This window comes from Colletotrichum higginsianum, assembly GCF_001672515.1.
Source record: "Colletotrichum higginsianum IMI 349063 chromosome 7 map unlocalized unitig_7, whole genome shotgun sequence".
Lineage (NCBI taxonomy): Eukaryota > Fungi > Ascomycota > Sordariomycetes > Glomerellales > Glomerellaceae > Colletotrichum > Colletotrichum higginsianum.
Window position 1 is genome coordinate 4325721 of NW_017263917.1, and position 113341 is coordinate 4439061.

Genomic DNA, 113341 nt, shown 5'->3' on the forward strand with positions numbered 1-113341 from the left:
ATCAACAGTCTCGAGAGCGTTCTAAGCCTCAAGATTCTATCCTCCTGTCCTTGGCCAGACCCCTAGATGTCGCGGTCCTCGGGTTCTCGATCTTTTTCTTCCAGCTCAAACCTGCAAACTCGCAACCGTGTCAACAAGAGACGTTGAAGTAAAATCTTTCAGTCCCAATTTTGAACCCACCAAAATCGTCAGCGACGGACGGTCCATACTTTACTCCACGATGTTCAGATGGCGGGTTTTATGGAGAATTACCGATCGCCTCTGTGCGGCTCAACGCCAAACGTCTTGTCTCAATGTGCAGCACGAATTGCAACTTGTGGTGCATTACCAGTCAGTGACACGTCTTTCGAAAAAGATCCAAATCTTCCAACGTGATGACTATCGTGAAAGTCCAATCTATCGCCTTCCAGCTGCAGTTTAAGAGGCTTTCAACAGCCTTGATTTGGTGTGCGAGCTGCGAGCATTGTCCGGTCTGGATACCGTCACGATTGCCTCGCATTGGATGAGTTCAGCCATTTCACCCCAGATCAGTCGAAAGGACCTGACATTTACTTGAAAACTGTCGGTATAGAGAAGCATTGCTCCTAGGCTTCCAAACTGCTCAGGCAGCACCGAAGTCGGTCATGTTGTGGACCTTGAAAGAAATGATCGTCTGCAGTGAGGCCGAGTTCGGCGAGAGTGGAGGCCGGTCTCCGTCTCCGAATGCGGCTTGGTTGGAGGCGGCTGAGACCGGTGCGGGGTCGTATACCGGCGCCGTGAAGCCGGGATCGGGAACCGTCGGGACGAGGAATCGAGTTCCATCGTATGAGCTCTTCAAATTTGATCATAAGTTTGTTATCCAGATCTGCTGCTCTTTGCAAATATTATCTTGTGATGTCCATGGCCTTCTTGTGACTGAGACCGCGTGGCTATGTTCTCTCATCACTTGGCCGTCCTTGTGAAGTGAAAACACAGATTGAGTGTGCCACGATAGGGACTCACCTGTGTCATGCATGAAAACTTTGCTTTAGTGGCTGTTACCTGGCAACAGACTTATCATGGCTTAAAGGCTGTATTTAATCATTTGAGAAGAATTACCGTCGTCGTTGAAGATTGGCGTTGCTGACAAGATTCAAGACGAGGCCAAGAAGCTTGCAGCCAGAGCAATGCCCTGGTGCGAGAATGGTCGTCGCGGGATATCACCATTACAATAATGGGTTTTCAAGGATCCAGGACGGCTTCGTGGAGACATCAACAAGTCATTGTATCAGTCTATCAATAAAGATTTTGAAGTGTTTAGATATAACGTCAATGGCTCGGGAACAGTGGAAATAGTCCAGTCATAGGGTTCTGGTTTCTACTGGCTTTGCTGCTGATGACCATGCTCACTACTATGATGGAGAATCAAGGGCTAAATGTTTTTAGTCTTCGTTCACTTCACTTAACTTTACGAGAGCCGTCATTATCCGTTGAAATGACATGCAAGAACTCTGGGGTTTCTTCGAAGCTCAAAGAATAAAGGAACGTCGATCATGTAAAAAGGCTAATGAACCTAAGTTCCAACGCAGTCTTGTTTTTATTAAATAAACCACATGGTATCTCGATGCATAATCATAAGCATAATCAAACGAAATCTCCGTTTTGACATGGTACAACTGAAAACATGATGGCTCATGGAAGAGTGGGGATGGCGTTCTTGGTTTGCTTGTCTTCGACAGCCTCGACCCTGCCCTTCTCTCCATCTGCGTCAGTCGGGCGAATGCCAACCTCGGTAGCGCTGAAAGCGTCGGCGATGTTGCGGTATCTGGGAACAAAGTTGACGGCAAAGGCGTAGGACCATGCCAGCACAAAGAAGACGAGAGGAATGACCATGGCGGTACCCATGCCCTTGGCATCAGCGACAACACCGAGAAGAGGGGGTACGACGGCGCCACCGGAGACACCTGGAGAGAGGTAAGTAGTCGTTCGGACGATCTCGGTAGCGTTACGTGACTTACCAGCAACGATGAAACCACTCCCCCGCTTCGAATGTCTGCCAAGACCTCTCATACCAAGCGCCACGATGGTCGGGAAGCAGATGGACTCGAAAAAGAAGACCATGTAGAGCAGCGCCATGCCAGTGTTGCCCACCTGGGTGATGACGGGTGCGATGAAGATGATGCAGCTGGAGATGAAGGCGAGGAAGACCCAGCGGGGTTTGATGTAGTGCATGATACCGACACCAACAAAACGACCGACCGCGAAAGCCGCCTGAGCGCCGGCGAGGAACTTGGAGCCGAGAGCACTGTCGGTGTTGGGACGGAGTTCGGTCACGTAGTTGATGAAGAAGCTGGACAGCGACGTCGGTCAGCATAACGATCTCCGTAGGAATGCTGCGGAACGAACTAACCCGGCGATGGCTACCTGGGCGCCAGTGTAGCAAAACTGCGCAAAAGAGGCATGGAAGAGACGATACTGCTTCCTGAAGGGCTTGTCATCAACGGTGGCGTGAGTTTCGGAAGCCTGGAAGGCCATGTCGGCATCCGTGATCTCGGGGATCTTGGCGAGCCAGAACACGATGGCAAGAGACCAGACGAAGACGGCGATGGCGAGGTAGACCCATTGGACGTTCTCGAGGGCGCGCTTGTCGTCGAAGGCAAAGAAGACGTAGGAGCCCATGACGGGGGCGACGACGGTGCCGATGCCGTTGAAGGCCTGGGAGATGTTGATTCGGATCTCGCTGTACTTGGGAGGGCCGCAGACGGTGATGTACGGGTTCGCGGCCGTCTCGAGAGAACCGAGGCCGTTTCCGATGATGAAGATGGCGGCGCAGAAGCCGCCGAAGCTCTTGGCAATGATGCACGGAATCGCGATGAGGGCGCCGAGGCCGTAGAGGAACAGTCCGAAGACGAAGGTGGCCTTGTAGCCCCAATGTCTCAGGATCCACGCGGCATGGCCGAGACTGGCGATGAGGTAGGCTCTGTGAACCGAGGGTCAGCAAGTCGGTGTGTTATCCGGGCGGATGTGCAAAGCTGAACACAAAAGCCTGGAGGAATGTTACCCAAAATATGCAGCCTGCAAGCCGGAAGACCTCGCTCGGTTGATGCCTAACGTCTCTTGGAAGTGCTTGTTGAGAGTGTCGAGTAAACCTGGCAGGGCAGCAGAGTAAGCAATCCTGTGACGTAACGTGGAAGCTGGATTGGATAGACAGAGGAAGCAGACGCACCGTAGGAGAAGCCCCAGAGGAAGAACAGGATGGTGACGAGAAAGATGGGGAAGATGGACTCTTTCAGCGTCAGCTCGGCGGCGTTTGTGCGCACGTCGTCCTTTTGGCGCAACGACCGCTTGTGGAAGAACTCCTTGACACCCATTTTGCGAAGCGTGATCGAGGCGGCTAGTCGTACTTTGTCGTGTCTGTGGGAAAGACGAAAGAGGCTGGCTGGCGAAGTTCACAGGCCGGGGGACTGCAGGATGTGAGAAGGTCAAAGCCCTCTCGAGGAGGAGGAGGCAGTGGCAGGGGCGTACAAGACTACTTGTTTTCCGTTGGACCGCAGCGTTGGCGCACCAGGGAACGGATTAGTTAATTGGTGAGACGCGTCCAAGAGCAAGCAGGACTCTTCTGGAAGACTGGAACGAGGGGAAGCCGGGTCGGACGAAAGCTTGTACTTAAGTTACTCGAGCCGGCCTCACTCTCGGTCGTTTCGAGCCTGATGTTGCCATGCAGCGAAAGCAAGACCAGCACGGCCACCCTTGGCAGCATGGCAAGCGACCCTCGCGAAGAAAGTCAAGTACCGTGAGACGGATGGCTTCCGGCTTGAGCACCACACCCACCATTGAATCAGATACATGATGGGGGGGGGATGGTTTAGGCTCGTCTGGGGTATTGGAGAGAGTGCGGGGGCCGAACCGTCGTGGTCTAAGTCGCAGGGGGGGAAGCTCATGTGTCTCCATCCAGCTTCGTCTCAAGTGCGGGGTGAAAGTTGGGGGAGCCAGTCGACGAGGACGAGGTGGATCACTGGAGAGCTTGGAGAGTTCGCAATGCGTCCTTGGCAAGTACTTGTAGATATCTGGGTTGTTTCTACCCGCATCGACGACTCGGAGACCGGGCATCATGTGAGTGCGAGTGGGAACAAGCACGAGTGGGTTGAGATGGCGATTGGACGTCTGTCACGTCAAGGGGTCGGCAGTTAATGGGCCTGAGGCAAAGCCATCCGTGGGTCTCGATGTAAAGATGACCCGAAGGATGGCATTCGATGGGCGGAGTGAAGACGCCGCTATTGGTGTGAAGGGGGAAGTTGGAGGCAGGAAAAGAGACCCCCCCCATTCGTCCTAGGTAGCAATCTGACCTCACCTCTGCAGCTGATGTTTCACTAGACGCGTGTGGGCTTTGCTGGACGGCCCCCGAGAGACGGTTTGATTCGTCCGTGTGACGGTGATCATCGAAAGAGTCTCTAAGGAGGCCTGCAGTTCCTTGGTCGAGTTGGCAGGCAATCTCACCCCCAAAGTCCAACACGGCCACAGCTTCGAGAAGCCGATTCCGAACCCGGTGCTGCAGCCTGCTTGTCACCATTGTTGCATCGTTGCATTGTTGCACTTCCCCGCGCACAGGTAGGGGTTTTTCTTTCTTTCCTTATTGAACCTTTTGGAGATTCTGGTCCCGAGCATCTGGTATCCCGTTGACAACTCTCATGTCCTTGCAGCGGAAGCTCCAACAGCAAGCCGTTGAGATCGGAGGCCGGGACGGCAAAGGCAGTTAGCTAGCTAGTGCCGTGGCGGCGGTCCGAGTCCGATCCATACACCCATGTCATGTCCAGCGGGATGGCGTTTCTTGGTATTACGTCACCGTCATTTGACACGCGTTGCACCTTGCGAATTGTCAATATAATTCTCCTAATAATTGAGCATAGCCTACTCGATGGCTTGACTGTATCTGATCCAGGACGTAGCAAAACAACTTGTGCGTAGGGAGCTCAGGGGCCATAGCTTGGGATCATCCTCCGAGACGTCTCTGGGAAGCGAAGCTTTCACTGTAGACGAGTCTGCTGTCAGTTCTGAGTTGTCTCATGATTGATAGCATTGTCAACAGCAAGGTGCAACTAGGTTTCAATGTACAGAAATGCGTGCGAATTCAAAGAAAGAAAAGACAATAAACACTGAAGAACAAGAACCTTGCAATATTCCTCCCAAGTTTTCTCACCCAAAAGAGCATGGACTCCCGTGTGACCCGAGCAGAAAGCGAACGATCTGCCGAACAGCTGTGCCGCCAACGAATCGATGATCGGACGATGGTTTGCGACATGAATCATGCCAGGTACATCGTACATGCTGCCTCTTGGAGTCTTGTCGGTCGGTCGGAAACTTTGGTTCGATTTGGTTGGTCGCATTGCAAAACTCCTCCGACACGGTCACGTGTCTGCTTATTCATGTATCGGGCTTAGTCAGTATCTTGCAGCAGTTTCACCTGAGTCCAGATGGGACCATCTGGGCCCAGCTGGGTGATGGCGGCGACGACCGCTCCACAGTCAGCAATGACACCCACCAATCAACCAGCGACAGTTACTCGCCGTTCCTTGGCAACGACATGGGCATCTTACACAACCGAGGCTTGCAGGTTTTTTTTCATTATGCTAGCCCGCCGCACTACTAGCGACAGCTGGCTGTGGCGTTTTACGCGCCTTGAGCCACAAGGCCATGTCACTCACTGGATAGCTATTATTCGTGCTCGTGGAACTCGGCGGCGGCGCCAGACCGACTGGGGCATAGGCCTGGTTTGCTCCGAGAGAACTCGAAAATAACGCATCAAGACCGAGAGAGGAGGCCTCGTCCGCCTACGGTCTGCATTTGCACCACATCATCCTTTCCCGCAAGATAACTCGATGACTTGGAAGACGCTTTTGTTCAGATCCGGTGGCGACAACGCGCCTCTTAGACGCTGTAGGTTTTGCGTCAACTGTGTCGCGTGACCTCTTTCCCCTCTAAGCAATACCCGATAATGCCAGAGTCTAGGCCGGTACACTTGAAGTCCAATTTTCACGCGTCGTAACCGTTACTTCCGAGGCCGACATCATGATAATACAGCTCGTGTTGCTTAAAAGCGATCGACACGATGACAAGCCATGGACCGAGCAGCATGTCCGACCCGAAGTTGCCTCCAGTATTTTCCTTCCTCACGGAACGCTCTTCGTCGTAGACTAAAGCAACTCATGCTGGAGTGGTTTCTGCTTCTGGGTAACCTTTCATTCTCAAGAAGCCAACCCGTGGATGCGGTATACCAACCAGGACCCTGTAGTACTACGACTTCCGAGTCTGAAGCGCCCGCCACTGGCACTCTGAAGCGACTATCTCTCTCGAACTATGCTACCAAAGCAACCTACAAAGCCAGGACTTCTCAAGAGATCACATCAGAAGATACGACTTACCTCACATTGAACCGGAATGGCAATTTGGAAAGACCGTCCAGGGTTCGCAATCGGATGCTTACTCCTAAAGACGCAACCGGACGGGACGATGGAACGGCCCCAAGGGAACCATGTCTCTGTCCTGGCACGAATTCATCACGATGCGTAAGTCGAACTACTGGCACAACAATGAGCCGGTCGCCTTGCTAGCGTACAAGTAAACGGCTGTCCGAAGCGATTCAGGCGTCTGGCAACCGCACTACCGACGAGCAACATTGTCTTGTGTTTGACACCCGTCCACGGACATGAGGTATCGGTAAGTTTTTGCGCTGGTCTGTAGTCCTTGTGATAGGCTGGGGGCATCTGGGGATACCAAATCGGTTTCATTTCACAGGATACCCATCGTGACAGCTAACTGGATTGGACACCGGATATCCCAAGAACCGGGTTAGCAGAGCCGCAAGACCGCCGGACTTTCAGACGAATATTGCATGGCCACTGCTCTAAACAACAGAAGTCTGCTGTGCTGTTCATCGTAAGGGGGGCTCTCCTTCTAACTATGCCCTCCAAAAAATTACAGGCCCACTCACGAGTGCAAAAGAGCCGTCCTACAACCGGTTCCCCAAGTGGGCTGTCGATAGTCTGTCGACAGTAGGCCATCAAGACGCGTCACTGGCTTCCAAAACCGACGGCTTCTTTTCCAACTGCATCGACAATTACCTCCGGGGATCTAAGCGCTATTGTTTGAGGGGTCAGACAGGTTAGATGCCGGTAAGAATCGTCAATACGCATCGGCTGGGCTGCAACCTCGCAGGTTAGTGCTTGTGAGATGCCTCCCTCCACCCCACCGGCGAGGACAAGCGGGACAAGAGCAGAACGATGCTTGGCGAGGATTGCTTCGTCCAAGAGCTTTGTCACCTACAGCCATCTCAAAGCATGCATCGTCGCCATATATTTGGCAGGTCCTTGCCATTGCCAAAACTACGTTTATGAAGACACGGCGATACAGCTTCAGAGTGCGGCCGGCACAAGCCCGCAACTCATCTGGGTGAAGCATGCAGGTCCCCTTGAAATACTTTTGGCCCAAAAAAAACTTGGCAACAACCATCATGCCTACTCAAAAGGCAGGTCTGAGTTGACGGGCTGGCTCCCGTCCATTTTCTTCTCGGCCAGCACCGGCGACACGAATCTACTTCGGCTGCCGAGCCCCACTCGGCGCCACGGGGGGGCCCCGTTTGCCGGCGACAGGAGTGGGCTGCCGGTTCATGCACGGCGGGAAGGGGATGCTGGGCCGATGCAACTCTTGCACATGGTACCAAAGTTCACACCTCTCTGCAGCGGATACCCTTCCTTGCATGTTGAGGCATGGCAGCCCTGTTCGGCGGCCCTTGGGTGATCCAGCAACGAGCGCGAGTGCGTCCTGCAACAACAAGTGTCGTGCGCCGTCTCGCGATCCCCCCTGTGTAGCGCAGTGCAGCAGCATCGCCTAGCCCTGACGTCTGGGTGACTTGGTCTCCTTCGACGAACCCAGGGTCATGAGGATCTGATTGACAGATAGCATGATCATGACGCTGGGTGTGATCAGCTGTGATCAGCGAAGATGTCCTTCATAGTCGGCAAGGCCGCTGATCCAGAGTGGTCATGGGCATCGAGGGGCAAAAACGAAATGGGGATCAAACAAGGGAAAGAGGCGAAGGTTTTTCTTTCATCAGGCTGTTTCGTGTCCATCGTGGCGAGGCTTCGGGCGTCACTTGTCTGGGATATGCAAAAAGAATGTCACTGCTGATGCGAGTTTTTCCACCCCCCCCAAACAACAGCCACTCCTGCCCGTAGAAACAGGCATTTCCGGCGACCTTCTAGACCGAAGCGCATGCGGCACCTTCTGCAGCAAAAGACCCAATAGCGTACAGCATCGGGTGCAGTGTACCTCATCTGGTAGTCATGATGGCGTGTCACTACGTTCCACCCGCCCGTACTGTCCGATACGCCAGGATCAGGTTTTGCACCCCCCCCCTCCCTCAGGGAATCGTCGACTAGCATCGCCCAGCCAGAATGAGCCGGCTTGGCCTGTTAGGCGTCGTTGTGGCGTTGTTTGCTGTTGGTGGTGGTGGTAGTGGTGGTATCTCGTTGTGCAAGCACGGACAGTCCTGGCCTACGGATCGAGCACGTGGGTTCGGCGGCGGCGAACGGGTGGGCGGCCCAGCCGAAAGAGTGGGGGTCGTTATTTCTCACACGGGTTCGGGAACGGCTGAGTCTTTTGCTTTTGGCATCGGCTTTGCATGTGCAAGATGGAAACGAGATGTCGAACCCGCGTGGTTGGGTCGTCCGCCGATAAATTTTTCACAGTCCGGGATGATGGGGGATGGGGGCGGGGGCGGAAGGGGACTTGTTCATCTGTGGATGTCATGGAAGCACGGGAGGGAGTGGGAATGTCTCATTCATCTCGCTCAGCGTGAAAAGGGGGGGGGGGGGGGGGGGAGGAGAGAGCAGTAGCTGAAGGGCGTCAAGCTTTTGCCAACCCTTCTTCGCCTGCTCGCCAAAAGTCGTGGCGTGCAGCATCTACATGCTGTGCCGCCGTGTGCGATTGGGGCGCCGAGACTCTTGTCCTTCTTGTCATCAGGGGAGGCGAAATGCTTGGTTTCGTGGTGAGCCGGCTGCCAATGTCATGGCAGCCGTTCCTTTGGGATCCGATCGGTGGGTTGGGGGTTTTGGCGAGTCTTGGATGCGTCCTGGCATCGAGTACCCGACTTGGCGATTTGGAACTTCTAGAATGTCAGCAACGTCAGTCCCTCAATGTCAGATGTTTTTCAAAGTTGCGACGGCATCATCCTTTTGCGCTCAATTCAATGCAATGGGATTGCGCACTAATCATGGAGCGAAGTCGTCCCTGCGGCTGAAAGGCATCAGAGCAAACACGTGCGGCACCCTCGTCCAATAAGTCGTAAACGAGAGAGAGAGAGAGAAAACGGCGCAGTCGCACGCCTCCGGCTTGCCGCGGCGTTACTGGAGTCTCATCGGCCTCGTCCGGTTCAGATCAGCGCGGACCATCGCCCTCGATTGGGATACCGAGTGGAGGGACGGACTAGCTAGTAAAGATCACAGTGGTTTGAATCAGCTCTCTCTCCGTCAGGACGGGTTGTCACCACCCCCGGCGTCCAGCACCATCAGCTAGCTAGCCGTATGGCATTGATTGGGCACTGGGTCGGCTTCAGCTAAAACGCATTGGACTCTGCACATCAGTGAATACGGGTCTCCGGTTGGGTGATTTGGCATGTCCATCGCCGGAGGTTGGCGGCAGCATTACGGGGCTATACCAGAAAGGGGACCGAAGCGCCAAGAGCCGATTGCGAGGTTGCAAAGGGCATCTGGCAACAGACTTTGCGCAACGTGCTCGCGACACGCATTCCGGGTGGACGAGACATCAGACCAACGTTGATCTGGCGGGGAATGGCTGACAGGACACACTGACACGCGAGTGGCTCGGCGAGGGGGGGGTTCCAGGGGAAGACTGGCCCAAATGGGGAGCTCAAAGAGGAGCATGAAGATGAGGAGCGCCCGAGAGGGGGTGGAGGAGGGGGGGGGAAGCGATGACCCCTAGTTCGTGGAGACTGGACTGGACTGGACTGGACTCTGGGAGAGACACTTGACTCTTGTTGGTGCCAGTGGAGAAGACAGACGTCGGTGTCCATGTTGGTAGACCGGAGAGGCGAACCCTTATCGGTAAGTTAATCGGGCGAAGGTTCAAGACGCGCGAGTGAGAGACTGGGAGAGAGACCTGGAGAGAGAGAGAGACTCAAAGAGAGACAACTCTTGCGTGGGGTTTCGCCGCCCACTGACAATAACAACAATACCTCGGCAGTCGACAAGGGCTACTGGTAGGAAAAGGAAATTCGAAAAAGGAAATTCGAAAAAAAAAAAAAAAAGAAAAAGACAGACAGACAAAAAAAAAGTCGTGTGCATCTTTGACGGCGTAGCTACCGAAGAAACGAACAAGTTGGGACTAAAGGGCTTGGCACGCCTCTTAATAACTTGTTCGTTAACCATCGAAGGACAGGGGGACAAGGAGGGGTTGAGGAGCGAGTCAAACAACTAGAGCCAAACGGATGCCACACGTGGAGAGTTGAAGCGGCGTGATTCGTCAACTCCAGATGTTCCCCCAGATGAGAGATTCTTCTCGCCCGCGAAATAAAGCTTTGGTGGGTGGGGACCAGAACTAGCATCCTAGGGATACCGACATCTTGGCACGCTAACCGTATGTGGGCCCCTGGGAAGCCTCCTACATGGTCCATCGCATCCATCGTCCAGGGTGCCATATCGTTCGTCGTCCAGTGTCGAGGTTGACGGGTGGGATGGGGGATGCTTCCGAGGGTAGGCTGGGTATGTGGTGTGAAAAGGCGACAGAGAGAGGTAGAGAGAGGGAGAGAGAGGGGCGTCCATGTAAGAAAGCGACACAACCCAGGCTGCAGCCAAGAGCACGGGAAATGCTTAGTATGGCTTAGTGGAAGATGCACCTCCTTCTTGAAGCACGGGGGGGTGCGAGGCGTTTTGTGTCCAGACAGTATCTGTAGTGTATGTACGGAGGGCCTGTAGGTAGGCACTGACATTAACATGGATGGACACATGCAGAAATCAGAGTTGGCCTCTGCCTTTACGAGGAGAGCCGCCACATCTGTCAGACTGACTTGTCCCAACCCTGCCAAGGGTAGACATAAAAGGTCTATTGTGCGCACTTCTCAAACTTTCCCGTCGTCCTTGGAAGTGTCCTGTGTCCATCCCCAGCAAAGCGAGACAGACCCCTTCTCTCTCTCTCTCTCATCACTCGAGACCACAACACCACCTGCTCAAGTCACAGCCAAGGAGCAGAAGTCAGTCACAATGGTGCTCGAACAATACACCTACGTCTTTGCCATTGGCACCTTCTTTGCTATGCTCGATGCATACAACAACGGTGCAAGTGAGTACAACCAACCCCCCCCTACTCGATCCCTGAGCGGAATGGACAAGACAGCAAGTGGCGACGGCGGCGGCGACAGCGACTTGGTTTATTCAGATGAGATGCTTCACTGTGTCTACGATGCCGTCTTTCAGTTGTGTCTTTCGTCCTACCACTTGCGCTTGTTGTCAATTTGGCCGATGATGAGAATAGACTTTGGGTGCCACATTTGACAAAAGAGAAAAAAAAAATATCGGACGCTGGCTGACTCGGGTTTAACCTTTCTCTCAGACGATGTCGCCAACGCTTGGGCGACCAGTGTGTCGTCGAGATCCATCAGCTATCGCCAGGCCATGATCTTCGGTACCATATTCGAGATGCTCGGCGCCATCACCGTCGGTGCCCGCACCGCCGACACCATCAAGAACGGCATCATCCCCAACAGCGTCTTCAACAACAACCCCGGTGTTCAGATGCTCGCCTTCACCTGCGCCCTGGCCGCCGCCTCCTCATGGGTCATGTGGTGTACCCGTCACTCCGCTCACGTCTCCTCGACCTACTCCCTCGTCTCCGCCGTCGCCGGTGTCGGTGTTGCCGTTGCCGGCGCCGACAAGGTCCAATGGGGCTGGAACAACGGCAAGGGTCTCGGTGCCATCTTCGCCGGTCTCGGTATGGCCCCCGCCATCTCGGCCTGCTTCGGTGCCATCATCTTCAGCCTCATCAAGTTCGTCGTCCACGTCCGCAAGAACCCCGTCCCCTGGGCCGTCTGGACCTCGCCCTTCTTCTTCCTCATCGCCGGTACCATCTGCTCGCTCTCCATCGTCTACAAGGGCTCCCCCAACCTGGGCCTGAGCAAGAAGCCCGCGTGGTACATCGCCGCCGTCACCGTCGGCACCGGCGGTGGTCTCTGCCTCCTGGCCGCCCTCTTCTTCGTCCCCTTCGTCCACGCCAAGGTCATCAAGAAGGACTACACCCTCAAGTGGTGGCACTTCGTTTACGGCCCCCTCCTCTTCAAGCGCCCCGCCCCCGCCGATGCCGAGAAGGCCAAGGTCCCCAACTACGCCGTTGTCCAGGAGGATGAGGATGAGCACTCCCTCCCCTCCCACGAGTCCGTCAAGTCGTCCGAGTCCAACGACGAGCCCCTCAAGGAGTCGCACCTGTCCAAGGAGACGCACATCCCCCAGGAGAAGTCCTTGGCCGCCGCCGAGGTCGGTCAGGGTCCTACTTACAAGCAGCTCCAGGCCGAGGGCGAGGCCAAGCTCCACGCCAAGCTCCTCCTGAACCGCGGTCCTATCGGCTGGGCCATGCGCACCCTCCGCGACAACCCCATGGGCCCCGGTCAGATCTACGAGCTTCACAACATGAAGATGGTCATCAAGCGCATCCCCGCCATGATCACTGTCGGCGCCCTGTACGGTCTGCACTACGACATCCATGCCGCCCAGACCGGTATCGCCGGCACCCCCGAGGGTGAGCGCATGAAGCGCGTCTACGCCAACGCCAAGAAGTACCCCAACGAGGTCGAGCACACCTACTCCTTTGTCCAGATCATCACCGCCTGCACTGCTTCTTTCGCCCACGGTGCCAACGACATTGGTAACTCGGTCGGTCCCTGGGCTGTCATCTACTCCGCCTGGAGTACCGGTGACGCCGCTGCCGCCAAGGCGCCCGTTCCCGTCTGGCAGCTTGCTGTCCTTTCCGCCACCATCTCCCTTGGTCTGATCACCTACGGATACAACATCATGAAGGGTAAGTCGCACACACTGATAATCTCTCGCTCCCGCCGTCACACAAACACTAACGCTTCGCAGTCATGGGTAACAAGATCACCTACCACTCTCCCAGCCGTGGCTCTTCCATGGAGATGGGCGCCGCCATCACTGTCCTTGTCTTCTCCCAGTACTCCCTGCCGGTCTCTACCTCCATGTGTATCACTGGTGCCACCGTCGGCGTTGGTCTGTGCAACGGTACCCTCAAGGCCGTTAACTTCCAGCGTGTTGGTCTCTTGGTCTTCTCCTGGATCATGACCATCCCGGTTGCTGGCACCCTTGGTGGTGTCCTCATGGGCCTGATCCTCAACGCTCCTCATTTTTAAAGCGCATCGTACTTCGTCCCGGTCGGGGACTTTCACTTGATACCATTTTTACTAGAACTTAATGTACACGAAATCAAAAGGGGGCTTGGCATAGCTTAGACGGGGAAAGGTTGTATGTCAAATAGCATCACCATGAGACAACAATGACTAATTAGAGTCACTACAAACAAGCCAAGAGCTCGTCGCAGTGTGAACATGGTGACTGAGTGATTGTACATGAATCGGCACTTTTGTCATGGATTCGGAGAACAGCTCCACTTCCAACGGAGCGGGAACCTTCCCGCGGCTTGTTCCACCCTAGCTCTCGATCTTCGAAACCAGTCTCAGAGAGAGGGAGGTAGGTAACCTTGGTCACTCGCTGCCGGTGTAACCCACTCGATGCTACCGTGTCCAGAGATAAGCTTGGACTATCACCATCTTCGTCGGCGGCGCCGACGGAAGGTCTTTCGAATGATGGCTAATCCACATGCAAATCACTCCAAATTGGGTTCCCCGTTGTTGTCCCAAGACACCTTGGAGGCAAACTTAGAATAGGACTGTTGAAGCTTGCCGTTTGGGGTGTTACTGGTCGTTGCTCCATTGACTCGCTCACTGGCCAAGGCACCGCCAAGACTCGTGTGTGGCTATGCCAAAGTCTCAAGGTTTGCCAAACATGAGTGGTTTGATGCCAAGAGTGTCACCGCTGCAACTGTCGGCGTTAGTCTCGGGTAAGGCGAACGTTGGCTGCTTGGAATGGTATTTGCTCGCGTGATCAACAGTATTTCTGTGCCAAGTTGCGCTTGGCATTGCATCCTTCTGATACGTGCGATGTTTACAGGTACAAACAGCTTTGACTTTGCCCACACTTGATTTCAAGGCATGCTATTCCTGGTATCAATGGCGCGATAAATTATCCGCAGATTGAGACCATTCACAGGCTGTGAATATAGCGGAAGATGTATCCACATTTGCTTAGCAGAGCAAATATAGCTTAAATCGGCATCATAGCACCCCCCCTACAGGTAGATATTATGTTGGGTAATTAAGCATCTCCATCCTTTTCATCGGGTACACCTTGTTGAAGCCCATTACCCTTGATTTAGGCCTAGCTCTTAAAGTTTTACGTTATGACTTAGATTACATCTTCTACTTACGCCTTAACCATTCCGCGATAGTATAATGACATACACTAGTTAGCACAGCCCTCTTGGCAGTCATTCTGGTCTGGCAGTTATGGCAACGGCCTCTAATCTTGCAAGGTTGAGTCGCAGGGTGTAAGATTACAAGAAACAACATTATGGCGGTCGGCAATATACGGCAGAGGGGTGATCGATCGAAAAGTAAGTGTGTGTATAGAGTACTAGATGAATAGAACGACCCAGATGTGTAAGAGGAGACAGGTCATGGACTCCAATATTGCGTGGAGGGTTGCGTGGTATCTGGGAGTGTCATCCATTGGAATGGTGACAAGTGGGATGGGCTGCTTGATGCCTGAGCTATGGAGCACAGCACAGCAGAGATACTATGCTGCCCAGCTGCTTGGCTCGAGAACCCAGCAGTTTTATTCCCCTAAAGGATTTGCACAGTATGGAGGAATCAATTACTAAGTACAATATGAAACAGCCATAGCAAATTGTTAGTAACTTCATAACTTGGAAATAATACCTGTAGTCTCTGATGCTCCTGAGTACCCTTTCCAGCTAGAGCGAAGGTGACGTTGCCTGGCTGTAAACTTGGGTGCTTGTAGCAACTCAACTCTTCTGTCTAATTTTAATTCGATAAATATCATAAGTGCATTTGATAAAAGGCAATGAGTGATGTTCGATTCTATACGAGGTTAACTTAGTTAACCGTGAGACAGTAATGATGCTTCCGACATTTACACACTCGCCCAGCCATTTACCCCTTCAACCCCCAAGTTTTATGCCAACGGTGAATCAAGTCAAAACTCTCAAAGTAATCACTGAGTAGTTCGATTCCAACAGCCAGTCATAGCATAGCGTAGGGTGTAACTGTTGCTCCCACCGACTGTGACAAAATGTGGTCAACCATTAATTAGCTGTGGACCAATGCTTTTTGCTGACAATAAGAAAATTAGCTAATTCTCTTTTAAGCACAGAGCTAACGCGAACCAACGCTTGAACTCCAACTAAAATGGAAGCTTTCATTTTTATTGCTTGGTTTGGCTATTTATCATCTACAAGTCAGTGCATGACAACATCTGAAGTAGTTCACAATGCCCTTGTTTATGCTCCATAACCACATGGGCCCCTTGTCTGAAACAGAAGTGCCCGTATTCAACATGGATTTTATCAAGCCTCTGATTGGTTGTTTAGAATCGACGGCAAAAGAATGTGCAGGGATCCTAAGGTCTGCGGGTAGCTCGGTGTGATCGGGAAGGCCAGGGCAGCATGAAACAATTGATAAGTGAAGATGCTGATCTCAAGTGAAGCTGCTATTTACATCATCTCGAAATCCATCTTATACGCTCTAGTAGAATCCCACAATCGCGAAGCTACAGACTACCAGGGTAGGCTAGAGCAGCAGAATCCGAATCTGTTCACGCTCTACATATCGTAACAATGGCAGGTGGACTCGCTCGGCTGTCACCGGCGTTTTCCAACGGACCCGGCTTACAGAAGCCGTTGGACCCGCTGAACCCTGTGGCGGATGCCATCGACACTATCCTCACTCCCAACCCTTGCGTTGCGGAGACATTTCCAAGCCTTTCGCTGCTGGGCGCAGAATTCCTTTCCATAGAAGCCTCTTTGTTCACAAACTACAGCGGTTGGATCCCCGCAGGATGGAGATTTTCGCAACCATCAGTCAACATGCACGACGTGTCTTTTTGTAACATCACAGTGTCCTATACCCATCCCGGCCACGGCGATGTCGTCAACGTCGAAACATGGCTTCCAACTGACGAATGGAATGGAAGACTCCAGGCGGTGGGAGGTGGCGGATGGCGCGCCGGCCGGTTCATACTGAGCTACGCTGGCATGGCCGGTGCCATAGCGGATGGGTATGCCACGGTGACTACCGATGCAGGACTTGGAAATGCTGTAGGGCCGATGCCGTGGGCATTGATCAGCCCCGGTAACTCCAACCTGTATGCGCTTCAAGACCTTGGCTCGCAAACGCTGAATGACGAGGTTCGAAACAGATCCTCCAGGGCCTTGCGGACGTTGCTGACAATACCAGGCAATCATAGCAAAGCACCTGATCAAAAGTTATTACGGCCGAGAACCATCCTATTCGTATTGGAATGGCTGTTCCCAAGGGGGCCGGCAAGGTACAACGCTTGCCCAACGATATCCGACTGCATACGACGGCATCATCGCGGCGGCGCCAGCAGTAAACTGGGCAGGAGTATTCATCAGTACCATGTGGCCCAAAGTGTACATGGATGTCACTGGGCAGTACCCTCAGGCATGTGAGTTGCAAGAGCTCACGGCGCTTGCTGTGTCTACTTGTGATGGCCTTGACGGTGTCGAAGACGGCATCATAGCCGACACAAGCGGCTGCAAGAGGATATTCGATCCCTTCACGTATGTTGGGTCAAGATTCTATTGCCCGTCTACAGGAAGGTCCATCAACCTCACTCTTGCAGCAGCAGCTGTCGCCAACGCGATGTGGACAGGTCCCGTGACGGCCGAAAACGAGACTACCTACTTGCATGGTTTGGAGATGGGCACAGATCTTACCAAAGGTGCTCCAACGAGCTGCGATGAGAATGGAGAGTGCACTGGTGTACCCAATTCTGCCGTCAAGCTTCTGATGGGGTATTTCATCGACAAAGAGCCCGACTTGAGCACCACCAAAATCTCTTTCAAGGGGCTAGAGCGCGCATTTCGTTCGTTCAAACAGCAGTTCGATTCCTTCCTGGCCTCAGACGACCCGGACCTGACATTATTTCGGGATAGTGGAGGCAAGATGATCACATTCCATGGCCTTGTAAGTTCACAGTGGCTAACATGCCCCATTGCCAAATTGGCAACATAACTCGAACTGATTGACTGATATCGCAAAGGCCGACCCTACCATTCCCACAAATATCTCGCTTGATTACTACGAGCAAGTTTTGGCACTTCAAACACACGCGCAAGAGTTTTACAGATATTTCTTGGTTCCCGGATTAGGACACTGCTGGGGTGGTCGCGGCGGCCAACCGGTGGCCTTGTTCGATCAGCTTCGATCCTGGGTTGAGAACGGAACGGCGCCAGAAAGCTCGCCAGTGACTATCACGAGGCCGGATAACACACCAGAGCGTCAAATACTGTGCCCTTATCCGAAGAAGGCGGTCTTTCGTGGCGATATATTGCAGAGCCTGTCAGGTTGGTCGTGTGTTTGATGCGCTGGAGGAATGGGAATCTCACTTGCGACTGGAGGTTTAGTCTTGTGTTGTTAGTAGTTTTGAACCCATATGTAATGGCATAAGAAGCATACTGAGGGGCTTGTGTGCAGTCCGTCGCCATCTTTGCTTTATTCCAGTGTAGAGCGCATCGTCAATAGAAAGGAAGAAACGAATGCGTTGCAATTTTCCGAGACCTCCCCCCCTGATACAAAGATCATGTACACAGTGGGGCAAACATTGAGGCACGCCCAGTTGACCGTCTCATTGGTTCTACTTCTGCACACAAGCCACCAACATTCTCCCATTCCCAACGCCTTTCTTGACCGTTAGGACACCCCTCCCACCCCTACACTAGCCATTCACCACCAGCATCTCCATCATTTTGATCGCATGGCCAAATCTTGGTACATGACAGCAAGAAATGATCGATCCGGAATTCAGATACTTTGCTCCAGGCGGTGCCCTCACACCAGGAGGGCCTAGCACTTGGCACATTCTCGATTGGGACCAGAGGCGGGTAATCGCCGTCACCATGGATGAAGAGCAGGATAACGAAGACCTAGCCATCGAAAACCTCAAGAAGCATATCGATAAACTCCCAACCGATGCGTACGCGATACACATCTCTCCGGACGGAAGCCTGATCTCCGTCTCCAACAATCCCGAAGACGACGAAACCACCAGCGTGTACTATCCGCCTTTGGAGAAGCTTCAGCCGCCAGAGCATATCCAAACTGTTATTCGCTCGGACTTGAAAGAAATTGATCGAATTTCTCCCAACGTCGATCTCGTGTCGTATCAGGCACACCCCAACGCTGGCGGTGAAAAGAAAGTTATCTTCAAATACTACTTTCTTGTACAGTTCCTGCATAGACTGTGGCATGAAATGAACTTGTGGATGCGCCTCCCTAAGCATCCAAACATAGTCCCGTTCGACAGGCTCGTGCTGGACGAACTGAACGGTCACGTTGTTGGGTTCACAAGCGTCTACATCCCCGGCGGCACGATTGAGGACAACCGATCACGCGTCTTTAAGCTCGAGTGGCTTAAGCAGTTGACTCACGTCGTGGACGACCTGAACCTTAAGCACGGCATCATGCATCAGGATATCGCTCCACGGAATCTTCTCGTTGATCCGTCCACAGACAACATTCTGGTGTTTGATTTCAACTACTCGGGTCGCATTGGAGGTATTGGGCACATCAGCGAGCGAGACGATGTCAAGGGTGTCATATTCACCATATACGAGATCATCACACTTGATAAACACTTCAGGGAGGTGCCTTACGACCAGCAAGACCCCACTGAAATCCAAGCGTTAGCCGCATGGCACAAACACCCAGACGTGCACCTCGATCACCACGTCTCGGAATATCGATCAGTACTGAATCACTGGGTGAAGGGGAGGCAGGAGGGAGGACGTAACTCTGTGGATACAGAAGCACAGGAGCCTATCGATTGGCCGCCGCTCGGTCCACCGCCCAAAAAGGAACTCGTCGTCTCGGACGGTAACGGCAATTCAACTGTGGTAGTGGGAGCCGGCTGGTATGATATACGCCGTGACGAGCGAGAGAAGGGCAATGTTGTCCTTGATTGGCAGCGCCCACCACAAAAAACGGTCGCATAAGATAGATCTCCACTTCTGCCGATAGAGAGTCCAAAGCCGGGCAAACAGTTCTAGAAATATAATTCAGGCAATGAAGCTGCCTCTTCTTGTACAATACACATCAACCTTGCAGTGGATGACAAGACCCCCTTTAAGCCCCATCCCAAGCTTTGCCGCGTGGCGCTGCGCACTGGCAGTTACCAATTACTAAGCAGGTAACCTCGATTAATCACCAATAAAGGGCCGGCCCGCAATACTGTCATCACTACATCGTACCAACTCAATCTTTTCCCCTTGCAGCGGTACTTGGCGATAACCTTTACTGCCTTTGAGCAACTGTCTATGTATATTCCAGCATATTGAGCCAGCAAGCCATCCCTTATCTTGAAACGGTGACTCACATAGGCATGAGCGAACCGAACATGGCCGGCGCGAAGCACGGAGACCCTGGCTGCACCTGCACGACATGCCACATCGCGAAGAGAAGATCCCATAAGAAATCCCGGAACGGATGCAAGAGTTGTAAGCAGAGGAGGATAAAGGTAAGCCTTCAAGATGAACTGGGGCTGCGAATAACTCCTATCTGACGTCGACTGGAAGTGTGATGAAGTTAAGCCTCTCTGCGGACAATGTGTAAAAGCGGCCATCGCTTGCGATTTCCCGGCACTGGCCTCGAGTTCAGTTGAGCGGGAGCCGTCTGGTCCGATTAAGACTCTCGCCTTACAACCCCGAAAACGAGGTCGTCCACGCAAGGACTGGGATGCAGTGTTTAGAGGACCTAGTCCTTCCCACGGCATGCCGGGCTCGTTGGACAGTATGAGATCAACGTCAGCCGATACGGCTCTTGTAGCGGCATTGCCAGATCAGGGGATGATGGATCTCCCGTGGATATGGACGGTAGACGATCTCGAGTTGCAGCACCACTTTTTGACATCCAAGGACCTCACCTTCCAGGACTCAAAGCTCTGGCGCGAGAAAGTTCCGCGTCTGGCCTTCAGAAACCACTGCGTACTGCACCTCCTTCTCGCCGTCTCCGCCTTGCACATGGCAAAGCAGAAGCCCAGCGAGTCAGACCGATACACACAGCTTGCAGATAGCCATTACATTGTAGGCCTTCGTCAAGTCATGGAGCTTCTGCCTACCCAAAACAAGGCCTTGGCCGACGCACTCTACATATCGACAACCCTTGTTTGCGCCTACGCCTTTGCAGCGAAACCCAGCCCGGGTCATCTCCTCGTCATTGCAGACGGAGAGGAAGTGGCATGGTTTGAGCTCCTGAAGGGCGTTCGCATTGTCGTTACCAACATGGGATGGGATGCCATCTTTTCAGGGGTACTGGGGCCTCATCCCGATCCCGAAGAAAAACCGCTGCCCTCGACGGCTCCGACGACAAATAGGGCGGTTCAATGGGAGCCGCCACTGCGCAGCCTCGCAGATTTCATCTCTGTCTCCAACGATCCAGACAAACAGGTCCTCGAAGACATGGCTGAAAGCGTTATTTCGTGTTTCCGGTCAACGTTTGGCACCACTGAAGAGCCAAAGCTGACGGTAGACGGCAAGATGGAGGTTGTGATTGGATGCGTATATGCAATGAAGGACGAATTTGTTCTCTGTCTCAAAAAGAAGAGCCCTTTGGCCCTTCTCATCCTAGCATACTTCGTGGTTCCCATCAAGACACTTGAATGGGTGTGGTACATGGAGGGCTGGGCAAATCACATCCTGCACGGAGTCGCGCTCATCTTGGGACCGAGATATCGTGAATACTTGCGATGGCCAACAGAGGAAATCGAGAGATTGAACTCAGACAGAATGAACCAGACTGTCACTCCATGAAACAAAAAGCCTGCCTGTACCTACCTGTATGATGTACGTACGTAATGATGAGGCACATCAAAAGAAAAAAGTGGTTCTCGATGGTTGTTGGATCATCCTTGTACGGTAACTGCATCCATGGAATCATCATATGTCGATTTGATTAAGATCAAAAGGATAGCGTATAATCTACGAGTTTAACCAAGAAAAGAAGCGTTGTAATTTGAAAAATCCCGGCGTACAGATCATTTTGAATAGCCTCACTTTGCATAGTTCCGTTATTCCCAAGACCCGAACCTGGGAGCCCGACGTTACGAGACAATTTCCGTTGCTTCCTTGGGAATCCGGAGGAATGGAGCTATACAGGTTTCAATCAAGTCTTGCAGCCCTAAGCTGCTCGAGGCATCCTATTTCGAGTGAGTAGCCAGTCGCTACGCGAGCTGATCTCACCGAAGCCTTGAATCAGGAATGTGAGCCGAAGGAGCATCCTTGGCGCCTGGCCCCCAAGCTTAGCTGCGAACCAGCATCATGTTTGATTGGGCGACCACCCCTGGACGGTGTAAGCGTCAGCAGTGGTGCTGAGCTGCGGGATCCTCCGAATCCCAATATGGCAGCTGTTCAGCTGCAAAGTGACTGATGTTCTTCCTACACATATGCAACTTTCAGGCGTGGTTATGGATAGGCGCCAACGTATCATTCGCCCCCAGATTTAGTCAGAAACTCGATGTAAGAGATCGTGCAGAATACGGTGGTCAACATTCGACATCTTGGCCTTCCTTCAGCCCACATTAGCTTGTTATTTCCCTGCCTTTTTGAACCGTGACAGCGCTACTTATATCACTCACCACGTTTGCTGTCTTGAACCACAGCAATCCCTTTCCCATGTCGCACCCTCCCCCCTCAGTCTGTGCCACAAGATCTACCACTCTCAATATTGCCTGTCATTGATGATAAATCACCGTTTCTGCCCACCTTCTTGCCTCTTTCTCGGGACGAGACAGGACTTGGTACTCATCGGCACCGACCCCGGACTTGGATTCAAGAGCAAACGCTGGCGAACAAGAATTTGGCCGGTACCTGCTTTGTATTGCAGTTGTTTTGCAAACAGATGACGCCTTTGAGTCCTGGAACTGTGTTCATTCCCTGTGAACCCAACTCATCCTAACTTCACCTTAAACACCATTCACCAGATACCCGAGCCTCGTTACTGCCGCGGACATCTCCTGGGCCAGTAGCTCTTTTTCACCTGTTTATGAATCCGGTTCACCCCAAGCTTCGAGGAAACACTATACCGAACGGCACTGAATTCCAGAAATCACTGGAACATACAGCCAGGATGAGCCAGACTGCCAACTCTCTTAGGGACATCAGTTCGATCATGAAGCCAGTCCGAGTCGCAGTCATCGGTGCCGGAGCCTCTGGATTGGTTACCGCCAAGTACCTCAGCCAATCCAGGGAGTTCTTCGGCGTACCCAATGTTGAAGTTCGCATCTTCGAGCGCGAAGAGAGTGTCGGCGGTGTTTACAGGTACAGAGTGTACGAAGAGGCCGAGGTAGGTTTAGCTCCCCTGTTCTCAATTGTCTCATCCCCCATTGAATTCTGTCTCCCGTTGATCTGCGATGATCCATACAGATAATTGCTAAACAGAGGCAGATGGTGTCTTCCAAGTATCTCACGGCTTTTTCAGACTTCAGGGCTGCTCGAGATCTTCCTGATTTCCTGCCAATGGGAGATTACGTTCAATACCTCGAGAACTACTGCACTCAGTTCAAACTTTGGGACCTCATCCAGACTAGAACTGAGGTCCTGCGCGTGTCACGTACCTCCAGCGGTCATCGTGTCGTTTTCAGACGAATCGGCAAAGGGTCATCCGACGAAACCAAGAATGAGTTGGAAGAATCCGAGTCGTGGGAATGTGACGCTGTCGCCATATGCTCTGGACTAAACAATGTTCCTTATATCCCGCCCATAAAAGGCCTCGACGGCGTCAAGACTCTTCACTCGTCTCAAGTCAAAGAGAGAAAACAATTTGGAGTCAACACGTCGGTAATGATCCTCGGGGCGGGGGAGACAGCGATGGATCTTGCCCACTTGGCAGTGACCTCAGAGGCCCGTGAAGTGACTCTGTGTCACAAGGACGGCTTCTTCTGTGCCAAAAAGGTAAATACTTGCAGGCCAACTCGATAATACTTCTGCTGTTTTGGAACAACAGTGCTGATTCTAGCTCTAGACTGTTCCGCTGCCAGTTGTCATGAAGATGTGGAAGCCCGACCCTCGTCAGAAGCCAGTCGACACGGCGATTGCCAGCTTCCTTGACACAGCTTACCTTCCAGAGAGGCTCCAACACTCCCAGTTCATTTGGAACGTATACGACAAGACGCTTAAAAGCCTACACTTTCTTTCCGGGGGAACCAGTGCCGGTCCAGATCAGTGGGTTGGCCAGATCGAAGGCGATCGCAACAATGTGGATTCCTGTGAGTAACTACGGCAAGAAGGGGTGGTGTTAAGCCCACAACTAACTCGAGAAGTGTTTCTGGTCAAGTCAGATCGCGCGCTCCCATATCTGAACGAAGGATACCGGGCGCAGGGCATTTTCTCTCGTGTCCGAGCCTTTGTTATGAACATGGAGCTTAAGGAAACGGGCGGAAAGAAGATCTTGACTGCCCCGTGGCCTACATTGTTTTCAAGTGACGGCACGGTCACCTTCCCAGACAGCAAAAGAAAAGAGCATGCTGAGGCACTCTCCAGAGGTACTCGACCTGATTTGGTTGTCCTCGCGACGGGATACGTTCGTCGGTTCTGCTTCCTGGGCGAAGACTATCCGAAGCCGGACGAGCTGGATGTTCGTGGCATCTGGAGACGAGGCGATGTGACTGCCGGCTTCATCGGCTTTGTGCGTCCTGGTATCGGTACCGTTCATCCCGACCCATTTTAGAGCGTATCTGTTGCCCTGCTTACTATTCACAGGTGCCATACCCCCTCTTGCTGAATTACAAGCTCAACTATGGGTTTTGAACCTCCTTCGGTACAAGTATCCCCAACAAGTGCCTATGCCCCTCTCCGCTCCGGGTCAAGGCACGTGCCCCGATGCCGTCGCCCATTATGAAGTTGACTACGCTCTCAGAGCTCGAGGAGGACACGATTTCTTCAAGACCAAGCACGGTGTCGAGCAAGAATCGTATGCGTACCAGCTTGCGCTCGACATGGGTGCCGCGCCAACGATATCTTTCATGGCGCGTCAAGGCTTCAGAGCCTTTTACACCTGGGCTATGGGGTCCAACTTCAATACCAAGTTCAGGCTTGTTGGACCCTGGAAGTTGGAGGCCGGTGCTCTTTCCATCATGCGCGGAGAGCTCTTCGAGGTTGTAATGCAGACTGGCGGTGGCGTGTGTAAGTCATACCAATTACCCGAGATACAAACTGAGTTATAAACACGCTGACCTATAATTAGTCTTTGCGACATATACTCTACTCCCACTGTTTCTCTTTGGTACTCTGACTGTCGTACTTCATGTCACTGCTGGCTTCTTGCGGCTTCTTGGGATGGAACAGTGTGCCAATAACGTTCTCGGCTCAGGAAGTATCCCGCGTCGAGAAGGTGACGAGCTTTGAATCAAAATCACAGGATCGAACGCTCATCTGGGCTTCTCACACAGTCAAACGTGGTGTAATTTAAAATCTAACTTTTATAATTAGCACAGGACAGTGTATGCGGTTAGAGTCTTACTACTATGTTTGATGTAAATGCTCAAAAGCCTGTCAAACCAACCGTTTAGTGACTAGAGACCTAAATGAAACAGCTCAATTTACATCCCTTTTGTTACCTTCAATGCCTATAATACCTCCGAAAAGCACACTACCAACTAGAAACTTAGCTGATTAACATTGATGTTAGACACTGGCTGTTGTTTCTTCGCTATTGACTGGCTGGGTCATGTCTTCCTCGATTAGGTGCATGTTCTTGCGCGAACACTAAGGAGACAAAGCACTTGTTAGTAGAAGAGTTTCATTTATCCGGCTAATAATATTCGGAAAGTTCTGAAGATGGAAATGCTTCATTCCTAAGTAAGTCTTGGACAGCGGTCAGCGGTCTCTCTAATCTCTATATTGTATGAGCTCATAGCTTTGAGCTCTAAAACTATCCCATCCGGCACAAATAGACCTTACTTCTCCCGACTCCGAGAACACTCCGATGTACCCCCGAATCACTGATTCTATAGTTTCGTTGAGTTGAGTCCCCAAGCAAACTTGCTGATGACGAAGCCCCCCTGCCCGTGGCAAAAATGAGGTCCATTCTCACCCGGTGGGATAACAACAGCTGCTTAGCCACGAAACTGCTTCGCAATGGGACTTGGTAAGCAGGCTTAATAATGTAGTCAAGTCCACAATTAAATCAGGAATACTCTGCAGATCGATCTGTATTGTGAAGTTTTACTGTGACGTATCCCATTGACTGCCGCTTGACTCGTCGTGTGCGGTTCTTCCTATTAAACTCCTACCCAAGACCGTGCAAGACATGTATTCTGCTGGAGAACAGACTGATTCTTTAGTGTTTTGTAGACATGTCTTCTCACAAAGTTGGCATTTTTCCTGCCTCTGGAGGCATTGGTGGCGGCACCGTCAAGCATATCCTACCACGCCTCCCCCCAACGGACCTTGTCTTGATTGCTCGTAGCCCCGAGAGGCTTGCCCCTGCCAAAGCCCTTGGCGCTGAAGTTCGTCAGACAAGCTACGATGACGATGCTGCTCTCAAAAATGCCTTTGACGGTATCGATACTCTATTCCTGATTTCTTATGCCTCTGTCGAGCATCAGTACAGAACTAAGGTAGCATTTCAACCATTCAGAGCTGGTAGCTGGCGCAATAGTAAGCTGACAAAACCTTGAAAAGCGACACATTGTTGCTATCAACGCTGCCATACAGAGCGGTGTAAAATACATCTTTTACGGATCCTTGGGATTCGCTGGACCCCCGGAGAGCACACAGAGTGTAGCGCATGTTATGCAGGCACACCTCGACACCGAGAATTATCTAGAGGAATGTCGACAGAACCACCCTGGCTTTGGCTACACGGTAATCCGGGAAGGACTTTACAGCGAATCTTATCCTCTGTACACTTCATTCTACAACCCTAAACAGCCACGAAGCGAGATCAGGATCCCCCACGACGGTTCAGGCGCCGGCGTTGCTTGGGTAAAGAGAGAAGAGCTTGGAGAAGGCACGGCTGAACTCATCTCCCGTTTCGTGAAGCAGCCAAAGGAGTTTGCTTGGCGCAATCAGACGGTTCTCCTCTCCGGGGAAAAAACGCTGACCCTGGCGGAAACGGTCCAGATTCTCGGAGAGATCGCAGATTCTCCTGTCCAAATCACGCAAGTCTCCGACGACGAGTTTGCGACTCAGTCCGAGAACCCACCTACCTTCACTTATCATGGTGTTGATCTTTCAAAGCCGTGGGCAACAGCTTTTGAAGCATTCAGGAGGGGTGAAGCTTCATGTGTGTCGCCTCTTTTGAAAGAACTGCTTGGCAGGGAGCCTGAAGACTTCAAGACAACGGTGGAAAACTCTTTGTAAATCAAGTAGAATTGTTACATGAGACAGTTTTACGCAGAGGTGTTCATAATACTGTTCTGCTATCTCGGAGCAATATAGATGGTTAGAAAATGATGAGGATTTGAAAAACCTCATTACGTTGACAGAACGGCAGCTTCTGTGTCACGTCTTTTTCCACTCAAAACGGTCTACTACCCAGTCAAGAATAGTTTTCTGTTTCTTGGCAATTGCTGCTCATACTATCGCTAGCATCCAGCGTTGAGATGCAACTCTTGAAGACACGCAGGTAGCAGGGAGTAGACCTCAAGGTCTCGCATCATCATGTGATCCCGTGCACCTTGTTTCTAGAAAAGAGGTAAAGGGCGGAACCTTGCGGCTAGGTCAGATATAAAGAAAATACAGAAAATGAGGAAGCATGGCTGAATGGAGTGATCGAAGAAGTGTGACGTGGGTGGACTAACAGCGCCTCCAGCGATCGGTTCGTCTCCAAATGCCCCGCGCGGGGCACCGAGACGGGCTGGCGCCTGGGGACTGACCACCGACCGTTGATTGGCCGTACCGAGGTCCCGATAGCGATAAGGCCGAGGGACGCTTCGACCAAAAACATTTTTTCCTTTCGCGACGGCTTCGCTGTGCTTGAACGGATCCCTTCCAGCCTGGTCCAACCAAGTCGCAACGATGCATCACCTCGTCCAACCCCACCAATGGGTGTCGCTGAAGCTGCTTTCAGAAGACACAAAGGTGCTTCAGATTATCCCCAACACGTAAGTTCACTTTCAAGCAGAATGGCTGGCAAATTCTTGGCTGATTTCCCTCGCATCAGAACGATTTCCCTGGGCAAGCTCGGCTCGTTTCCAAGCAACCTCGTCATTGAGCGACCTTTCCACCTCACATACGAAATCCTCGACAGACGTGATGGCGAAAACTTCAGTAGACTACGGGTCGTGCCCCCGAGCGAGATCCACGCCGACGCCCTGGCGGATTTGAATGCCCAAAACGCCGAGGAAGAGGGCACTACCCTCGAGAACATCATTGCCGCCCCTGATGGCGCCGAATTTGAGTTGGTCGACAAGGAAAGCGGCGACGTCGTTGCGCATTCGAGACGTGAGATCATCGATGACGCTGCCCGCCAGACCCTGACCACCGAGGAGATCGAGCAGCTCAAGCAGGGCAACAACACGGATGCCGGCAAGGACATTATCGCGAAGCTGCTGCTGTCACACACCGCTATCGACCAGAAAACGGCTTTCTCCCTGGCCAAGTACAAGCTACTCAAGACCAAGAAATACATACGCCGTTTCACGATACAACCCCTCGACCCCTTGACGCTTGGCAAGTGGCTCTTGGAGGAGAAGGATGCTGGAAAAGTGCTGGAGATGCGGGAAGAGATGATGGGACTGATTGGGTGCTGGGCCAACGTCCACTTTGGCGGCGTTCCCCCGACGGACAAGCCCGAAATGGTAACGACCGACGGCTCGGGAATGTTGGACAAATCAGAAATTGGTGGCCGGTGGTTGGTCGTGGACGATACCGGCGGCCTGGTGACTGCTGCCATGGCCGAGAGAATGGGCATTCTGTACCCCAAAGACCCGGAAGACGTTGAGGCGACCGGTTTCCAGAGAGATGTTGCCGGCGAGGAAGCAACTGGAGAGAAGACAGTAGAGGCTACCACCAACGGCGCTGCGTCGCAAACTAAGCCCGAGGAGACCAGCATCGCAGAGGCAGCTGTTGGCCAGGGGTCGACAGCGGGTCCTGAACAGACCACGACAACCGACACCACGATGGCGAACGATGACGAAGCGACCAAGGCGCAACAGCCTCGACGAAGACACCCGCCTCGTCGCGATGACTTCGAAAGCATCTTTGCCCCTACCAACACCCTCACTCTCATCCACCCCAACAACCAGCCGAACCTCGCACTCCTCAAGTATTACAACTATGACAGCACAAATCCGAACCCGCCACACCCCCTCCACCCTCTCGCTACGAACCTATTGCCTATTTCTTGGCTGCAGCTCCTGGAGCCCGAGGAGGACGTCACGTACTCGACGCCGCCCCCCGAGGTGTCGGATGAGGTGCTGCACACCTGGAAGGCTAACCGCCGGGGCAACTACCATCGCAAGCGGAGACGTTGGGCGCGGACGCGTTACATCGTCGACTCGACGCGCGCCGGCGGTTTTTCCGGGCTCGTCATCGCCAGCACGATGGACACCATTTCGATCCTGCGGCACACGCTGCCGCTCCTGGCTGGCGGAGCACCGATCGCCATCTATTCGCAGAGCATCGAGCCGCTGACAGAGCTCGCCGACTGCTTCAGCATCGCCCGCCGCGCCGGCTGGTCGTCAAATCCGCCGGCCGAGACCGCCGGCAAGTCCATCCAGGAGCTGGAGCGCTGGGAAGGCTCGGACGACTTTCCCATCAACCCGACCCTGCTCCTAGGTGCTAACGTGCAGACGAGCCGGGCGAAGCGCTGGCAGGTGCTGCCCGGGCGCACGCATCCCATGATGATGGGCCGAGGCGGTGCGGACGGCTATGTATTCACTGGCTGGAAGGCCGTTCCGGCGGAGGGCAAAGTCGAGGCCCGAGGCAAGTTCAAGAGGAGAAAGGTGGATGCGTGAACAAGGTTGAAAGGTTACGATATCATGGTCTAGGTAGCAGGTAGCATACCTAGGAAGCCGGAGGGGGGACTTCAGGAAACTGTCGTCCCTCCCCCCTTGGACAGCATCTTGCATGCATATAGATACCCTAGCATTCCCTCCACCCTTGCCGACAGAGCTGAAATTGGAGTAATTGGCATCATCATATTGGCCTAGTCGCTCTAAACATCCTTACACGTTTCGTCTCCAACGTCTTTCTCTTTTTTTCCCCATGGTCGCGGCGGATCACAACGCCTTGCCCATGAACTTTCTCTTGGTAAAGCTCAGCCACCACTTGCTCGGCTTTCCGTCGCCATCCTCGTCGTACACGCGTGCCAATAACCGCGTCGCTAACTCCTGACGGACCTGGGACATGTACTGTCGGAGCTGCTCAGCATCCTGTCGATCACGGGGAGGCTCGTACATCTGAGGTGAGATGTCAGTGATTTATAAAGGCCTTTCAAGCGTAGTACGGGCCACATCATACCTGGTTCAATGGCCATGCCGGGTCGCCAGGAATGGCAAAGTTGGTGTCAAGGGCGACGTTCATGACATCCTTGGAGGCATCGCGGACGCCGGCGTTGGGCTTGATCTTGGTCAAGCAGTCGCTGACGAACCAGATGCCGTAGACCAGCAGGCGATCGGCGGGACCCTGGAGCTCAAAGTTGCGGAAGAAGGTGTTGGCGCGGAAGAGGGCGAGGACCTCGTCGAGGATGTCGTAGCTCTCGCTGTCGGGATCGGGGGACTCGTTGGCTGGCAAAGGCGGATTGGGGAAGGGGAGGGTGTATGCAGGGCCGCGGGTCTTTGTGCGCAACGGCAGAAGAGGGAAGTTGCCTATTAATCGGGGGACGTTGGGATCGGCATTGAACATGGAGTTGTAGGCCTAAAGGGGAGAGAAAGAGAGGATATCGTCAGCTTGGTCTCAGCGGGCGGAGGAGGAAATGGTTGGGTCGGCAGGACAGTAAGTAGTGTCTCGAGAAGAGCCCCGGATGGGATGGCGGCATCGATGGGAATCGCATTGAACATACCGGCATTTTGATGAGCTTCTCGACCAAGGAATTGGTCTGGTAGAGTATGAAGCCGGTGTGAGGGGAATGAGCACTGGCCGCGCAATGGGAGTCGAATCGGGAGAGGTCAAGCGTGCTGCTGCGGATAGGAAGCAGGCGGCGGATGGTGGGGCTCGACTCTGAGCTGACTGACGTCCACCTCTCACCTCTCACCTCTAACATCGAGTGGGGACGACCTTGGGCTTCAGCACCTGATGCTCCAGCCTCAGCTCTAGCCTCAGCCTCTTGTCTTGCGGGGGCAGGATTGTGGCGCAGCAGCTGGCCCAGAGTCACCACTGTGAACAGCGCTGACGACTCAGGCAGCACTGGGTCTTGGGCGCCACATGGGTCACACGGGCATTGCAGACCCATCCAGGCCATAGGCCGGGTTGCAGAGTTGGCAACGATGATGACATGGTTCATGTGCTGTACGTACCGAAGACCAGCCGTAGGAAGGGGCTGGTGCCTATGATCACATGACTTCGCTCTTCCCCCGTGTCAGTTTTCCGGCTGCAGGTGAGCCAAGGCAGGTGGCGAGTCGCGCCCTCCTGTCCAGAGAAGGAGAGAGCGAGCCCGAAAAGGTCTCCATTTTGGTGTTCAAGCTGGGGGTTTCCCCTGGGAAGATGGTGATAAGTCGGGAGCTTCGACTGGTGGACAAAGCACCGCAACCAGATGGAACACCGTGACGGTCGCTCCTGCCCAGTTTTTGCCGCCCACACCAGTGACCACACACACACACACACACACATAGACGGACCACGGAACACCTAGTTGGCAGTGACAGCGCAACCAAGAGTGGAAGGGGGGGAAAAACTCGATGATTCTTATTATTTGACTCGCACATCCCACGTTTCAGTCACTGCCAGACTCCCACTTCCCATCTTTCCTTCCCGGATCTCCCTGTGTGGTCTCCCTCACACACGCTCCCGCATTTAGTCACAGTCACAAACACTACTGCCACGTCTTGACTCCTCCGGGACCAACATCCTAATCATTCTTTCTTTTTTCCCCTACTCCTTCCCCATCCCACAACGCGACGCTTAAGCTCTAAAGCGCCGTCGATCTCAACAGAAAACCGAACGGATCAGGAGCGCCACTCTTCCATCTTACCACGCCCACCATTCTGCACAGAGGATAACAGGTATTCTCCGATCCTTGCGGATCCGGCTCCTCTTTTCTCTCCCCTCAACACCGCGTCGTGCACATAATTGCGCCGACTGCTGGCCGCTGCCTCCCACCGCTCCTAAATTCCGCCCCGTCGCGTCGGCATCCCCCAACCTCAAGAGATCCACGACGCAAAGGCCGCCCCTCCCTCCTCCTTCTACCTCGCCTAGTGTACTAGAAAAAGGAGAGAAAGGGAGAGAGCGCCACACCTCGGTGCTGATTTTAGTGTAAGACCCAAGCACCGCTTCTGTTGTCGCTCATTGTTTTGTTCCATCCCTTGTTACCGACGAAAACCTAACATTCCATTTTTAAATGCTTTGATTTTCGTATCATGTTGACAGTCGCGTAGATCAGTATCCGATAGCAGCGTTTTTTTAGCAAACAACTGCCTCACACTCTCGACTTTTCGACCACTCTGCCAACCCAATCACCATCAAAGCAGAGATGGACCTCCCCAGTAGCGCACCGACCGCGCCGACGGCATCGCCAATGTCGTCGCCTGAATCCATTCACGCGACACCTCCAACGTCAAGTCCGGCCCCTGCGATACCATCGCCCACGAAGCGCATGCGAAGACGCCGCATATATCGTCCCGACGAGGGCTCCCTCTACGACTTGTTGTACGAACATGCTGGTCTGTCGCTATTTGTTCGCCCCATTTGCTGGACCGACCTACACATCCGCCTCCTCAATGCCAGGTTCATTGAGCTTCCTCCTTGCGATACTCCCGTCCCTCCTCCTTCGCCACGGGGCGCCCCCGTCTCCCCTTCGAAATGCCACATGAAGCCATCGGCTGCCGCGACGACGCTCAGTCGTGAGCTTACCGCAATGCTGGCGCCGGGCTCGACGAGAAGTTTCTACACCAACTCGATACGCACCATCATGTCTACCCTCTACCCCGGCAAGCTATCGCGTGCGCGCACACAGTTTGACATGCACCTCTACTTCGGCGGTCTCGTCTATCGCGAAACATGTCGCGTGCAGGTTGCGTGGGATGCGATGCCGTCCCGTAGCGGCTCCATTGCCTCGTTTGAGTCGGCCTCGACACGCCCGGCAGAGTCCTTCAACATTGTACCATCGGGTGCCAATGTTAGCGCGAGCAACGGTAGCAGCCAGCAGTCGACATATACCCAGCCAGTTCTGGCCTATATTGGCAAGCTGCAGATTGCCGCTACTCGCAAGAACATGTACCGCGTCATTCCGGGTCCCAACAGAGCGTACAACGGGCCTGTCGAGCGTCTGCAGCAGCTGCGTTCCAAGACGTTTGTGCCGGCCAACCCCAACCATGACCCGCTCCTTGTGGGTATTATGCTGGCAATGGCCCAGAGACGCTTCTACGGCGAGCCACTGCCCTCGGCAAACAAGTGGATTCCATCGCGGCCTATGCCCACTGGGCTAGGGGAGCCAGTATTCCACGATGTGACGGTGGAGCTTCTCACAAACGACAACGAGACATCCGACTTCATCGTCTACAAGGGCACGGTCACTGCAGAACTCCTCCGCAAGTTTCACGAGCCTACCAAGAACCTTGGCACGATAGCCAGGGAGACGGCTGCCGACAAGGTCGAGAGATTGGCGTGCGACGGCGGTATGCGCATCGAGTACACAAGGGTGCCGGTGTGGCCTATCCTTGGCCTCAAGGAGAGGCTCGGCAAGGCGCTCGGTAAGGAGGTGGTAGGACATTTCGACGAGGACAATATTGAGACGTGGGAGGAGGAAGCGGAGCGGAATTCCGACAAGCTCAAGCGACGAAGGGATCGCGAGGCCCTTGCCGAAGTGTTGAATGGCAGCTTCGAGGAAGAGGCCCCCGACGGTATGCCTCTCAGTGGGAAACGAAGATGTTTAGTTGACGAGGAAAGCGGGCAGGTGGGCGTGGTCGTCTGATGGGGTGCATGGCCCCTGATCATTGCATGACGAAGCCATGAGGCGTTTTGAAGAGAGGAAAATGCTCTTCTTTCTTTTTCTCTTTTTCTGTTATTCTCCTGGCGCGACCCAGCACGGATGCGGTCACGACCAACAGCATGGGAACATGGATGGATGGCTCTCCGTTTTTATGTCGAGATACTGGAGTTGCGGTACATCAGCGACGAGAGTTACGATGGGTTCTTACGGAATAGACGAGGCATAGGAAATTCGGCGACGGCTATGATCAGGTTCCCCTCGGGGGGGAAAGGGCCTGACCTAGCAGCAGGATTCGGCATTTCAAACAATTGATGAGCGTCGTTTGGCATTTGCAGGGAAGATTTGGTAGATTTTTTAATTGACCGATCAAGACCGCATGGTGATATTATTGCTTACCACAAACAAATTTCACCTGAATCTCGGAATCATGTATGCTGACTCTCCATCATTAACCAACTGGTAACTTCAGGCAGGCGAGCTTTCCCGCGTCTGTCATCGCGTCGACCTGTTGGGTCTCGTCCATGTCCAGGCAGAAGACGTTCTCCACTTCGCCTTACGTCGACGCCGCTACTCGCTGTCGGGCCTGACGACCGCCGGCGGCTCGACATGCCAGGAATCCAACATGACCAACCTCTGGGCCGCTCACATCATCACCAACAAAGAGCGGGTAGTACCATTACCGGACGCCAAGCCCGAGTGGTTTCTTTTTCTACATGCCACTGCAGCCTGCGTCCCCAATCCCACCCTGCATCTGTCCTGGTCGATCGGTCGGGCTCTTGTGTACATCATGTGTCTTGATCAGAGCCGACACTTGACAATGTTGCCTCCATTAGCTCTTGTCCGAAAGTGTCACGACTGAACCGACCCAAAGGGCCACTACAACAATCAATCGCCGAGACAGTGTCTTGCTTTTGTGAAATGGGCAGAAACCAGAGAGGGCAGGCCTGGGGTGGGTCTTCTCTACGCCGCCCTCTCATTTTCATTATGATGCCTGCAACGAGGTTGCATCTCGACGCATGGAGGTACGAGCTTGTCTATGGCTGCCACTCTCTTTCACCTCTCGTTTTCTCCGCTCTTTCAGCTTGTATTCCCCGATATCACCGAAATTGTTGCCCGACTTGAGTTGTTCACGCCGCCAAAATGAAGACATTCCTAGCATGAGATCTAAAAAACATTGACGCTCCTCATTCCTGCCGCAACGACGGGTTATCCCGAGCATTACAAACATCAGGTTGCGCTTCTCTGGCCACCGAAAACGCTTCGGCCTGAACAATCACTTGTCGACTTTTTGGATATGTTGTGACGCTCTCAGGGTTCTATATGCATATCTATCAGTCCCCTGGCGACCCGCTTCGCTTGAGATCAAGCGAAGGGTAGTCATCTTTGGTGACCTAGGTTTCACGATAACAAGGCCCTAGTTCTTAGCTTTACAGCTTCGGAGTCAGCATTGGCCGGCACTGGTGATTCCGAACAATGGCCGGAGTGGATTCAGCACCTTGGTTGGTTAATGGAATTGATGAAACGGGCTACTCAAAAGACGACTTTGGAAATGGAAACTACTAGTTCATCTACGGCAGCATTCAGGTCTCAAACTCCCGCGACGGTTTATCACTGCTGCTTCGTCGGTGGTCGTTTTTTTTGACAACGCTCTCATCGCAAGAGATGGTTGTCATGCACATTACGCCAAAGCAGTCTACACCCAGGTTTCAGGGCGATGCTATTCGATCACAAAGAAGGAAGGGGGGGTGGGGGGGTATAGCTTCCAACGCCTGAACTATTTACGTAGATGGAGATAAGTGTCTGGGCAGTAACTGTTTGCTGGGTCTGGTTCCGGCGATTGCAACATGATTTGCTTTAGCATGTTAGTCGCTTGCGTGGCTTCATGTTTCCAGGTGTGTACGACTTACTTTTGAAAAGACGTCAGCTTGGCGAATGCCCATTTCCTCAGCAATTCTTGCTAGCCGGGCTTTGATGTAGATTCGCTGCTTCTTGGTCGCGAACCGACTAGACCCAGTGGCAAGCAGAGGCCACATACAGGACACACCAGCCAGCCCTTTGGGCATCTCGGATGTCCCGCAAGGGAAGTAGGGCGTGCTGAGTGCGTCCCCGGTCCAACCGAAGAAGTAGGGCGTGCTTGATATGATGTCTGCCACCTGCTCCGTGCCGATTGCATTGGCGTCGATGTACTCCTTGGTGAGGGTGTGGTCGCTCGGCGCGCAGACCCAAGCGATGCAACGGACGATCACCTGGTTGAGCAGCAGACGCGACACGTGAGTGTTGATGTGCTTCCCCGCCGCCCACACGTTCGGATAGTCATAGATCGGTCCCGGGAACGCCGAGACGAGAGCAAGCTTGTCGTCCGGCACGTCGGCGGCGGATCCCGAGACGACCTTTCTCCAGGCCGGCGGGCATCGGTTGAACCACACGCCGAGCTCGTCGTCCATGTTCCGAGCCCTCTGCAACAGCATCAGGGCCTTGTCGATCTTGTCAGTCGTCCGCGCCCCCTTGAGCAGACTGTCGGCCTCTGCCCGGATAAGCGTCGTCTGGAGGTTCAGCACCAGAGCCTGATGGCCGACGGTGTCGCAAACCGCCTGCCGTGCCCACCAGGTCAAGTCTTCGGTGGAAATGTTGGAGACGAATGTGTATTGCCGAATCTGCCTCGCATTATATTAGTTCATTCTGTTCTGGCCCTGACCAGGACTGAAAGGACACACGTACCGATGTCGCTCTCACGAATTCGAACATGCTCAAACCCACACCGGATTGTGTTTGCTGAGGCCCTCGCAGCTTCACAATGGCCGTCGCTCCGGAGATGTGCTTCTTGAAGCCGGACATCTCGACGTCGTCCGACACCAGCCCTTCGTAAAAGGCCAGGAGAATCGCCGAGGCAAGTGTCGTGTCCTGTCGGACGGCGATCCTGTCCTGCATGGCTCGCGTCAGATCTTCGAGAGCCTTGCTATAGTGTAAGTTGGCCATCGAGGACAGCCGTCGCGAGTGCGGTCTACCCGCCAGCGCGGCCATCGACACGGCAGAAAAGGCCGACTGCAGCGGAGAGGCTTGGTAGCTCGGCATGTTCAACAGCGGGAGGACAAAGGTAAGGATTCCCCGTCCGACGCCTGTCGGCGGGGCAAGGACATAGTTGGCGAGGAAGTAGCAAGTGGCTTGCTGGTCGAGGGGCGTCTGCAACGTGTGCGGCATCCCGTATGTGCCCCCCTCGATGTCTTTGAATGACACGAACGTGTCGGGCGCTTGGTTGCTGATGTACGACAGCGACGAAGCATAAGACATTGAAGGCGAAACTTCCGATGACGACGAGTTCGAGTATCTGTCCAGCCAATCGTCATCACTCGTCACGGGTATGATGTTGACCCGTTGCTGTCGAGGAGGTGGTGCCGCCGGCGGAGTCCATTCCATCACCTTGGCCTGAGTATGGCCTTCGCCTTCTTCATCCTGCTCCGCCGCGCGCCCTTCCCTAATGGCCTTGCGCAGAGCGGCCGACTTGGCCTTGCGGATGGTTGACTGCGTCTCATCCCGTAGGTTGATCTCGAAAGCGTCCCGGTACCCTGGGCAGACTCTTTTCGACTTGGCGCACTTAAGACAGAACGGCTTGGTTTCGTCACACTTGATCCTCCTCGCACGGCACAGCTTGCAGGCTCTGCTCGGGTGCCCCGTGTTGACCATCTCGGAAGCCAAAAAAATCCAATGGAAAAAGAAGAGAAAAGAAGAAAGGAAAAAGTGTGATGAAGGGGCAATACTCTGTTCCTCAAAGCTGCGTTTCTACGAGCGGCCCAGGGCCAGTGGACTGTTCAAGTTGCGATGGGTTTGTATCATGTGGGAGAATCCCCCCCCTCGCATCAAAGTAGGAAATTCGAGGAGGAATGAGGGAGACGGACGTGCCTCATCTACAAGTTATGAAAGGGAAAGTGGGCAGAAAGAACCGGAAGGGGTGTCAAAGGCGGCTGGCCGGACGTCTGTTGATGAACATTGGAGGGAAACGCGGCTAAGCTGTTCGCGCAGAGGATGGGAGATGCTGCAGGATGGCTGAAGACTTGTTTCAACTCCAAAACCCGCCCCGTTTGGTTTAGTGATATCTACCGGCTTCTGGGCACAAGACCATCAGCCGATACGAAAGAAAGCGAAGGGGGGAAAGGAAGAAAGAGATGACGTTGGCGAGTCAGGAACCGCGTGGCAGATGGGGAGGAAAAGGTAAAGTTGATCGAGCAGTGGACGGCGGCCTATTGCACGACTTCCGTCGGCCCCGTCGGCAGACCCGACAGTCAAACCTCTGGGCTGGACCTGTCAGTGAAGGAACAGACAGACGTGACAGGAAAGGACTCGACATCCCTCCCCGTCATCGGCTTGAGCGAGTGCGAATTGTTGTTGTCAAGATGCGCGAGACCGACATCAGACGAAACGGCTGCGCCTGAGCGATGGTGCGAGTTTGCAGGGTTGCAACTGCAGAGCGTTGAAACCGGAATTCGATGCGAAAGACAACTGGCGTTTCTGAAACCCAGTCACCTATCATTTGGACGCATGAGAGCACCGTAATGGGCTTGGCGCCGTTCGTATCCTATGCGGCATTCTGGAAGCCTGCCGGTTTGAGCTGCCGATGGCTGTGTCGGCGGACTGTCACCGTGTCGGTAGGCGGCTCACAGAGCAACAGCTCCCACTTGATCGCCGACAGAGGGATCGACAGGGCGAGGTCTTTGCAGGGATAGCCTGGATATTTAGAGTGCTGTTCTATTTCAGGTCCCGCATATGCGTTTATCCCGCTCCCTGCTGATGTCTTGTGTCTGCCGCCGTCAACCAAGACGCCGCATTTGTGCTGCCTCGTTGGTCCAAGATGTTGTTCCCTGGACTGACACTACCCTGGCACTTGACCCTTTTCTCGGATAACTCGGATTGTTTCTTGGAGGGGCAAGAGAGAGTGTGTATCCCCCTGTCGCGCAATCCGGGATGGGCTTCGGTCCTGCTGGATGACTTTACTTACAAGAGGCGTCCGATGAAACGGACCTGGCCTGACATGTTCACCCGCAGCCGCGGCTTTCTCTCTCTCTGACATGGAGTGGCAAACACCACGTGTGTCTCGGCTTCGGGGCTCTTTTGATCTCCTTTCCCTTCCTTAGCGGTCAATATGGACCCTGGAGAGAAGCCGAAATTCCGGCAAAACGCCTGAGGATGGGGGTGTGCTTGACATCTCGGATCCAGACAAGAATCGTCCCAAATGTCACTGGCTGTTGCCGAACTTACTCACAGCAGATGGGATAAGCAATCAAAAACGACCGAAAGACTAATTTGTGCCGCCACCGCGAGGTCTCGCACTGACTTGACAAAAACCTTCCATTGGCTCGATTTGTGGTCCCATGAAGCTACGACGACGCGTCCCCGCCACTTACCAGATACGAACTCAAAGACGTCTGGCGCTTGGAGTTGGAAGATGACTGCCACATAAGCAGGTAGCTTGCCCTGTGACTTCCCTCCACACAACCCAAACTGCTCTCCCGACGGTCCTTTCCGTGAAAAATCAGGCCGTTGTTGACCTACGGGTCGCGGTTTGCAACTACACTTGCGAGACCGATGACATAAACCAGGAGCACGGCACATCTTCATCTCACAAGCGCTTCAAGAAAGCAACGAACACTAAATATCAAGGCTGAACCTTGAAGACTCTGGCGATGATCTATCTGACAGTGTTTGGGCATTTTCGAAAAGACCGCTAGAGTGATAGAAATGCACCTCGGGCTATAGGAATTGAGGGGCTCGTCCGTCTTCGCCATCGGAATTAAAGAACACGCGGGCATGCAATCGGGAGTCAAGTGGACGGGAAAATTGGAGTCAGACATCGTGCTGTCTTGTCTGTTTCGGCGAATGTAACCACCCAGCGGAAGTCTTGCAAGTGCCGAGCGGAAAAAGAGGCTGCGGACTAGGTTAGTCCTTGACCCGAGCAAGACGGACAAGGACAAAGTTTCTCTCCCGTTCCTCATTACAGCTTGGGGAAACGTATCAAAGACAGACTCTAACTTTATTACCTCACGTCCGGTCGCTCCCACTCTCCCGAGATCGCCCTGCGGTCCCTATTGCGGACTTGCCAGAAAGGCTGACAGGTGCTCGAATGGAGATGCCAGCAGTCAATTCCGAATCCCGCTCGCCATTCATCATGCTGGCAACGTTGAGCTATGTCGGTATGTACGGGATAGACAGGTAGCGGTCACGAGGCTGGCTTAGATGTACATGGACGATCAAATCACCCGAGCTGAGCCACTGCCTCCCACGGTCCGTCCCCGCAAACAATGCTATGGCCACCGTGAGGTCTTGGTGTACTGTACATTCAACGGGATTTAAGCTTGATGCCGTTCCTTGCAGATCGACGCAAGCATAGCGCTGCATCCTGCCGGCCCGTGGATAGGGTTGTCGAATCCCGATCCCGTTCCCCTTTAGTTGCGAGGCTCCCCGACCTTGCCGATGGGCTCTCTGGTTCTTAGCCCCCGTCTCTACAGGTACGATGTATACGGCTGCCATTGATTTCAGGGATTCCCGTCGAAGCGGACTGTTCAGTGTGGGCAAGCCCGGTGCGCTTGTCAACATCCATCACACACACACCTCATGCAACCCCCCTCGCATTCCCCGACATGGACAAAACAAAGCACCTGCGATACCCACACCAGCTTCAAGAGACGCGATAAATTGCATTGTTACTGAGAAATGGGCCATGCTTAATCTCTTCATGGTAGAGGCCAAGCTTACATTTTCTACCCGGCTCCTCCCAGAGGTCGAAGAGTATTTGCAGCATGCTTTTATGTTCGAAGACCCCGCGTAGTTAGAAGCTCATTATATTGCGAGATGCTATGGTGTGCAGATCGGGCACAAATGGGCAGACTTGTGCCACGTCCTGTCAATTCCCGGAACAGCGAGTATCAAGAAGAACCGCGCACGAGGGGACGGCTCGACAACTGGCACGCAACGCCCATGACAAAAGCTTAGCCACAGAAAGCGGTCGGATTCGCAAGGCCCCATCACGAAATGGTAAGCTGATGATGAGACGGGTAACGGAAGACACATACCTGACAGCAAGTTGCCCTATCTGGCTGACAGGCTCTTCGGGAGGGGTCACAACGAGCCGCCGTGGGAAGTGAGTGCGTTGGTGGGCACGCGAACAGACGTTCCCGAAAGGCTAGACGCATTCAAGTGATAAAAAAAAAATGATGGTCAATGACAGGAAAGACAGGAAAGATACTTGTGGTAATACGGGACGAAAGACCCGATCCTCGTAAATCGGTTAGCCCTCTGGGAGAGGCAACCCTTTTCCCATGCGAATCCGTGGTAGCGTCCCAGAAAGGCAATGGTTCGTTATTCCCCAACGGCACCCGAAACGATTAGACACTCAGCTTCCTCCTACCACCTGCCCCAGAGAGTAACTGGGCGAAAAGTCAGGAACAAATATCTACGCTAACCTAATACCGGCCCGTGGTCTGTGACTCCTGGACCGTCCCACTTCGCAACGAACCATGTTCATTGTGTCCCGGCAAAGAGCCAAGGGAAGGGGATTCGAAGAGGAAAAATGAGGATGGGGTGTAAGGACAAGATGATGGGATGCGGCGAATGTGATACTCATAAGGGTCCCGATGGGTCCTTCTATCATCTGCCATCTCGGTTTCCTGTTTCTTCTCTCGCGCGCAAGAAAACGAGATAAAAGTGATCGTTGTTGAACGGATCAACTTTGCATAACGAAACCGAGCTCAAACCCGGCTTTCGACGATCGAATACACCCCGGACAACGCGTCTCAACCCGACTATAGCCAGACTTACCCAGCATCCAACTACTGGGGCATCTTACAGTCAGCGGGCGGCATCTGAGTCCGCCTTGGTCTGCATGCTTTCCGCCCATTTCCGTATGCGGCATACCCATCGTTACCCTCATACGGTCCGGGATCTTACAACCTCTCTCATACCAGCATCATCTCGAGCAGGCGGCCTACTATCTTGTGTATTAAACCAACCCGAGCGACCCGCTCATCTCCTTTACACGCACACACGTACCCTGCACACTACAGGAGCCGCAATGCAGTCGGGGATCCGGTTCACACCGATCATTGACTCGAATCCGTACACGAGCTCGCATACGTAACGCTTCATCTGACACTCTCTGCCCACATTTGCTTGTTTCCATTATCCACTTTCCTCTTTCTATCATTTCAAACCCGCAACTCCGGACGTGTCTCCATAGCCCAGGCTACGGCCCCTTTCACACCCCTGACCCGGCCGGCAAATCGACGAAAGAGGTAGCGCGCCTCACTGCTATAAGCGGTCATGGCCGGCTTCATTGTGCTACTGTCTGCCGCTGTTACTCTTGCTGTTCCCGACTTCATCATCGCCCGAGACGTAAGAGCAACAGTCAAGGCTTCGACACCGCCGGCATTACCACTGGCACAGGTGGCGGTATCGGCCCCGAGGGCAGCAACAAGTCTCAAGTCGACTTCGTCGTCGATACCCAGGCCATTAGCCACGCTAGCTGTGGCCACCTTGGCTTATCACAGTTCAAAAACAGCCAAAACTAATAGTCTGAATGGTACTCTGGAGTCGGTTGCACAACTACAACCCCCGAAAGTCGTCGTCGAAACCAACTACGTCGTCTACACGCAAGTGAAGACTGTTGCGCCACAATATATCACCGTCACAAGAACAGTACAGCCGCCTCCTCCTCTTCTTCCTCCTTTTCGTCCTCCCCCACCATCAAAGCCGAAGCAAGCAGGACCTCATCCGCCTCCTGCAGTAGTTCAGAGCCAACGACCTGATGCGGCCACTGTTGCAAATCCGACTCCCTCAGTAGGATTATCACCCATAGCCGCTTCTTCATCTTCTTCGCCGCCACCTTCGGCCCCCCAAGTACTCGTAACCCCAGCAACCACAACCTTAATCTCGTCCTCCTCAGCACCTCCGCCACCGCCTCCGGACCTCGCACCTATCATGAATTCTCCGAACCCTGGGAGTGGTGGCTCATCAAGTCTGAACCCCAATCCACAGGCTCAGATTGACCCAGCAGGAGGTCAATCACGCGGTCCGTCGATGGGACCTCCTGACCCGATCAACGGCGCGTTCCCTGGTGGTGTGCCAAACAAAACCGTTGATTTGCCCATCACCTTCATGTTCATGCTGCTGTTCATGCTTGGAGCGTACGTCCATATTACCATTTACAGGCGGAACGCAAAGCGAGGTCACAAGTTCCTCATTTCGGATATCGTTTTCGACTTCTGCATGATTCGGACTGTAACATGCATTTTTCGGATAACGTGGTCGCTTGTGACGACGCGAGGTGTGGTCCTCATGGCGTTGCTCACCGAGAACGGCGGGTAAGTCTCTGAGATCGAGAGAGTTGTTATCATGGAAGCAGGCCAACTAACAGCTTCTAGTGCCTCCTTGTTGTTTGCAGTCAACATCTTCTTTGCTCAGCGCTTGGTCCGCTCGATCCATCCCAAGGCGGGATGGTGCACAGCTTTCGGCCAGCTCACCTTCATTCTTCTCATCACGGTCCCAGTATTCGTCATCTTGAACATGACTTCGACGATAGTAAGCTTCTTCAGTGCGGGAAATGTGGACCGTCTCGAGCTGGCGGACGACCTGTTGAAGTTTGGAAGTTCGTGGAACACGTGGCTCGCTATCTTCCCCATCGTTGTCGTCAGTGGATGTCTCTCGGTGCCAGGGCCGAAGCCGGAGAGGTTTGGCAGCGGCTCGCAGAGAGTCAAGGTCGCGCTGCTCTACTTTGGATCCGTTCTCTTAATTACGGGACAGTCAATCCGTCTGTTTGCCCTCTTCAATAAGGAGCCGCCGGGAACTACAAGTGTCGTCTTCAGTAAGGCGGTGTTTTATACGACCGGGTTCGCGTTTGAGCTCGTGGTCGTTGGTCTCTACGCCATAATGAGAGTCGACCTGCGTTTTCACGTCCCGAACGGCTCGAGCGGACCTGGAGACTACTCTGGCGACGAGAAGAAAAGCGACTATACCGTCGAGGAGATTGAACGGCTGATTGGCGGCTTGGAGGTGCCGCATCAGATCATGCGCGAGAGGAAGGGGCCGGAAGACATGGAGATGGTGTTCACTATTTTCTTCGCCACTAAGAAAGACGAGAACCCAAAGGAAACGGAGAAAATGGGTGAAACAGAAGTTAAAGTCGAAGAAGCAACATTGCCGGAGAGGCCGAAGAGAATCACCAGAAGACAGACGCTCATCGACGCCATCAAGCCGCCGCCGCGTACCCCCAGAGAGTCGTCCGGGTACCCGGACATCACCGCCATGTACCAAGAAATGGGCGGAGGAGATTACGCGGCGAGGCAATCCGGAAAGCCCTCAATGTACTCGCAATTCGACAACTCGAAGGTCTATGATGCGCAGTACCAGCAGTATTGGCGATCGAACGGCAAGGAGAAAGGGACCATGAGAAGCATAGATTTGAAACGTTGAGTTGAGAAAGCAGAACGGAGCGTAGCATCGAAGCGAAACAAGCGAAATGTAATGGGAACAGACCTTTCTGGGCCTCATCCGATAAATACCGGGACGCAAATGTTAAAATGTGAATACTTTGTGACGACCCATCAGTCAATACTTGATAGGTACTCCAGGAACACTACTGCGGTGGCCTGTTGGAGCCCGGCATCTGACGGATTCTAAACAGTAGGAACCGTATGCTAGGTTTCTAATATCAAAACCCCGTTATAAATTAATCTTATTGACACCTTGTGTTATTCAGGGCGGTTCTTAACTACTGGTATTGAAACTGCTCGCAGAGCGACCGGCCGCTGTACTGCTCGTGTCCTTCGACGCCGCCGACAATCGGCCCAGTCATCCTCTTATAAGTATTAGTCGACAGCTGAATGTTCTCGCTGGTAAAGTTGGCAACGAACGCCTTTCCCCCGCCGAGGTCGTATTGGATCATGTAGCCCGACGGTGCAGGCATCTTGGGCGTTGGGGGAAACTCGCTGTTTTGTCCCCACGGCCTCACCACGACCGAATTTGGCTGGCAACTCTGGGTAAAAAGCTCTCCATCTTTGGTGATCCATGACGAAAAGTGCTCCCTTCCGTCTTTTGTCACGACGTCGAACCACACGAGGGAGTAAGGGCCCAGTCGGGCATGGCCCCAGTACCAGGTGTTAAACGTGTCGCTGAAGATTGTGGCCGCCCAGTTCTTGTCATGGTAACCGTTACCCGTGAAGCGGAGGGGAGACCCTGCGATAGCGAAATCTGCAGTTGCGACAGCATCAGGGACGGCGTTAGACCAAAAAACATCAGGAATGATCTGCTGAGACACGCCGGGCTTATTGAGGTCGCAGGGGTAGTGAGGAAGCGACACCTGAGCAGTGTTAACGTTCTAAGTGAATACGACGTATTCATGAGTCTCTTACTGATTTGAGGGTGAGTGTGCCGTTTATACCAATGGTCGGGTTGTCAATGGCGACTGTGTACTCAACGCCGCGTTGATCCAGGCTGGTTCCCGTAAATGAGGCACCGGCGCCATTCCAGACCGATGAGATGCCGTCCTCGTCGTTCTTCATCGTCGCCCCACAGGTCGCATCGGCAATGGTCCCAAACGCGGTACCGTTGGCGAACACGCCCGTGACCTGGATGCTTAAAGGGCCACCAGGGTTGCCAAGGCTTGAGGGGCCAGAGTTGTAGAAGACGATAGTGAGTGACTCGTTCTTTGAGGTTGTAGAGACGACATCAAAGTACCACCTGTGCCGCGTCAGCTTCGACCGATCTCGGAGTAACAGCTTCACAGTCTCACCAGTCGAACGACGTTTCGTTAACGCCAGGCTTCAATTTTGGGCCATCAAGGTTACCCGGTTGAGATGTGATCTCGGCGATCGTGCTGCTGTTGATCAACTTGAAGGGTATGTAAGACTGCGTGGCTACAGCACTCGCTAACTGCCCCTGTGCCCAGACGGCGCAGAATATGCCAACGCCTGATGTTGAGAAGTGCATCTTTGGAGTGGAGAAGGTGGTCCAGGAACAAGTGGTGGAATTACGAGGATGTCTAGCTTGGCACGCAGAAATAGCGCCATAGAGATCTTATGTTCGTAACATGACTGGCAAACCCCTGGAAATCATTAGGGATAGCTACTCCCTAGCGTTGCTATCTATGGTGTTCTTTGCCACAATCTTTACCCTAACCGTTTTCTTGCTTCTCCTCCTCTTCCGACAGTAATACGAGAAACACGAGACATAAAGACTTGTCGTTCGTTGAGATTTCAGCCCCGCTAAATTCCAATTGGGTAGGTTGCTTCCGTTTGAGAAAAGCTTAATATAGTGTGACGATAGCGATCAGCTGTTATGCTCTGATGAGTTGGATAAGCTGTAGAAGAGCTGTGACACAGTCCTCCTGGCAGCTCTTCCGGCCTGAAAGATATGATGGGTTAAGCGTTTGCTGGGATGCGAGAACAAATTGCGAAATGGCTAGGCAAAAGGGGACAGAAGGGCTGCTAACACGCACGCCTAAACGATATGGAAACGGCCGAGGAATGTCTACAAGATTGAAAGAGAAGAATTTCAGGAAGCAGGCAACCACGTAAAAGAACAGACTAGATACCTAACAGGGACATATCTAGACATTATGTAATAAAGTGTAACTAGTAGTTGCAAAAAGGGGTTGCCGCAAACAGGTCCATGACTTGTACCATCTTTGCCACTGCAGGAGAGAAAAACACAGAAGAGGAAAAAAAGGAGAAAAGTTGTTGAAAGACCCAAGTTCAAAGCTAATATACCTCTGAGTCGAATGCTAACATGACGGAGTTTGATGAAGAACTACTGGAGGAACCATTAACTGTGAAAGAACGTTTGAAGATCTGAGTTGGAGAGGCATACTTACATAACGGGGATGCAGTTAATTAGTGGGTCGTGACGTGATGCAGACTATTGGCTGAGCTAAAGTGGTCACGTGAACGAATATTTCCCACGCGTTTGCGACGCGTCTTCCAGGGTTTCTTGGTCTGGTCGTGCAGCGCAACTCCATCACGACCATTTTCCGGCACACTGCCTGTGACGGTCGCCTGCTACTATCCACCCCTCGGAACCGCCAACTACCCCGAGAATCAGCGCTAGAACACATCACCATGTCCGACTACGACGATGAGATGGACGTCGATGTCCCCGTGTCCAAGGACATCACCTTTTCTTCCGATGCCAAGCAGGGCAAACGCAGCGCTGCCAACCTGCCCGTCGAGGCGGAGGACAGCCTGCCATGGTGAGTGTGCTGCGGCGTCTGCCACGCCCCTCGGTTGAACCATGGGGTTTGCTGACAGGATCTTTCAGGGTTGAAAAGTACCGACCAGTGAGCCTCGCCGACGTGTCTGGTCACCAAGACATCCTCGCGACAATCAACAAGTTTGTCGACTCCAACCGCCTCCCCCACCTCCTCCTCTACGGCCCTCCGGGAACGGGCAAGACATCGACGATCCTCGCCCTCGCGCGACGAATCTACGGTGCCGAAAACATGCGGCAGATGGTCCTCGAGCTCAACGCCTCGGACGACCGCGGCATCGACGTCGTGCGCGAGCAGATCAAGACGTTCGCCTCGACGAAACAAATCTTCACCCTCGGCCCCTCGGCCAAATCGGGCGGCGGTGGCAGTATGGCGTCGTACAAGCTCATCATCCTCGACGAGGCCGACGCCATGACCAACACGGCGCAGATGGCCTTGCGCCGCATCATGGAGAAGTACACTGTCAACACGCGGTTCTGCATCATTGCAAACTACTCGCACAAGCTTTCGCCCGCCCTGCTGTCTAGATGCACGCGCTTTCGCTTCAGCCCGCTGAAAGAGCGGGACATCAGGGTGCTGGTGGACAAGGTCGTCGAGGAGGAGCACGTCAAGATTCTGCCCGAGGCGACCGACGCCCTTGTGAAGCTCAGCAAGGGCGACATGAGAAGGGCTCTCAACGTGCTCCAGGCATGCCATGCGTCGAGTGAGTGGTCCGCGTCTTGAATTCGCATGCCAGTCTTGCTAATCCCGCGTCCCAGGTACACCCCTCCAAGCAAAGGGCGCCCCCAAGACAGCCGAAAGCGACATTGTGAGGGAAATGATCTCGACCGAGACGATATACAACTGCATTGCCGCCCCGCAGCCCGATGCTGTCCGGGAGATCCTGGACGTCCTCCTCAGCACAACGGACGTCACGTCCTGCCTGACGACAATCAACACGTTGAAGGTGGCGCGGGGTTTGGCGCTGGCGGACATTATCACGGCGCTCGCAGAGCAGCTTGCCACGTTGGAGGTCAAGCCGGAGATCATGATTCAGTGGCTGGACGGGCTCGCTGACATTGAGCACCGGGTGGCGGGCGGCGGCAGCGAAGCCGTGCAGACGGGGGCCGTCGTGGGCATCATTAGGGGCGGGGCGGAGTTAATGAGTAAATAGACCGGGTCACCGGGGTAAGGGAGTGGCGTGGGGAGACCAAAAGATAAATAATTCACGATGTTATGATCATCCATCCTTGTCTGTTGGACCAGTTCTTCAGGGATGAATGCCGAGCAGGCGACGTCCATACCGCATTTTGGAAGCAGACTGGCCCTCCTCCCCTTGATGAGAGATAGGTAGAATAGCTGCTCCTCACTTGGGAGACTTGCGAAAAACACAACAGCATCTCCACCATCATCCCTTTTGAGCAAGAGCGAATTGTCGCAGCTCACCGGCCGTGGTCCACAACGCCTGACCACCCGTGGGGACGTCGCCTACTGCTTCTGCTATCCGAGGTTTCCCAAATCTGGCCGCAAACGTGCCGTGGGCATGAGTCAAGGATGTGACGGAAACTCCGTAGCCAGCATCTGAAACCTTTGAATGTCCGGCCTTGACGCAGATCAAATCATCAAAAGTCAAATTGAGCACGCAGAATGTATTACAAGCAAGTCACAATGCCTGAAATTAGAACCGATGAATCGTAATTTGTATGTACAGCGGCGAAAGAAAACAAGGATACTAAGTCAGTGACCTGTCTATCGCGTAAACGCACTGGAAGCCGGCGTCTCGATCCCACCAGCCAAGAAAAAGATATCCAGATCAAGGCCGAGAACGTATTTCCAATCTAAACGCCAGTCTCCAAACATCTTGCTTCACCTGTTTCGTAAGGTAGTACACACATAAACACACGGAGGAAAAATATACACAGATGCTTGTGGCTCGATACATGCCGGCCCGGTATAATGCCCGGCGACCTCGCTTTTGGTGGGAGGATTCAGGATGTTTTCCGATTTCAAAAGCCAATGAAAATCCAATGCGAAGGCCAAGCAAGGCCCCCCCATCCATGTGTCCAAGACTCTCAAGTCCAAGCCCTTGGCGGACCAAGACATGGGATGCAGCCCTACGTGTAACATGTGTCACGTCTCAAGCGTTGGCTGGCAGTCGTACCTGCAGCAGCCCTCTCGGCGGCAGCGCTCTTCGTTCCATGTCGAAGTCTCTCACGTTGGCTCGCTCGTTCGTTCAACATGGTACCTTGTGATGATGTCGAAGAGTCACGCGAGCTCCTCAAACATCGGGCCACTTAACGGGGCCGCACTCGCCCTGCTTCTCGATCCAGGCATTGATCTTTTTGACGGCCCAGCCCGACATGACGCGCTTCTCATCCTTGGATGGGCGTTTGACGGGATGACCGAGTTTCCACGACCAAGCGAAGCTACAGAGGCCGTCCTTGTACTGGAATGAGAAGCAGCCACTGTCAGCCTCGCAAGCCGTGCGACATTGGCCGAAGGAGAGGTGGGCGACCTTCTCCTCGGCGGTGAGGTCTTCTGTCTTGGTGCGGCCAAGTTGCCAGTCTTCGTGCTTGTTGGCAGATTCGTCGAGATAGAATCGGTCGTCGGCAAGGTTGTCCCAGTCGGCGCGTTCGGGCTGCATGCGCGGCTTGAAGAACTCGTTGTAGATGTCCTTGATGCGCATAACGGGAGGCGGCTGTGGCAGATTGGGGTCGGCGTAGCGCTTGTGTTCGTATTCCCAGAATGTCGAGATCTCTTCAGCATTCATGTGATGCATCGTGACAATGGGATGACACCAGTGCGTTGGGCCGTAGGGAAGGGTAAAGGGTTTCTCGCCGTTGATTGTCGGCCACTGCGGAGTGTTTAGTGACAATGTCATTGAACGGAACAAAGGAAATAGATGAACAAAGGGAAAAGGAGAACAAAACAACAAGTGAGAAGTCGCCCACTTACCACATTGTGAACGTTTACGTCAGCGTTGTCCTTCATGGCCAGCGCAAAGATATAGTCTCCGCAGCACTCCTTGCTCGCGCGGACGTCCCACTGGTTGCCGACGTTCTGGTGATTGGCAATCATGTCATGCATGGCGGCCTGCGAGACGATGTAGCCACTGCCGCCGTGACCGAAGACGAAGTTGCGGATCATGGTGACACTGCCGAGGTAGTGCTTGTTCTTGGGGTTAAGGTTCTTGAGCCACTGGACGAGTGTAGGCCAGAGAACGTAGGTATCGGCATCAATGTAGATGTACCAGTCATAGTTGGGACGCATGCGATATGTCTTCTCGGCGATGTGGACGTTCTTGTACTTGTCGAGATTCCAGCCCTCATCCTTGCTCTCGGCCAGCTTGTTGCAGCTCTGCTGATCGGCCTGGCATGCCTTTTGGCGAAGGTAGAGGTCAAAGTCCTTGTTTCCTTCCATGGCCTCGGGAAGGACGGCGTCGAGGCTGTCGCGGATGTGGTAGTTTGCGATGGTCTGGTCGAGGTCGGAGAAGATGAAGTACTCGGGCAGGCACTTGAGCATAGTCATGAGCTGGGTGGGCACCTTGTCGAAGGATTCGGTGGCGCCCGTCTTCATGATAACGAGGATGTTGCTCGTGTCGGGGAAGGTGTCGCAGATGGGGTCGTGGGGACGATAGGGGATATCTTGGTTCGACACGTTGTGCTGGGCGAGGCCGTCATCTTGGTGGCTTGTCGGCGGCGGCGGATGAGGGCGCCCGCTGCCAGCAGGGCCGGCGCTGGGAGAGCTCCCCGGAGGAGGGGGCGGGCCGTGGGCCTTGAAAGGGTGGTAGTTGGGGCCCTCGATGGCCCAGTCACCGCCGAGTCTCCTCGAGGAGATGAGGAAGATGACGGCAGTGACGGAGACGAGGGCGAGTACAGTAAGGGCGCGGCGGGATAACATGTTGGCGGAAACTAAAGGATTTAAACAAACGGCATACCGTCTTTGCTTCAATCCCATGATAGCATGCGCGCCTTGTGTAACGAGAAGAGGGTGCCGGGCGCGGCGGCCGGACTCGAACGGTTGGGAAGGATAACGTCGTCAGGCAGTTGATCAATCGGTCGCTGGGCCTGTCGTTCGGGCGGTAATGATATGAGGTGTGGGTGATGAACGGATCGTAGCGATAGCTCGGGCTGCGTATCGTCGTCGTTGTCGTTGTCGTTGTCGTCGTTGTCGAAGTCGTGGCAATTTGCGCAGTAGTGAGAAGGAAGAAAGAGATAGTTTGAGAAGAAATGATCCAAGTGGAAAAGAACAGAACAGCCCAAATGAGCCCAAAGGAGCGGATGACGAAGAGCAGACAGTGAAGGAGTGAAAGGGGTGCCCTGGGTAAGGAAGTCTAAGCCACGGTCCAAAAGTTAAAAAAAAAAACGAGGTAGCTGGACGATCCCAGGAGAGGGGGGCCGAGGAGGCAACAGAGAATGGATGGCAAAAAAAGGCTAGAGGATGGAAGGACGAAGCGGGCCGTCCGTCGCATGAGCAAAAGCATAGGTGCAGGGCGCCAGTCAGCCAAGCCTGTCCTTTCAATTCTCAATCAGCGGCAGGGTAGCTGGACCCTTGCGTGGTATGGCGAGACAAGGCGACAAGACTTGGGACTTTGTGGCGCACCTTGATTGACGGGCAGAAGGGGTGCCTCGAAGCCAATTTGGGGGCGAGCTGAAGGCGTGCTAAAGGCGACACGACCCGAGATGGAAATGATGGCGCGACGGACCCCAAGCAGTTGGTGGGATGGATGGCGTGGGGAGGCCAAGCGTGTCGCCAGTCAGCGCCAGAGACACCGGACGCCACCGGCCGGATACACTAGAAGTCCCACAGAGTCCCTAAGCCAGGGCACGTAGAGAGTGAATTGATGGACTACAGAGTAGGACGGATACAGATACAGTGATTGATTGACCGCAGGCAGGAAGAGAGGAAAGAAAAAGAGATGGCGTGCGTTGGCGTTGGTGTTGGCGTTGGTTTGCAACAGGCTCCATTTTTGGTAGGATGCCTACCTACCTAGGTAGCTACAGTGCAGGTAATCACCATCGAGAGTCAAGCTTCGCACCCGTCGCTGGCAGAAAGCGGTCCCAGGTTCCGTATCTAACCTTCTGCTGAGATTGATCTGCCGGTGATTGCAAGTAGCATGAGGCTGTATTTACTAATCACTCCAGAGTTTGTTCGAGGTTGAGGAGCTGGATAAAACTTTCTGTTCCTGACAATTTCCGGGTTCCTCTTTGCTTGGTTAGCTTTGTGGCTGTCACAAGGAAACGGAGTACGTATCTGGATGATGTCTTTCACGCTCCACGGCCCACAAGCTAGCGCTTCGTACCTATCTAGTTAGGTGGGTAGTGTGCCTGCCCACCAAGCCGGGGACTTTTTGAGCCAAGTGCGATTGGGTGGCTGGCTCACTTTCGAGGGAGGAAGGTTGCTTGTGCTCGAAACGCAGCACTTGGTTGGCCCGGAACGGAGACGGTCTCGCTTACGGTCGAGGCGAGGGAGGTGATGAAATGGTGGATATTCGTACAGGTATGCAAGGGAAAACAGGCAAGATCCGCCGTAGGCTCAAAAGGAAGCGCATCCGAGATGCACGACGGCGGAGGAACTGTACTTTGCCCACTCCTCCAAAATCGGCTGTCGCCAACACGAGCCGGCCTCAAGCATGTAGGCGCGCCCTTACAGTCGCGGGGCACCGCCCCCCCGAGCCCCGCCCGACCCGACCGTCTCGCAAAATGCGTCCTGTACTCAGACTCAGACGAACCCGATGGTTGGCAGTCGGTATCAACCGCCCTAAACTCTCTTGGAACTCTTTGTCCCGGACCATCAGCTACCGTTGTCCCCGTCGTCTCTTTGTTCTGCATGTGCTTGCTCCCACACTCTTGGTTCGGTCGATGTACCGCCCCGTCGTCACGGGCGTGCTCAACGGTCTCCGAACACTCTGCAGAACGTCTACAAGTACAATCCGTCCTACCAGCCACGGATCAGCCGGTTGAGAACGCTAGCCCTGCTGATGCCACCTGGCTCTAACTTGCCGCCCCGCCTCCTGCTAGTCGTTTCCCGTTTGTCATTTGCTGCAACTCGAGACACGACGACGCAAGCTGGACAAAGGCCGAGTAACACCTGTGTCGACATCCATCAAAGGGGAGAGGAGAGACCTGGGGGCACGCCCAGAAATCTCGAGTCAAGTCAAGCTTTTTCTGGCCTTGACCTCTCATGTCGCCTGTCGTCCCGGTACGCCCGGTTCACCCCCTCACTGAAGTCTTGGGGGCCTGTCTCATTCAGGTGGGGTTCGCGTTTGCAAGTTGCAACCCCAAGCTCCGTAGTTCACCAGCGATCCGCCGATTGTTATATCCATCTAGATTGCTGCTAATTGCAAGATCATCAGAGGCTGGAAACCATACCATCCTCGTGTCTATGCTATGCGCCATTTTCTCCCTGTGGCACTTGCCATTTGCCAAGAACAGGAACACCACCCACATGAAAAGACTCAACATGGCATGGTCACTCTATCTGAATCGAGCCACAGGACCGCTCCACCGTCATACTTCCCCCTCCCTTTCTCATCGCCGGCACCCAGTGACACCCGACAATTCTGGGATACCAGGTCAAAATATAAAGCCAAGGTTCTGTTGTCGTTCGTTTTAGAGCTTTGCACAGACGGGCATTGCCGTTCCTCGGCCTCGGATTTCTGTTCATGTCCGCTAAGCCATGGGACACTCTACGCGCATGTAGGGACAATTACTCGGTTCTCGCTCCGATCCAGTCCTTGATCTCCCCTATTAACCCTCCTCCGTGTTTCCCAACCCGTCAAGCCGTCCGTCAGTCCGTTCGGATCCGGCAGAACGGCTTCCTCGCAGCCATCTGGATCCTTTTCATTCTTAAACGATCTGCCCTCAACTCTCACCTCGAATCTCCTTGCTGAGAGGGGCCTGCCTCGTCCAAATGTTCATCCCAATCTTCTCCCCGCTCGTTAAGTCAACATACCCACATCTGGCCCCCCCCCACATCTGGCCCCCCCAAAAATGAAGCCATCTCCAACATCACCACCATTTTCACTTAATTACTGCCCTCTTCTAGATGCCACTACAATACAGTCTTCAGCTTCACTAGGTAAATCAGACTCGCTGGATTCACCTGCAGTATCCTCTTTTTCACCAGCCTCAACCTGCGCCTTCTGCACGTCTGAGATAGTGGCAAACTTAGTGTTAGGATCCAGCTGGACTGCCTTCCTTTTCCTCACTGCAGTATTGGCCACTTGGGCCTGCAGAAGCTCCAGCTTGTGCTGGGCAGTTGCCAGCTCATATGCCTTTTCACTGAACCCTTTTTTCACCTTCATGAAAAGGAGGCGTTGAGTACTGGCGTCATTATCCAGCTCTGTGAATAGCTTCAGTTGGCCAGCCAGATCCTTCATCTTCCTTGGCGTCGACCACACCACTGCAGATGACGCAGATGCCCATCCCTCAGCTTCCTTGCCTCCAGACTGCCCTTTGCAGGCCTGATCTAATGGCCCTGGTGTTGATGGGAGCAGTAATGAGCTCATAAGAGGCTTCGCCATAGAGACAGGCCATAGTCCAGTCCATTTCCATCCACTCTTGATGTTCTGCATTGTCAGGCCTGCCAGACGAGCCTTCTGATAACAGCCTATAAAGTTCCTCTTGCCTACAATAGTAGAGTCATTCCACTGACTGAGGTATCCAAGCTCCTTCCTATAGGCTGCCTTTACAGGGCTGAAGACTGACTGGTCAAGTGGCTGGAGGACATGGGAGGTGTGTGGTGGCAAGAACAATAGGTGGATGTTATTAATATAGCAGAGCCACATAAATTCCGTCGTTGTGTGACTCCCATGGCCATCAACAACAAGCAGTCTGGCCTCCTCCTTGCCCTCCTTGCCCTGGGAGACAGTCTGAGGGATGAAGACCTTCTGCAGCCATTCAACTGCAGTGTCGTCTGTAGTCCATCCATTCTCTGTTGCAGTGAACTGCCATCCTTTATAAGGGCCAAGGTCTAGAGGAAACCACTGCTGCTGGACTGTCTTGCCCTTATATATGATGAGGGGATCAAGGGCATGGCCCAGGGCAGAGATGCATTCGATGATGGATACCCATGCCCTTGATCCAGGCTGTTTCTTGCGGACAGACTTCGTCTCAGACATGCCTAGCACTAGCCCATTAGATCCTTGGCCCTCAAGGATACCAGTCTCATCCATGTTGTATCTATTGGCTGGTTTAATGCCCTTGATCTCTGGTATGGCGAGGAGTTTGAACCAGTCCCTGATGACCTCAGTAGATGCCCCATTAATACGTCTTGAATCTATAGGGCGACTTCTCTGCACCTTGACTGATGGATTTCTCTTCAAGAAGGCTTGGATCCATCCCTTTCCTATAGGCTCTGTGTCCCCTATAGCATGAAGGATCCTTCCTGCGAATACCCTCACTTGTTGATGAGTTGGGGCAAGGCCAAGGGCATGCTGGATTCGCACCTATTCAGCCAGCTTAGCCTCCTGATCTGGGGATAACCTCTGGAGGTCACAGAAGGCAGCTGTCCTTGCTTGGACACCTTGGAGTCGATGACGAAGTGTTGACCTTGGGATCCCCCATTCAGATGATGCCTTGTGAATAGACTGGCCATTGGCGACGGCATCTAAGGCCTGTTTGACCTCATACTCGGTGTATTTGCCCATAAGGACTATAAAAGGTTATGTAGAAAAAATGAAGTCATTTGGTTAAAAACTGTAAATGTTGTGATGTGGTGAAGTTGGTGAAAATAGGAGGCTGGTGATGGTGATGAGGCATTTTTGGGGGGGCCAGATGTGGGGGGGGGCCAGATGTGGGTATGTTGACTTACCGGCAGCCCGGCGTGCAAATTTCGCACGTCGCCCGAGCCGTCAATGTGCAGGTTTTCCCAGTACACAAAGTTTCCTTCCACCGGACGAAACGTCACGCCGTTCTCCCAAGGCTCGTCGCAGTCGATAAACGCGCACCATCGATCGTCGTACGGTGCGTCAAGAAGAGGGAAATTGGTTCCTCCGCCAGTGACATTGGCCACCGAAACATACCCAAAGAACGAAGACAGACGGTTGCCGCCATGGTGAGCTTTGGCGTGCGCAGGATCGGTGAACCAGTCCGTATGGAAATGATACCGCTCGCCTTTACCGTACTTGACCAGCTGGAATGGCTCCAGGTGATTATTGGGTATGCTGTAGCCCTGGAAGGCGACGGCGCGCTCCTCGATGCAGCGAACCACGTCGTCTCGCCAAAGGCTGGTGCTCTGGGATGTGCGTACACTGTGTGTGGTTTTGCCGCCAGACGCATCGATGACGCCCGAGTGTGTGAAGGTGCCACTACTAATGACCCGTGAGCGAGTGTCTTCGAGAGTGTTGACTCTCAATGTAACTCACGCCATGTCCAAGAGATGCTTCCTCTCGGCTAGTGTCACGAAGCCGGCAAGATACACCACCAAAGGCGACTTCGAAACCATGTGAGCTTGGTAAGATGGGTGAGTGCATTTGTAGTCGGCTATCGGCTTCTGGTCGTGGGCTATTGCAGGCATTATCATGGTTGCCGCGAGGGCACAGGTTGCTGTTGCAAGAACGCCCATCATGCCGGCCGTACTCACATACAGTCTGTTGAAGCAATTTTTGGATGCAAACTTTACATCGCTGTTAGGTTTTGGGAGAGAAACTCGACATTATATGAGCATTGCCACGACAAGCTGGACAAAGCCTCCACCTGGAAGCTGCTGAAACCCAATGCGTTTGAACTGAGAGTTGGCAGCTCTATGATGATTCCCGGCTTGGGGCCGTCTGGCGCTCTTTTCAGGGGCTTCCTTGTCTGATCTGCGCAGCTTCAGACGTGTAAACAAGCCCGTAAGGGGTGTCGGATCCAGCTATGGTGGGGGGGTCGACCCCACGGAACGACACACGATGAGGTCCCCACGGAGCTCTTTTCCGACGACCTCGTTCGGAGACGCTTGCAATGTTTTGGTTTATGTGATTTCAAGACGAGAAAGCTTGCCAGTGAATGATGAGATGTAGGAGTCAGCAACACCATCAAACGACATGGGTGGAGTTGAAGGCGGAGAGAGACAAGTTGCAGTACACGGGCAAGAGAACGCTGCCCGCTGCCCGCTGCCAACGCTCTTTCTTCCCTCCCTTGTCCTCGAGTACTAAACGTTGAGAGCACGCCTACTAGACTTGATTTTATCAAAAGACCAAAGGATATGTATGTATACACACGACAGGAATCCAGAGTTAATGAGTTTGCAACAAAGAATTATCAGTTCAGGGGTCGTACGGCCCTGTTGCCCTTCGCCCAGTAAGTAATTCCGCTTCGCCAGACTCTTTGACCAAGTATATATCTTCGTGTCTGACGCCAAACCGGTTTTCCAAGTAGATCCCTGGCTCGTTTGTAAACGTCATTCCAGGCTGAAGAAGAACAGCCTTATTCCACTTGTTCAAGTACGGCGATTCGTGGGCTGTTTCGTTAGCCACTGATCTCTCGAACAACGAAAAAAAAAAGGCCTCATACCTTTGATGCCGATTCCATGACCCAAGCGATGTGTGAATCCATAGCCGTATCCTGCGTTTTCGATTATCGTGCGAGCTGCAATGTCAACACTCGCTGCTGTGTTGTTTGGTCTGAAGGCGGCTGCAGCAGCAGTTTGGGCGTCCAGGACAACCTGCCACACTTTGAACTTCTCAGCACGCAACTCGGGGTCCGCGGGGTGCACCTCATGTTGACTGCTCATCCTTCCAAACAGCTGAAGTATCAGGTCTATGACAGAGCGATCTCGTTGTCTTGGTGGATCGATGAGGAAGCTTCGACAGATATCAGAGCTGTAACCCAGGTAGTGGGCACCCACATCGATCACGACCATGCTTTCGTGGGTCAACTTTTTCCATCCGGTGACGAATCCACCATGCGGGAGTGCGCCGTGTTCTTCGAATAGTACAATGTTAAAAAAGAGACCGAAATTGATAGAGATCAGTGCCGAGTTCAGGATTTCCGTCACTTCATCCTCTGTGAGACCAGGCAGCAGGCATGGCCGCATGGATCTCACAGCAGCAACGGTACCGGTATTCACAGCACGCAGAAGCTCAACTTCCGCCGAGCTCTTCCGCTGCCTGACAAGCTCGATTTCAGCGTTGAGGCCGACGGTCTGGAAGCCAGCCGAGTCCAATCCGCGGACAATAAAGTCGCGGATCTCTTCATCGACCATGAGCTTTGCAGGTCTGCCGTCGAAAAGACAGGATTTGAGCAGAATGTCGTATGGGTTCCAATGCTCTTCCCAAATGACTATGTCCAGTTCGGCATCTCTCGAGGGGATTCCTAGCATACGGACCCGGCCCTCCTCGAAGTGAGGTGACAAAAAAGCCGTTTTGGCGCTAACTATACCGGCGGGAGATACCTCGGGCAGAATGAGCATGAGGAACGGTCGCTCTTCGGGCTCCCAGGGCTCCCAGTCAGTCTGTGAGATGTTGCCATAGTATCTGTTCGAGAGTTAGACCTTCATCGAATGCAAGATGAACGCATTGCCAAAACTCACTGGAAAGTGTAACCAGGCTCCAGAACAAAGGCGTCTACCTTCGACTCGACCAAGGCGCGAGCGAGCCGATCTCTTCGCTCAAGAAACTCATCTGCAGCGATTGGCACAGCTGGGTCGAGGAAGGATAGATTGGAGTGAAGATTGTTGATGGTACACTGTTTGGCTATGTCAAAGGCATTGTATTGTGAGGCGCGGCCGTAAAACGAAGTCAGGTAATAGAAAGAGGTAGCAGCAAACAAGACAAATGAGGTTGCAATAAGCCGTAGGACTCGTGCGCGGGGCCTATCGCGCTGCTGAAGTGGGAAAAGAGATACGCCCCCGTGACGCTCCTCTGCATTTCCCATGGTGATGATAGTGATCCCAGAGATGGTGTGCCAAAAGAAATCGATCACAGACGTAGAGATAGCAGGTTCTTTTCGTAATGATGAAGACAGATAGAGGGGGCAGCAAGGGATGCACTGACAATAGACCGGCTTTCGGATGCTCTCCGACCTCGCCTTGAACCCCCTCTCTCTGGGGTGCAGCGAATGGAGATCAATTGCCGTATTGGGGAACTCTCTCCACGCGTATCGCACCAGCATTGCAGCATTGAGGGAGGAACACCAGGCACATGCGCCCGTGCCACGTTTATTACATGGATGTTGATACTGTTGGACACACTTTCCCGTCGGCTTCGAACGCCGGTCCGGAGAAGATAGGAAGATGGCCGCGGCATCGGCCAACCTGAGGGTGCCGGTTAATCGGAGAATTCGTGCCGAGCGTCTCACTACCAAGAGCGTCATCCCATGATAAGAAAGGGAATTCACCCACCCCTCGGACACTGGATTCAAGTCTTACCACCTGGACAATAGTGCTCTCGACATCACTTTGATGTTGTAACAACGGATAATGGCTTCGACGCAAGATGTCGACAATGCGGTCGCGCCGGGGGATGATGTTACAGGCGGCAACAACGTTGTTCTGGTTCAGGATGAAAAGAAGTCCTCAGGCAAAGTCGGGGAGCAAGTGGACATCCTCGAAGCAGAGCCGCAAAAGGCATACTACAGCAGTGTCTCCGTGTGGCTGATGGTCCTGTTTTCCGGACTTGCAATTGGGTCTGATGGCTAGTATGACAATGCCTACCCAGCGTACACACTCGTGGCCCATAGTTGCTGACGACTTTCTAGCAATGCTGCAGTGATTGGCAATGTCGAGCTTTTACTCGCGGTTCTTTATCCCGATGACCTGACAACAACCATATATCAAAGACTCTCGAACGCTTTCCTCATTGGCATGATTGTCGGCATGATTCTTTTTGGTGTTGTCAGCGACCAGCTTGGTCGGAAGACAGGCGCCATTGCGACTACAATCTTACTGGTGCTTGGCATATCTTTGTCCACTGCAGCCAATGGAACCACCACCACTGGCATGTTTTGGATGCTCATCATCGCCCGTGGCATCGCTGGAGTCGGCGCGGGAGGAGAGTATCCAGTGTCTGGCGCCGGCGCAGCCGAAGCGACTGATGAAGATGCCAAGTTTCGCAAAAGACGAGGCTTCATGTTTGCCATGCTTGCAGACTTGTCGGCCAGCCTGGGTTACGTTTGGGGGGGCTTGGTCCCATTGCTTTTGCTACTGTGCGTGGGCCAGCAAGTTTCAAAGTACCACATCGTTTGGAGAACCTCGTTTGCGTTGGGTATGGCGCCGCCTCTTCTGATATTTTGGTTCAGAATGCGCATGGCGGTCTCGACAGCATACCGGAAATCCGCACTGCGAAAACAAAGAGTGCCATACAAGCTAGCCCTGAAACGATATTGGCGACCACTCTTAGGCGCCTCCTCGACTTGGTTCCTGTACAACTGGATTAGTATCCCGTTCGGTATTTTCAGTTCGACCATCATCTCGAGGGCAAACGTCGAAAATAGGCTCGTGAAGACGCTCGGATGGGGCGTGGTAATCAACTGCTTTTATATTCCTGGTCCATTCATCGGAGGCTATCTTTCCGACAGGATTGGCAGACGCCAAACCATGGCCCTGGGCTTTACACTGCAGGCAATCCTAGGTTTCGTTCTTGGAGGCGCAATGGACCCCATTCAACGCATTTTCCCGCTATTCGTCGTTCTCTACGGCATATTCTTGACCCTTGGCGAAGTTGGGCCTGGGAGGTAAGTTGGAAATCACCTGATGAAATATGGTCATCGTTGAGACCGTTCAGACCGTTCTAACCGTTTACCCAGTACTGTTGTTCTCATTGCTTCCGAGAGTTTTCCTACGTCCATCCGTGGTCAAATGATGGGTCTCATCTCAGCTGTTTCAAAGGCAGGAGCTGCTATCGGAACACAGGTGATTTGAAGGTCATCCAGCTCAGAAGGAATTGGACTGACTGCAAAATAGGTTTTTACCGCGATCCTCAACAGATATACCGCCGACCCTTCAAAGGGTAACCAGGTCGCTTTTCTTATAGGATCTGGATTCGCCGTTTTGGGAGCAATCATTGCGCTCTTTGTAATTCCAGATACCTCCAGGCATTTGAACGATGACGACGATGCTTGGAAGAAGTATCTTGAAGACAACGGCTGGGACGCATTCTGGGGCGACGAGGTCAGCCAGGACCCGTCGGGAGTGGTGATGAACAAAGCGGTGTCTTGATTAAAACAGGGGACGCTGGCAAAATGATGTATTTTGATGCAATGTTGGGTTTACCCCGGCTTTTTAACCGGGTCTCGTGCTACTCTGCTACATCCTTGACCCTCAGGCGGAATCGTGTATCATTGTTCGAAGCCCCGTATCACAGAATCCGCTGTCGAGGCTATCGAAAACGAGGTTGGAATGAGAAGTAGAGACGAAGCGCTTATCGTTGGGACGGCGTCGGCGCCGAGTGAATACTTATCATAGGCACCGGGAAATTCGATGTTTTGGTAGAGTGAGACAGAAGGATAGTCTGTTGCTTTCAGCATCTAATACCTGGCTGGGATGCGATTCATGTGCATGTCACTGGACCCATCTTTAACGCCCGTATGCCGGGGAGCCCGGGCTGCCGTGCGGGCCCAGCCTGTGGCAGCCGTAGGTACAGCTGGCCTACCTATTAAAACATTCATGCCTACGTATCTAAATTTGACTCAGTCGTTGAAGCAAGAACACTGTGAATCTGACCAACACTTGTTCCGCATCACCCAAAGTTGCAGTTCTAGCGATGTGTTTCTAGAATGATTGGCATATAGGCTGGCTGAATAGGAAGCTTCGGTTACTTTTGAGGGCCTCCCCTTAGATCATTATTAGAAAAGGCCAGCTGCCTGCATTACTATTACAGGCTGTGTAAAAGGTAGGACTGGCGACCTTCGCATGAGCTAGATCCTTGCTTGACCGCCCAGTCAGGTAACATAAAGGGCTTAGATTTAATGCCCTTACTTATTGTTAAAGGCAACCTACATTTTGAGGTTTGTAATGCCCCTATCCTTCTGCTTGTTGTGCATTAACTGTGTTAAGATGACAACTGCTGCTGAACTCTACCTTACTAGGAGTTTCCAGCTGTCTCCTGAGGATAGGTGAGCATAAGTTAGCTGGTATTTTTTAACATTTGACTGTAGGCAAAGCTTAAGATAACTAATCATTTTTGACGGCTGCGGCAGGCATTAGATCAAGCAGATAATTTTAATCTACCACCACGTTGATAATCATTGCTGCTTTAAGCGCAATAAAGAATTTAAAAAAAAAAGCTCGGCATCTCCGTGTTCTCGCTCTATATAAGACAGCAGCATTTGCATCAGTAGGGTAGACCACGTAGAAGGTAGGAACATCTTTCAGTTCACTGTACCAAAGCTTTTTGTCACAGCTACACTACTTTCGCCATGAAGCTTCATCTCACAGTAACGCTTCTTCTCTCTACTGCAATTTCAGCACTAGCCGATCCCATCTCCCGCTGCAAGCGTAACGAGGACGGTACTATTGATAAAAGATGTACCTTTCTTAGTCACTGCAATTGCAAAATGTACGTCATCCCTGCGCGGCAGCCAGTGTTGCAGTCGGAGCAACCTAACCCTACCAAACCATCTCAACCAGTCAAATTTGCGCTAGCCCTTCATTTGATTCAGTTTACTAACATGTCTTTGCCTCATAGGTGGGTGCCAGGGAAAGACGCCAGCTCACCACGCCAGTACCTTGAAGGTGACTACGCGTACGGTACAGGACCAATTCAAGGGCAGATGACAGTAAAGGGCGGAGCAGGGCAGGGCAGCGTCTGCTCTGTTGGCTGGGACAGAGGGGATAATGGAAAATGTGGATATTGGAAGCAAACTTCAGGCCCTACTGGAAACGGATGCCAGCAATACCAGAACACTTGGTTTAGCTGCGATGAAGTTTACAGTGGTTAATAGATGTTGCGTATCGCTTGTAATCATCCCACAAACTGAAATCCAAGCCTAGCATCAGTCCAAGTACCGTAAGTTACTAGCTACAAACATGGGGCAACAATCGTCTAGCAAGATCGAAGGACTGCGATCTTCTACGTGACTTGAAGCCCTTCTGTCAAACCCTGAAGGAGTCTATGCCTACTCCGCCGCCGGGCAATGGTCATAGTTACCACCAGCATTGTTGCCCCACCAGGTTGGGAAAGGGATGGATGGACCGCCAGCTCCAAAGACAGCAAACGATAGGATGAAAAGAACAGTCAGACTTGCGCCATCAAATGCACCTGTGACCAGGTATGAGTAGTCCTTGAAGATACGCGGCCGGTAGTTGCGGAGGTAAAATTGAACAAAGAACCCGCTGATGAGCGAGCTGAAGAGAACACAAGTCTGGGACGCGTTGTAAGGAATGTAGCCCGCGTATTGGATAAGTTGAGGCAGGTTGATCTCCGATAAAGAATAGCCCCGGATCTTGGGAACGAACTGGCGGTAGGGTTAGCAGCCGAACCAACGCACCAAGTGAATGAAACAACTCACGTATGCAATGATACGGTGGATGATGACAATACCAAAGCCGACGCCTAAGCCGATTGGCACGAGCGAGTACCGGCCGCCAGTCTTGTACAAGTATCTGGCAAGCGCCCAAGAGGTGGCATTGGTGTTGTACGACTGCATAGTTGCACCGCTCCAAGAGCTGTTACCATCGCTGTTGACAAGAAGCTCGCGATTGCCATTGACAATCGAGATCATAACGGCGTAGTTGATGAAACCACCCAGGATAGTGCCATAGATCTGGGTGAGGAACATGATTCTAGGGGGGATTTTGACTGGAGTCGGTCTCAGCAAGATGAACCCGCCACATTTCGGATTGGAAAATGATACATACGGTATTCTCCCATTTTCAAGTCGTTGGAAAGATTAACAGCGTTCGAGATGACGTTGTGCGACCAAGCAGCAAAATACATATTGCCAATGGGTCGCTCAGGAAGGATGAGACCTGCCAGCATCTTCGAGAGGTTGTTTGTTGCAATTCCGTTGCCGAAACGAGAGTAGAGGATCGTGCTCTGTCTCAGTGTCAGAAAGTGCGTCGATGAACATGTGGGACGTTGTATTGAGGGACTTACCAACGGCGCGATGAAGATTCCGAGGAGCAGTGAGACAACGTACGCCCATGCCGGAAGCGTGACGTTCTGGGTGCAGACGACGACAAGACCAAGGACGAAGCTGATGACAAGCACGATGACATACCACCACCACGGGGTCTCCTTGTAGTGTTTCGTCATGTGATCATGATGGCGATCGTCATATCTTCCGCTTTTTGCGCTTTGATAAGCCCGCTTGACATCCCCACCCCAGAAGAAGAAGCAGTGAGCAACCAGAGCACCAATCTATCAGCTGGTCAGCAACGGCCTAGACGACGCACCACTTTCCGTACTTACAGCAGCATTAGCCATGAACATGGCATACGCGAAACTTCCTGTGAGTCTGGGGATGCCGTATCTTGCAAGGGCTTCTTGATTGAGAACGCCCCCAGTAAAGACCTTGGCAATAGGGTATGTTGAACCATCCTCGGATCGAAGCCGTGTCGACATGAAGGGCTGCGACTTTGCATCCCAGGCATTTGTGTAGTAGATACCAAGCATAGCAAGGAAGCAGATGAAAAACCCGACAGCCGAATGAGCTTGGAGAGTAAGAGGAAGAGAGGTAGTGAAAGAGGTGATCTGCGTAATGGGTTTCGAAATCAGCTCCGTCTGCCTCCTGTATAGACGTATGACTTACGTATTGCCAATCAAGAGAAACAGTGAATAATCCCAAGCCCTCGTTGTTGATGGACCCGCCAAAGAGGTTAGTGAGGACTGCAGCCTTGCTACCTGTAGCATTCATTGCAGCCAGGCAAGGGATCGAAACCGAGTTCAGCCACGGGAAGATGTACGCAGGAAAGAACTCATACACGAACATGCCAGCGAAACTGTACCAGAACCACCGAAGCGGCTTTGAGTTTTTCAAATCCTGCCAGTGAAGCCCCTGGAGAGTCTTGACTGTAGGGAGAGTGCCCCAATACACTGCATCGACATGCCAAACAGCGATGGGGCGCATCACTCCGCAGATGCCGTAGCCAAACAGACCAATCGAGATGACTGTCAAGACAACAGTTGTTGCGCTCAAGGGTAAATCGTAGAAGAGATCCTGTGCGGCGAACACCTGAATACTAGCAGCGGCGTTGGATGCGGAAGTGGCGGTGATGGAACAGATGGCATGCTCTTTCAGACCCCACGGCCCAGGGTTAATGAACTTGAAGAATTTGATCCACGCAGGAAGATCCCCCTGGTTGTTCTTCTGTCTCCAACTAGCCTCAAGTTTGTCGCCTCGAGGAAGAACGTTGGACCATGCCTTGCCGGCAAAATATCCAATGAGAACGATGAAGGTCCCGGAGATAGTGACGTTGGTTGGTTTAAACTGCAAGTGAGTCTCGTTAGTGATTGCTTTTGTCCGAGCGTGATAATCCCCACAGATCGCTGACTTACCGTATAAATCTGGCTCATGACTGCTTGGAAAGCTGAAAGACAGGTCGCCAGGAACATGCTCCGGAAAGTCAGAGACGGATCGAAATCGTCGCGGAGCGGCAGCAAAAATCGGGAGGCGTCCGCGCCGGTGATGATGATGGCGTCATCACTATTGTCGTCCTTCTCGTGGTTGTCTCCATCAGATGGCGGTGAAACTGGGACGGCTTGGATTTCGGAAGTGAGCTCTTTGCCGATAGCTGCTTTATCGATGCTGTCTTTCTCATTGATTGCTTGGTGGGAAGGGATCGAGACGACCTTGCCCTCAACAGGGTTCAGTCCACCCATCACGATGGTGTCAGAAGCGGGGGTCGACATGCTGTAACGAGTGCACGAGCCAGACCGAGTCAGACTCGAGGAAGGGCCAGAGAAGCCCGTCAGTGGTGGGTACGCGGCGAGGATTGAGAGGTGGAAGAGATATCGGTGCAACAAATACAGAGCATCGCGGCGGCATTCGTGGCCTCTTTGTATGGGCAGCTTTTGCGTTTGTTGGCAGGTAATCCCGTGTTCGTTTTCAACGCCTGTCGAACCATTTTCAGAGGAAGATGCTACATTTGGATTAGGGATCGATGTCGTGATAAGGGCTGGCAGTTGTGCAATTGGTGGAGATGTTAAAGTTGTTAATCGCGGACTGTTGGTTGGAAACTCTGCTCAGCAGGGACCTCCGAACCTTGCCCAGGATCATTGTGCGAACACAGCTTATGGAGAAGCCACCCCACACCGGATGCTAGGAAGGTTTAGGAAGGTGGTTAGTAGAGAGATAGGAGGCGTGATAGGATGCCCTTGTTTCTGCATCGCGGGCTCGTGTGTTTACTGATCATATTGATATTTAAAGAGGCAATATCACCGGGCGATTTCGGCACAGCGGATAGATGGAGGTGTCACAAGCAATGCCCAGGCGGGAAGGTCATGTCAAGCATCGCCAAGTTCGGTCTAAGCTACCGTGCATCTTGGCAGGCTTCCTCGGATGTTGATACTGTCTCTCAGAGTTGCGACACCATCTTGCTGTATCTAAGTTGAAAACAGAGCAGGGATAGGGGAGGCAACGAGAATGATAATTTGCTGCCCGTGAGTGGGGGTGGGGCAATCTTTCTGCAAGCCTGCACTTTTGCTTCTGACGTGCTTTGGAACACGAACTTTTGTTGTAAACGTGCTTAGAGGCGTGCGTTGTGTTTGGAAAAGCACAGAAGCTGCCAAAAGAGAATTGCTGTTGAATTAGAGGGCACGGGCAACGTTGGCCTGTAGAGAAAAGAAATATCGGCCTTAGGCCTAGCAATAAGCAGAGACTGCTGCAGCCCCCTCTGTGATGGTCTACCTTATTCATAATGTGTTGGAATTGAGATTTTGTGCTTTGCTGTCCTTTTCAACAAAGTTGACGACAAGCAATTTCAAGTCGCCCTCTTTCAGAGCTGTTAGTGTGTCTTCAATTTGCCCGAAAGCCGTCCGCTCGCCCTTAAATGGCAACCCCATCGGGACGACCAGCATGGCCAGAATGGCGTAGGGCGCAGGTGCAGGATCCTTGATGATGTCGTAGACCGTGAAGACCACCTTGCCCGCTTCTCCAATAAGAAGCGCTTGGTGTGCCACCCGCCCAGGCAATGCCGCTGAACACAGCACCAAAAACTTCCCCTATGAAGGGGACGACCATAAGAACAATTGACAAGACAGTAAGTGTTGGTATCACAGGTCACTTAAGTGATAACGAACGGTCTCAATAGATGAGGGTATTCGTGGATTCGCAGGTGTGTAAAAGAGAGGATCTAACGTGAAGGGCAGCAATCGACGAAGGCTATGATATGGCTGGCCAGGCGGACCCACTCTGACGGAGATAGATCAGTGTGATCTGATTGGCCCATCAAGGCCATTGTCCCCACTTTCCCATCGATAGTCCGATCGGCATTCCAACAGTCCCGCTGGCCGTGGAGCTCGGCAACAACCTTTCTTCCACGCCGGATCTCAATCTTGACCGGCCCGGCGCGACCTTTGATGGAGGCGCTCCCGTGGAAGATGCCGATTTTGCCCTCAGGTCGCATCGGAGGGCTTTCAAGTGATCGTATGCCGCCAACAATCACGTCCATCTTATCGAACACATTCTTCAGAATCACCGTAAAAAAGACTGCGTCTGCAAGCAGCGTATTTGGTGGAGTTTCAACCTGAAGCTAAGACGCAGTGTTGCCAGTTGTGCCAGCGTTCTCGCAAGATGTGGTGTCGGTTTAGGCGTCAATCGACGACGATACTCCCTCTCTATCGAGCGAGGGTTGCTTCTTCAAAATAGAATAAAAGCGGTTAGACTGAAGTGTTGAGCGTTCGGGTCAAGGGATAAGAAATCTGGCTGTACAAATTTGCAATCCCGCCCCGGTTGGGATTCATTGCATACATTCCAATGGTTCACAAAGGCTCTTGCCATATCACTGCCGCTTGGACGAAGCCGTGGCCTAGAGGCATTTACAGCCCTAGGCAGTAATCGGAGGGCTGGAAGAGGGTATCTCTGTGACGGAGAAATGAGGCTCCAAAGAACCAACGCACCCGTCGGTGATCCAGGCATTTCCGTGCCGCAACAGTAATGGAACGAAACCGTGTCCTCTTTGCAGGTTTCGCTCTAGCTCCAACATATCGTACGTCTGCAATCACACTGCAGATAATCCTTGTTGCATTCACTATGGCTTTCCACGAAATTGGTCCTCAATTGAGTTCTACGCCTGGGCACGCCTACTGCTCAAGCAGAAGTTCTTAAAGCCTCTGTGCTTGCTGCTTCCTTGGATGCATTTCCTCTTAGTGACTTGACTCCTTTTAGTCAACGTATGCTTGGCATGATCACCTCCGGCCCCCCTTTCTAACCTTCGGCTTAACTCATTGCCTTTTGCCTTTACTGCCCGCCTACTTCCCAAAACGGCCATGGATTCTGACGAAGAGTTTCGTGATTCAAGGTGGACTCGCAGAGAGAATGCTAGTCACATCATGTATGACGAGATCATACCGAGCATGCCAACTGAAGATTCTAAGCCGTACTGCATTTGGTATGAGATCGCAAGTGAAGAGACCTACCGAAAATTATTCAAGCGCTATCCCGACATGAGGTACCAGATTGGGCGGGCTTGCGCTGCAGCTGGCTATGACACCCTTTACGGCGAGCTGAATCTACTCCCCGATGTTTCGATCGCAGAAGAGGCTAGAGAAACAAACAACGACGGCAGTAAACGAATTTTTAACGAGATCATGAGCCAACCGACACGTTACGCTGTGATGGACGACTACACGCGAACGATAAATGTTTCTGATCCCCAACCCGGAGCTTACCTAAACGGCGACACCGCTGTTCGTTCGTCCCTCCATACGGATTATGAAGGCGAAATTGACGACGACATGAGAGATCCTCACTACTTCGACATTACAGAGGACATTGGACCAAGCAGGATGCATGCTGGTCATCGAAACATGGATCACGAAGTCTTGCCACAGCAGTTTGAATACCTCTTATGGTCGCCGCTGCCAAGAGACCTGCCTACCACGCGCAAAGACGCCCTTATTGTTATGGCTGCCTACGAAGGGAATCTAGACCGCTATCTTCGTCTCCGGCGACCGTCAATGGTTGCGGATGAATGTTGTGCTGTGCAACGGGGCATATACCACAATACAACCTTTGCAAAGTGGTGGTCGCTCCAGGACCCCGGAACCTTGGGCCCCAACTCTCAGTACATCCTGGAAGCCATCAATGCACGTTTTATTATGAACAACGACCTGTCGCGCATTGACCCAGAAACCCCCGAGAACAACGATGTACCCCGTCTCTTCTGGCATCCTCTGTTCCCACAAGAACGAACCCTGCGCGAGCTTGTCCGCAGACGCCCCCGCACCGCATTCCAAGCGGCACTGGTTTGCATTGCTGCCAACTATCAGTACACTTATGATGCCCTGGACGTAGCGCCTCATTACATCACGTATCAACAGGCGCGAATGAGTCACAACCCGCACTACGCACTCGATATTGAGCGGCGTGCAGCCGAGAGCGGTGTGGACCTTCACCCAAACACTCACCTAAGCCACTTGACCAGACCGGACAAGGAGCCCACGACACTGGCGATCGAGCCTGGTATTCGCGCATTTCGCGGGGCTTTGGTTGAAGCACACCTAAAAGGAATCTACCCAGGCGAGTTGCAGGCGAATGCTGCCTCATGGGAGCTTTTCATTTGTGTACCAAACGAGTTGAAACGGCGAGCCGAGGTTGAGGAACTGATGTTGTACCCTGAGAGTGACGACATTGAGAGTTGGAAGGGGTTAATTTCGCGGGATCAAGGCACTAGAATATAATTATGTAGAGTGTAGTACACTGTTGTACGCATTTATCTCTCTCTCAACCATAGCAAGGCGTTTCTTTACCCATTGACGTGCCGGTCTCCGGCAAGTCATCCAGAACTTCACCACTGCCCTAAGAACCGGTCAGGTGGGTCATTGCGCCCTTGAATGCAGATGTGTAACGGGCCTCTAAGCAAATAGACCCTGGGAGAAGCTTGAGTAAAAGAGGCTCCAATTTCGTGTGGGATTAAACGCCATACCAAGACCTATACTCTTCTTATCTACATGTGCATTCACAAGTCTCAAACATGCTTGAGATACCCCTGTTGCCTAATATTTCTATATCCATCCGCAAATCGGCTTTACTAAGAAGACCACAGCATAGCAATCTGGCGAAGTTTCAGACCACTCCGTGCCTAATATAAAACCAGCGTTAAACAATTCTTTATATAACGGGCAGTAATTGAAGATGTCGAGTCCCCAGAAACCATCCGCCTTACAATACAGCTCTTTGAAACCTCCTTGATATTTGCCGCTTGGCGGTTTCAGAGAACAGCGGAAATAGTTGTATGAGCGACGCTGTATTTCATCGCGAGGCACCATGTGAAAAAGCTGAAAGTCGCCATAGTTGTCAGCGTTGGCGAAGTGAGTGCCATTCAAGTGCCGGGTGATCAATCTCCCTTCATCGTCGATAGAGAAAACTGACGCAGCCTCAATGCTTTCAATAACCTGGGGTTCTATTGAAAAGCTGAGAATTCTCGGGCTTATCGGGGCTATCCAGAGGTATTTGCCATTGATATCTGGCGCGTTCGTGGCCTGAAGATGGAAGAATGAGGTAGAGGAGGTAGCACTCGGAGTGCACTTTATGGTTGTAGTGTGGGTGGATAAGATGCCGGCAGTTTCCGTCCATGTATATGGAATGGTCTCCGTAGTGAGTATAGGGACGTATTCGGTATTCGTGTAGGTAATACTTTTCTCTATAAGCTGTTTTCCGTCGCTCAAGTAGTTAGAAAAGAACTGTGATTGTCTAACAAGTTACTACTTACACTCCAGTAGGTTTCTGTGATTTTTTCCGTAATAATCTTCCTAGCGTCTTTTGTAACTGGCGTGGCACACGCCCCAATTAAGCAGGAGCATGCTTTAGTCTCATCGGCTGGAGGACATATTGACGTTGGCGCTCGTCGAAGGTTTCGAGGATGGTTGGCTTCGCAACGCCTATTCAATTTACGAGTAGTAATCGCGAATTTCCTACATAAATCAACAACTAATTAGAGCTTGACGCGTGAGCATAGGTGCAGTGTACGAACTCGACAGTGTAGGTTGGGCGCACTGTTGAGGTGGCTACATCAGTATATGTCGTTTCCTATGTCCACGTTAGATTAGATAACCCAGTAATTATAAATTCAATCGAATGTTAATCTTACAGTGTATGAAAAAGTCTCTGTAGTAGTCGTCTCAGTACCCTATATGTCAAAAAAAGACCCATTATATTAGTGCTACTGCGCTTTAACGTCGGGTCACGTAGACTACAGCCTATGCGTCATATAGGAGGGGACTACTACTTACGATGACCTCTTGCGTATATGTCTCCACAATGATTTTAGTGCTCGTTACAGTAACGGGAGGCCCAGAAATAGTGGTTGTAGTCTTGACGCAGCCTAGCACAGATGAACAAAAGCTTGTCAACGACGCAGTCCTCGTTTTGGTACTGATAATCGCCTTGGAGCATGACGAAATGTCAGACTGAGTACAGAATGCCTCTGCGGCGTGTGTCGTGCCGAGAAGGGCAGCGACTGCCAATATGGCCCAGTTGAATACTTTCATCTTCAACACCATGGTGGGCTGAGGTAGACTGGATACCAGATAGCTCCTGAAGATCGAAGTTATGTTGGATTTCGCAGAATTCACGGCGTCATTGAAAGGTTTTTAAAGTGGACAAGCCGTGCCAAAAAGTGGCTGCAACTGGACTAAAAATCGATCAAATCTTGCGCTGTCGCGTGGCATGAATGCCATAAGAGATCTTAACCTCCACACGGTGTCATCGACCTTCAGCCGTACAGAAGCTAAACCCAATTGAACTAATTCCGATGAACATAGGTTATCACCAGTTTCAGACTAGCTCAAGCTAGTGAGGTCCAGACCTCAATTAGTTAAGTCTAACTGCTGTGGCGTCGGCTATTGAATGCAGTATAAACGTCTAGCGCACCCTAACACCCTGCTGAAGAGATGCCAAGCAATCCGAGCAAACTAAACTACACTACCTATATGACTGCCTCCCTAACACGAATGTTGGAAATTATGCGCATGACCCCCTATTGCACTGGCTCACGTTGAGACAATTGGATATGCTGGCGAGACCAGCGGCTCCTAAAAGCAATTTGCGTCTGTGCATCTAAGATCTCAATTTGAACCACCACACAAACTAGACTGTAGCATATTTAATATAAATGCAATAGGCGTTCGTGCTACACAATCCGAAAAATCGTAGTACTCATTAGTCCAAGTACCATGTTATAAAACGGACGGGGGTTCGGCCCCAAGTCCTGATATCTATTTGCATCTGATTGGTTGCATTTGCTTTAGACCCTTTGTTTTGTTGTTTTGTTTGGGTTTTCCTGCGCGAGGTTAATTACATCTTTGTTCTTTAGGTCTTAGTTCTCTGGGGCGCGTGTTTCAACATACCTTAGTAAGGAATTTAGTAAAGCCCTACAACAAAACTCAACAAGCCTAACACTAGACTTGTCCGATGTGCTAAGGTCATCGTCCCGCAGGGTGATTCACCTGTTATTCTTAATGGATCGATCCTGTCTATTCTATGTGAAGACGTTACGCTGCCTAGGTGATGCTCATTATTAGTCTACCTTACGGTTTGTATTTCTATTATGTATGGTTCATGATTCCTTGTCTCTCCAACTTCCCCATTTCTCCACCTTAGAAACCAAAGACTTCTTCTGTGTGGCTGGTGGCTGTGGCTGATTTACATGATCCTTTGGGCTAGACACGGCCTCCTTCGCGCAATTCAAGTGGGCGAAGGGTGTACGTCGCGTCAAATGTACTTGTGTGAGCCCAGGTGACTTTTCTTACGGTATTGCCAAAGACTACGAGATCAATGACCCTGTACAGGGTGAGGAGAACTGTGAGTATTTATTCACTAGTCACAAGTCATCCGTTGCGCATGCATACTAGACGTTGGCTAACAGCTTGGTATGATAGAGAGCACTCTATCCGACTAGTTACAACCCTTAGAAAAGCGACGGCGTATTGCAGTAGAGTAAAATATTCAGGTTCAGCAGCAATGCTGAAAAGAAGCATTTTGATCAATCCTTGCCCAACGTCTTGAATGTCGGATTTCCGGAGTACTGCCACGCATCCCTCCGACCTTACAAAGCTCAATGGTATCCAGGCTCTGCTTAAGATCCATAAGAACGACCCTAAGTCCGTTGCGATCTTGCACAGGGGAATCTGCGTCTTGTTCTTAGTTTCTCGTCTTAATGATATGCTGGTAGTAGGCCGTTTGCCGAAGGTCTCATGACTGCAGGCTCATGTATTGGTGCTTATCGACAGTGAACCAACCGACAACTGGGTTCGTCACGCTAGGTGTATTCCCAATGGTATTGCCTGTCCTCCATTCGTCCAAGTTCCGATTCAGCCTTACGTGCCGTGAATAGTGCTAATATATATTGGGAAACTTACTGAGGGTATGCAACCCTGCACCCATGAATGAATAGATTGTATTGGAGCGGTCGTTCCTTGAAGATGTGGATTTGCCATTGACTGAAGGCGTCAACGAAGGCTGATAAGTTCTGTTGCAAATGTGATCCGTCCAAATAGCGGGAGCAAGATTCCAGGGCTGGACAAAAACAAATACAACGATTTTCCTCCAGTGAAAACCATCACATTTGATTCCTCTTCGCGCACCAAGTTAGCACCAGGTACTTCACCTTCTTAGGTGTTACAGGTGGGATGCATTGCAGGCATGCACAGGCTTCAGCACAAAGCCGGAAAACGAGAATGAATTGTGCCCAACGAGATAGGATCGGTGATCGGCCCGGCCCGTTCCGTGCCGCAGCCCCACCAATCAAACGGAGCGGGTGACGGACCACGGCGAAGGATCCCCCGTTAGCGCACGGACGTTGCTGTGGCAACGATGATGCATTTTGGCGAAACCAGAACACAACCCCTCTATAAAAAATAAAAAAAAAGAGTAACGCCGTAGCCCCAAACCCATCCTTCGCCATACCCTGTCTACCAGTTGGTCATCCAAGTATGGCTTGCATCGATGTCATCCCTTTCGATTCATCCGCTAAAGCCTTCATCGAGGCTTGGATTTCCTAGAGTTGTCTTTATTCACTCCCAAAGTTGTCTTCATTGAATGCATACTCAACCAAAGGCCCGGACCTGTCCGCCGAGGTCTTGGCTGACTCCTTCAAAGCCGCAGGCTCAGGTGTGGACAGCATACCAGGTGCAGAACATGAAGAGGACATCCCAGAGGTGGAAAGATACAACCCACGAACGAGAGTGACGCCAGCGTCCAAGGTCTATCCGCGAATATGTCGGCGCCTTGCGAGCAGCGGCTGCCTTCTTGGCCAACTTGACGGTCCAATTCAATGTTTTCATCTCTTCCACTCCATGTTGAGTACATAGTGAAAGCGGGACTATGAGAGTGAAGGTAAGAGTGGGTTGAGAGTGGAGAGCAGGATTGAGACTGAAACCGAGTGTAAGACTGAGAGATATCACAAGACATTGGACGAGACATAACAACCACCGGAGGAGACCTAAAGACAGAATCTCAATCATCTAACGAAACTCAACCTGAAATATCTTCAATAAGCGTGACACGCACCGTTCGAATAGTGAATTAATAATATACGTTGCAACCTTCCAGTGGGTCACAACTGACAGGACCTGACTAGCGCGGCCCGGGCCGGTAACTAGAGATCATTTGTTCTTTCTCTGAGTAATGCTTTTTCTCATGTCTTGTTGTTTCGATCCGCAATACATGCAAGAGGGACCGATATCAAGCATCCTTGGACTACAGACTAAGTCTCCAGGCTGAATGCCTGAGCCGAGGTAAGGGGAAAGACGCCATTCAAAACATCTTTCTAATGCACAGCTAATAAGGTACACAGCATATGCGGGAAATCTATTTATAACTAACAAGCAAGACAATGTTTCAGCTTCTTGTAAATAAAAGTTTGGGCCAAAAATACACAATAGAAGTGCACCTAATTATCGGTTTGTAGTTTGTTAAGCCGCAATGAAACACCTCGTTATGCTGAGAATCCTGGCTGCATCGAATGCCGCTAACGCCAGGGCACTCCATTTTACCTGGCTCGTCACGGGAACCAGAGTACGTGCATCCTTCGGCACCATGGACATCGAACTCGCCGAGGTCCGTGGGGAATGTCGGATTCGCCAAAGTGGTGGTTGCCGTGAAGGTACCCTTAGGCTCATCGTCGCAGACATCAACAGTGTTGCCTGTCGTGGACTCGAAAATGGTCCAAGAGCGAGCCCAAATCGACCCAGTGAACATCTCCCTGAGGCCAATGAACACGACGTTTGGACGGGGAGGGTCGCCGAGCTGGACACAGCTGTTCAGCCAGGCAGAAATAGCGCCATTTGTGCGGTCGACGGCGACGTAGCTGGCCCGGCCTGTGTTTTGAAGGATGGCGTACCGCACATCATTTCCAGACACTCCAAAGCCGCCAGCGATCTCGGGCTGTTCGAGCCAGGTCGGCTGATTGGGATAATTGTTGAGCCAGACCCTAGCAGCGCCATCGCGAGCACGGGTCCAGACGTAGTCGGCCTTTCCATCGCTATATATCTTCATGTTAGCGGATGATCTCGAGAACGTGGAAGAAGTGAGAAGGGTTTGAATGACGTTCAAAACATGGAAAGAGCAAGTATCGGAGATGAACTAACCCATTAATATCGACGAAGTCAATTTCTTCGGGTCTCTGCCCAATGCCTGAAGCATCGGCCTCTGGCAGGGGTGTCCAGCTCGATGGTGGCTTATCGGTTTCCCAAACGTTTCTGTAAATGGTTGTGCCTCCATTCGACTTGAGAAATATGTAATCGTCGTAGCCGTCGCCATCGATATCAGCAAAGCGAACATTCGCGCCGGGTCCCAGGCCGGTGGCGATAGATCCGATGGGGTCCCAAAGCCACTTCTCTGCCTTGGAGTCATCGGGCCCCTTGTTTAAATAGGCGTGGAGTTCTCCTGTTTTCGGATCAAGAACCAAATAATCGTCTTTTCCATCACTGCTCTGAATGTTAGCTGGGCCCAATTGCCGTGACCCCATGCGTCTGAACTCAAGGGAAGCACAAAACTCACCCATCAATGTCTCCAAACTGGACAGTGCTTCCTGGACCAGCTCCCGAGGCAATTGGGTTCCCATTGTTGATGGGATTCCAGAGCCACCCAAGAGCATCGTCATCATTGGGACCCTTGTTCAAGCTGGAACCCTAAGGTTAGCGAAACTGAGTCATTGGCAGCTAAGAGTGATCGAGGAGGTGAAACTTACAAAACGGTCGGCGCCCCGGTGTCTGGATGAAGCCAAACGTAGTCTTCAATCTGTGTAACAGTGAGCCAACATTGGGTTCTAGTTTGAGTGACCTTCGTTTCGAAAGAGGCAAGATAAGGGAAGACTAACACCATCGCCGTCAATGTCCGCAAATCGGATGCCATCAATGGCCATGGATGTGTCGGCATCACCCCGATTATACCACAGCCAAATGGCTCCGTTGTCGTCAATGTATGCGTAGTCATCTTTGCCGTCTCTGAGGTCAGGAGAAGAGAAATCAGCAAAGATGGCCAGCTTCGTGGAGACGCATGAAGCGGCATCAATTCAGTGCAACTCACCCATCCATGTCAGCCAGTCTGATATCCTTCGGATCCTGCGTGATTCCATCGGCAAGCGTTTTTGCCGGTCCTTGATTGACGTATACTGGCACTCCTTCTCTTCTCGTTGGCTGGTTCAAAAAGCCTGTGAGGCCTGCTTGGGCGTCCCAAATGAGGTAGTCGTCGCGGCCATCGCCATCCACCTACAGGCCGCAATTATGCATTAGCCCTGTAGACGAAAAGGGCAAAGGAGTGAGGGATTGACCGGGGTAGAACTTACGTCAGCGAGCACAAGATTCGAAATATCAGATGTGCCACCAGTAGCAATGCCTCCCTGATAGTAGAAGACAACATCTTGACCTCCTACAGTCCCCGTGTTCATCCAATGCTTGAGCGACCCGCCAGCTCCAATGTACACGTAGTCCGCGCGACCGTCGCCGTTGATGTCCGGGAATCGTAGTGTGGCCCAGTTAGCATGAGGAACACCAGATGCTATTTGGCCTCCGTCAACAAACTTCCACCCATTGACCCAGGACTCGTCTGCTCCATAATTCCACCAGATCTTCACGGCTCCATTTTGCGGGTTGACGATCATGTAATCTTCGAGCTAATTATAAGATTGGTCAGCAGAGGTTGATTCAGGGCGCGTAAGAGGAGACAGTATGTCATGTTGAAATGAGAATCATACACCATCACCGTTCATATCCTGTAAACCATTAGCAAACGTTCATTTTCGAGGCTAGTTACAGAAAGCAACTCGTCTTAGAATGATATACCGCTAAGAAAACAGACTCTGCAACACCGGCACCACTGCCGATGATGCTATTGTTCGTCCCTGCTGGAGACCACGGGGCGGGAAGGTTGTTGATCCAGCATCGTATTTCTCCGTTTTCAGGATTAAGCCAAATGTAGTCTGGAATGAAATGATTGCCATGTAAGACCGAGCACGAAGAATCTCTTGGAGAGCAGCAGTAACTTACCTGCTTTCCCATCTCCATTCATGTCATGCAGTCTGCAAGAACGCACCGGTCAGTCGACGACTTAAGCAACAAGCTTTCATAATACAGTGACATACCGAACGTATCTAGAGTCCAACTTCAGTCCATCAGCGACTTTTCCCGCTTCGGCCCAGTTTTTGCGATACTGCCAGGCGCCAGCTTTTCCAAGGCCGGATGCGATCTTGCCTGTGGCTCGCCACACCGGCCCGCCCTTGCAGATGCGCTCCCCACCGTTCCCGCCGAGAAGAGCCGCAGTCCGAACGCTATTTTTCGAGCTCGCCTGTATAGGGTTGTTCCCCCAGCTCGGAGCCGGGATGGCTCCATCTAAGCCGCCGTTCGCATCAATGCCGGGCAGTGTCGGTCGGTCTGGGTCGTCGCCTACGGATTGACGGATCCAATCGGAAGGGATCTGCGTGATGAAGTCGTACCAGTAATCGCCAAAGTCCCGGTAGCCTTGATTTGTCGGGTGAATGCAGTCCCGAAGAGATCTTATAGGAAAAGGAGTGAAATCGACGGCGAGAACGTGCTTGCCAGCAGCTCGACGAGACTTTACGATTCCCGGAATAAGGGCCTGGTACTGAGCTGTATTCACCTGCTGGGCTTCGTCACACGTGCTGATAATCATAGCCACAAGGACGACCGCGTCCGGGCATGCGTCGACAATCTGATCGATAAGCTTACCAAGCCGATTGGCCGCCCCGCTTGGATCATTGCCCTGCTTAGCAATGTTAAGGTTAGGGTTCATGTCGTTTGTGCCGGCGTGCACGAGGACAATGTTCGGCCGTTGCTCTAAGAAGCTGCTAATGTGTTCCGAGATGTACTGGATCGTCTGGCCTGACCATGCAGCCTGTTTGTGAGATTTGATTCAGCAAAGCTCGGTGTTCAGAGGGATTTCAAGTTTCGTGGCCTACAAAATATCCACCAGACATCGTGCCCCCAGCAGACTCAGTCCCAGCGAAGACAATTTCATCCTCTGGTATGGGCAAAGCTAGTTGTTAGCAAAGAAACTCGAAAGATAGTTTGTAATATAGTCAAGAGCAGTTACTTACTTGACAAGTCTTGCTGCAGCTTGAGTCTATAGCCGTTACCGTCGCCTCCATCCCTCTCACTGAGGAACCCAACAGTGATGGAGTCTCCAACGCCGAGAATGCGAAGTTTGGTCCCCGGCTTGACCGCTTGACCTGGAGCTACACCTTTCAAGGTCAATTTGTCACCAACGGCCACACCGGCCCAGGTTTTGTACTGTTTCAAATACTCCTGCGGCATATCGGCCTCAGTTACGATATCAGCTCCGAGGAAGAGCTCTTCAGCATCATCACCCCTTCCATTTCCTCGCCAGAGGGACACTGGGGGTCCCATGTCAAATGATCCACAGCAGTTGAATTGATGATGGTGACCGTCCCATCGGAATGCATGGTGAAAAGCCAACTGTGTATGCGGGCTCGACTCCTCCCGTGGGTGGGCTCACCGGGGGTTCTGGGGCGAGAGGCAGGTGGGGATAAACATTCCCTAGCGCTTTTTGCACGTATCTTGCCATGGCATACAGCGTCAGACTCTCGCAGCTCTGAGCAACCCAATGGCCTGTGTCGTATTTGTATCGCGCAAGAGTCTTGGCCATCTTTGGGCTGTAGATCTTCAGGAGCTGATAGTCGGGTGGAGTCTTCCCTTCCTTTGGTACCCACATCTTGAGGTCTGCGATGTGGGTATTGGAACCGTACTGATTGGCTTTGGATACCCAGTCAATGTGCAAAAGCTCATGAATCCATGTTCTGGCTATCACAGACAGAAGTTAGAAAAGGTGTATAGAGCATGGGAGGAGATTCTATGCTATGGCAAGCTGCAATCTAACTCACCTTTATTGGGCAGGTAGTTCTCAAGATTCGCGTACCACGAAGGGCCAAGGCTCTGATCGTTTCCGTGTTGAATCATATCGCTCAAATCACTGTGAGCGAAGTAAAGAGGGCAGAAGTTGATTCGTGCAATCCCGTACAAGGGATCATAGTTGGTTGTGTACGCTACTTTCGTTGATGGGACGCCGCACGGGCATCTCTTGCTTGGGTCATCGCAACGCACATGAAGACGCCACGCAAATGGATCGTAGATGTATCCAGGCTGTATTGTGGCCAAATTCCGGAAGATCTGTGTGGAATCATCAACGCCAGACTTCAGGACTTGGTATCGGGAGGAAGGCTTATCCTTTATCGAATCTTGCTTGGCCTGATTTAGAGAAGGAGGTCCAAGATATTCGACGGCCGCTGCCTCATTGAAGTTCAGCGCGGAAGCCTCTGAGTACAGCAGATTCATGATCTTCCAGGACTGCTGCCAGCCAGAATAAATCATGGTTCTCTGATTGGCATTGCATCCGTTCCAGCCAACAAGTCTGGTTGAGAGATCGGTAACATTTCCATCAAACGAGGACATGTCGTACTCACTCGTTGCCAGTGCTTCATTGAAGTGTTTTTCAGCCTCAGCAACGGTCAGATCCCGATGTTGGAGCAGATTTGGGTGAAAAGCTGCCGCTGTCGCAGCAGTAGCTAAAGAAAAGCCACAAAGGACAACTCTTGCCAGGTGGGCTACCGTCATCGTTCTGACGGGTCCAAGGAAGTGAAATTGAATAGATAACACGAGTGTTCTGAAAGACACGCTTGATTGTCATGAGAAGACTCTGTCAGTCACAACATCAAGTCGGTCATGGCTTTTATACATGAAATCCTGGTGACCTCTCTCGCCCATCATGAGAAGCCTTTCCCTTTTCCTCAGCCGCCGTCGCCGCTCGTATCTGCATCATTTCCCTGTGCAATACTGGGGCATTTGAACATATTCCTTGGTACTACTAGCATCCCGGTAGACATATCGGCGGAAAATGTCCTGTTGTGGTAATGGATTCATCGGTGGGAGCGAAAGAGGCGGAATGTCTTACGATTCATCCTTCGTATGGGGCTCGTGCAAGCTGTGATTGTGAATGTGGAGAAAAACCTCATCAAGCACCCCAGCATTACAAGGCGTTTCTCGTGGGCACCAACCAACCCACAATGTGACATGCAACAGTTGTGAGGCGTAAGTTCGTCATCATGAAAGGCAACATCGTCGTTGAAGCTGGGGACTTATGACATTGCAGGGGTTCTCTGGCTCGTGTTGACAACCAACAGACATTTCTGAACCAACAACCGCTAAAGACCAGCTTGGCAATCTTGGCACCCGCCAGCAACGGTCTAGCTTTGTGGGCAGCTCATCTCCGAGTTCCAACCGACCCAACAGGTGGTTCTAAGCTTGGCTGACACCTTCCTCATAAAATCATCGTTGTAACGTGGTGAGCCGCCCACAGCGCGCACAGTCACGATTATGTCAGCAGAGCCTGATTCCACCCCACAGTCAAAATGCCACAGGCCATCACTAGCACACTCAATTCTACTTAGACATGAATATACTCGAAAACGACACTCTTTCCAGTATGATAATCTCGACATCTCTTCTACTTGTGGTTACCATGTTCTTTGTGGGAAGCCTATTCCGGTCCTCCGCAACCGCAGCAAGTCAACCAAGCTTGGCCTCCATGCAAACTAACGTCATCCCTGAGTTTGACGTTGTGGATGATGATGCCGGCGATGACCCTGAAAGCTTCCGAATGGAGCCTTCCGTCGAGAATGCACGATTTCGTACCAACTTCTATCCATCCTATACGATGGTGTATGGGTGGCCTAGCACTGGAGGCTTCTACATGTTGCAATGCGATGGCGTAGACCTCGAGTTCCTTGGCCTTGACCGCCTCATCCCAACACCGCGGGGCGACGACCCAGCAGATGAGGATACGCACTGCACCAACATGCGCAAACTCGGTGCCAAATTTTACAAAAGCGATTGGGACTACCATCTAAAGACCACCAAGCACGATGATCCTCAGGAACGACATCAGAAAGCCATGGAGCTTGGCAAGGAAAACTTCTTCGCGGCTGAAGAGGTCAACAAATCCGCCGAGAAGTTCGTCGAGGTTTTTGGATGGCCCACAACCGGAGGGGTCTGGGCTTTGAAGGTGCCCACCGACAAAGTCCACTCGTTTGGCGTCAGAAACGCCTTCACGATGGACGAAAAGTGTCGGGCGATGGAGATGATGGGAGGTGTCTTTTATGCCCAGCCAAACGACTGCCCAGGCTTGGACCTTGCACCGTCATAAATGGACTCGAGCACATTCGATAACTTGGATTAGAATTAAGTTTTCGTCATCTGCTTCATGACGAGATGTAGGCTATGAACTTTTGCATGGAGATATCTTGCTAGGGACAGATTGTACTAGGCGGCCAGGCTTAGGCTGCGGGTCGGTGGAGGTTATCTGTCAACTTCGAATGATTATTCTCACACTCATGTTTGAAAGTGAAGGCCTCTAAGCTACCCTTTTGTCGTGAAGCCCCACTATTAGTGCTAAGCAGCAAGCTGGGCCGGCTAATAAATCCAACCTTTAAGGGAGGGCCCCTGTGTTGCCCTTTGTGAGAGCATTCTTCAATTTTACCAACCGCGACTCATGTTTGCCTCGATTCTGATTAGTATTCATTAGTAGACTTGAATCATTAGTGATCAGGTGCATTTCCGGCCAGTCATAACCCCTGCCTTGGAACTCGAAGGTTTACAGGCTTATCAGGGACGCCGAGAGGAGAACTGCCAGGTACAACACGCCTTTCGAAGACGGCGCAAAGTAGCCGAAGTGCTTCAACGCAAGAAGCTGCAGACGCTTGAGACCTCTGGGGAAATGGACAACATGTTCATTTTGCTCTGCGACGGGATGATGGGATCAGATGTTATCGCATGGCATCCACAGTGGATGAACAAGCTATTAGCCTCCATGGCCCACGCTCTTACCCTGGCCGCATACGTTGAGGAGACAGACATCGACAACCTTTTACCCAGACACAGGCGTCAATGAAACACAATTATCCCTATATATTGTGCCGTTGCAGATCGTACTGAAGATCTGTCATGAATGTATTACGTTAGTTTTACTAGAGCGAGGGTATCTACGGTTCTGTTACACACTTTGTTCGAAGATTTGTCTCCTGTAGGTGCTACCTTCGTTAATCCACTTTAGACTTCAACGTCAGAGGACTTGGGATGCAACGTCTCAGCACCTGCGACTCGGGTAGTTTGCATGATACAACATTTGTATGACAAGAGATAGTGCGGGCGGACGACGCAGGCGGGCGACGCAGGCAATCATTATTGTTTTAGACAGCCAGAAATAGCTACCAGTAGTTAGCCAATGTCAGTATAAAACATTGCTTCTGCTGCTGGAAAATCGGAAAGCAGTTTATCTGTTCAAACCGCTTACGCAACTACAGGATTTGAGACCATTGCCCCAGGAGTAAAAAGCTTTTACATGTAAGCAATTCCTAGTACCGTCATTCTGAAGAACTGACGAGTCGCCATCAACTAATGCAAAGTTGGTTAGTATCAAGTCAAGACTTAAGAACAACAGAACAAAGCCGCAACAATGAAACCTACTGCCGTTATTACTACTGCAGTTACGCTTCTGCTTGGACCAAGCCTCGTAACCGCCGCGTGTAAAAAGTTCCCGAATGGACAAGTTTGCGACTCGGATTTCCCTATTATTTGTGCTGGTATGGGAACGTCGACCTTAACCTGCTGCACTCCTACTAGCGTCGACTGCAATGCATAAATCTACAACACTTGCGCCGCTAAACAGCGCAATTAGGCTTCCTAAGTTTTCTATAGGGTATTCTAGTTTCTATTCTTGCTTTCTAAGCTAAAGCAAAGCAGTTTAGCTCTTAGGACTAGAGTGCAGATAGAGGATAATATAACTAAAGCATTATGTTATCTCAATTTTATTGAGTAGTCTTTTAGAAACTAAAATTATAAAAAACTATTTTTATTAAATGGAATAGTGTGACCCTAAACAAGCAGTATACTATAGCATGTAGTATACTTTCCCTTTTTCCCTTTCTATTTACTCCTATACAGCAGCAGATAGAGTTCCTAGGGGAAACAAAAGAAGTAGCCGAGCAAGAATCCCCTTCAAGCCTTTCTAAAACACCAACAACGAAACTGCAACCATAAGTAGTCACCGCCGAAGCACAGCTTTCGCCCCCACACAAGTCGCACAATGTCCTACTCACTATTCTAAGGACAGTTTTTACGTACGACAGCTCTTTGATTCGTGGCATGGGTAACTACCACGAGTTCCGCCTCGACAAGACAGCGATAGACCCCTTTGCGGTGCGTTTTGTCAACCCACCCTATCACAGGCATGCCTCTACCTTGATCGTCAGGTGCAAACACGTGAGGAACACATCCAGCGCTATTCTGGTGGCTCTCTCCAACTCTATTCCTGCGAAAAGTTGCAGCTGGTGACACACTGGCGATGCCTGCTCGGGCCCAGCCGGACCACAGTTCTCAAAATGACACACTCGGCCCCTGACAGCATTGGTCCGGAACAGATGACACCGGTAGGATTTCAGTAGCAGTTACAGAGTCTAGATACCGTAGAAATGGTGTCATAATCTCCGCTCCAGGAGGGCCGCAGCCACGATATGGTTGTCAGTCGGAATCTGCTGGTATGGTTCCAAATCTAAATGCTTCTACACTAGCACAAAAGACCTAAGAGCTTGTCGTTGTAGCTAAACTAACGCGGGTCAGTAGCCCTGTCTATGATCACTAATTACTTAGTTCTAAGTTTAAACCTGTTTACATTAATCTAATACACGCAATGTGAAGTAGAACATGAATCATGTTGAGTTTGATTAGATATCACTAATCAAAAATTAGAAAACTTATATAAAAAGTATGCTCAGCTGAACTTCTGTCACCTTCGTAAACTTCTGTCTCCTGCACAATCCTTGATCTTCTTATACCTGTATCTCTTGCCTTCTTGCATAACGCAATATTTTCAAACATGCGTTTCTATTACATGTTTGTATTTCTAGCGGCTGTTATGGCTGCTCCTAATACTGGGTCGAATACCTTGCGTGAACCGCCTACACCCCGACAAGCTGCTGCTCAAGCATGCTGTTCTAGCGTCTTTAATGACTGTGTATGTATTCAAATTGTCCATGTTTCAGCTGTAACTAATTCTTTTAGTTCTGCTCTTGTACCGCGGTGAGTCTAGGCTCTAACTTAAACCTTACTAAATCCTAATTATCGTAGGGCTGTATTGGGCAGCGGGAGTGCCCAGGAGGTACGCGTGAAAATCAAGTCTGTCGCTAAGCATCTTTCGCCCCGAGCCTTCATGCAACGCGGTCCAAGTACGCCACAGGCAAAAGAGGCAGGACTACAGACATATTTAGCAGCAAGACCAATGCCATTATCTGTTTCGCTAGACTTTTCAAACTCCAGGGTTGATAGTTGCGCATTGTCATCGGATATAATCGTGAATCCGCGACGAGTCGAGGTGAAGGTACAATATCCGAGTATTGGAGCTAAGTCAACTCCTGTATTCAACAGTCTTATTGCGTGGTAGAGTAGAAACTAGTACAAGAAGGTGGAAGGAAGGAATGCTTAGAACTTTTTAACTACCAAGCTATCTCTTTTATCTAACACAAACTCTAAAACACCCACTATTTTCCCAACATGTCTACTCCTTGTCTCATCGCTATAATCGACGGCACCTCTGCCCGGTGCATCCCTATCGTCCGCGACCTCTTCCACTCTGTTGTCTATACGGTCCAGGCCCTGAAGTTTGACAATAACAATCCTCACTTCAAGTAGATTTAGGCCTTCGGCCTAGACGGCACTGTGGAGCCGATTATGGCTTCTTAAGAAGGGCATCCGCGTCGTCTCTTGCAGCACCTAGGGCGCTTTTCTAGATATTAATAGCTCTAACTGCAGCAAAAAGACTGAGATCTTCTAGTCTACTCGGCGCAAGAACAACACTAAGGCCCCACGGCTATTCTAGAGCCACTGTGGTCAGTGGTATTGCGAACCTCGTCTTCTAGGGAGGGCTAGTAGTGGGTGCTGTGCTACGACACGGGGAAATCACTATAGTTTCAGCTGCTAATTGTACATCGTAGCAACTTTGCTCTTGACAGATCCACCTATAACACAAATTCCTGAAGCGACCCAGATGCGACTCCAATATAGCTCCGGCCACCCATTAATCCGCCAGTGACATTACCCACATACTGGCCGACGGTTAAAGCCTTGTCCGCAGGAAACCAGAAGACCGTCTGCGAGAAGTCGATGTTGAACCGCCAGTGCCTGTGTTGCGAGATTAGATCCACCACATAGCCCGTGTGGCGAGACGGTGAGGGCGTTCCCGACGGTGACGTCAAGTGGTGAGACCCGTCATACGTCAGCGATACAGTGCCGGACGTGCCGTGGCAGGCGCCGGGCGATGACCCACCGCCATCCACGGCGGTGCGGAAGACGACGTTCCCCTCCTCCATGAGCGTGGCGCTGAAGTACGGTCGCCCGTCCACGCCCGAAGTGTAGTTCCACAGCATGAGGCCGTAGGGTCCGGCAACGGCCCGGGCCATGTCCCAGTTGCCGCTGACGACGGCCCACGGGCGCGAGTTCCAGTTCTTGTCGCGCCCACCCACGCCGGAGAGGACGAAGGGCGTACCCTTGATGCTCAGGTTGGCGGACGCGGCCGCAACGGGGAAGTGCTCCTGCCAATACATCTCTGGGGCTAGTAGGACGCTGGCGTTTGGGTTGGGATATATCAAGCCCCCGGGGTACAAAGGTGGGCCCCGGTTTTCCAGCTGGAATGTTCCTTGGATAGTCGGCGAGTTGATGGAGACCTTGGCACGCCTGAGGTCCCTGGATGCGGTGAAGCGCCACATGGAGGAGGCCTGGTCGCTATCAGCACCATCCGACCATGTACCGATTGTCTCGTGAGCGCAGCTGGTGACGATGGACTGCTGGTAGAAGGCATTTTCCAGGTAGCGAGAGCCATTGGGCCAAGAGACAGAGATCAAGGCCCGTTGAGCGGCCAAATTCGAAGCCACGGTGCCGCGACTCAAGTAGACGACTATGCCGGCTTTGCCATCGTGGGATCCTGCATCGAACGCCCAGACTTCGCTGGCGCTGGAGTTGAAGGTTGTAACCATGGGCGTGTCAAAGTGGGCGAGGGGGTCGTCGTTCATTGGGACGGCGCCAGTAACGTATTCTCCTGCTACAGCCTTATGCACACTGCAATCATCACCCTGGTCAGCCACAACGAGCAGGGCAGCAGTCAACGCCGTGGCGATGAAGGGGCTGAAGAGGTGCATAGTGTAAGAATGTCCGAATTGAATACGATGTTGATACCTGGATGACGTCGATGGGGAATGGGGAAGTGACTTGGGATGGCCGGCCGGACTAAGAGCAGACAGACAGTAGCAGCACCGTTGATTCTTATAGTACCAGCTTTGCTCCATTTGAAATTAACAATGTTTGAAATTGCGTAGACCAGCTATTGAACTCCTGCCTTGCCCATCGCAGGGTGCCTCCTCCCCGCCCCCATCGCAAGCATCTCCTGTATGTAGTCAAGTGGCGGTAGGGGCAGGCTGTCGCACACCTGCAAACTTGCTTGTAGGACGGATCATTTCGTCGCAAGCATCCTTTGCAAATGGTTTAGGGAGGGGAAGATATCAATATCAACAGGTCAGCGGTTCCGTCGGTGACATGCTGCTCGGACAGCCCTGACGACTGACGAGGCTTTGGGTCTAACTCGATATGGGGTATCCTCGCGGCGAATTGCTATTGGCCCACGCTCAGAAGTATCCCAGGCCGTCGACCAAGAGCAACAAGAGACACATTTCCGTGAGGCCCGGTGTTCCAACAACCGCTTCGCTGTCGTTCCCAACATTGACCCTCCACATCCAACTCTGCGCAGAATCCTCGACAAGATACCCGTTTTCGCTCAGCTTTCGCACGAGATGGTTTACAATGGTCCGAGCAAAGGTTGCCAGAGATGCAGAGCTCGGCGAATCAAGGTAACATCAAGTATGCCTCCTGACTCGAAGGGTTGACGCACCGCTAAGCCAAAGACTAAATCGTAGTGTGATCGAGCTTCGCCTGCCTGCCAAAACTGCGTGAGCAAGGGGTTTGTTTGTCCCGGGTACCATGACATATTCGACATTGCACACAGAGACGAAACATACAAGGTGGCCAGTCGGCACTCCAGGAGGAGGGGAGGCAGCGTGCCAACACAGTCGTGCTCGAACCTCGCCAGTAGCAATCTCGTTCAACAAAACAAAACAAAATACAGAGACAAAACACGTCTCGTCGTGGATCGGATTCCCGAAAACCTGTCTCAAGACGTCCTATCTCGAGCTGTGGATTACTTCTTCCTCTGTTATGGTCATGATTATGACCCCCAAGCCACCTGTAGCTTCTTCGACCTGTTACCGGCAATGTTCGCCAAAGCTAGTGTGGTCTCGCCTCTTTACAAGGCAACCGTGGCATCTGCCGTTCAAGTTGCCGGCCTGCACAGCCCTCGCCATGGAGGTGCGGCTATGGCGCATGTGGTATACACCGACGCCGTGTCGAGCACCAGGAATGCCCTTCGTTGCCCAGAAAGCAGCAAATCCGACGAGATGCTACTCACGACGCTGGTGCTCGAGGCCTATGAAACTACCTTTCGGGTATTCAGAAGTACGCAGTCGGCCCCAAGACTACCAACACACCTGCTGGGCTCGATTGCTCTTTTGAAGCATCGAGGTGTGCTCAATTACCGGAACTCGCTATCGTGGCGCTTGCTTATTGCCACTCGTACCAGGCTACTTCGCCATGCGTGGCAGATCAGCAATGGAATCACCAACATTCAAGCAGTCCGCCAAATCTGGCAGTGCGCTGAAGGAGTCGTCCCGACCGGACCGGCAATCGATACAGACACTTTGGCCTTGGAGCTTGCCTGCCTCAGACACGCTTTCTGCAACAAGGAAACCGCCGTAGAAGCAAGTGACGCCCCCAATCACTGCGCAAACGGGACAATTCTTAGCAGTGGGCCCGAGATTGATGTTCTTCTATCTCGTGCTATCCGCCTTGCGGACCAGTGCTCTCAATGGTACGCATCGCTTCCACCAGCTTGGCGGCCAATTGCCGCTGCGGCTCCCAGAGGCGCTGTATCCATCCAGTCCAACAACGGCGGCCAATATACGCCCCCCACCGTCTTCTCAAATCTGTTTATAGCCAACTCGTACAACCGACATCGAGTCACGGAGCTCGGGGCCCTCTGCCTTGTTATCAAGGGCCTCGTAGAAAGCGATACTGCCAATGAACTGCGAGATGTACATTTGCCATCCTGGCTAATATCTCGAGTACAATCACTCGTCGATGATATCTGCGACACGGTTGAGTTTATGACTTGTGATGTCAAGGTGGATGGCCTGCACAACGTTCAAACCCTATTGACATTCACGCTTTCCGATTCGAGCTCTTCGATGGGCTCGAACCACACCTCACCAATTGAAGTCAAGCACGCACGGCAAGTGGCATCGTCAGGATTTTACATGGCTTACAGCACGCTATCAGCAGTGCTTGAGCTTTTGGGCGGTGGCCTTTCATACAGGGGTATGGCTCCCTCCATGATGTGCGAGGGGCAGAAGCAGTGGATTGAGGAACGAATCACCAAGCTCGGCAGCATCTTCTCCCCGAAGATTAGGCGCGCAATGTGAATAAGGTAGACACGCAGTCATGGGTTCTTGGACCCTCGCAGTTTTTTTATAGCTTCTGTCGAGTGCCTCTCCATCACTCAGATGGCGGCATGTACAGGCAAAGTACATAATCAACATGGACTGCCCTTTGCAGACGAAGAAGCAGCAAAACTATCAAAATCATCAGTTTTAAGAATCATTAATCACTGGTTGACTCGTAGTTCCTTAAAGGCTATGTTGTATCTTTTTCGGTCCGCGTTGGCATATCTCACACTGAGTATCAAATCCTTCGCCGTGAAGCATCCACTGCTTTAGGTAAGCGAATATTCCTGGCTTCTGGCACAGAATCTGGAGTCCATATCCAGTCAATCCTCCATCGAGTGCACCCAGCGAGGGAGAGGCAAATGCCGCCACTTCAACCTCATTCTATTTACCTTAGCACCTTTAATACCTCCTCGCCGTCGAGAGCCACTGCGGCGACTCAATGCGGGTCAAGGAGCTGCAGCGCGATGGTCGCCGGTGCCGGCGTTTGAACGTAAATGGCGAGATTCTGCGCCACATCTGTCACAGGAATACCCTCGTATATCAGAGCTCCGCGAATCAGTCCCCTCACGTGCCATTTCACGTGGTCAGACGTATATAATTAGTCTACATTTCATTTTCTTCACATTATACAGAATAAGCATCTTTCTCCCATATTCCCCTACGCCTTACTGTGTGCTCTAACTCGTGACAACATCGTCGGTCGTAAGCCGCTCCAGAGGCGGGACCCAGCCGCTGCACGGTGGTGTGGGCCGCAGCGGTCACCCGCACCGTCCAACACGGTCGTCCGGTCCGTTGGGGTCTGGTTGAGGCCCGGGATCTGGCAACACCCCGGGCATGGGGAAAGTAAGCGCTGGGACGGTTGCGGCCCCACTGTCGACATAGCTTTCCCAGTGTCATGCTGGCGCTATTGGTCGGCGTGTGTGGTGCCGTCCCGTTCGTTATCGATGCCGATGCAGACACGCGTACCGATCGTCCTTGGTGATGTCAACATTAGCGATGGTGTGGTCCCGTATGACTTTGGACGACAACTGCTCGATCGTTGGGTTCGGAAAGATACTCTATCAGACTCACTGGGAAGACCGACTTTTGAAATCCGGTCATTGCTGGGGAAGTTGAAGGGCCGCTGCAGTCGACAGACGTTACAGAGCAAGCTAGACGGATCCTTGCCTGTCACCCAGGGAGAGCCAGACTTGTCGGCAAATTATCCGGGCCACGAACGTGATGTACTACTCAAAGCGATTTATCGCCACGTCAGTCACCGGTTGGATCCTGTCCGGAATGCAGTTGCAATGGACCACGGATATCGCGTGACCGCTTGACTCAGGAGCCTGCACGGCCACTAATGCACCTTGGCGTTGTTACTTCAGGCGATACAGTAATGAAGTCCGGCGAGGACGCGCGACGTACTTGAATTAGACGAGAAAGTTATCGGTTTTAGGAAGGGCTTGAATATAGCACATTGTACCTTGCATAATATAAGAATATCTTTTAGAAATACGTATTGTTAGTCTTATTTTGTGTAGGATATGAATTTAAATTTTTTTGAAAATGCTGTTTATAATCCTATGCGTAGAAGTGTCTATAAGGCCTGCCTTAGACATCAAGCTTAAGACTGATTACGGGCACCCGCAAAAGGCCTCACTGCAGCATCCACCTTCCTGGCAGCAGCCGAAGCAGTTTTGGGTGGCTCCACACAGCCCAATGTTGCGGTGTTGTCGTTTGGTAAGTGCGCCGAAGGGGGTCATGCCGGCATGGTCCGCAGGCGGGACCGCAGCCGCCGAGGCGAGAAGAGTCGAAAAGAAAAAGAGGTTGCTAAGGAGCATGATGAAAGGATTGAATAACGCTTGTAAATAGGCTGATGTACTAGATTAGTAAAATGTACAAGTCCTCTTTAATGTGTTGTATGTAAAGCATGCCAGAGGAAGGGGAGGGCTAACCTAGCTAGAGTAAAAAGAAAGAATGATTGAAATCAGGCAGATGGTTCAACGAAGGACTATAGCGATGCAAGCTGGTAGATGTGAATGAGGTCTATTCTAGATGGGTATAACTATGCATATATATACATGTGTATGCAACTCGTCATCCAGCGAGTCGTACTTGGTGTGAACGGCTCAGAAGGGATTGGTTGCGGAGTCTATGCTGAGGGGAGAGAACCCCCTGACTTGAGTTTCAGACATGTAGAAAATGATACGACTGTTTGGGTGGTTTTGTTTTGTTACAGAACTAGTTACAAGACGGGGGTAGGTTTGCAGTCCTGCTGGCTTTCACGGCGGCACAAAGGGGGACTTCTGCAGGCTTTTATTCCAGGCAGTTGGTGTTCAATGAGCCGTCTCTCGGATCACTTTTCGATACTTCAACTCATTATCACACCGATTCATCAAACCCAACTAAGTGTGTCGTGTTCTCCGCGGATGCTTGCCTTCCACTGCTACTCAGCCAGTAGGAGGGTAGAATCGGCTAGGTAAAGACTGCCGCCTTGCTCTAACAACAGCACGGCCACTCCGAGCCTGAGAGGAGTCTCGTCATAACTGAGACTTTGGTATGGTTTCAAAAGCCAGAGAAAACTTCCTCGGTGGCTACAAATGCAACAATCAGCCACAATAGAGACAAAGAATAACAAGAGACACACAATGCGCTCTTGACGATACTAACTAGATAGCCGTTCCTCAGCGCATGAATACAACATCTAGAGCGTGGCGATACACTCTTGTCTACATACAGGAAGTTGCTGCTTCTTTCCCTCGCCGTCAATGCCGTGTTAGTAGTCATAATGGCCGTCTCGAGTGAGATCCCACCGAAAAGTTTGCAACAAGAAGGTGTCGGCAAGAGCGATGAGGTAGTGCAAGGGCAGTGTAGGAACCTCCTCCACTTTAAGTCGGAGTCAGTATCGCGCAGGACGTACGGATGCTTGCGTGGCCTCTGCTTCCCTGTCTGTTGAACGGCGCTTCCGAGTTACAATAGAGTTTAGTTAGGTGTAATGCGAAACCGAGTTACAACAAGATGCAAAATGCGAAACCGAGTTGTTAGGGACTAATTATTAGAGGCTGGGTTCGCACAGAGTGAAAGAGTTAATAATGATGCCCTTAATAGACTAAAAGGTAGGTATAGGTAAGGATAATTATTAGAATCTAACCTCCTTAAGCCCCTAGCTTTACTAGAGGCTCTTAAATGCCTTATTAGACTATAAATATGCTAGCTAATTCCTGCATATAGGGCCCTTGTGCCCTTTATATACCCCTTGATTATTAGTATAAGGGTTACGACTCTCAATCCCGCCTGACCGGGTGCAGCGGTTCTTCATATCGTGACACCGGTCACAGGCGCTTCGGAACTTGGCGTCGTTCCCCGTCTGAAGACGTCTCATGATCGGGTTAAAAAAAAACTTGCCAGTTGGTAGGTATTCGGCCTCGTGGAATCGGAGACAAACATTAAATACTTAAAGTTAATGGGCCGTGATGATGCTGCGTATTACGCGTGTGCGGCGTAGTTGACTTGGTACCGATGTTGTTGGTTGGTGTTTGCCTGCATCAGATATTGACAGTCATATCAGACCATTATAACATCAAAGTGGAGATCAGTTATTCATTAGGTAGGCAGGTAAAAATGCTCTCGGTCTGTTGGTTGATGTCTCATTAGAACTTCGGGTATATGGGTCGCGCGGCTGCAATAATGCGGACACAACGCAGCCGTGGAGGGTTTCTGGTTCGCTGCGTAGATTTCGTACAGACTTGGCGCTGCTGATGGTCTCCATTCCAGTATCCACCTTGGAATCCCAAGTCGGCCGGTCCCGTGTTTAGTGTTTATCAGGTACTTTGTAAGCATTGGATTCATGGGGGGGGTGGCTAGGAGTGGGGATCGGGCAATGTCTGAGACCCCCACCAGCTCTCTTCCGAGGTGTGAGCAGGAAGACGTTGCGGCGGGAGGGTTATTGTTATTATACTCTCTTCTCTGTCTGGGTGGCGGTGGTGGGGGCTTTATGCAGGAGCGGGCGATATCTGACTGACTAACAGTCTGACAGGTGCGCTTCACAAGTCCAGGCTCGAAATGCCAAGCCGACCCCCTGCCACGGTCAGGGAGCTGAAAGCATTTTCCGTTTCGAGATCCCATTTAGCCTGTTTAATTGGCTCGTATTTGGCCTCAAGTACAACAATAACTTTATTGGCCGCCTTCCTCTCCCTCGCAGTCTCCGGAAGCCAACAGTGGCAGAAACCCTTCGTCGTAAAAGAAAAGCAGGCCCGAAAGATGAATTCTGAGTAAAACTTCCACTTCTCACGTATGCAGGAGTGCGTATACACTTCAGAAGATCGTCGCCAGAGTCGGTAACCGCCACAGCGTTGGTTGAGTGCAACGGCAGTCTCATCATCCCACGCAACCCTCTTCCAGTCTTCGAGGGTCCAGTAACGGTGGGTGAGTACACTGCCCTCATCCTTTTCGTCAGGCCTGGCTTCCTCGTCAGCTTCGTCTTCCGGAAGCCGGCCCGTCGAAGAATCCGCTATACGGTTGTCGCAGAAACATCGCTAAGCAAGGAACCAGCGATTTCAGCGCAGTTCCTTTCGCGGCCATAACGGTCTCGGCAAACCTTTTGTATACCGAAGGAAATCGTGGTTTCTGCCTGCCTTTTCGGCCGGTCACTGCGAGAGGCATCCCGACAGTATTCGGGAAGGAAGGTAAGCGCAGTTGGGTCAAACCCCAGCTTTTGGCACGGCGAAGAACATTGTCGATAGTTCGAGTCGGTATATGGAGTGCTTTTGAGACCTCCTTAGTAGATTTTCCACCATGGCAGCTTCGTAAAGCAAGAATAATTGCCCTGATGGTAGGATCGGTGTTGGGCGCCACAACGGGTGAAAAAAGAGGGTCGGGAGAGACATAAAAGAGGTGGTCAGGTGCTTGGCATTTTGAGCCAGGACTTTTGAAATGCACCGCCGTACTCTCGCAGCAATGGAAAGTATTGTACCCGGGTATTTCTCGTATAAAGGTTTGGATCCACTGCCAAGTACAAACAGAGGACAAAGACGGGGCAAACGGCCAATTGCTGGCGGCACCTCATGAACGGCTGAACGCCGGAGTGCTGTGCCGCTTACAACCTGGAAGGCCGCGGACGTGGCCAGGCAGACAAGTATGAGTATATACGTTCTTGAACCGGGGATTTTCAATCAATCGTCCCATCCTCATTCAATATTCCGTGCCTTGATCAAAAAGTTTCTCGACGTCGGAATCACTGCAGCTCTTTTCGCTCCTCCCTTTACGCTTTTTGCTGTTTGCTCTTTTCTTTTCACCATATCCCGGTTTTTTTTCTAAGCACCCCATACACAAACACAGCTCGAGGCTGAAGACAAGGATGACAGCAACAGCATCAGCATCAGCACCATCAGATAGCCAAAACAGGAATGGCGAGATCAGCGAAGGCTTGGTAGAATCCACGCCAGCGTCCACGACGGATGCCGCAGGCAACACCAAGCAGTCCGGCCTCGCCTCCTCGGAGCTGCACGGCTTCAAGTTATACATGGTTCTTATTGGCGTCTGCTTTGGCGCCTTTGTCATGGCTCTCGATGTCTATGTCATCGGAACGGTTTGTCACCCCGCCAACACACACACTCGCTCTCTCTTTCTCTCTCCCTCTCTTCCCATTCGAGGAAAAACTGACTTTGCTCTTGCCTAGGCCATTCCGTCCATCACGTCCGACTTTCAGAACACATCACACATATCATGGTATCCAGCAGCCTACACGTTGGCGGTCTGCTCGCTCACCCCCTTAGCGGGCAAAATGGCCAGTGTGTTCTCGCTCCGCTGGGTTTACCAAGGCTTTTTCTTCGTCTTCCTCGTCGGTAGTGCCATATGCGGCTGGGCCTCCACAAGCGAAATATTCATCGTCGGCCGTGCCGTCTCGGGTATCGGCGCAGCTGCAGTCACCAGTGGAGGTCTCACCGTTGTCTTGGTCATATCTTCACCCCAACGTAGGCCGTTGTACATCGGCCTGTGCAGCAGCTGCTTTGCCCTGGGTCTGATTCTCGCCCCCATCGTTGGCGGCGCCTTCACCGAGAAGGTCACCTGGCGCTGGTGTTTCTGGATCAATCTACCCGGTGGCGCCGTCACCCTGCTCGCCATGTTCTTCTTTTTCAAGTTGCCGCCACGAGAAGGCGGCCCCATGACCACCATGCAGAAAATCTTGAGTCTGGATCTCGTTGGGTCTTTCGTTTTCGTCCCCGGCATTTTCATGTTAATCCTCGCCCTGCAATGGGGCGGAAATTTGTACCCTTGGAAGTCGGCAACCATTATTGGCCTTTTGGTTGGATCAATCGTCATGCTGGGTCTCTTCGCTGTCTGGGAGTCGCGCTTGGGGGACTCGGCCATGATCCCTGGTGTTCTGGTCACAAGACGCACCGTCCTGCTCAGTGTCATCTTCTCCTTCTGCCATCTTGGTGCTCTATCCGTCTCATCTTACTACCTCCCGGAGTGGTTTCAGGCAGTCCAGGGCGCTACTCCCTTTGAGAGCGGTATAAGGGTGCTGCCGTCCGTCATCTCACAAATCGTGGGAACGATTTGTGCAGGTGCCATTGGTACGTACATTTTCAATCCCCTCGCTCGTGTTCCGGCCTCTAACTCGTCACCCCAGCCCTCAAAATCCGTTTTTACAACCCTAACACTTATTGTCAGCGTCGGCTGGGTAGGCGACGTTTTATTTTGTATGGCGAAAATTTAGACGCTAGCACGACATGGGGTAGCCGACGTTTAAAAATCAGGGTAGCCGACGTTTCCTAGAAATCAGAATGTAGGCGTCGCATGAGGCTGAAAACTCGACAGGAGATACAACTAACTACTGCAAAACTAACTATCTTATTTTCATTCTCTAGAAACGCTTTTTCACCATGTAGGTTGTTGTAGAAGTATTGTTGGCTGGTTTTGGTGAGGTGCAAGGCGTACCCAGACCATGTAGGAATGAACCAATAGACGTGTAGCATCAGGACGAACCCAGATTAAGTAAGCACACAGCAAACAGGAATCCGTAGTGTCTTGCATCTTCGTTACTGCTAGCAACGGTTCCAAGGTTTAATCATACAAGGTAGTGTTGACGACAGGGTTAGTAGTTACACTTAATATAATTCTATTCTCTTCTGGACTTCTTCCGGTTTCCTTGTTACTCACTAGGTGTCATTTGCACATACTGCGCCTGGATTACTCCATGGAATATTTTCATTATGTTGACGCCTATAGGGTTCTCGTCTGTCGTACGTGTACAGCTAGCGTAACGAAAAGACGCATACGTGTGCATTTACAGGCCGCCCCGCATAGACTAACGAAGGACGAAATCGACAAGGCGGAACGATGGGCCAGTACTGTAGACGTAATCGAGAACCCGGACGACATCGAGACACCAAGCGACGCCTGCCGAGCTATCGAAGAGCTCGGACGACCTAGGGAAAACGGATACCGGTGCACTTTCGGTAGCGAGACAGGGAGCAGCTGCCTGTTCGTAGGGACAGATCTGCGCAGAATCAGGTAGCATCTTAAGGCCATACACGGTTGGGATCAGGGTCTCCGACCAGGACGCCGGGCTGCCCCCAAAAGGGAGCAGGATGGGCCGTGGAAAGCCGGCGTCTATTACCAGCGCTTCTTCACACGTGGCCCCCGGAGCGAGTACTTTGAGGTAGCGGCCGGTCGCCATCTCCAGAGAGAAAACCAGCTCGAGCTAGCGCAGGAGGATCTCGTGCGGGAGGCAGCAAGCCGTTTTGTAGCCAAAGCGGAGGGGATTCGCAAGAAGGAGGTCGAGAACGTCGACAACCCGGACGAGTTCCTCGCACCAAACGCATGGCTCAACCGGCTTGGGGCAGCCAGGCACCTCCAAGCGTTTGGGGAGAAGAAAGAGCTGTTACGGTGTCTCGTGTCACTTGACTACGGCGATGAGAGCGACGACCCGACACGGTGCGACGACGGTGCGTTGCGGGTCATTCATATAGCGTTCGAACGGTGTAAGAACAAGGCGAAGCGGTGCGCGAGACCCGAGACGGTGTCGTGGAACGCTCTCTTCGAGGCCAACCGGGTAGAGATGTCCAAGGAACGGCCCCGACCATTCCACTTCCACCGGAAGCCGGCGACAGAGAAGAGGTACACACAGGTCGTCTTGCAACTGTTTAGTTACATCGTCCGTGTCATGACGATTAGGACGAGGGAGGAAAGACCGCCGTTCAAGGTCACGACAAGGCAGCAGGAGGCGTACGACTTTATGATGAAGGCGGCCGACAATGCCGAGGAGGAACTTGCCAAGGCCCAAGGCAAGACGGAAGGGGTTGCAGCCAGGGCCGCCATGGACAGGTTGGAGGAGGGGGTCGCAAGCATGTTCATGTCGGTGCTCGATCACCAGACCAAGGGGACCGAGTACGACAGCATTCTCGTCAGCTTCTTCATGGTGCTCAGCATCAGGGCGGACCACGGGTGGGAGGACTTCAGCACCTTCACGCCCAAGCTGTCAGCCATCACGACCATGGCGCGGCTCTTCGTCGTGAAGAGCGCGGTGGACCAGCGGGTCAAGGCGGTCGCGCGGCGCGTGCAAGCAGGCCAGAGCCAGGACAAGGCGGAAGACGGGGCGCCGAGTCATTTCGATCTGGTGGCCGACATGACGCGGCGGTTTATGGTGATGGCGGACAAGGGATCGCAGACGACGCCGATGCAGTTCATCTTCCGGCTGCGGAACTTCGGCTTAGGGGCGCATAACAGGACGGCAGCACGAGGGTCTGTCAGCTGGGACAAGGACGAGATCGTGTTTAAGGGGAACCGACTCAGCGTCGTCGACATCCAGGGCATGATACAAGCCACGGTGGCGCAGGCGGAAGAGATCTTGTTCCGGAAGCTGCTGTTCTGCCAAGACTTTGTCGAGCAGTCCAGCGCCGAGCTTGGTATACCCGAGGTCCCGTGGAGCATGATCAGCGACGACGCGTCCGACACCACCATCGGTCTATCGATTGTGGATGCGATCGTGCGAGCCGACGAAGATAAGAGGCGGGACTGGCTATTCCGCAAAGTCTGGAAAGACGAACGGCTGAGGGGTAGGTTCTTCCCCGAGGCCGATGCGGGGTCGACGGAGCCCAGCACACAAGCGGCGTACCGGTACGGGCAAGATGTGGAGAAGTTCTTGGCCGTGTTGCTGTTCCTGGTCCATGTCAGCTACGGGCAGCCGGCACGGGCACCGGAACTGCTGACGGTCCGGCACCGGAACACGGCGGACGGCGGCGTACGAAACATCATAATGGACCGGGGCCTGGTCATGATCGTGACGGGCATCCACAAGGGCTACTCGCGGTCGGAGAGGGAGAAGGTCATCCACCGGTTCTTGCCACGCGAGGTCGGATCGCTGCTGGTATACTATCTATGGCTGGTGCTGCCGTTCTGGGAAGGCGCACAGGCCAGCGCGGGGGCGGCGCCGGATACGTTCCCGGCGACGCTGTGGGGCCTACGGGAGTCCAGCAACCCGTTCGAGGACGACGCAGGTGGCGGCGGGGCCGAAGAGCACGACGGGGGAGCGAGCGACGCAGAGGCCAACACAGGGCACGTCAGGCCGGCGGGGGCGGCCGGGGAGGACGCAGGCCGAGGACGGCCATGGGCGCTGGGGGCCGGCCCGTTCTGGACGCCGGATCGGATGGCACGTATACTGCGGCGGTTCAGCGCGGCAGGCTGCGGACAGAAGATCAACATCAGCAGCTGGCGGCACATCGCCATAGCACTCGGGCGCCGGTACTTCCGGGCGGGGGTACGGGGAACGGCGGCGTCGGACGAGCTGGTCAACGGGGACGAGGACGGCAGCGACAGCGAGGGAGAGGACGACAGCCCGTGGGACATACAGGCGGGGCACGGGACGACGGTGGCGGGGCTCATCTACGCGCGACTGCTGACGGAGGGCGCGTTCGAGACGAACGAGCGGCGGTTGCAGTTCCGGCACGTCAGCGAGGAGTGGCACCGTCTCATGGGGTTCAGGTCGGCCATCGGCGGCGTCGACGCGTTCCTCCGACCGGGCAGGAAGAGGAAGACGCCGTCGCTGCACTACGAGGCGATGAGGGAGGCGCAGATGCAGCGGTGGAAGACGCTCTTCCGGGTCGACACCGGGCGGGTGCTACGGAGGCTCTACGGGGACGGGGCGAGGTTCCAGGGCCTCCAGGAACGGGCGATCGGGGCGATCATGGCGAACAAGAGCCCGGTGGTGGTGGTGATGGGCACGGGCGGGGGCAAGAGCCTGTGCTTCATGCTCCCGGCGGCCAGCTGCACGGGCGGGGTGACGGTGGTGGTGGTGCCGCCGGTGTCGCTGCTCGGGGACATGGTGCGGCGTTGCGGCCTGCTGGGGATCCGGTGCGCCGAGTGGAAAAGCGAGCGGGTGCCGGGGCAGGTGTCGATCGTGTTCGTGACGCCGGAGTCGGCGATGAGCAAACGGTTCCAGGACTATCTCGAGGGGCTCCGGGTGACGGCGCAGCTCGACCGGATCGTGGTGGACGAGTGCCATACGATACTAGAAGGCAGCAAGAAGTTCCGGCCGCGGCTGCGGGAGCTGGGCCAGCTCGGGCTCGTAGGGGTGCAGATGGTGTATCTGACGGCGACGCTACCACCCGTACGGCAGCCGGACCTTCTCGCGTTGCTGTTCGTGCGAGAGACCGAGGTGGAGATGATGCGGATGAGAACGACGCGGACGAACGTCCGGTACGGCGTGCAGACGACAAGGCCGGGGCCGGGGGGTGGCGAGGACGAGACGACGGAGGCGGTAAGGAGGGTGCTGGACGCGAAGCTCGAGGAGCACCCGTGGCCGGGGAAGATGATCGTATACTGCCGGACGGTGGAGGGGACGGGGTCACTGGCGGAGCAGCTGGGGTGCGACGCGTACTACCGCGAGATCGACACGAGGGACGGGAAGGCGGAGCGGCTCCGGGCGTGGGCCAGCGGGATGAAACGGGGCGGGTACGGGGAGGGGCGGGTGATTGTGGCGACAAACGCGCTCGGTCTAGGGATCGACGTGGCAGACATCCGGGTGGTACTCCACGTAGGCATGCCGTACGAGATGGCAGACTACGCACAGCAGAGCGGCAGGGCGGGGCGGGACGGGGTGAGCAGCGAGGCCATCGTAATAGTGGAAGGGGCACAGAGAGGCACGGCGGTGGTAGCAGCGGCAAGGCCGAGCACGGGATTCACGGCGAGCGACTACGTCAGCGGGGCGCACTGCCGGCGGGTCGTGCTGGACTCGGTCATGGACGGGCGAGAGGATCGGAGCGGGTGCGAGGAGGGCGAAGAGGCGTGTGACATCTGCCAGGCGGAGGGGGGAGAGGAGGAGGAGGAGGGGGAGGAAGAGGAAGGCCAAGCAAGCGCGGTGCAGAGGTCGGGCGCGGAGGGTTTTCAGGCCAGGGTCGAGGGGCAAGAGAGACTGGTAGCGTCGATGCGAGAGCGGGCGCGACGTAGGCTGATGGACGGGGTGAGGGAGGTTGCGAGGCTTGAGGCGATTCTTGAGGAAACACTGGCGGCAGGGTGTCTAGTCTGCTTAGGGTTAGACGGGGACGGGGCGAAGGAGCACACGACGCTCGGGTGTAGGACGGCATCAGAGAGGGGGCCAGAGTTTGAACGGGCGGTGCAGGAAGGGCGGGCGATGCAAAGGTGGCTCCGGCGGGGGCGGGGCGCGGAGGCGTACGGGTGTTGCTTCGGGTGCTTCGTGCCACAGGCGTTATGCCCGAGCTGGGAGGAGATGGAGACGGGTGGGTGGCGGAAGAAGACAGGGACAAGGCGGTGCCAGTACGCCGAGGTCATCACAGGGACGGTCGGGTACGTAGTAGCACAGCGGGCGATGCGAGGGGACGTGGAGGAACTGTATCGCAGGCTGGGGTATAGAGGGAGCGAGGTGGAAGGAGAGGAGGCGTGGGCGTGGCTGGGGAAGAGGATTTCATGGGGGACGATAGAGGGGATCAACCTATGCCGGGCGTTTGTTTACATAGTAGACGGTATAGAAGGGTTAGAGTAGAAGGAATAAGGTGAGTAGGGTATAGGGTTCATAGTTAGAGAGGGTCGTAAGCAACAAAACAAAGGGAGAGGTGAGCTTTAGCCTAGGGTTTGGGTTACACTAGGAAAGGGAGTAAAGATTATAGAGCGTACTATAGAGAAAGAAACTAGGGTTTATATACAAACAAAAGGTTAGTTAGGTGGTTTCGAATAAGGAAGTGTAAATAAAAGAAAGGAAAATAAAAAAAAAGGAAAAACAGAAGAAAGGGAAAATAAAAGAAAGGGAAAAGAAAAGGAAGGGAAAATAAGAGAAAGGGAAAAGAAAAGAAAGGGAAAAGAAAAGAAAGGGAAAAGAAAAGAAAGGGAAAAGAAAAGAAAGGGAAAAGAAAAGAAAGGGAAAAGAAAAGAAAGGGAAAAGAAAAGAAAGGGAAAAGAAAAGAAAGGGAAAAGAAAAGCAAAGGGAGGCTTGGAAAAACAAGTACAGAGCAACGTTATAAGACTAGTAGAGGCGTATTAGTATCAGTAACTGTGTTTATACTACAGGTAGAGGGAGGAAGAAGATTAGGGTTAGGGTTAGGGGAAGTTTAGAAAACTGCTATCTTAATGTGTGGAAAACTACTAACTTAGGGTAACGGTTAGAAACCCGCTATCTCTAAGTGAGGGTTAGGGTTGAGTAGACAGTCTTAGGGTTAGGGTTAGAAAACCGGTAACTTAACGTATGGAGAGCTACTAACTTAATGTAACTGTTAACTTAATGTGTGGAAAAGCACTAACTTAGCGTGACTAGTAACTTGATGTAATGGCGGAGAACTACTAACTTAGGGTAACGGTTAGAAAACTGCTATCTTTAGGTAAGGGTTAGGGTTAGAGAAGTTAGGGTTGAGGTTGAGTAGGGTTAGGGTTAGCTTAGGGTTAGAAAACCGCTAACTTAATGTGTGGAAAACTACTGACTAGACGTAACTGCTAACTAGACGTGTGGAAAACTACTAACTAGATGTAACTACTAACTGGACGTAATGGTGGAAAACTACTAACTTGACGTGACCACTAACTTGACGTGACGGTGGAAAACCACTAACTGGACGTAACCACTAACTTGACGTGACCACTAACTTGACGTGACGGTGGAAAACCACTAACTTGACGTGACGGTGGAAAACCACTAACTTGACGTGACGGTGGAAAACCACTAACTGGACGTGACGGTGGAAAACCACTAACTGGACGTGACCACTAACTGGACGTGACGGTGGAAAACCACTAACTGGACGTGACGGTGGAAAACCACTAACTGGACGTGACGGTGGAAAACCTAGCCGTCATTGCGGGCGGCGTTCTGGCAGAATACCAGGGTTAGGGTCGAGGGTTGCGGGCAAAAACGGGCGGGCATGGTCCGTGCATTGTCGCAGGCTGATTCTCGCAGATTACGGCGTGAAAAAACAAAGGATAAATAAGGATAACGCGCCCCACATGCACGGCAACCCTGGGGTCGGCGCATTTACCCCACGCCAAAACTGCCAAAATAGTAACCCTATGCCAATTGGAGGATGGAGCGTAAGCCAGGAGCGAGTGCTGCCAACTGCACCCAGCAGGGCCGTAAGGTGCACTGCATACTGCAGTAAAACAGAGGTTCTTGCCTGGACATAGAGAGAGAGATGTAAACCTCCACGTATGCAGCCTGTGTAGAGACCGCGCAGCATAAGCAAGCCAGTAGGGAAGGGAATTCGCAATGTAGGGAGGTAGGTTAGGGGGCTGGAGGTAAGTAGATGTATACCAGTTAGGGTTACAGCAGGTGTAGTAAGTAGATGCGCGGATAAGGATACTAAAGAAGAAGATAGGGAGGCAAGAGGAGGAGGAGGAGAAGGAGGAGGTTAGGGTTAGGGTTACTAGCAAAAGGGCAAGGATTCAGCCTAATCTATTCCTAGTAGTCGTAGTAGTAGCTAAAGAAGTAGTAGTCTCTATTATACTCTACAACTAGATAATTTACAGTACTATAGAAGGAAGTAATTATAGAGAAATAGTAGTACAATGTTTTATTTTAATACTTTACGTCTTACTATAGAGTCCTCTTTAGTCTTTAATTGGTCTTAAAGGTTACACTAATAGGAGCCTCATATAGACCTGTCTAATAAGAGATTAATTATCTATTCTATACATTTTGTAATAAAGCACTCTACTATAATGAAGAGTATAGCCAACCTACAACTTATTGCTACTCTATGTAGCTATTTCTATACTCTAGTTCAGAAGATTATTTTATTTATTACTAGGAAAGAATTTAAAGGTAAATTCCTTACGATAGTAATCACTAACGTCCATGCAGCAAAAGGGAAAAGATGTAAGTTACTGTAATAGTTAAGGTGGAGGTAGGTTAGGCATTTACTATAACACCCTAGAAATAGGCAGCTCTCTATTTAGTATTACAGTACGAATCAGGGCTACCTCAGGATATATCATTCTATCAACTTTAACAAACTATAGTATATTAAAGCAACAAGGTTCATTCCCCTTTCTCTTTTTAGTACCTCACTAATTTCTCTCCGTATTAAACATATAGTTTAATTCATGCATTGAATTAAGTACTAAAGTAGTACGTAGTATAACTTTAAGTATTAAATAGCAAAAGTATTAAATAGCAATAGCATTATATAGTAATATAAAAGTAAAATAAATAAGACACTACTCTATATCACTATACTAGGATATAGCTTAACAGTCAAATATTATTTAGTTAGTTTAAAACTTCTTAAGCTTTACATTATCCACTTTAAATTCTAGTTTATTGTATTAAGTATTTACATAGCTTAAATACATTACACTTCAGGTATAAACCACTTTAACAGCTAGTAGTAAACCCTAAAGGTAGTCTGTATAGATACTACGTGCTTATAGGTCCTTATTGTTCCATATTAGCCAAGTTCTACCGGAGTATAGGAGTAGCAATTGATTTTGCCATGCGTACTAGGGTCTATGTATTGATAGCCAGCCGTCTCCTTAGCAACGTCAGACCCACCCAATTTAACACAGAGAACCTAGACACCGAACGTCTAAACCAACGACGTTGCTGTAGGCATGCTATTCAAACCACCGACAAGAATACCAGGATATACTCTATGTCTAGCTCCTAAGCACTACCAAGGCGCATACAGTCCCTACAGTGCTATATAGAGCAGCAACAGGTAATAGGTCACAGGCAGCAGCTTGCAGCTCTTTCCCTAGTGTGACTAGCATCCCCGAGCGCCATCTCATCATGGTTAGGCGTAGCAGCAGCAGCAGCAGCAGCAGCCAGGGCCTGGTAGGCAAGATCGACCCGAGCGCGTATCTTGTGTTTGTTGAGCGACCCCGTGTTGCGGTATGTACGCACTGCAAGCAAGCACTCCGACCGGACGGCGCCATCGAGGCCCATTTCCGCCGGGCCCACCGGCTGAAGGGCGAATTGCTCCAGGGCGTCCTCGACAAGGCCTGGGTAACGGCCGCCGACGGCGCGCTCGAAGACCCGCACACCTGCGAGCTGCCGCCGGACGGCACGCCGCCTATTCAGCAGGTGCCTTTGTTGGACGGGTACGGATGCACGCGGTGCCCATTCCGAACGAGCAGCCGGAAGCTAGCCAAATTGCATGCGCAGCGGGACGTACACGAAGCCGGCTTGCCTGCCGTTACCCCTACTGCGGCTCATGCTGACAGTCCAGGGTGGGGGGCGGTCCAGGTGCAGTCGCTGTGCCGAGGGCGGTATACGCGGTACTGGATTGTCCAGGCCCGTGGCGTTGGGGGGCTGTCTGCCTGGCAGGATAGTGACGACGTATTCGCAGAGCGCCTATTGAGGCAGGAGAGTCTCATGGCGGCCGAGGATGAGGAATGGGGGCGGACCATCGTTGCCAGCCTAGACATAAACCAACAGTCAAGCTGGGTCAGGGAGATGGGATGGGCTGTGCACCTTGCCGGCCTCGACCTGATCGACCTACACGCCGCTGGGCAGGCGCCTGTGTCCGAGGCCGTCCGCAGGGCAGCCTGGGACGAGGGCTTCAAGGAGGAGCAGCGCCGATTCGCCCTCTTATCGGAGAGCTTCCGCCGGGAGGTGGCGAGATGCTCCCTCCGGCTGGGCAAGGTGCCCTTGGAGACGAAGCGGTGGCTGAAGAGCATCGACCCGTCGAAGCCTCACGGACGGCCGTTCGAGCTCGGCCAAGAAGCCGACACGGTCCGGAAGTACCAGGGTATCTGGGAGCGGTACCTGTGCTACTGCATCCGGGCGCACCGGCTAGGACGAACCGAAGCACGGCGCCAGCGCGGCGTCCGCTTCACCGACGAGCAGTGGACTGCCCTCGATGCACTGGCGGAGTCGCTCGACGCAGCAGGCGACGCCACGAGGGAAGAGGACAGGCGGCTTGGCCGAGGCGGCTGCGGCAGCAGCAGGAGCAGCCACCCGCAAGGGGGGGGGAGGGCCCCAGCAGCCAGAGGCCTAGGAGACTGGCATGAAAGCGACAGTGCGTACGAGGCAAGCAGCGACAGTAGCGATTCCGACATAGAGGGGGCCGGATACCAACGACACCGATCTCCCGGCCAGAGCGGCGGCAGACCAGGCGAGACAGACTACTCTACCGGGTTCCAAAACATGATTGGCGACAGGCCGGAGCACAGTGAGGCCCTCGATCTCCGGGTCTACAGGTTCTGCGTCGTGTCCCTGAAGCAGAAGGTAGCAGTTGACATATTCGCTAACCCGCTGCTCCACTTTACCGCCATACTGGGCGTCCTGGACCCCAAGAGGAGGGGTGTACCAGACGACACTGCCGGCAGAGGCAGCAGCGGCGGTGGCAGCAGCAGTGGCAACAGCACCGGGCCAGAACCAGGAAAGGCCGTTGCCAGGGGCGTCAGCGGCCTCGGTTGGTGCCCGGCATCCAAGTTCACGCAACGGCTTGCCGGCATCATGTGGGGCGGCCGGATCCTGATGCTCGAACACTTCTTCGAGGCGGAGCCAATCGACGGCGACCCGAACGAGATCAGCGTCGCGGTGATCGAGGGCTTCGTCGAGCAGTTCAGGTACTGGCTCGCCGACGGATCGCACACGCCCTTCAGCGCCATCATCCGCATGATGGCGTACGGCAAGGGCCACCGGCGGAGGGAGGGCGGAAGGCCGCGGGTGATGTGGGAGGCTAGCGGCAGGGCGCTGCGGTACCTAGGGCAGCGGGTAACGATTGAGGCGTTCCAGAAAGCGGCGCGGACGACCCTGAAGACGGCGGAGGCAGCAATGGAGGAGCTGATGCGGGGCGGCTGGGCCGAGGCGCGCGAGGCGCTGACGCTCGACCGGGTTGTCGACACGGCGCTCTTCGAGGGCGCCGGGCAGTCGTTTGCTACAAACGAGGCGAACAGCTGGCTGCAGCCGGGGCCCCAGAGGCTGGCTGAGCTTTGCCGGGGCTCCCTCTGGGACGCGAGACTGGAGAAGTGGCGGCAGGACGGCGTGCTCGGTTGGCTGGCGAAGGCGGAGTCCCTCAAGCGGTCGCTGCTCGCCAGCGTGCACGTCTGGGGGGGGCAGCCCGGGCGCGGACCCGAGATGACGACGGCGCGTTACTGCGATACGCAGGATATGGCGCGGAACGTATTCGTCTTTGACGGGCAGGTGATGATCGTCACGGACCGGGACAAGAACCGGGCGATACGAGGCCTCAGCCGTAAGGTGGCCCGGTTCCTCCCCGACCGACTCGGCAAGATGATGGTGGCGTACATCGTGTGGGTGTTGCCCTTTGAGAGGTTCCTTCACGCCGAGGCCGGCATCCACGGGCCGTCCCGGTCGCTGCACCCGTGGCTGTGGAAGGACGCGCGGCGGGGTATCTGGGGCACGGCCGAGCTGAGCAAGGAGCTAGACGCCGTCACGAGAGGGACGATAGGGGTGTCGCTGACAGTGTCAAGCTACCGGCACGTGGCGATTGAGCTCGGCAGGAAGATCCGCGGCCTTGTGGTGCGGCAGGTCGAGGTCGAGATGGCGGAGGAGGACGACGGGGCCGGGCCCGGGGCGGGGGCCCACCGAGGCGCGCTAGAGACGGACCCGCTCACGGGCGAGGCGCGGAGGAAGCCCCGGATGGAGTTTATATGGGACCTGCAGGCAACGCACGGCGGCGTTACGGCAAGGCGGCACTACGCCATGAACATCGAGTTCCCCAACCAGCTGCAGCCGGAGATGGTAGCCAACTTCCGGGAGATCAGCCGGCTGTGGCACGCCTTCCTCGAGTCGACGTCGTCCGTGTCGATGCCGGCAGGGGAAACAACAGCCGAGGGCCAGCAGGGGCCAGCAGCAGAGGCAGAGGGGCAGCGGCAGCAGCAGCAGCAGCAGCAACATCGGCGCCAGCAGCCCACCCCCACAACCGCGCCGGGTACGCCCGCCCCTAAACGCAGGGCTACAGGGCTGGCAGAGACGAGCGAAACGCCCGGCAGCCGGGGTGCCGAGTCGGGGCGTAAGAGGAGGGCCGCCAACGACGCCATGCTGGAGTGGAGAAGGGTCCCGGACGAGGACGAGCTCGAGCGGCGGCTCGAGATCGGCCTCCATGGGCTCTTTGGCGAGGGCGCGCGTTGGAAGACGGCAGAGCAGCACGAGAGCGCCCGGCAGGTGATGTCGCTACAGGGAGGCAAGGTCCTGATGGTCGTGCTCCCGACCGGGGCGGGCAAGAGCGCGTTGTTCATGCTGCCGGCCGTGCCCGGGGTCCACGGCGGGGTCAGCATCGTAGTCGTACCATTCGTCGCACTCCTCAGCAGCCTCACGCGCAGCGCACGCAGGGCCGGGCTCGACTTCCTGTTGTGGCAGCCAGCCTCAGTGACGGGGCGCGTGGAGCGGGTCCGGGTGGCGCCGCTGGTGTTCGTGGGTGCCGAGTACGCCAACTGCGCCGAGTTCGCGTCGTACGCCGAGGGCCTGCGGGCGCGGGGCCTGCTGAAGCGGATCTTTGTCGACGAGTGTCACACCGTGCTCACGGACGCGGCGTACCGGCCCCAGCTGCTCGGGCTGCGCGGCCTGCACCGGTACGACCGGCCGGTGATCCTGTTGACGGCGACGCTGCCGGTCCGGATGGAGGGATGGTTCCGGCGGCTCATGGTGGCGGACGAGGCGAGCATCGTACGGGCCAGCACAGCGAGGCCGAACATCCGGTACCGGGTGACGTGCTGCAGCGGGCAGGGGCCGGGGCCGGGGGGGTTCTCCTCCATAGAGGCCGCCGTGCTCAGCAAGGTCAGGCAGACAGAGAGAGTGATGGGGCAGGGGCAGAAGGGTGTAGTGTACTGCCGGTCGAAGCAAAAGTGCGAGCGTCTCGCGGCGGAAATCGGGTGCTCCTTCTACCACGGGTCGGTCAGCGCAGACGGGCGGGAGGAGGCACTCGAGGCATGGTCGAGCGGACGGTCCCCGAGCCGGTGGATGGCAGCAACGACGGGGCTCGGGTCCGGGGTCGACATCCAGAGCATCGTGGCCGTTTTCCACGCGGAGGCACCGTACGGGCTCGTGGACTTCGTGCAGCAGACGGGGCGGGGAGGTCGGGCCGAGGGGGAAACAGTCGACTCGGTGGTCTTCCTGGACGGAGAGGGCGGGACGCCGTATGACCGGCAGGCAAGCGACGTAAGGCAGCTGGACAGGCAGGGGATGGAGAGTTTCCTGCAGACGGAGGGGTGCCGGCGGGTAGCGCTCGGGGTGTTCATGGACGGGTACGGGCAGGACTGCACGGGGTTGGGGGGGGGAGATGTGCGACCGATGCGAGGAGCAGGGCTATGGCGAGTTGGCAGGAGGGTGGGAGGAGGAGGTGGGGGTGGGGGAGGATGAAGGAGGAGACGTCAGGAGGGAGGTGAACCGGCTGGCTCGGGAGGAGATGGCGACGCAGAAGCTGTCAGGCGCACTACAGGGCTGGCTTGACGAGGTAGAAGGCAAGTGTGCAGTCTGCTACATGCACTGGTGTAACAGGGGCAGGCCGGCCAGCAAGGCCGAGGTGTTCAGGCACCGGGGAGTGGAGTGTGGGCGGCTGGACCGGGAGAGATTCCGGAGGTGGCGGGCTAAGATCCAGTTCGAGCCGTACGCATGCTGCTGGCGGTGCGGTCTCGGGCAGACGTTGTGCCCGGGGGGACAGGGGGACGGGGCGGCGGGGGGGTCGGACGGGTGCCGGTGGGCGGACGCGGTGCTGCCGGTGATCCAGTGGACGACGCAGTTCAGCGTGGGGCGTCGGTGGATGCAGGAAGAGTTCGAGGTCGACGCGTCGGACGAGGCGGGCTTCACCAGCTGGCTGGGACGATCGCGGCAGGTAGGGGGGTTGGACATGGCAACGAACGCGCTAGCGGCATGGGCAGTGTTAGTACGGCGTGTGTGTAGAGTAGAGAGCGAGGATGTATAAGGGTTACTGTAATAAAGGTATAGGGATGGGATAGTTTGGCATAGAGAGAGGTGCTATTATATAGTGTTTTTTAGTTAGAGTTATGATTTGTTTCTAGGGTTGGAATAAAAGTACCAAAAAGACATCTATAATGTAGGGCTTTGTTTGCGTTTCTATGTAAATGTAAACAATATAGGGAAGTATTAACCTAAGTTTGCAATCCTACTTAACTACAAGTAAGTATGTAAATTAAAACTAATATACTTTAGCTTTAGGGTAGTACTTAAAATTATTAACCCTTTTAGGTCCCTAGTTAAGATAGTTAAGCTTCTAGTAGTAAGTATACTGAATAGAGGCCTAGGCAGTAGAGAAGGTACACCCTTTATTTACTAGGCAGGTATATTATTAGATTTAAAAAAAAAGAGTGTAGAGGCTAGGTAGCTACTAGCTTAACTAAAAGGTTAACCCTACAGGTAAGCTAGCGGCTAATAAGGTAAAGGCAGGCCTTAAAACCCTTTAGGGCCTAAGACTGAAAGAATCCTGCAACCTTAATGTATTCAGGTTTTTAGTCGTATATCTAATACTAGCTATTAATTGCAGAACTTGAAAGTCGGGGCCTGTTATTCGATAAAGGTAGAGGCCTGCACTAGTATTAACAAGGCTGCCGGAGCCGGTCTGGGATCGGACGGCAGAGGCCTCAGGACCAAGGGATCAGCCCAAGAACAGGACCGCAGGGCCGGCCGGCCACGGATCGGACCAAAGGAGGGATCGCCCAAGGCAGGCCAGCAGGCGGCAAGGCCGCCCTTGCTTCCGTGCCCGGCTCGGTCGCAGGTCCAGACCTCCGGATCCGATCAGAGTTGAACGCGAAGCGTCTGCAGCAGGGCCACAAAGACGTTTCGTACCATCTGAAGAATCCAGCAAAAGAGGACAGGCAGGGTTATTATAGGTATTAATATATTGCCGACTAAGGCGGGCCCGAAGGCAGCCGTTAAAATACTGCAGGGCTGAAGGCTGGAAACCCTAGGCAGAGATCGGACTGCAGGGCCCAGGCTGGGAGTGGGCCGCCACGGATCGGACCAGAGACCGGACTGCGCAGCGGAGGCCGGGCCCAGGAACAAGGCCGGCCGGCGAGGGCAGGCCCCAGGCGGCCTCCAACACCAGTCACAGAAGATCAGCTTCGGCTGAGAGGGCTGGCCTGTGTAGCTGAAGAAGGAAGGAAAAGAGGGGGTGAGGGAGGGGGTGTTGGCTGTTTTTCTACCCCCTTTCTTTCTAGAAACCCCTCTGAAGGGAAGGTGCAGACGGCCCGTTCCTTCCCTTTCGAAACAACCAAGCAGGGGATTATTTTCCTGCAGCCTATAAAACTCAACGAATTGTCCCCCCTGATAAAGCCGTTGCACTGCCTGCCCAGCCTGCTTTGAGGCTGATACTCATGAACCCGACGTTCAAAGTCGGCAGCGCATCGATCTCTCTCTGAAAACGCGGGCCCGTCACCTTCAAGGTCGACGGCGTCTCGGCGACGGCGCGCCATCCTCAGCCCCGTACGATGGCTAGGGTAGGCCAACCCGGAGGTTCAGACGAAAGTCCGGACTGCCGGCCCAGAGCCGCCTCGGATCGGACCAAAGTCCGGATCGCACGAGGCAACCCTGCCCGGGCAGCCAGCGACGAGACCGCCTCTGTTGCAGCCTCCCGGGTGAAGGAAGGCCTGGAACCCCCCCCCCTTCCAGGGGTAAGTCATTTGCCCGCACGGGGTAGGGAGAAGGGAAGGGAAGGAGGGGGATGACGGAGGCAGGGAAGGTGCCTTTATACCCCCCCTTTCGTTAGAAACCCCTCTAAAGGGAAGGTACGGACAGCCTGTTCCTTCCCTTTTAAAACAACCAAGCAGGGGATGATTTTCCCGCAGCCTATAAAACCTGACGAATTGTCCAACCCAGACGAGGCCATTGCACTGCCTGCCCAGCCTGCTTTGAGGCTGGTACTCGTGAACCCGACGTTCAAAGTCGGCAGCGCATCGATCTCTCTCTGAAAACGCGGGCCCGTCACCTTCAAGGTCGACGGCGTCTCGGCGACGGCGCGCCATCCTCAGCCCCGCACGAAGGCCACCCTACGCCAGCCCGGAGGTTCGGACCAAAGTCCGGACCGCCTAGAGGCCTCCGGAGCCAGGGTTCAGGCCAAGGGCAGGATCGCAAGGCTGGCTGGCCACAGATCGGACCAGAGGAGGGATCGCACAGGGTGAGGCAACAGCCCCTAGGGCCGCCCTAGCCCAAGTGCAGGGTTGGACCTCCGGATTAACACGACCCTAGGAAAGGCCTGCCTGCAACGAATAGATGGATTGTCCCTAGCGACAACACGTGAGATGCGTGACCAGTACATTATCCAGTATAGAAGCCCACCCACTGTCAACAACAAGGCTGCTCTCATCAACCTCGAGCCACCATCGTGGGGCCAAGACAATCACAATCCACGATGTACCGCCCGCTCTCAGACGGAGAGGCACGCCGATTGTGGAAGGGCTGTGCCGGATGACAACAAGGCCGCCAGAGCCGGCCAGGGATCGGACCGGGGGCAGGATCGCAAGGCCAGGATCGGACCAGGGACAGGATGACAAGGCCGGCCGGCCACAGATCGGACCAAAGGTGGGATCGCCCGAGGCAGGCCGGCAGGCGGCAAGGCCGGCCCCTTCTTCCGTGCCTAGCTCGGCTGCAGGTCCAGATCTCCGGATCCAATCAGACTTGAACGCAAAGCGCCTGTATCGGGGCCACAGAGACGTTTGCTACTGTGTAAAGAAACCAGCAAAAGAGGGCAGGCAGGGTTATAACAGGTATTTATATATTGCTAACCAAGGCAGGCCAAAGGCAGGCTATAAAACCCTGCAGGACGTAGAGCTAATTCAGCAGGTGGCTAGGCTCGTGGTAGGGTTGGTCTGGGACAAGCGGCAAGGGTGTTTCTCGAGCCGTCTGGGTCTCTTGTAGGTCTCTTTCATTACAGTGACTGGTTCTTGGGGTTTCTGTTTCTCTGGGTGTCCACTTGTCTAGTTCTGTAGCGGTCTGCATGGGCGGCTCTCTAGCTGGGGTTGTCTCTCAGGGTTGGAGGGGCAGAGGTTCCAGGGGGTTTTCTTAGTGTTTCCCAGTCGTGCGACAACAGGTTAGGGTCAGGCGGCAGGCAGGGACAAGGTAAGCAGGCGGAGGGCACTAGGGGGGGGCAGCAGGAGGACGAGAAGGGATCAGGGTTAGGGTTAGTTGGCAAGTTAGGGTTTTATTGGGGTTATGGGAGGCGGTGGCGGCGTTGAACCCAACCGCCCCCCAGCGGCGGACGGACGGATGGATGGGGTGAGGTTGTTTTCGGCGTTTACGTCGGGTTTGGGGGCGTAGCGGTTACGGGCCGAGACGGTAACACCGTGGCCCCGGAAGCACGGTGGACCGGCAACGGCGTGGACCCGTACCCCGTGGCCCCGCGAAGGCGGTAAGGCCCCCGAACGGCGTGCGGCGGCGGCTGCTTGAAAACGACCGGTGGCGTGCGGCAGCGCGCGTGTCAGGCCCCCGGCGGGGTGTTGGGTCTGTTCGGCTCTGTTTGGCTGTGTCTACTTGGGTCTGTCTCTGTCTGTCTGGCTGTGTTTGGCTGTGTTTGGCTGTGTTTGGCTGTGTCTGTCTGGCTGTGTCTGTCTGTCTGGTTCTGTCTGGCTGTGTCTGTCTGTCTGGCTGTGTCTGTCTGGTTCTGTCTGGCCGTGTCTGTCTGTCTGGCTGTGTCTGCTTGGTTCTGTTTGGCTGTGTCTGTCTGTCTGGCTGTGTCTGCTTGGTTCTGTTTGGCTGTGTCTGTCTGTCTGGCTGTGTCTGTCTGGTTCTGTCTGGCCGTGTCTGTCTGTCTGGCTGTGTCTGCTTGGTTCTGTTTGGCTGTGTCTGGTTCTGTTTGGCTGTGTCTGTCTGGTTCTGTGTCTCCGGCTCTGTGGACCCCGGCGACGGTTTCCAACGACCGGGTTACGGCTGTTGGGCTTTGACGACGGGTGGACGGGGTCAAACGACCGGTCCACGGCTTGTTGGGCAAACCGCTGTGACGCGGCGTGACCGGTCGAGGGCGGCCGGGAGGGTAGGGGTCCCGACTAAGCTTGTGAAGTATGGGAAAAGGGTTAGGGTTAGGGTTAGGGTTAGGGTTAGGGTTAGGGTTAGGGTTAGGGTTAGGGTTAGGGTT

At 53.2% G+C, this 113341-nt stretch overlaps 30 protein-coding genes across 30 annotated transcripts; 17 read left to right on the forward strand and 13 right to left on the reverse strand.

Moving 5' to 3' along the window:
• Window positions 1-1650: 1650 nt before the first annotated feature.
• CH63R_10990 (Glucose/galactose transporter) lies at window positions 1651-3329 on the reverse strand (the record flags this gene model as incomplete). Its single annotated transcript, XM_018305964.1, has 5 exons — window positions 1651-1922; window positions 1977-2308; window positions 2369-2938; window positions 3020-3107; window positions 3185-3329. 5 exons carry the CDS (start codon window positions 3327-3329, stop codon window positions 1651-1653), a joined length of 1407 nt encoding a protein of 468 aa, XP_018155388.1.
• Window positions 3330-10964: 7635 nt separating this feature from the next.
• CH63R_10991 (Phosphate transporter) lies at window positions 10965-13384 on the forward strand (the record flags this gene model as incomplete). Its single annotated transcript, XM_018305965.1, has 3 exons — window positions 10965-11310; window positions 11581-13038; window positions 13101-13384. 3 exons carry the CDS (start codon window positions 10965-10967, stop codon window positions 13382-13384), a joined length of 2088 nt encoding a protein of 695 aa, XP_018155389.1.
• Window positions 13385-15945: 2561 nt separating this feature from the next.
• On the forward strand, window positions 15946-17714 carry CH63R_10992 (Carboxylic ester hydrolase; the record flags this gene model as incomplete). Its single annotated transcript, XM_018305966.1, has 3 exons — window positions 15946-16515; window positions 16565-17317; window positions 17394-17714. 3 exons carry the CDS (start codon window positions 15946-15948, stop codon window positions 17712-17714), a joined length of 1644 nt encoding a protein of 547 aa, XP_018155390.1.
• Window positions 17715-18249: 535 nt separating this feature from the next.
• CH63R_10993 (Serine threonine protein kinase) lies at window positions 18250-19344 on the forward strand (the record flags this gene model as incomplete). Its single annotated transcript, XM_018305967.1, has 1 exon — window positions 18250-19344. One exon carries the CDS (start codon window positions 18250-18252, stop codon window positions 19342-19344), a length of 1095 nt encoding a protein of 364 aa, XP_018155391.1.
• A 386-nt stretch (window positions 19345-19730) lies between these two features.
• On the forward strand, window positions 19731-21156 carry CH63R_10994 (C6 finger domain-containing protein; the record flags this gene model as incomplete). The annotated part of the gene is made up of 2 exons (XM_018305968.1): window positions 19731-19865; window positions 19924-21156. The coding sequence occupies 2 exons, from the start codon at window positions 19731-19733 to the stop codon at window positions 21154-21156; spliced, it is 1368 nt and encodes a 455-aa protein (XP_018155392.1).
• A 1315-nt stretch (window positions 21157-22471) lies between these two features.
• On the forward strand, window positions 22472-24747 carry CH63R_10995 (Dimethylaniline monooxygenase; the record flags this gene model as incomplete). The annotated part of the gene is made up of 6 exons (XM_018305969.1): window positions 22472-22687; window positions 22789-23295; window positions 23366-23609; window positions 23664-24044; window positions 24103-24525; window positions 24587-24747. The coding sequence occupies 6 exons, from the start codon at window positions 22472-22474 to the stop codon at window positions 24745-24747; spliced, it is 1932 nt and encodes a 643-aa protein (XP_018155393.1).
• A 950-nt stretch (window positions 24748-25697) lies between these two features.
• On the forward strand, window positions 25698-26706 carry CH63R_10996 (NmrA family protein; the record flags this gene model as incomplete). The annotated part of the gene is made up of 2 exons (XM_018305970.1): window positions 25698-25961; window positions 26026-26706. 2 exons carry the CDS (start codon window positions 25698-25700, stop codon window positions 26704-26706), a joined length of 945 nt encoding a protein of 314 aa, XP_018155394.1.
• A 657-nt stretch (window positions 26707-27363) lies between these two features.
• On the forward strand, window positions 27364-29303 carry CH63R_10997 (Gcd10p family protein; the record flags this gene model as incomplete). Its single annotated transcript, XM_018305971.1, has 2 exons — window positions 27364-27449; window positions 27509-29303. 2 exons carry the CDS (start codon window positions 27364-27366, stop codon window positions 29301-29303), a joined length of 1881 nt encoding a protein of 626 aa, XP_018155395.1.
• A 264-nt stretch (window positions 29304-29567) lies between these two features.
• CH63R_10998 (Actin-related protein 2/3 complex subunit 3) lies at window positions 29568-30790 on the reverse strand (the record flags this gene model as incomplete). Its single annotated transcript, XM_018305972.1, has 3 exons — window positions 29568-29747; window positions 29809-30204; window positions 30350-30790. The coding sequence occupies 3 exons, from the start codon at window positions 30788-30790 to the stop codon at window positions 29568-29570; spliced, it is 1017 nt and encodes a 338-aa protein (XP_018155396.1).
• A 1185-nt stretch (window positions 30791-31975) lies between these two features.
• Window positions 31976-33415, forward strand: CH63R_10999 (uncharacterized protein; the record flags this gene model as incomplete). The annotated part of the gene is made up of 1 exon (XM_018305973.1): window positions 31976-33415. One exon carries the CDS (start codon window positions 31976-31978, stop codon window positions 33413-33415), a length of 1440 nt encoding a protein of 479 aa, XP_018155397.1.
• Window positions 33416-35207: 1792 nt separating this feature from the next.
• On the reverse strand, window positions 35208-37114 carry CH63R_11000 (Negative acting factor; the record flags this gene model as incomplete). The annotated part of the gene is made up of 3 exons (XM_018305974.1): window positions 35208-35285; window positions 35341-36087; window positions 36152-37114. The coding sequence occupies 3 exons, from the start codon at window positions 37112-37114 to the stop codon at window positions 35208-35210; spliced, it is 1788 nt and encodes a 595-aa protein (XP_018155398.1).
• Window positions 37115-41740: 4626 nt separating this feature from the next.
• CH63R_11001 (uncharacterized protein) lies at window positions 41741-41988 on the forward strand (the record flags this gene model as incomplete). The annotated part of the gene is given in 2 exon segments (XM_018305975.1): window positions 41741-41812; window positions 41818-41988. Coding segments are annotated over 2 exon segments (243 nt in total).
• Window positions 41989-42104: 116 nt separating this feature from the next.
• Window positions 42105-42287, reverse strand: CH63R_11002 (uncharacterized protein; the record flags this gene model as incomplete). Its single annotated transcript, XM_018305976.1, has 1 exon — window positions 42105-42287. The coding sequence occupies one exon, from the start codon at window positions 42285-42287 to the stop codon at window positions 42105-42107; it is 183 nt and encodes a 60-aa protein (XP_018155400.1).
• Window positions 42288-42496: 209 nt separating this feature from the next.
• On the forward strand, window positions 42497-43888 carry CH63R_11003 (uncharacterized protein; the record flags this gene model as incomplete). The annotated part of the gene is made up of 2 exons (XM_018305977.1): window positions 42497-42780; window positions 42841-43888. 2 exons carry the CDS (start codon window positions 42497-42499, stop codon window positions 43886-43888), a joined length of 1332 nt encoding a protein of 443 aa, XP_018155401.1.
• A 298-nt stretch (window positions 43889-44186) lies between these two features.
• Window positions 44187-45403, reverse strand: CH63R_11004 (Hydroxyneurosporene synthase; the record flags this gene model as incomplete). Its single annotated transcript, XM_018305978.1, has 3 exons — window positions 44187-44774; window positions 44827-45154; window positions 45207-45403. 3 exons carry the CDS (start codon window positions 45401-45403, stop codon window positions 44187-44189), a joined length of 1113 nt encoding a protein of 370 aa, XP_018155402.1.
• Window positions 45404-46530: 1127 nt separating this feature from the next.
• Window positions 46531-47832, forward strand: CH63R_11005 (Replication factor C; the record flags this gene model as incomplete). The annotated part of the gene is made up of 3 exons (XM_018305979.1): window positions 46531-46661; window positions 46730-47382; window positions 47438-47832. The coding sequence occupies 3 exons, from the start codon at window positions 46531-46533 to the stop codon at window positions 47830-47832; spliced, it is 1179 nt and encodes a 392-aa protein (XP_018155403.1).
• A 1104-nt stretch (window positions 47833-48936) lies between these two features.
• CH63R_11006 (Glycosyltransferase family 31) lies at window positions 48937-50615 on the reverse strand (the record flags this gene model as incomplete). The annotated part of the gene is made up of 2 exons (XM_018305980.1): window positions 48937-49512; window positions 49614-50615. 2 exons carry the CDS (start codon window positions 50613-50615, stop codon window positions 48937-48939), a joined length of 1578 nt encoding a protein of 525 aa, XP_018155404.1.
• Window positions 50616-55712: 5097 nt separating this feature from the next.
• On the forward strand, window positions 55713-55985 carry CH63R_11007 (uncharacterized protein; the record flags this gene model as incomplete). The annotated part of the gene is made up of 1 exon (XM_018305981.1): window positions 55713-55985. One exon carries the CDS (start codon window positions 55713-55715, stop codon window positions 55983-55985), a length of 273 nt encoding a protein of 90 aa, XP_018155405.1.
• Window positions 55986-56907: 922 nt separating this feature from the next.
• Window positions 56908-58516, reverse strand: CH63R_11008 (Metallopeptidase family M24; the record flags this gene model as incomplete). The annotated part of the gene is made up of 3 exons (XM_018305982.1): window positions 56908-57101; window positions 57155-58116; window positions 58173-58516. The coding sequence occupies 3 exons, from the start codon at window positions 58514-58516 to the stop codon at window positions 56908-56910; spliced, it is 1500 nt and encodes a 499-aa protein (XP_018155406.1).
• A 544-nt stretch (window positions 58517-59060) lies between these two features.
• Window positions 59061-60797, forward strand: CH63R_11009 (Major facilitator superfamily transporter; the record flags this gene model as incomplete). Its single annotated transcript, XM_018305983.1, has 4 exons — window positions 59061-59278; window positions 59339-60313; window positions 60386-60491; window positions 60543-60797. The coding sequence occupies 4 exons, from the start codon at window positions 59061-59063 to the stop codon at window positions 60795-60797; spliced, it is 1554 nt and encodes a 517-aa protein (XP_018155407.1).
• A 1898-nt stretch (window positions 60798-62695) lies between these two features.
• On the reverse strand, window positions 62696-65430 carry CH63R_11010 (OPT oligopeptide transporter; the record flags this gene model as incomplete). The annotated part of the gene is made up of 7 exons (XM_018305984.1): window positions 62696-63034; window positions 63089-63378; window positions 63438-63615; window positions 63676-63939; window positions 63991-64272; window positions 64331-65008; window positions 65077-65430. The coding sequence occupies 7 exons, from the start codon at window positions 65428-65430 to the stop codon at window positions 62696-62698; spliced, it is 2385 nt and encodes a 794-aa protein (XP_018155408.1).
• A 1002-nt stretch (window positions 65431-66432) lies between these two features.
• On the reverse strand, window positions 66433-67190 carry CH63R_11011 (Alpha-glucanase; the record flags this gene model as incomplete). The annotated part of the gene is made up of 2 exons (XM_018305985.1): window positions 66433-66716; window positions 66878-67190. 2 exons carry the CDS (start codon window positions 67188-67190, stop codon window positions 66433-66435), a joined length of 597 nt encoding a protein of 198 aa, XP_018155409.1.
• Window positions 67191-68070: 880 nt separating this feature from the next.
• On the forward strand, window positions 68071-69420 carry CH63R_11012 (Alpha-mannosyltransferase; the record flags this gene model as incomplete). The annotated part of the gene is made up of 1 exon (XM_018305986.1): window positions 68071-69420. One exon carries the CDS (start codon window positions 68071-68073, stop codon window positions 69418-69420), a length of 1350 nt encoding a protein of 449 aa, XP_018155410.1.
• Window positions 69421-74652: 5232 nt separating this feature from the next.
• On the reverse strand, window positions 74653-76841 carry CH63R_11013 (Fg-gap repeat domain-containing protein; the record flags this gene model as incomplete). The annotated part of the gene is made up of 8 exons (XM_018305987.1): window positions 74653-74693; window positions 74734-75221; window positions 75328-75666; window positions 75740-75862; window positions 75930-75979; window positions 76059-76185; window positions 76268-76449; window positions 76527-76841. The coding sequence occupies 8 exons, from the start codon at window positions 76839-76841 to the stop codon at window positions 74653-74655; spliced, it is 1665 nt and encodes a 554-aa protein (XP_018155411.1).
• A 461-nt stretch (window positions 76842-77302) lies between these two features.
• Window positions 77303-78510, reverse strand: CH63R_11014 (GDSL-like Lipase/Acylhydrolase; the record flags this gene model as incomplete). Its single annotated transcript, XM_018305988.1, has 3 exons — window positions 77303-78091; window positions 78156-78217; window positions 78294-78510. The coding sequence occupies 3 exons, from the start codon at window positions 78508-78510 to the stop codon at window positions 77303-77305; spliced, it is 1068 nt and encodes a 355-aa protein (XP_018155412.1).
• A 94-nt stretch (window positions 78511-78604) lies between these two features.
• CH63R_11015 (uncharacterized protein) lies at window positions 78605-79173 on the reverse strand (the record flags this gene model as incomplete). The annotated part of the gene is made up of 2 exons (XM_018305989.1): window positions 78605-78936; window positions 79098-79173. 2 exons carry the CDS (start codon window positions 79171-79173, stop codon window positions 78605-78607), a joined length of 408 nt encoding a protein of 135 aa, XP_018155413.1.
• A 1558-nt stretch (window positions 79174-80731) lies between these two features.
• CH63R_11016 (uncharacterized protein) lies at window positions 80732-81415 on the forward strand (the record flags this gene model as incomplete). The annotated part of the gene is made up of 1 exon (XM_018305990.1): window positions 80732-81415. The coding sequence occupies one exon, from the start codon at window positions 80732-80734 to the stop codon at window positions 81413-81415; it is 684 nt and encodes a 227-aa protein (XP_018155414.1).
• Window positions 81416-85280: 3865 nt separating this feature from the next.
• On the reverse strand, window positions 85281-86456 carry CH63R_11017 (uncharacterized protein; the record flags this gene model as incomplete). Its single annotated transcript, XM_018305991.1, has 1 exon — window positions 85281-86456. One exon carries the CDS (start codon window positions 86454-86456, stop codon window positions 85281-85283), a length of 1176 nt encoding a protein of 391 aa, XP_018155415.1.
• A 445-nt stretch (window positions 86457-86901) lies between these two features.
• On the forward strand, window positions 86902-88844 carry CH63R_11018 (C6 zinc finger protein; the record flags this gene model as incomplete). The annotated part of the gene is made up of 2 exons (XM_018305992.1): window positions 86902-87161; window positions 87437-88844. 2 exons carry the CDS (start codon window positions 86902-86904, stop codon window positions 88842-88844), a joined length of 1668 nt encoding a protein of 555 aa, XP_018155416.1.
• A 5362-nt stretch (window positions 88845-94206) lies between these two features.
• CH63R_11019 (Major facilitator superfamily transporter) lies at window positions 94207-95568 on the forward strand (the record flags this gene model as incomplete). The annotated part of the gene is made up of 2 exons (XM_018305993.1): window positions 94207-94437; window positions 94528-95568. 2 exons carry the CDS (start codon window positions 94207-94209, stop codon window positions 95566-95568), a joined length of 1272 nt encoding a protein of 423 aa, XP_018155417.1.
• Between the last annotated feature and the right edge of the window lie 17773 nt (window positions 95569-113341).